Below are 144,179 nucleotides of genomic sequence, written 5' to 3' on the forward strand. Positions count from 1 at the left end.
TATAATGTTATCAAGGGGTTCTGTCCACCATCGCCTGTCGATCTACAGGTAGTGAGCACTGACAGGAGAAGCCATTGAAAAGTTTGAGGGTAACAGCTAAGATGGGTAAGGGCTGTTCAGAGAAGCCCCACCGACAGCTGTCTACAGGCATTTCTGGGAATTGTCTATGTGGTCTGGGACCACTGTAGTCTGGGACCACTGTAGTCTGGGACTACTGAGATTTCCTCGAGAACATGATATGTGTACCTCTCGGGCTGGCTGCGCTGTGAACGTTGTTGGTGGTGTGGATGTGAATACCTAAATTGATTGATAACGTTATATAGGGATTCTGTGTGATGTGAAGATATGAAAGGAGAGAGGACTATTACAGAATATGCTGTATGAATGTATGATGGTTACTAGAGATTTGATAAAGTCACAATGTATGTATAGTATAATGGGTTACTATAGATTTGATATAGTAACAATGAAAAAAATGAGATATACAACTTGCATACCCACACGTAGACATACGTAAGTGGTGTAAAAAGTATTCTGAGAAATGTTCAGAGTGGTCCCTTTATGGATCATTTGATAAAGATAAGATTAAAGCATTGTATAACTGTCTAAAGGGTCTGGGAAATAAAGTATCAGACAAAGATTGGAACATATCCACTTTTGGTAAAAGTACGGGACTTGACTTACCCCTAACCAATAAAACTGTAAACGCTTATGAGATTTCTTCCACCCCGGTAATACATTTTGAAACAAAACCCATGTCCTGTTAAATAGAGCCAATGAAAGTTGAACATGTAGAACTTGTTAACTAAACTTAAGGCCTAGTCTATCCTGTCTCAGGTGCCAGACTTATTATGGACAGAGCACTCCATCTACAGTGGACTGATAGGCAGTGCTAGCCCAGTTATAATATATGTTGATCACAGAAAGAAACTCTAGTCTCGAGACCTACCTTAAAAAGGAAGCTCCCTCCAAAGTTTCTCTTCCCTTCTGAATTGGCCGATGTATTTTATAAATTTGGCGCATTACATGTTCATCTTAAAATAATAGACATTTAATAAGTGTGAAGCAGAAAGTGAATATCCAACAGAAATTGGTAATACGTATTAAGAGTAACATTGTTTGGGTAGACTAAAATGCAAACAATGCCTTCCAATATGGAGAAAGTTATGTTTTTGTGTGTTTTTTTTAACCTTACAATAGGGGTAAAAACAGAACATTGTTTGAGAGTGATCCGTGTGTATTAGCGGTAGTGATTGAGAGGGTCTTGCTATTGGGAAGAAAGAGTCCTAGTTGAATGAAACGGATATGGAGACTAGTGAAAGTAACAAAGTGAATGGTAATATTAGTGGCTTTCAGATAGCACTCCAATAATGCAATAGCTTAGTAATTTGAAGAGTAAATGTTTCAATACAAGGTCACATGACGAACAGAGCCTTGGGACTGATTATATTAGAGGCTGCCATCTGGTGTTTGGGTTAGAGATAAGCTTCATGTGGACAAATAGATAAGCCGCCAGCAAAAGTCAGTGGTACTCAATGAACTCAAACAGGCTGTAAGGGACACAGTGGAACATTTGGGACAGATGTATGAATAATTGTTTAATTGTTTTTGACAATTTCCAATTATTATTACTGAATTCTATAGTTTGGGTAACACTAGTGATTTAAATAAGATGCTAATGTCATCTACAACAATAATCTGTTCCCATTACATGGAACTGTGTCCAAAATTGAAGTAGATCCAAGTAAATATTTTTAGTACTGAATATTGAGCTGATAAGCCTGCACCAACTTTTTGAAGGACCTAGCAGATTTGTTAAACAACAGGTTTCATATTTTGACTAGTTGAGGTCACAGGGACAGTCAGTACAGAACATATGTCAATGCAACAGGTCAAAATGAAAAGATTACAAGAAAGGGGCTCTGGGATTGTTTACTTTAGAAGGTGCCTATTCCGTTTAATGGGACAGTGTATCATCTGAAGTATGATTATGTGTACGCATGGTTTTATCAATACTTCCTGCCCAAGATTAAGTAAACTCTATTAAGATTAAGAATTTTTAGGACTGATTAAGTTGTAGCATAGTGAAAACTTTCTTCCAGGACTGATGGAATGTCCACTACCAAGTTTACCAATGATTCTGTATCGCTCCCTTTGAAAGGCTTCCTTAGGCAGGTGCCTTAGGAGAGCAGTATTTGAGACTGTGTACTATACAGTATAAAGGTACCCAGATCCAACTGTTAAGGGAGCACCCAAATTAAGTAAGGCCTGGCCATTTTGTTTATTTTACCCTCCGTTTTACGACACATGTCAGCACCCACACGCCTGTTATGAAGATTTGTTAGTGGTGTTAATACTGTGTTTGATTTATTGTGTGGGGTCTTTTAATTTTTTCACAGGTTAGAAAGGATGCACCTTAACCTTTTCACACGTACCAACAAACAGGTGTGATCATTCTACAGTGGTCCCTGCAGCATACGCTCAAACCGGTGTGATTAGAATGCTTATTTAGAACGGACAGTTTCGATTAACGCAACAGTCAGCATTTAAGCTAGCCACACAGTTTTTTCACAGAAACATTTTGCACAAACACAATCCTTACAAAGTTATGTCCTGAATGTGACCAGTTTATTTTGGGATGCAATGTTCAGAAATTCACAGAAGTAGCAACAGCATTCACATTCATCCAAACTGGAAAATGTAGGCTACATTAGTCCTAGCGCTAACTGAGGAAAGATTGGCGTAACTCAAGCGGTCATATTTAGATAACTCTCGACTTTCAGAAACCAAAATATGAATTAGCTAATAGCAATTACTATTTATATTTCATCACATCACGGGTGAGCTCATCATTGATCTAAATAATTGAGTAAAACACTTCCTAGAAATCGAAAGTAATCCGATGATGGGTAGTTCGTGCACGCCGCCAGGTTTGTTTTTTCACATCAACCAAAGATAATAAGAGGAGACTAGATGAGTTTGGTCTGTTTGCATATGCATATTGAAGGGGGTGTGTCGTCTATGATCATTCACTTCCCTTCATTCACTTCCGGAAGTTTACCCTTCACCTCATTATAACATCTTTGGTCTGACAGACGTTTACGTGACACCCAGAATTCATTGTATAATGTCAACAAACATGGCGCCACACATAGCTGGCAAATAGCTAAGCATTAGCTCATTATAATCAGTACAACCTTCAAAAAAGTATTTTACACACATCAAAGGTGTCCATTACAATCTATGCAATAATCAGAATGCATTATTTGTCACCAGTACTTGAAAACATGTGAATAAAACTGTAAATACATTATGCGCCATACATACATACATACATACATACATACTGTATACTACAGTAGGAACGACAACACGATATACAGAAAATAAGGCACTTACTTTGATAGGAAAACAACAAGGAAGACAATATGTGCGCAAGCCAGAAAATGTGCCAATTCGTGCAAGACTGCGCAAATGTCTGCATACTTGATCTGCGGAAATATTGGTGAAGTGCTTGGGCTCTCCTTGAAGAGAGAAGTTTGTCCGGCTCAGTAAAGCCTTAAACATAAATTGTCCGCAATGCTGAAATGGGCTACTTCTATGTGAATTAATGAGGAGGCGGAACACACCTCAATTCAAACTGTTGTTAGGAAATAAAACTTGTTAGAAAATAATTTGAAATTGACAAGTTGCAACATAGCCTATAGATAATTAGCAGGCAGCGCGTGTTAACTGTCCTGTTGCGTAACAATCACATTTTGGAACAGTGAGTGCATTCTGACATCACGTGTATAAAACAACTCACGCTGGGGCGACCGTTAGAGATATTTGGAACTCACATGTGGAAAGATTAAAGGGCACAAAAATGAAATTTTCTGAAGTATCTATTGTCCGAGTTTTGGTTGCACACATGTAAATTCTCTTGATAAAGAAATGTACTTAAAAACCCAATGTAAACCTGGTACCCAAAATGTTTCAAATATCTTTAAATAATGAGTCTGAGGTACAGGGAAAGAAAAGGGAAAGAAACACTCACTTAATGGGGTTGAATGACCTCTGACCTCTTTTCTGACTTTCTGGTAGGGCCTGATCACCCTCACTAGAAAGGCTAGAGACATTGGGGGAGATTTAAATGTAATATGTAAACACTGATAATTAGGAAGAAGTTTATAATTTATCAATAGTCCTATGTGTGATTCGGACCACGAGAAGGAGAGAGAGCGCTGCCCCTGAATGAGGGAAACCTGTCTATAGTCTATTTCACTATTTCTTGAATTACCTTATGGGATAAAATTATTTCCTTATGGAGTTATTCTGACTCGTTTATTTTTCATTTAAATGGCGGTGTTATTGTTGTTTTTTAACGCATGAATCACGATGTGAGTCATGTGTCCGATGGGGGAATTACCAGTCCCTGGGGCCTTTACAGGTCCTGGGGCCTTTGGTAAATATGCAAATTGTTTTTGTTCACATGCCTGCCTGTAATAGGAAAAAATATATGTTGGTAATGCTTGACAGTTACTCCAAATGGATTGAAGTTTTCCCCGGGTCAAACACTTTCTTACAAATAGCTAGTAATGTCTCTGTACTACAGAATGTATCAGATTGTTTGGTTTGTGGATTGTTACCAGACAGTGCTGAATCTAGTGGACCAAAGCAGGTAACCTTACAGACAGAGAGCTTGATTGGGTAAAGGATAAGGTGTTTTATATGAAGAAGTGTATTGCTGTTGTTGTTTACTTAATTTTTTTCTTGCTTCAATACAAATCTCACCAGATTGGGTCTGCTGGATGGTCGGGAATTCTCCCTAAGGATTAGCCCTCTAACTCCCTGACCCTGTAACTCTGTGGTGACCCTGAACCTATAACTCTGCGGTGAGGTCGCCAATGTGATAGGGGAGTATAAGCCAATTTGCAAAAATGGTTTCAACAGTGTCTTGTTATTCTCTTTGACATTTGTCTTAGAAATTTGTATTAAGAATATTGGTAGTAGTAATAATTTGTCATACAGTGAATAATTTGTCTGGATTTCCTGAATCAGAAATGCCCTAAACTAAACTGTTGTTCTGGTCTGTCCTCTCGGGGTTATGGCGAAGGTGACCACAGATGGTATCTAGATGCATGGAAGAGATAATTCGACCGAGAACAGTGTGAGCTTCACCCCCTCTAACCGGTTGAAGTGATGGCCACAATGGCATTCACTATGGCCCTGTCCTTCACCACTTCTACCTGAGACAGAGCCAGCAACCTGTGCACAGCATCCAGTCGAAGCTATCAACTGCCTTTTCTCTCATGCCTTTTCTCTCAGGAGTGCGACATGAGTCCACGTGGAGTGAGCATGGAGAGAGATCCTGTCCAAACATCTGTCATGCTGCTCGTGTACTGGTCGGAAAATGGACAAGACATAATGGACCGTAAAGGATGGTGGCGGCTCAGGTGAGAGATTCGTCTGTTTGGGAAAATCAGATTATTCCCCAGATATTGGAATCGGGACATTATCGAGGGCCATCCACTTTTAACATGTGCCATTGGGAGAACGAACTGAAACACTTTCTGAAGAAGAAACGCCAGAAGAATGAGTGCCAGGAAGGAGGGGGGTGGTCAACCGTTCCTGTAATTGATTTAGGCTTGTCCAAAAATGTTTATTTGGGGTGTCAGGTTGATTGTGGAGGTCTGCTCTAGCTGAAATTTCATTGCCAGAATCAATAAATGAAATTGTGTAATGAAGCATATGTGTAACTGTATGAAGTGAGGGTCTTAAGTTAAAACATTCTACTGCAATGGTTTTACTGGTAAGAGCTATGGAAACAATCTGAGTCTACAGAACCCTTGTGTGTATTTTAGATTGTACAACCCAGAGTGAAGGGTTTGAAAGGATGAAGTGTCTGGTTTTATGTGTTGATTTCGCTTACTTTAATAGAAGTACAGAACCTCCTTTTGATAGAAGCTATAATCTAATGCTTACCTTAAAATGTAACGATAATTATCACAGAGTGATAAGAGGAGGGAATGTGATGGAACATTTTATCTTTGTGCTTTTCTAATGACCAATTCGACTGGGTTCATGCAAATGACTGATTGAGCGCGCCTGGGAGGAATCCTCACTATCAGTATAAGCAATTTGTCAGTACGCCCAGAACATTGCGTTGAGAACCGAAAGGGGTATCTCAGTTTCAAGGTCTCAGCTTGGAGAGAAGAAGCCTCATGAGGTATTGGTCAGTCACATGCAGGAACCAAACGTTAATGATGAATTCATGATTAATAATGAATAATGTAAATCATGCAAATATTATTTTTCTGTGTAAACAGCATATAAGATAACTAACGGGACTGCCCAGGCAGAGCTCCCGACCGATGTGTACTATGGTGCATTAAGTTTGTTGGAACCACTCCAGCTTGCTGATAATAAAGAATGATTCATTTATTATTGACTTCAGGTGTCCCTGGTGGTAATTCCCATGACAGACGATAGCTGTGAGGGCCGAGATGCACATGCATTGACTTTTGTTTTCTGTACATGTTGGGGGATGCTATTCACGAGGACATATTGTTCTGTCTCACGATTCCCGAGCATGAAACGGCATAGTGTTCAGTGTTCTGCGTGGCTATATTGATGAAAAACAGATTCCAAATGGGATCGAATGGTGGGCTGTTGCACATATGTGGCTCCATCTATGATGGGCCGGCGGGCAGGCCTCTGCACTATGGATGCGTTGTACAGAGAGCAAATGGTGTCAAAGAGCTGAGCTCAGAACTCAGAGATATAGCCTACAGCAGCAGGTAACTTGGATTGTAAACTACATCAAACCACATCCACTGCGTGCATGCTTGTTCGCAAAACTATGTGGAGAAATGGGATCAGAGCATGAGAGGAGGAGTTTTAGTTCCTGACTCTCCCTCTGAGCATTAATGATGTGTTCAAAACAACTGGGAACTCTGAAATCTCCGACTTCCGACTTCAGTGCATTCAAGACAACCGGGAACATGGAAAGGAACGAGCATCGACTTGGAATAATCGTTTTGAACGGTCATTCAACTTGGAATTCCAACTCAAGCCTCTTTCTAGAGCTCCGACTTAAAGATCACTGACGTCATTATTTGACATCGTATTTTTCTGAGTAACCAGTTGTCTTGAAAGCACCATAAAACTCATGGTAGGCTACCCTTCACCAGCTCGTATCTGTGTGAATCTGGACATTAAAAGTATGTGAAGGTGACTTGAGAGGACAATCAGAAATACTGTGAGAATGTTTTTCAATTGACTGCCAAATAAAAAAGTAAACATTGGCTGTTAATTATATAATTATTTTTACATGGTTGGGGTCGTGAGAATTTTCAGATATCAAAACGGGGTTGTGGGTTAAAAGTTAGGAACCCCTGCATTAAAGCATATTGCATTTGAAATTAAATTTGAGAGAGTCAATGCACTGTTCATGTAAAAGCTACAAAACTAAATTGCAACACCTCTCTTGCAATGTCAAGTTAAGTACTGTATGTATCTGCTCGCCCATAAGGGCGTTAGGGGTGGCACCCCACTGGTGATTGGTCAATATATTTTATAAAAATTGTATATAAAAAATTACAGATTTATATCATTCATGGATTATGTTTTAAATGGTCATATGTGTTTCCTGTTTCAAATATATATTGTTCAAAACAAGCTGTTCAGTTACTACTCTGCCCCTCAGTGACTGCCAGCTCTGCCTCCATGGGTGCCTTGCTTCAATTGTTTTGCCAGCTATTTGCTATGAGTGGGAACTGCCTCAATGAAATCACAGAATTCCATAGCATACATTATAACAGCACAATGTAAATGTACCGTCCTGGGTCGCTCAAATGTGCATTCAGTCAGAACTTCTGTGTCTGCTCTAATTATGATGTAGCAAATGTGTCCTTATACTAATCAAAGAACCAAAGTATTTCAGAGTTTTTGTAGAATGAAGATAGACTATATTACATACGCAATAGAGCCGAGGTGGTTTGCAAAGCATCTGATTGTCCACCTCCCAGCTCTCAGTTAATATAGTAATTTTACATACATTTTAGCTTAACCCCTCCCTCTTTGGTTCCACCACCACTGTCTCCAGTTTCCACCTCTTGACCGCTCCACCCACTTCCTTAGTTTATAATAGTGGTGAAATCTGACTTCTATTCAGTTTGGAAACAATGGTGGTGTGACCAATCAAGCTTTGTCATTCACAAATAACAGCCCTGTCATGTAAAAATAATAATATTCAGTTTGAACTTTGTTCAAGCCTGGCTCACCCTGGCTTGACCTGGAGATTGATTGTGGACAACATGGCAGGCCCACAATCAATCTCTCAAACATACCCAAGCCTAACCCCTCTGTCCCACCCCGTCATGCTGTAATTTAATCAGGAAGACACTCAAGGAGAGACAAAGGGTTCAGCCTGTTTTCAGTCACTGACAAGATAAGACAACCGAAGACAGGTCAGATGACCAGAGAACAAACACATAAACCCAGTGAGAGAAACCAATTACGTTCTTGCCTATCAACAGAGATGTATCAATGTTTAACCCTGGCTCCGTGTTCGTTGATTAACCATGTCTATCCCATAGTCCACTGAAAAATCCTCATCATATGGTTAAAATCTAACAGAGCCATATCCTGGCTCTGTTTCACAATTCCCGGAGCTATTTCCTTGCTCTGTTTCAGGCCTCTACTTGTCATGTTGTCATTAATTATTTAACCATACATTGTTAGCTTGTGATGATGTAATTAACTATGCTTAGTATGAAAACCACATCAGTCTCCTGCTCCCAATGAGTCTATCGTGCCAGAAGGCTTACTTCCGCACGTGAGACTAGATCTGCTCTATCAGGTACAGATAAAGCTAAAGCAAACAGCAAATTGTACTTAACTTGTAAATAAATAATCATAACAGTCATGGGAGCCTGTGACCTAATAAACCGGAGAACTACATCCAACAAGTGTAGAAGGACAGAGGGATACACTAGCTGGAACCTTCTCATTGCGGATCTGGTAGGACAAAAGGCATGGCCAAATTTATTGTTTCCCCCTGATGTTGTTTATAAGATTCTACTTTAGGTGACAGGGCGACATGTTGGGACTAAAACAGCATAAAACCTGGTGTATCACAAAGCATGATCAAATTAACTAGCCAGCTACAGAAACATTGAGAAATAGTTAGGTAATTTTTTTGGGGTCAAATTAACCAGTTAGGTATCTACCTTTGATAAACAGCTAGCTAGCTATAGCTAGCTGGTAGCTTGCTAGCTAGTTTTCTAAACTAATATCTGACTAACTCGGAAATATGAAGTTATTTTAGAATGAAAGTGAATTAACAGTTAACTGGTTAGCGCATCATGCTTTGTGACATTATGTTAGTTAGCGATCCTGGTGCACTCCTTCTTTTGTGAGCAAGCAGCTCCTTCTAAATAGCATAATCTAATCCAGTGGAGCCTGGTGGGAGGAGCTAAAGGAGGATGGGCTCATTGTAGTGGCTGGATTGAAATAAATGGAATGTAGTCAAACAAGTGGTTTCCATATGTTTAATGTGTGTGATACCGTTCCATCAATTATATTCCAGTCACAGCAATGAGCCTGTCCTCCTAACTCCTCCCACCAGCTTCCACTGATCTAGTCTGTTCAAAATAGTGGCAGCATGTGCAGCAGTGGTCACTTGTTTTTTGACATGCAAAAGTTAAATTGGTCTATTTATGCTGTTGTTCAAATGCACAGATAGCTTTATATATATTTTCAAAGAAACTAACGGTGGTTCGAAAACTTGGCATCATATTTCTGTCATGCTGCTTAACTCCAACCACCTCATGCCCCATGTATTCAGCCAATCAGCAACCGCCGCAAGTATGTATGTATCCACCCTCATCGATAGTCAGCAGAGTCTTTAGGTGTGTGATCAGAGGGTTACTCCCTTGTCCACAGAACTGCCCAGAGAAGTCATCAATGTTCAGAGCCCACACAGGGGCACCTCCAGACTGGTTTTCTTTCAGATCGCGGACCCAATGGAGCTAGATAGAGAGAGAGAGAGAGAGAGAGACCAGTATTACCAGTGTAAAGGATTGCACGAAAGAAACACACAATCACAAATAAATAATCCTCAGATTTAGATACCGGTTGAGTCTGTTGGTCCTGGATGTCTGTAGATTTTGTTAGAAGATCTTACCTTGGCCTCATAACCCCTCTGGTTGGCCAGCCACTCACTGCCTTTGACAGCATAAGGAATGCTCTGCCCCTCAATCCACTGCACAGATGTCTCTCTGAGGAAAGTGTAGATCTGAGGACAAAAACAACAACGTTGGAAAAAGTCCTGCAAGGGAGGAATAGAGTTAGTAGGGCAAAATACTACCCTAATCTGAAGGCTTCATTAAACCAGTAAACAAGCAAATTGATTTTTTGCAACTTTACCAAAGAGAGACATTTGCAACTGTGTTTTTGACTCTTGCCTCAAAGAACCATGTTTTCCTTACTGTGTTATCGTATTTATCATTGCCAGTTCGCCCTGATAGTGGGCTGTGATGGGCGGTGACACTCCCCGAGGCTCCATGGAGGTTGAACGTCACTGATGAAGTCCAGATTATCTAGACACACAAAACAGAGACATGTAACTCTAGCAGTGACCGAGGAGTGAGACTCGACATGATCAACATGAAATCATCAAAATGTTGAGTACCACTTGATCAACCAGAAGCATGCCTTACTTGGACAGCTCAGTGATTTAATTTACTCCATCAATGTCATCCCTCCTGGCTGCCACTGCAGTTGACAGAATCAGTCTTGGGTTTCCGCTGGCCTTGCTTTCTGCGACATAAGCCTCAGAGAACTCCTGTGGGTGCAGATAAAGACACACAAAGACACAGTAGTGAGCACAATGGATGCATTTCCATTTCTATCATACTAGTTTATTTATTGTTTTGTGAAACATTGTTCGTTTCATCAATGATGAGCTAGAACAAAAACATGCACCCCTGTGGGTCCTGCAGGAATGGATTGAGAAACTAGGTGTAACTCACCTGGCAGAGCAGAGTAAACCTCTTCTTGTCCTCTGGGGGGCTCACTCGGGCCCCGGGGTACTCCCAATCCAGATCCAGACAATCAAAGCCGCGAGTCCTCAGGAAGCCGATGGACGGTGAGGATAATTCCCTGTAACACCCTGTTTTTATGTGAGGATAACTAAGATCAGTGTTTCTTCGACCAATGTGACGTTTCACTTTATACTATGTGACATTTGTAATATAAACTTTATAGAAGTAGCACTGAGACACTCCTTTCCGTTATAGTGTAACATGTCAATGTTCTTAGTTTGGTCTCTAGAGGGAGACCTTTTACAGGGAGTAGATGGGAGATGTTTGGCACACTGTGCTGTATCAGAGTACCTTCCATTGTAGAGTTCATGGTTCCTCCCTCTCACTGACAGTAAAGTCATCAGTTTGGGGTTTCTGTACACAAACAAGAAAAAGAGAAGAGTAAGAAAGAGAAATGTAGTGTTAACAAATGAGCAACAAATTGCAATTTTAATAGATACAAAATTGATTTAATTACATGCATCATCATAAACTCTTCCTTGGTCTTCAAGGTGGTGAAAGACTTCTAGAGGGTCTTGTCGTTCCACTCGTAGGTGATGAGCTCATTAGCATAATTAATTATGACAAAAGTGTAGACCAGGTGGGTGCACAGGTAAGGATCCACATTCTCACCAAACTGAATAAGTAGACTCAGACCTATAAGACACATTACAGATATAATTTAGTGCAACTAAAATAAATGTATCGCGTTAGGTAAATAATCAGTAATAAGATCTCACAAAAGCAACAGTACAAACAAAAAAATATGTAGCTATCTAAAAAGAAAACAAATTCAGTGGATATCTCACCTGCTAAATATGCTATGCCTCCATTTATGTTATCTGTCCTTGTGTGCCCCTGGCTCTGGCAGTGTGGAAAGTCCTATGGCGAGGTACCTGGGAGAGAGGAGACGATATCGCCAGACGAACATTACCTCTCAGGTTACAAACATACGATGAGCCAGGTGGAATGATATTCCACTGGTCAGAATATTTATACAACATAGCCTAAAACAGACTTGTTCTTGTTGAGAAATACAATGACAGACTGCATGACATATAGGTGAGAGTACAGGGTGTGGACCAATAGATGTGAATTTCTGACTCAGTTGACAGCCTCATTTATCAGTTTAAATAGTAGGCCTATATTAGCCTACATGCACAGTAGAGCTTGGGTTGGTCTGACTTCCTTGTGCTCGAGCTCTAATTTCTGTTGTTCAAGCTAAAATTGTTGTTGCTCCAACTTTGCCTTTAGTTCTAACTCCCTTAGTTGCACGTCTACGGGATGTACTCTACTACCCATAGCGCCCTTTTCATCAGCCTCACTCGGAGAGGATCTTGTCTTCCACCAAAACAGTACCGATCAACTCTTTGGCTATTGCTTTTGGATCACCAGATGCCACTGACATCATAATGCTTTGCAATGACGAGCAGATTCTCTTCGGTACAGGGCACCCCTCAAGGGGGTTATATCTGGCGTCTCCTGGGAAGGCAATGTTGAAGAGATGAAAAATATTCCTGGAGAGATTGATGCACGTCGGATGAATCGTGTGGTGAATTAAGAAAAAGTGAAGACTCTATCTGTTCTTTTGTTTTTTGATATGGAGTCTCTCCCTACTCAAGTGCAGTTGGGGTATAAAAACTACAGAGTCAGAGCATTTATCCCAAGACCAATGCAGTTTGATCATTGTAAAGCTTTTGGTCATGTTTCAAGTGTTTGCAGAAGGGAGAAGCCGAGATGTTCAACTTGTGGAAAATATAATGTTTTGTTTTAAAAGTGATGTGACATGTTACAATTGTGGTGGGAACCATGAAGCCAGGTGTTTCGAATGCCCGACAAGGGATAAAGAGAATGAGGTGGCCAAAGTCAAGGCTGTCCAGAGCATTTAATATGCAGCAGCTGTTAAAAGGGTTGACTGTTTGAATGGTGCACCTGAAGAGTCCATGGTGATGGATAGGCCTTCACTCCAGGCTGCATGGGTTGCCTTTCACCAGCAGGATCCTAACATTTTAAAGGCTAAGAAGGTGGACTTTGTGGCCTTTATAGCTATGGTGATTAATTGCACTGCCATTGTGGAGAGAAAGTCCAGGAAGATAGATATCATTGTGGATGCGGCGGGGCGGTTCCTGGGACTGAAAGATTTCTCGGCGGACGAGATACAGTTGAAGTCGGAAGTTTACATACACTTAGGTTGGAGTCATTAAAACTTGTTTTTCAACCACTCCACACATTTCTTGATAACAAACTATAGTTTTGGCAAGTCGGTTAGGACATCTACTTTGTGCATGACACAAGTAATTTTTCCAACAATTGTTTACAGACAGATTATTTCACTTATAATTCACTGTATCACAATAGTTTACATACACTAAGTTGTCTGTGCCTTTAAACAGCTTGAAAAATTCCTGAAAATTATATCATGGCTTTAGAAGCGTCTGATAGGCTAATTGACATAATTTGAGTCAATTGGAGGTGTAACTGTGGATGTATTTCAAGGCCTACCTTCAAACTCAGTGCCTCTTTGCTTAACATCATGGGAAAATCAAAAGAAATCAGCCAAGACCTCAGAAAAATAATTGCAGACCTCCACAAGTCTGGTTCATCCTTGGGAGCAATTTCCAAACACCTGAAGGTACCACGTTTATCTGTACAAACAATAGTACGCAAGTATAAACATCATGGGACCACGCAGCCATCATACCACTCAGGAAGGAGACACGTTCTGTCTCCTAGAGATGAACGTACTTTGGTGCGAAAAGTGCAAATCAATCCCAGAACAACAGCAAAGGACCTTGTGAAGATGCTGGAGGAAACAGGTACAAAAGTATCTATATCCACAGTAAAATGAGTCCTATATCAACATAACCTGAAAAGCCGCTCAGCAAGGAAGAAGCCATTGCTCCAAAACCACCATAAAAAAGCCAGACTACAGTTTGCAACTGCACATGGGGACAAAGATCGTACTTTTTGGAGAAATGTCCCCTGGTCTGTTGAAACAAAAATAGAGCTGTTTGGCCATAATGACCATTGTTATGTTTGGAGGAAAAAGGGGGTGGCTTGCAAGCCGAAGAACACCATCCCAACTGTGAAGCACGGGGGTGGCAGCATGATGCTGTGGGGGTGCTTTGCTGCAGGAGGGACTGGTGCACTTCACAAAATAGATGGCATCATGAGGAAGGAAAATTATGTGGCTATATTGAAGCAACATCTCAAGACATCAGTCAGGAAGTTAAAGCTTGGTCACAAATGGGTGTTCCAAATGGACAATGACCCCAACCATACTTCCAAAGTTGTGGAAAAATGGCTTAAGGACAACAAAGTCAAGGTATTGGAGTGGCCATCACAAAGCCCTGACCTCAATCCTATAGAAAGTTTGTGGGCAGAACTGAAAAAGCATGCGCGAGCAAGGAGGCCTACTAACCTGACTCAGTTACACCAGCTCTGTCAGGAGGAATGGGCCAAAATTTACCCAACTTATTGTGGGAAGCTTGTGGAAGGCTACCCAAAATGTTTGACCCAAGTTAAACAATTTAAAGGCAATGCTACCAAATACTAATTGAGTGCATGTAAACTTCTGACCCACTGGGAATGTGATGAAAGAAATAAAATCTGAAATAAATAATTCTCTCTACTATTATTCTGACATTTCACATTCTTAAAATAAAGTGGTGATCCTAACTGACCTAAAACAGGGAATTTTTACTAGGATTAAATGTCAGGAATTGTGAAAAACTGAGTTTAAATGTAAGGTGTACAGTGAGAAAAAAAAGTATTTGATCCCCTGCTGATTTTGTACGTTTGCCCACTGACAAAGAAATTATCAGTCTATAATTTTAATGGTAGGTTTATTTGAACAGTGAGAGACAGAATAACAACAAAAAAATCCATGTTATAAATTGATTTGCATTTTAATTTATAATGTTTTATTTTTTTCAATGTACTATTTTTATTTTGGTGGATTAAGTTAGTTCTCTATTACGTATGGATTTTCTTTTTACCTTGTTTTGGTTTTTCAACCCGTCCCGTTGGTTGCGGCAATACACCTTTTGGGGTTGTAGTCTGCCATTAAACCCACAGAAGAAGAAGAAGAAGAAGAAGAAGAAGAAGAAGAAGAAGAAGAAGAAGAAGAAGAAGAAGAAGAAGAAGAAGAAGAAGAAGAAGAAGAAGAAGAAGAAGAAGAAGAAGAAGAAGAAGAAGAAGAAATGCCTGCAAGCTGCAAATCTTTGCCTGTGCGGGTTTAGGCTACCTGCCCCTCCCCCCTCTGAAGCATAGGCTACGGACTACTGACATTACATTGACGCTTGATTCTGAAGATAGGGAGTGAGATTTTTTGTTAGCTAGAGAAGAATGAATTCACATTTTCAATGCTAGTTAAGGATACTATAGGCCTAGTTATCATGTTTCACGTTGGATTTATTAACTACAAAAGGGTGTTTTTAATTATGGTGCCGCTCTGCAAACACAAACTTGTTAGCTAGCTAGCTCAAGCTTGTTAGCTAGCTACCTCAAAGGACATTCAATGTACCTCCATAGAAGCCACACCTCCTAGGTATAATTCTGTGGACCTAATTGATATAATGCATGTCATAACAAGTTGCCCAGCGCATCAAGCCTCCTCAAAACTCTCAATCTATCCCCACCTCCAAAAGTCGGATCTTGCACCATAGGCTACACTTGTCTGTCCATCATGCACATAAACAACTAGCTTGCCTGCTCTATCCGTACTGATTGATGAAGTAATTTAATTAGCTAAATGTAAAAAGCTGTTGATTTAACAGGTTAAAACCGGTTCAGAACTTTATTTTGCTGGTCGGAACAGTGGAACGAAATGAACAAAATTGTGGTTCTGATCAGAAAGAAACAATTGGGAAATAATTTTGGTTCCAACCACTGGTTAAGATATACACTGAGTATACAAACATTAATAACACCTGCTCTTTCCATGACATAGATTGTCCAGGTGAATCCAGATGAAAGCTATTATCCCTTATTGATGTCACTTATTAAGTCCACTTCAATCAGTGTAGATGAAGGAGAGGAGACAGGTTAAAGAAGGATTTTTAAGCCTTGAGACAATTGAGACATGGATTGTGTATGTGTGCTATTCAGAGAGTGAATGGGCAAGACAAAAGTGCCTTTGAAGGGGTATGGTAGCAAGTGCCAGCTGCACCGGTTTGTGTCAAGAACTGAAACACTACTGGGTTTTTCGCGCTCAACAGTTTCCCATGTGAATCAAGAATGGTCCACCACCCAAAGGACATCCAGGCTACTTGACACAACTGTGGGAAGCATTGGAGTCACCATGGGCCAGCATCCCTGTGGAATGCTTTCAAAGCCTTGAAGAGTCCATGTATCAACGAATTGAGGCTCTTCTATCTATTTACTACTGTGAAGTGTGTCCAGTTATATGAGAGTTGGGATGAATGGTAGCATATCCTAACTTCTAGGCCTATAGGCTATTTTGCGAGTATGAAACCATCACAATCAAAAAAGGTGAGGAATTTATTCCGCATTGATCATGGAAATGAAACAAATAATCGAAAATAGATTTCTTATGATTTTAGAATGCAAATATAAAATAAATAGATTTTCGCTCTTCTCACTAACAGAAAATAATTCCATCTTGTTATTAAATTTAGCTATCTGTTTTTTTGTTATGAATAAGTCATCATATATTCCTAATTTGCACAAGGCTACTAGGCTATTTTTGCCTTCTTGCAATGCAATACTTCAATTACTAGAAACTGTGCGTATGCATGGTCTAAAGTTTGGAGGATAAGCACATTTTCACGTCAAGTTCAGTTTTTATAAATGCCAACTTTTGCGTGAAGCAGTGAGCATTCTTTTTGTGGTGAATTTTATATAATAGTTTAATTTGAAAATAATGGATTAATGCATATCAATAATTGTTTTGCATATCAGTTCATAAATCCTATGCCATGGTATTGGGACATAAAAAAATCTGTTCCAACTATCTTGAATTTTATGCGGCATAGTTGTCAAACTAGTGAAATAAAAAATCTAATCAAATCAAATGTTATTTGTCACATGCGCTGAATACAACAGGTGTAGAACTTACAGTGAAATGCTTACTTACAAGCCTATAACCAACAATGCAGTTTTAAGACAAATAAGTGTTGAAGTATTTACTAAACTAAACTTAAGTTAAAAATAGAAAAATAGAGAAATTACAAATAATTAAAGAGCAACAATAAAATAACAGTAACGAGGCTATTTACAGGGGATACCGGTACAGAGTAAATGTGCGGGGGCACAGGTTAGTCGAGGTGATTGAGGTAATATGTAAATGTAGGTAGAGGTAAAGTGACTATGCCAAGCAGTTGCCATACCAGGCAGCGATGCAACCAGTCAGGAGGCTCTTGATGGTGAAGCTGTATAATTTTTTGAGGATCCATGCCAAATTTTTTCAGTCCCCTGAGGGGTAATAGGCATTGCCGTGCCCTCTTCACGACTGTCTTGGTATGTTTGGACCATGATAGTTTGTTGGTGATGTGGACAACCTGCTCCACTACAGCCCAGTCGATGAGAATGGGGGCATGCTCGGCCCTCCTTTTCCTGTAGTCCACGATCGTCTCCTTGGTCGTGATCACATTGCGGGAGAGGTAGTACTCCTGGTACCACACTACCAGGTCTCTGACCTCCCTATAGGCTGTCTCATCGTTGTCGGTGATCAGGCCTACCACTGTTGTGTCGTTGGCAAACTTAATGATGGTGTTGGAGTCGTGCTTGGCCATGCAGTCATGGGTGAACAGGGAGTACAGGAGGGGACTGAGCACGCACCCCTGAGGGGCTCCCGTGTTGAGGATCAGCGTGGCAGATGTGTTGTTACCTACCCTTACCACCTGGGGGCGGCCCATCAGGAAGTCCAGGATCCCGTTGCAGAGGGAGTTGTTTAGTCCCAGGGTCCTTAGCTTAGTGATGAGCTTTGAGGGCACTATGGTGTTGAACGCTGAGCTGTAGTCAATGAATAGCATTCTCACGTAGGTGTTCCTTTAGTCCAGGTGGGAAAGGGCAATGTGGAGTGCAGTAGAGATTGTGTCATCTGTGGATCTGTTGGGGTGGTATGCAAATTGGAGTGGGTCTAGGGTTTCTGGGATAATGGTGTTGATGTGAGCCATGACCAGCCTTTCAAAGCACCTCATGGCTACAGACCTGAGTGCTACAGGTCGGTAGTCATTTAGGCAGGTTACCCTGGTGTTCTTGGGCACAGGGCCTATGGTGGTCTGCTTGAAACATGTTGGTATTACAGGTTGAAGATGTCAGTGAAGATACATTCTACGATTTCTACTAGTAATTTTAATGCATGGTTTTTCGTTGGAGGCAGACAAACCAATACAACTATTTTCTGTAGGTTGCTTTTGGTCGCGTTTCTATAATGAACATTTAAAAAAAAAATTGTGCATTTCTTGCCATTCTCCATCCAGTTTGCTCAGTTTTTTTGATAAATGAAACCCTATTTTTCCTGAATAAGTTCCTCAAACTCCTTTGGTTTTGCGTCTAGATTATTCAGTGCTTCAGTAGTGCATTTATCAACACCATTGATGTGTAATGTTAGATTTTCTATTTCTGTTGTAAGTCTTTTCTCCGTTGACCGATACTGTTTTTGTTTTTGAGATGAACATTGAATTGAATGGCCTCTAAAGGCACATTTTAAAGAAATCCCCTACGTTAAGTGGGTCCGCTGATCCTTTATTGTGCAAGAAAGTCTTATAATTCCTTAGCTTTATGTTAAGAAAGTACTGGCAGTCAATTAATAACCCTGGTTAAATTTCCAATATCCCCAACCTCGTGATAAGTCTGTCATTGTTACTGTATATGGAGGGATATAAGTTGATGATCTGATTGCATTCGATCCTCAATCATTACTTTTTTCACTTATGGCACCATAGAAAAGGATACCAGGAAATAATAAATCTGACTAGCTTGATTAAGCCTCCTCCAAGTATATTTTACGAGATCCAGGTTTTTAAGCCTCCAAATATCAGTAAATTCCAATGTCCATAATATTAGTAATCTCTTTGAGCGCTAGATGTTGACAGTTGGTAGGATGATTGCCTTTAAGTTATATTGATGGACGTAAAACTGTGTTGTAGTCCTCTACCCTTATAATAGAGTTATTTGTATCTTGGAGAATATTGGATTATTATAAATATTTTCAAAGATGTTTGGATCGTCATTATTCGGTCCATATAGATTTATGAGCTATATCTGTTTATCATCAAGTAGAACAGCGCCTTCAGAAAGTATTCACACCCCTTGACTTTTTCCACACTTTGTTGTGTTACAGCCTGAATTTAAAATTGATTAAATTGAGATTTTTTTGTCACTGGCCTACACACAATACCCCATACTGTCAAAGTGGAATTATGTTTTTCGAAATTATTACACACACAAGCTGAAATGTCTTGAGTCAATAAGTATTCAACCCCTTTTGTTATGGCAAGCCAAAATAAGTTCAGGAGTAAAAATGTGCTTACCAAGTCACATAATACATTGCAAAGACTCACTCTGTGTGCAATAATAGTGTTTAACATGATTTTCTGTAGCTCAGCTGGTAGAGCACGGCGCTTGTAACGCCAAGGTAGTGGGTTCGATCCCCGGGACCACCCATACACAAAAATGTATGCACGCATGACTGTAAGTCGCTTTGGATAAAAGCGTCTGCTAAATGGCATATTATATTATTATTATTATTATCTCTGTACCCCACACAAACAATTATTTGTAAGGTCCCATAGTCGAGCAGTGAATTTCAAAAACAGATTCAACCACAAAGACCACAGAGGTTGTCACGCCCTGGCTCTGGGGACTCTTAAATGTTGAGCCAGGGTGTGGATTTTCATTGTTTAGTTTTCTATGTTTTTGTTCTAGATCGTGTTGATCTATGTTGGCCAGGGTGGTACCCAATCAGAGACAGCTGTAGCTCGTTGTCTCTGATTGGGGACCATACTTAGGCAGCCTGTTGGCACCAGTTAGTTTGTGGGATCTTGTTCCGTAAAGGTTTGTGTTGTTGTAACCTCAGGACTTCACGTATCGTTTGTTTTGTTTGTGTGTTGTGTACTAAATAAAATGTACGCTTATCACGCTGCGCCTTGGTTCCACAAGTCATCAGTCAACGATCGTGACAGAGGTTTTCCAATGCCTCGCAAAGATGGGCACCTATTGGTAGATGGGTATAGATATAAAAAAAAGCAGACATTGAATTTCCTTTTGAGCATGGTGAAGTTATTAATTACACTATGGATTGTATATCAATACTCCCAGTCACTACAAAAATGCAGGCATCCCTTCCTAACTCAGTTGCCAGAAAGGAAAGAAATCATTCAGAGATTTCACCATGAAGCCAATGGTGACTTTAAAACAGTTACAGAGTTTAATGACTGTGATAGGAGAAAACTGAGGATTGTAGTTATTCCACAAAACTAACCTAATTGACAGAGTGAAAAGAAGGAAGCCTGTAGAGAATAAAAATATTCCAAAACATGCATTCTGTTTGCAACAAGGCACTAAAGTAATACTTCAAAAAATGTGGCAAAGCAATTAGCTTTTTTTCCTGTGTACAAAGTGTTATGTTTGGGGCAAATCCAATACAAAACATTACTGAGTACCACTCTCCATATTTTCAAGCATAGTGGGGGCTGCATCATGGTATGGGTATGCTTGTAATTGTTTAGGATTGGGGAGTTATTCAGGATAAAAAATAAATGGAATGTAGCTAAGCATAGGCAAAATACTAGAGAAATACCTGGTTCAGTCTGCTTTACATCAGACACTGGGAGATGAATTAACCTTTCAGCAGGACAATAACCTAAAACACAAGGCCAAATCTACAGTGGAATTGGTTACCAATAAGACAGACAATGTTCCTGAGTGGCCGAGTTATAGTTTTGACTTAAAGGTACTTGAAAATCTATGGCAAGACTTGGAAATGGCTGTTTAGCAATGATAAACAACCAATTTGACAGAGCTTGAAGAATTCTGAGAAGAAGAATGGGCAAATGTTCCAGAATCCAGGTGTGGAAAGCTCTTAGAGACTTACCCAGAAAGACTCACAGCTGTAATCACTGCCAAAGGTGCTTCTACAAAGTATTGACTCAGGGGTATGAATACTTACACTACCGTCTGTTAGCATATAAATAATTGTGCATCAGCAGGGAACTAATGTGACCATTACAATTAGAGCATGCTAGCTAACTCACTCTTACAGCAATAACATACAAAACACATCCCAAGATGCCCATAATATCTAACAGGTTTTAAATTTTTAATTTCACCTTTATTTAACCAGGTAAGCCAGTTGAGAACAAGTTCTCATTTACAACTACGACCTGGCCAAGATAAAGCAAAGCAAAGCAGTGCGATAAAAACAACAACAACAACACAGAGTTACATATGGAATAAACAAAACGTACAGTCAATAACACAATAGAAAATCTATATACAGTGTGTGCAAATATAGTAAGTTATGGCGGTAAGGCAATAAATAGGCCATAGTGCAAAATAATTAAAATGTTGTATTAACACTGGAGTGATAGATGTGCAGAAGATAATGTGCAAATAGAGATACTGGGGTGCAAATGAGCAAAATAAATAACAATGTAAATAACAATATGGGGATGAGGTAGTTGGGTGGGCTAATTACAGATGGGCTGTGTACAGGTGCAGTGATCGGTAAGCTGCTCTGACAACTGATGCTTAAAGATAGTGAGGGAGATAAGTGTCTCCAGCTTCAGAGATTTTTGCAGTTCGTTCCAGTCATTTGCAGCAGAGAACTGGAAGGAATGGCGGCCAAAGGAGGTGTTGGCTTTGGGGATGACCAGTGAGATATTGTCACGTTCGTTTAAGGACGGGTCAGACCAAGGCGCAGCGTGAAATGCGTACATGTTTATTAAATGATAAACACACGACAAAACAACAAACCAACGACACGTGAAAACCTAAGGCTGAACACTAAACAAGCCTCCACACGGAACAAGATCCCACAACCCATAATTGCCAATAGGCTGCCTAAGTATGCTCCCCAATCAGAGACAACGAGCGACAGCTGCCTCTGATTGGGAAACACACCCGGCCAAACATAGAACTACAAAACCTAGATCACAAACATAGAAAATACAATATAGAATATCCACCCCCTGACTCAACATATAAGAGTCCCCTGAGTCAGGGCGTGACAGATATACCTGCTGGAACGCATACTACGGGTGGGTGTTGCTATGGTGACCAATGAGCTAAGATAAGGCAGGGATTGGCCTAGAAGTGATTTATAGATGACCTGGAGCCAGTGGGTTTGGCGACGAATATGTAGTGAGGGCCAGCCAACGAGAGGGTACAGGTCACAATGGTGGGTAGTATATGGGGCTTTGGTGACAAAACGGATGGCACTGTGATAGACTACATCCAATTTGCTGAGTAGAGTGTTGGAAGCTATTTTGTAAATTACATCGCCGAAGTCAAGGATCGGTAGGATAGCCAGTTTTACGAGGGCATGTTTAGCAGCATTAGTGAAGGAGTCTTTGTGTCACGATTGCTGTAGGTGGGTGTAGTGGTGGAATCAAACGCAGGACACCGAAGTATAGTCCAAAAGACTTTAGTCAATTTCCAACAAGGTAAAACACGAACAGACTTGCCCGAAGGCGAAATTAAGCACGAAGGCGACAAAACAAAAGGCGCACTAAAACAGGTGCGTAAACGCTCCAACGCAGTGGAGGGAAGCTCAACCGAGCGAAATAGCAAAATACAAGCCCAACACACGACAGACCTAAATCAATAACACACAACACTAGACAAACACAACGAGAAACTTATAGGACACTAATTACGCTAAACGAGAACAGGTGTCACAAACAAACAGACAAAAGCAAACGAACATGAAACATACAACGGTGGCAGCTAGTATTCCGGAGACAACGAACGCCGAAGCCTGCCCGAACAAGGAAGAGAGGCAGCCTCGGCCGAAACCGTGACAGTACCCCCCCCTTGACGCGCGGCTCCAGACGTGCGCCGACTCCGGCCTCGGGGACGACCCGGAGGACGCGGAGCAGGGTGCGTCGGGTGCCCACGATGGAATTCCGTCAGGAGAGACGGGTCCAAAATGTCTCTCCTCGGCACCCAGCACCGTTCCTCCGGACCGTACCCCTCCCACTCCACTAGATATTGGAGACCCCCCATCCGACGTCTCGAATCCAAGATGGACCTCACGGAGTACGCCGGTGCCCCCTCGATGTCCAATGGGGGCGGAAGAGTCTCCCTGATCTCACTTTCTTGGAGTGGGCCAGCTACCACCGGCCTGAGAAGGGACACATGGAACGAGGGGTTAATACTTTTATATTCAACAGGTAGTTGTAATTTGTAACACACCTCGTTCAACCTTCCCAGGACTTTAAATGGCCCTACAAACCGCCGACCCAGTTTCCGACAGGGCAGGCGGAGGGGCAGGTTTCTGGTAGAGAGCCAGACTCGATCACCAGGTGCGTACACCGGTCCCTCACAGCGGTGGAGATCGGCGCTCGCCTTATGACGTCGGAGGGCCCGCTGCAGGTGGACGTGTGCAGCGTTCCATGTCTCCTCCAAGCGCCGCGCCCACTCATCCACCGCAGGAGCCTCGATCTGGCTCTGCTGCCAAGGTGCCAGAACCGGCTGGTAACCTAACACACATTGGAAAGGGGTTAGGTTAGTGGAGGAATGGCGTAGGGAATTCTGGGCCATCTCGGCCCAGGGAACGTACCTGGCCCACTCCTCCGGCCGGTCCTGGCAGTATGTTCTAAGAAACCTACCCACATCCTGGTTCACGCGTTCCACCTGCCCATTACTCTCCGGGTGGTAACCCGAGGTGAGGCTCACCGAGACCCCCAACCGCTCCATAAAGGCTCTCCAGACCCTGGAGGTAAATTGGGGACCTCGATCAGACACAATATCCTCGGGTACCCCGTAGTGCCGGAACACATGGGTGAATAGGGCTTCGGCAGTTTGCAGGGCGGTAGGAAGGCCCGGCATGGGGAGCAAACGACAGGCCTTAGAAAACCGGTCCACAACGACCAGTATAGTGGTATTCCCCTGTGAAGGAGGAAGGTCAGTAAGGAAATCCACCGAGAGGTGGGACCATGGTCGTTGTGGAACGGGCAGGGGTAGTAACTTACCCCTAGGCAGATGTCTAGGCGCCTTACACTGGGCGCACACCGAGCAGGAGGAAACATAAACCCTCACATCCCTTGCCAACGTGGGCCACCAGTACTTGGCACTAAGTCAGTGCACTGTCCGGCCGATACCAGGGTGTCCAGAGGAGGGTGACGTGTGAGCCCAATAGATCAATCGATCCCGAACCTCGAGCGGAACGTACTTCCGACCCTCCGGGCATTGCGGTGGACTAGGGTCGGTGCGTAACGCCCGCTCGAGCTCAGCATCGACCTCCCACACTACCGGTGCCACCAGACACGACTCCGGCAGTATGGGAGTGGGCTCCACGGACCTCTCCTCCGTGTCATACCGCCGAGACAGCGCATCTGCCTTACCGTTCTGTGACCCAGGGATGTACGTGATCTTAAATGTAAACCGGGTCAAGAACATATTCCATCTTGCCTGCCGAGGGTTTAGCCTCCTCGCTGCCCGGATGTACTCCAGGTTACGGTGGTCCGTCAAAATGAGGAAAGGGTGTTGAGCCCCCTCAAGCCAGTGCCTCCACACCTTTAGGGCCTGTACCACGGCTAACAGCTCCCTGTCCCCTACGTCATAGTTTCGCTCCGCCGGACTGAGCTTCTTGGAATAAAAGGCACAGGGGCGGAGTTTAGGTGGCAGGCCTGACCGTTGTGAAAGCACGGCTCCTATACCGGCCTCAGACACGTCCACCTCTACCTGAAATGGTAAAGAGGGATCCGGATGCGCCAGCACCGGGGCCGAGGTAAACAGGTCCTTCAGCCTCCCAAACGCCCTGTCCGCCTCGGCAGACCACTGCAGACGCACCGGACCCCCCTTCAAATGAGACGTGATGGGAGCTGCCACCTGTCCAAAACCCCGGATAAACCTCCGGTAGTAATTCGCAAACCCCAAAAACTGCTGCACCTCCTTCACAGTGGTTGGTGTTTGCCAATTACGCACGGCTGACACCCGGTCTACCTCCATCTTCACCCCTGACGCAGACAACTGATACCCCAAAAAGGAGACCGACTCCTGGAAAAACAGACACTTCTCTGCCTTAACATACAGGTCGTGCTCCACCAGCCTCCGCAACACTCTGCGCACCAGGGCCACATGATCGACACGGGTAGGCGAGTACACGAGAATGTCATCTATGTACACAACGACCCCCTGCCCCTGCATGTCCCTGAAGATCTCATCCACGAATGATTGGAAAACTGACGGAGCGTTCATCAACCCGTATGGCATGACAAGATACTCGTAATGGCCCGAGGTGGTACTAAAGGCTGTCTTCCATTCATCGCCCTCCCTGATGCGCACCAAGTTGTACGCGCTCCTGAGATCTAATTTAGTGAAGAAACGCGCCCCATGCAAGGACTCAGTCATGGTCGCAATCAGCGGGAGTGGATAACTGTACTTCACCGTGATCTGATATAGACCACGGTAATCGATGCACGGGCGTAAACCACCATCCTTCTTCTTCACAAAAAAGAAACTCGAGGACGCAGGGGAAGTGGAAGGCCGTATGTATCCTTGTCTCAGAGATTCGTCTATGTAAGTCTCCATAGCTTTCTTCTCCTCCTGAGACAGAGGATACACATGGCTCCGTGGGAGCGCAGCTCCTGCCTGGAGGTCTATCGCACAATCTCCCTGCCTATGGGGTGGCAACCGCGTCGCCCTCGACTTACTAAACGCGATAGCCAAATCCCCATACTCAGGAGGAACGTGCAATGCGGGCACCTGGTTTGGACTCTCCACCGAGGTAGCCCATACGGAAACGCCCAAACATCGACCCACACACTGGGCAGACCACTCCATCAGAGCCCTCTCCTGCCACGAAATAGATGGGTTATGGGTACTCAACCAGGGCATGCCCAGCACCACCGGATACGCAGGCGAGTCAATCAGAAATAGCTGAATCATCTCCTGATGACCCCCCTGCGCACACATCCTAAGTGGCGCAGTGACTTCCCTGATCAAGCCTGCACCCAACGGACGGCTATCTAGGGCATGAATGGGGAAAGGGACATCAACAGGAAGAAGGGGAATCCCTAAGGCTAAACAAAACTTCCTATCAACAAAATTCCCAGCCGCGCCTGAATCTACCAGCGCCTTATGCTGGGAATGAGGTGCTACCTGTGGAAAACTCACAGGTATACAGAAATGTGCAACAGAGAGCTCTGGGTGAGTGGGGCGCCTACTCACCTGGAAGGAATCCCCAGTGCAGGACCTGTCGTCCTCTCCCCTAGGAGGCCATCCCCAGCACCTAGCCGCGGTGTGTCCTCCCCGACCACAGTTGGTGCAGGAGATGGACCCCCTAGTAAGCCGACCCCTCCTCTCTCTAGCGCCAGCGCCCCCGAGCTCCATGGGGCACGGCTCGGAGGCGCTGGAGGGTGAAATGGACGGACCCCCCTCGGGACGTCCGCGGGTAGCTAGCAGGTTATCCAGCCTGATGGACATGTCGACCAACTGGTCGAACGAGAGGCTGGTGTCCCTACAGGCCAGCTCCCGACGGACGTCCTCTCGTAGACTACATCTGTAGTGGTCAACGAGAGCCCGCTCATTCCACCCTGCATCTGCCGCTAGAGTACGGAATTCTAGGGCGAACTCCTGGGCACTCCTCCTCCCCTGCCGGAGGAAGACCAGACGCTCCCCCGCCGCTTTCCCCTCCGGGGGATGGTCAAACACCGCCCTGAAGCAGCGGGAGAACTCGTCGTATGTGATGGTGTCCGCGTCGATCCTCCTCCACTCCGCGTTGGCCCATTCCAACGCCTTCCCGGAAAGGCAGGAGATCAGGGCGGACACGCTCTCATGTCCCGAGGGCGCCGGGTGCACGGTGGCCAGGTACAGCTCCACCTGGAGAAGGAATCCCTGACACCCGGCTGCGGTCCCATCGTAGGCCCTCGGGAGCGAGAGTCGGACTCCTCGGGGTTCCGGTGCGGGAATGGGCTGACTGGCCGATGGTGCTGGCAGGGAGGATGGCGGTGGAGGCGTCCCCCAGCCTCGGATGGTGGTGATCACCTCCTGCAGTGCGGTCCCCATCTGCAGGATCTGGTCACTTTGTTCCCGGACCTTGTCCTCCAGCGTCGCCTGGGCTGCTGCGGCTCCTGCTGATTCCATTCTTCAAGGTGTGTTATTCTGTCACGATTGCTGTAGGTGGGTGTAGTGGTGGAATCAAACGCAGGACACCGAAGTATAGTCCAAAAGACTTTAGTCAATTTCCAACAAGGTAAAACACAAACAGACTTGCCCGAAGGCGAAATTACGCACGAAGGCGACAAAACAAAAGGCGCACTAAAACAGGTGCGTAAACGCTCCAACGCAGTGGAGGGAAGCTCAACCGAGCGAAATAGCAAAATACAAGCCCAACACACGACAGACCTAAATCAATAACACACAACACTAGACAAACACAACGAGAAACTTATAGGACACTAATTACGCTAAACGAGAACAGGTGTCACAAACAAACAGACAAAAGCAAACGAACATGAAATATACAACGGTGGCAGCTAGTATTCCGGAGACAACGAACGCCGAAGCCTGCCCGAACAAGGAAGAGAGGCAGCCTCGGCCGAAACCGTGACACAGACAGTGTCGAAGTAACAAAAGTTTACAGAAACAGGGGGCAGGCAGTCAGTAATCCAGATCAGAGTACAAAAGGTACAGAATGGCAGGCAGGCATGTTTGGCAGCATGAGTGAAAGAGGCTTTGTTGCGAAATAGGAAGCCAATTCTAGATTTAACTTTTGATTGGAGATGCTTCATGTGAGTTTGGAAGGAGAGTTTACAGTCTAACCAGACACCTAGGTATTTGTAGTTGTCCACATATTCTAAGTCATACCCGCCGAGAGTAGTGATTCTAGTCGGGCGGGCGGGTGCAAGCAGCGTTCGATTGAAGAGCATGCATTTAGTTTTACTAGCGTTTAAGAGCAGTTGGAGGCCACGGAAGGAGTATTGAATGGCATTGAAGCTCGTTTGGAGGTTTGTTAACACAGTGTCCAATAAAGGGCCAGATGTATACAAAATGGTGTCGTCTGCGTAGAGGTGGATCTGAGAGTCAACAGCAGCAAGAGCGACATCATTGATATACACAGAGAATAGAGTCGGCCTGAGAATTGAACCCTGTGGCACCCCCATAGAGACTGCCAGAGGTCCAGACAACAGGCCCTCCGATTTAACATATTGAACTTTATCTGAGAAGTAGTTGGTGAACCAGGCGAGGCAGTCATTTGAGAAACCAAGGCTATTTAGTCTGCCAATAAGAATGCGGTGATTGACAGAGTCAAAAGCCTAGGCCAGGTCGATAAAGACGACTGCACAGTACTGTCTTTTATCGATCGCGGTTATTATATTGTTTAGGACCTTGAGCGTGGCTGAGGTGCACCCATGACCAGCTCGGAAACCAGATTGCATAGCGGAGAAGGTACGGTGGGATTCAAAATGGTCGGTGATCTGTTTGTTAACTTGGCTTTCAAATACTTTCGAAAGGCAGGGCAGGATGGATATAGGTCTGTAACAGTTTGGATCTAGAGTGTCACCCCCTTTGAAGAGGGGGATGACCGCGGAAGCTTTCCAATCTCTGGGGATCTCAGACGATACGAAATAGAGGTTGAACAGGCTAGTTATAGGTTTTGCAACAATTTCTGCATCTAATTTTAGAAAGAAAGGGTCCAGATTGTCTAGCCCAGCTGATTTGTAGGGGTCCAGATTTTGCAGCTCTTTCAGGACATCAGCTATCTAAATGTGGGTGAAGGAGAAGCGGGGGGGGGGGGGGTTTGCATGGGCAAGTTGCAGCGGAGGGTGCAGAACTGGTGGCCGGGGTAAGGGTAGCCAGGTGGTGACAGTGTTTCTTAGCCTCAGTGCAGTGGGCAGCTGGGAGGAGGTGCTCTTATTCTCCATTGACTTTACAGTGTCCCAAAACTTTTTGGAGTTAGTGCTACAGGATGCACATTTCTGTTTGAAAAAGCTAGCCTTTGCTTTCCTAACTGATTGTGTATATTGGTTCTTGACTTCTCTGAAAAGTTGCATATCGCTGGGGCTGGTCGATGCTAATGCATTACGCCACAGGATGTTTTTGTGCTGGTCAAGGGCAGTCAAGTCTTGGGTGAACCAGGGGCTATATCTGTTCTTAGTTCTGAATTTTTTGAATGGGGCATGCTTATTTAAAATGGAGAGGAAAGCACTTTTGAAGAACATCCAGGCATCCTCTACTGATGGAATGAGGTCAATATCCATCCAGGATAGCCGGGCCAGGTCAATTAGAAAGGCCTGCTCGCTGAAGTGTTTTAGGGAGCGTTTGACAGTGATGAGGGGTGGTCGTTTGACCGCGGACCCATTACGGACGCAGGCAGTGATCACTGAGATCCTGGTTGAAGACAGCGTTGGTGTATTTTGAGGGTAAATTAGTCAGGATGATATCTATGAGGGTGCCCATGTTTACGGATTTAGGGTTGTACCTGGTAGGTTCCTTGATAATTTGTGTGAGATTGAGGTCATCTAGTTTAGATTGTAGGACGGCCGGGGTGTTAATATATCTCAGTTTAGGTCACCAAGTATTACTCTGAGGATAGATGGGGGGCAAGCAATTCACATATGGTGTCCAGGGCACAACTGGGGGCTGAGGGGGGTCTGTAGCAAGCGGCAACAGTGAGAGACTTATTTCTGGAAAGGTGGATTTTTAGAAGTAGAAGCTCCAGCTGTTTGTGCACAGACATGGATAGTATGATAGAGCTCTTCAGGCTATCTCTACAGTAGATTGCAACTCCGCCCCCTTTGGCAGTTCTATCTAGACGGAAAATGTTGTAATTCGGGATGGACATCTCTGAATTTTTGGTGGCCTTCCTAAGCCAGGATTCAGACACTGCTAGAACATCAGGGTTGGCAGAGTCTGCTAACGCAGTGAATAACTCAAACTTGTGGAGGAGGCTTCTGATGTTAACATGCAAGAAACCAAGGCTTTTACGGTTACAGAAGTCAACAAATAATAGCGCCTGGGGAGTAGGAGTGATACTGGGGGCTACAGGGCCTGGGTTAACCTCGACATCACCAGAGGAACAGAGGAGGAATAGAATAAGGATACGGCTAAAGGCTTTAAGAACTGGTCTTCTAGTGCGTTGGGTACAGAGAATAAAAGGGACAGATTTCCAGGCGTTGTAGAATAGATTCAGGGCATTATGTACAGACAAGGATATGGAAGGATATGAGTACAGTGGAGGTACACCTAAGCATTGTGTAACGATGAAAGAGATAGCATCAATGGAGGTACCGATTAAGCCGGTCTCCGCGTGTATGGGGGGTGGGACAAAGGAGCTCTCTGAGGCTGGTTGAGCAGGACTGGAGGCTCTACAGTGAAATAGTACAATAAGAACTACCCCAAACAGCAATAGGCAAGGCATATTAACATGGGAGAGAGGTATAACGCAATCACAGGTGTTATTCGAGAGGGCTAAGACAACAACTGGTAATGGCGCCGAAAGTTTGGGCTGAGGCTAAACAGATAAACAGGATAGGGTACCGGGTAAAGGAACAGTCCAGCAGGCATCAGCTGTGTAGCTGAGTAATCATAAGGTCCAGTGAGCAGCAATAGGTAAGTCCGGGAGCAGTTCATAGGCTGCTACAGCACAGGCGAGCAGGAGGCACGGCTGTTGATTGCGCGTGCTAGCGGGCCGGTGCTAGCAGATGGATCTTCGTGGTCGTCGCAACGGGAAGCCTGTTGAAACCACATCAGACGATTACGTCGGCAGACCAGTCGTGATGGATCAACGGGGCTCCGTGTCGATACTAGGAGGTCCCGTCAGGTTGAGAGGTAGATAACCAGGAGATGGGCCTGGCTCGAGGCTAGCTCAAGGCTAACTGGTGCGTCGGGACAGTGGTGAATTAGCCAACAACAGCCATTCAGTTGCAGCTAGCTAGTTGCGATGATCCGGTGTTAAGGTCCAGTGATTCAGTGATTCCGGCAGAAAATCCGATATGCTCTGGGTCGATAGCACGCTGTGCAGACTGGCCGATAATTGTCCAGGCTAGAGCTGGCTGGTAGGTAGTGCAGGCCACGGACAGTGGTGAAAACCGCTAACGGTAACATACACATATACACTACCGGTCAAAAGTTTGGACACCTACTCATTCAAGGGTTTTTCTTTATTTTTACTATTTTTTACATTGTAGAATAATAGTGAAGACATCAAAACTATGACATAACACATATGGAATCATGTAGTAACCAAAAAAGTGTTAAACAAATCAAAATATATTTTATATGTGACATTCTTCAAATAGCCACCCTTTGCCTTGATGACAGCTTTAAACACTCTTGGCATTCTCTCAACCAGCTTCATGAGGTAGTCACCTGGAATGCATTTCAATTAACAGGTGTGCCTTCTTAAAAGTTAATTTGTGGAATTTATATCCTTCTTAATGCGTTTGAGCCAATCCGTTGTGTTGTGACAATGTAGGGGGGTATACAGAAGATAGCCCTATTTGGTAAAAGACCAAGTCCATATTATGGCAAGAACAGCTCAAATAAGCAAAGAGAAACGACAGTCCATCATTATTGTAAGACATGTCAATACGGAACATTTCAAGAACTTTGAAAGTTTCTTCAAGTGCATTCGCAAAAACCATCAAGCGCTATGATGAAACTGGCTGAGAGAATGCCAACAGTGTGCAAAGCTGTCATCAAGGCAAAGGGTGGCTATTTGAAGAATGTCACATCTAAAATATATTTTGATTTGTTTAATACTTTTTTGGTTACTACATGATTCCATATGTGTTATTTCCTAGTTTTGATGTCTTCACTATTATTCTACAATGTAAATTTTTTTATAAATAAAGAAAAACCCTGGAATGAGTAGTTGTGTCCAAACTTTTGACTGGTACTGTATGTAACTGAAAATGTTTTCACTTTGTCATTATGTGGTATTGTGTGTAGATTGGTGAGAAAATAAATATCAATTTAATCCATTTTGAATTCAGGCTGTAACACAAAAAAATGGGGAATAGGTCAAAAGGTATGGAAAGTATTCAGCCCCCTTCAGTTTTCCTGATTTTGTTACATTACAGCCGTATTCTAAAATGGATTAAATTGTTTTTCTCCCTCATCAATCTACACACAATACCCCATAATGACAAAGCAAATACAGGTTTTGGGAAATGTGTAAAACTGAAATATTACATTTACGTAAGTATGCAGACCCTTTACTCAGTACTTTGTTGAAGCACCTTTTGCGGCGATTACAGCATCGGGTCTTCTTGGGTATGACGCTACAAGCTTGGCACACCTGTATTTATGGAGTTTCTCCCATTCTTCTCTGCAGATCCTCTCAATCTCTGGCAGGTTGGTTGGGGAGCGTAGCTGCACAGCTGCTTTCAGGTCTCTCCAGAGATGTTCAATCGGGTTCAACTCCAGGCTCTGGCTGGGCCACTCAAGGACATTCAGAGACTTGTCCCCAAGCAACTCCTGCGTTGTCTTGGCTGTGTGCTTAGGGTTGTTGTCCTGTTGGAAGGTGAACCTTGCCCTAGTCTCCCACTGAAAAAATCCCCACAGCATGATGCTGCCACCACCATGCTTCACCGTAGGGATGATGCCAGGTTTCCTCCAGACGTGATGCTTCCCAGCTAACAAGGAACGTAACTGAGACATTTGTAACATTCCCCTTAAGTCTTCCAGAGGTACTGAATGTCATAGCCCATTTGGGACATTATAGGCACATTCATATTGTTTCTAATAAGTATTGTAGAGGTTATAAATATCAGGTCACTATGCAGACATCATGGGAACATTAAAAACGTTCCTTGGTAGTCCATGAAAGGCTCTGAATATCATGTTATTTTGTAGATATCCTAGGAACATTTCATAACGTTATATTTAGAGCTATGGTTTGTCTTCATAAAACGTTACAATCGTAATGATAGAAATACATTTTGGAACATCGTCTGTAAGTTTCACAATAACGTTATCATGACTTATGTGGGGACAAAAATAACTTTGTTGTCACGTCCTGGAACGTAATTTTGTAAGCTGGGTTGGCATTCAGGCCAAAGAGTTCAATCTTGGTTTCATCAGACCAGAGAATGTTGTTTCTCATGATCTGAGAGTCCTTTAGGTGCCTTTAGGCAAACTCCAAGCGGGCTGTCATATGCCTTTTTTTGAGGAGTGGCTTCTGTCTGGCCACTCTACCATAAAGGACTGATTGGTGGAGTGCTGCAGAGATCGTTGTCCTTCTGGAAGGTTCTCCCATCTCACTGTATATAAATATAAAAACAAATGTTTTTAAAACATTCCCAGATTTTGTTGTTATTATCTTTATCAGATGTATTATGTTTTTTAATTTTTCCAGATTCTAAAGACAATCCTAGATGTGTATAGTGTAGGGCAGTGGAGGCTGGTGGAAGGAGCAATTGGAGGACGGGCTCATTGTAACGGCTGGAATGGAATCAATAGAATGGAGTCAAACATGTGGTTTCCATATGTTTGATGTGTTTGATACCTTTCCATTTATTCCATTCCAGCCTTTACATTGAGCTTGTCCTCCTATAGCTGCTCCTACCAGCCTCCACTGGTGTAGGTTGTTTCATTATTTGTCCCTTCTATGGGAACTTTCTATTATTTAGAACAGCCATGGAGTTGTCTTGGTGTCCTGGAGCAGTTGCTTATCAATGTATAGTTTATCAACTATGCGAGCTACACGCCTCCCTTTAAGTTTATTATCTTTGAAGAGTGGGTACAGTACTTTGCGACATTCTGCGATTTCCTTAGGTAACTGATCGTTCATGCCTATTTTCATGCCAGTGAGTCTTTTACCAAGGCTTTTGACCATTGTTTTGTCTTTAAAGGATAAGAATTTGGCAACGATTGGGCGCTTGTATCGATGTCCTCTCTGTTTGAAGCAGTGTACGCGTTCAAGTTTGATTTTGATGTCAGTCAGTTGTCTATACTGTTGTTATAGTGACCTGGAGTGACTCTTGAGGAGCAGGTGTTGGTGGATGTGTCGTCTGTCATGCTGGCTGAATGGTTCTCACTTCCTGCATCGTGTTGGGTAGCAGGATGCTTGTAATCCCTATGTCACTTCCTCAGGACTATGCTGTCAGCCCGACTGCTGCTCACATAGCTAAGGGCTGTTGTATACTGTCCTGCACATAGAAACATAACCTACAATGTCATGACGTCTGTCAGTCCAAAATTTTTTGTGAACTAAGGAATATTACACTGCCATTTATTTCTAAATAAATGTTTTATTTTGTGTTTTGTGTTAAATTGCTGTGTGTATGTGCATTTGATTGAGATTGCAATGGTTTAAAAAAAAATCTCTCTGGGATGTTTTTCATGGATGTTTGGATATGAGGAATTTCAACGCTTGTATTCAACTGTATGTAATTCACAATGCAAGGTGCCCCATCCCTGAAGACTCCAACACCAACATTTGAAGGTGTTTTCTACAATGTTTTCACTCCCCTTTCCTTTTGCCTTGTGCCAGGCCACATTCATTTGTGACTTGCAAGACTCAAGGTAATACATGTTTAAGTGGCGCAGTGGTCTAAGGCGCTGCATCGCAGTGCTAGCTGTGCCACTAGAGATCCTGGTTCGAATCCAGGCTCTATTGTAGCTGGCCACGACCGGGAGACCCATGGGGCGGCGCACAATTGGCCTAGCATCGTCCAGGGTAGGGGAGGGAATGGCCCGCAGGGATGTAGAGCATGGTGTTTGCAACGCCAGGGTTGTGGGTTTGATTCCCACAGGGGGCCAGTATGAAAAAAAATGATGTATGCACTCACTAACTGTAAGTCGCTCTGGATAAGAGCGTCTGCTAAATGTCTAAAATGTAAGTGATGGTATTAAAAACCATGTCAAACAAAGGGAAAATACAAGATAAAGCAGAATTCTTACACTAAAACATGTATTACCTTGAGGCTTCTTGGTTTAGCATGACAAACACATTTGTTTTGTGATACTTCTACAAACCCAGAGCCATATACTGTATCTCTATAGTCTTTATTTTACTTGAATAGCTGTCTCTTTTCCCTTTTAATTAATGACTCCTCATCAAATGTCATTTGAAAATTAGTATTGCGCTTAGTTTTGTAGTAGTGAAAATTATCTGTTTTGAATGTGTTTAAAAAATAAAACAAACAAATCATTTTCACTACTACAAAACTAAGCACGAGACTCAACTAATTGAATCTCAATTATTGTCTACACACAGCATTCTTCCCTTCCCACAAAACATGTTTTAGCACCACAGTAACACTTAAAGATGCACGATGCAGAACTTGCTCTGTCATTTCCTGGTTGCTAAAATTCTAATAGTTCGCCTAATTTCAGTTTATGTGACAAAACAAGCAAGTATAGTGTAGAGAATCATTGTACCATCTAAACCGCTGTGAAATATATTTTCAGCTGTTTGAAGCTGGTGTACAAAACCGAAAGTAAAAGACGCAAAAACAAAACTTGAGCACAAGATGCATACAAATAGCACACATAGAACAGATCTACCACTTCTTAGACTTGCTTTCAATGAGCATGACAGATCTATAACTCACATTTCTATGTGAATTTGGTCAGGTCAACCAAAAAGTTACATATTGCAGCTTTAAAGCCCCGATGCAGTCTTTTTAATTACATTTTTAAATCATCACTGTATGTCTAATAAATCACTGTGTGTGTGTTTCATGAAAAAAACTAATGAAATAGCGAAATGTATTTTTTATCATTTATATTCCAGAGCCACCTTTTCTGTTTGAGATACTCAGTCTGATCGTGTGAGCGTGTTGATACAAATTTAAATATATTTACATACACAGCCCTGATTGGTGGATAGGATAATCTAGACCATACAATTAGGATACTAATTTAATAGAATCTCTATGGTCTAGACACTAGAGCCTACCCGACATACCCCTTCAAAGTAGGAGGATACATATGCAAATAAAAGATGGCTAGTCATTGGTCAGAAAAATCTGATCAGATTGTGATGTCAGGTTGTGGGCCAAAAACACCATCCCACCTGAACAGGCTGAAATTCCAGGCATACACTAGAAGGGCATTATCATAATTTTCACAATTTCCAAGTGTTATTTCGACCTCATAGTGTAGAAATATAATTTTAAAAAACAACAGGAAATTAAATGTTTGACTGCACTGCGCCTTTAAAGTTGGTAAATACAATGCTGGCATTAGCGATGCTATTTCACTCCCTCACTCCCGCACAACACGCTTAAGGCCACACGCAGACCTTGGAGCTGGGGTCGAAGACGGAACCGTTGCCACAGGTGTTGAGGTGGGTGTTGCCATGGGCGCACATGTAGAAGGTGGTGATGTCGTCTGGGTTGGCGTAGATGCCATCAGGCTTGCCGTTGCAGAAACCTGTCCCAGGGGCGTGGGTGGTGACGGTGGTGGTGGTGGGGCGTGTGGTGGTGACTGAGCCAGGTTTGGGGGTGGTGGTAGGGGGCAGAGGGGGTAGTTCTGGATGGGAGGAAAAATAAAAGGAGAGCGGGTTTTACTATGAAAGACAGAGCTGAGGTGATGAAACAGTGATGACATTTCGTAACATTATTTAATCTGACTGGATTTATCATAGTGGCCCATCACACAGTGGGATAATCTGGTCTAGTAGGTGGTCCATTTCAGATTACACTTCAGTTTTTGAATATCAGGTTTGCTCCTTCACTAAAACTTCAGACTTACTGATGTCAAGAAGGTTGCGCAGGTGTCCCATCAGAGGGTGGTTGCCCTCAGCGCAGAACTGGTTGGCGAAGTCATCAAGATCCAGGGCCCACACGAAGGCACCGCCAAATTTGTTGTCCTTCATGTAGCGGACCTGTGGGATCGAATGAGGAGACAGCGGTAGATAGACAGAGACATAGAGACAGAGGGTGCATATATTTAGAGGATATGTCACAGAAGTTTTATTAAACCTTAAGTATCGTACCAGACTTTTTGTTGACCACTTTAATGACTATGGGCAAAAATATTTTCATATCTAAATTACTATATTATGTTAACTGATTAGGTGAAATGACCTTGGTCTCATAGCTCTGCCTGGAGTCGAATCCAACCCACTCATTGCCCTTGTAGGCATAGGGAACCATCTGGTCTGCAATCATCTCAACTGTTGCGCCATTTATGAAGGTGCAGATCTTAACAAACACATAAAAGGGAGTTTGTTTAGTGAAAAACTCATGCAAAGGTCTCCGTTGTACAGCATATTTGGAATAACAATGAAAAACTGATATCTAACTTTGCTTAACATTTTGGTCTTGCGTGAATGAATGTTTTGGCCCCCAGCTCTCACCTCATAGTAGGCCCAGAAGCCGGCCTCGCGGGTGTAGGGCCCTGCGGAGGCAGGGCCACTGGCTGGTGCTCCAACGCTGGTGTCAGATGATGTCAGACGGAAGGTACGACCATAGGTGGCGAAGCCCATGTTCAGCTTCTCCACTGGGGTGCCATTGTCTCTCCAGTACTTCATGGCGTAGTCCTGAGAGAGAAAGAGGGGAGGTAGAGGGATGGAGGGATGGATGGAGAGAGAAGTGAGAAATGTAGCAAGTACTTCAGCAGTGCTAGGGCATTTATTGTTGTAGAACAGCACCCGAAAGTAAAGTGGCACCATGCTTTTTCTATCATGGTGAAAATGTGTAGCAAATGTCATGATTATACCACACCATGATAAGCAAATAACATCAGCAAATCTGTTTGATGTTTTAAACCTATTTTCTTTTATAAAGATGGAATGACAAGGGTTTTAAACATACTACTTGCATACTATGGGTTTACAATAATATCATTATACATACTGATAAAGATTCTGTCAGTCTGTGTGTTATTTTTCCTTACAGTGTTGAAGTAGATAAGATCTCCCTCGTCATGAGCACCGCGGTACAGGGGGCTGTTGTGTCCAGTGAATTGCTCCCAAGTTCCGTGGAAGTCGTAAGTCATCACATTGATGAAGTCCAGAGTCCTGGAGACGTACACACAAACAGACACACAAACTATAACCACTGAGAACAGAAATGTCACCTAAAAACTGTTTCTAAAGCTCCATAGCTATTTAAACTGATTGACCTCTGCAGGAAACATTCATATTCAAAAAAGCCGTCAGACTCACTTGGCGACCTCAGCAATCTCATATCCAGCATCGATGGTTCCCTTCCCAGCGGGCACGGCAGCGGTCAGCATGAGCTGGGCATTGCCAGTGGACTTGGCCTCAGCTGCGTAGGCTGCCACGAGCTCCTGTATAACACACACACAAAACATCATGGGTCAGAGAGGGTTGGAGATACACAGTAAAGACGTATTATGGGGAACCATAGGAGCTGGGCAAAATATCTGAATAGTATGCCTCCAGTATGCTAGTGAATAAGAAGAGTTTCTTTTCTTTGGTAAAGCTCTTTGAATGCCTGGAAAAGCACTATATACATCCAAGCCATTATTTATCTACATTACTACCATTGAGTAATAACTGTAGTGGAGGAGCCACACCCACTTGGCAGAGCAGAGTGAACCTCTTCTTGTCCTCTGGGGGGCTCCCTCTGGACCCGGGGTACTCCCAGTCCAGATCCAGACCGTCAAAGCCGTGAGTTCTCAGGAAGCTGATGGACGACTGGATGAATGTCTGACGGTTGGCAGCATTATTCACCATGATGGAGAACCTGAAGAGAGGAAGAATGTTTAATCATGAGTCTGTATTACAATACACCATATGGTTTCTAAATACTACCTACTAATGTACTACTTCCACAGATATACTACTAGCTAATCTCTCATGGACAAACTAGGTAAACATAAATTGAGCATCTGACCAAATTACACGAGATTTTAGTTCTGGGTTAACTGAGAGTTTGCTACTACAACACCATGATGGAACACCTGAGAGATGATCAAGGTTTTGTCAGGACGCCATAATATAATACACCGTATAGTTGCTAAAGTGTGCTAAAAGTAAATTAGCACAGATACCAGTGGTCATATAGTACTGATAGTCATGATCAAAGTTATCTTGACAAAAGCACTTTGAACCGCATCCTATCTTCACTGAAAACATGATAGTTGTGTGATTTCACGTGCCCTAGTATATTTAGGTCCGCTGTAGCTCAGTTGGTAGAGCATGGCACTTGCAACGCCAGAGTTGTGGGTTCGTTTCCCACGGGGGGCCAGTATGAAAATGTATGTACTCACTAACTGTAAGTCGCTCTGGATAAGAGCGTCTGCTAAATGACTAAAATGTAAATGTATAGTTAACACACACATCTCACAAATACTATGATACAGTAGATACAGTTGCAGATAATCTAAGTAAGCCAAATGTATGGTGCGTTTCATAGCCCTGTAGCGTGACTAAGGGAGGTACTCACTGGGAAGAACCAAAGTTCCATCCTCCAACGGCCAGCAGAGTCTTAAGATGAGGATTCCTGCAGAGAGACGGCAAAGAGAGGAGGGGTTGAGATTATTCATCAATTTTGTATATGAGTACATTGATAATTCTGCAAGTGGCTGCTAAAAACAAGCTCCAGTTCAGAGGAGTGATTAAACACCAGTTAAACTAAATTCCAAATTATGCAACACCAACACTAATAAGTTGTAAAGCGAGCCACTTACTTGGCCTTCAAGGCGTTGAAGGACTTGTAGAGGACGTCATCGTTCCACTCGTAGGTGACCAGCTCGTTGCGGTGGTTGAGGATGGAGAAAGCATAGATCAGGTGAGTGCACAGGTGGGCGTCCACATTCTCGGGCCTGTACTTCCCTTTGTCTTGTCTGTACTGAGACCAGTTGGTGAAGTAGCACACCATCTTGGGAGAGGCAGCAGCTACGGTGGAATCTGAGGTGGAAGCACCCAACTGGCACAGCACCAGGCACAAGCCTAGAGAGAGAGAGTGTTTTAAAAGGCAAAGCAAATGTCTATGTAAATAGCCCCAAAAACGTTTATGTCAAAGCATATAATTTTACTAGAACATTAAAGGCAGTGATAGTGCCTGGTGTAAACTATGGAGTCATAGTCACCTGCTAAGATTGTCAGTTTAGACATCTTGACTTCTGTTCGATACGAGACAAAGAGAGAAGGAGAGAGTGTAAGAGATAGAGTGAGAGACAGACAGAGAGATATTTTCACCAATGATACTTGGACCTGTCATCATGATATTTACAGTTGGTTATGCCAGCATGGAACAGATGCAAGGTTTTGAATATTACCTGCTCACTACAGACAGAACAACAATAAACTACCACCACTCACATCTCCCCATTAAATTAACCTGACCCACTGCACTGCACAGGGTACTGTCCTAAACAAGTGCCACAGTTTTGAAATAATAATTCAATAATAATTTGTGCATTCACTGACTCTCATTAGTACATTGATTTAGTTCGATTATTTAGTAAACTAAATTAGCAATGTCCTTAGATTCCCACAAAATCCTTTCCAATAGCGATACTGCATCAGTTGTTGTCAGAATGCAATACAAATAATATGAATAGCCAGAGACTAAAGATATACAGACCAAGACATTGAAAGCAACATTGGCTAGCAACTGAAACAAAATTGCTACTATCATCGAAGGCACATTTATCCAATTACACAATGAATCAAGTTGGTCCTAATATGACCAGGGAAACTGTCAGCTGTGACTAGTGAGTTTCCTTCTAAGCTTACCGTGAGAACTTCAACGATGAATGAGTCAGTGATGAGAAGTTTGGTCTGGCTTTTTATATAGTTTATCCAAGGGTGGGTGGGCCCCCATGGAACCAAATGGGAGGGGGGTTGATAAAAGGTGTGCAATACAATCAGATAAGTACAGAAGAGTATGGACTGGGGTGGTGATTAATTTATGACAGGCCAGGTAATGTACAGTACTCAGCTCAGAAACGCAAAACAAGACAGATAAGACACTAACCACATAAGAAGACACATAACCTGAGCATAAACAGATAAACAATAGTGCACATTAGATTGGTAATGTTGTATTTCTATTCATTTCCCATTTTAGTAGAGATTTTGAGGTCAAAGTAATTCATATGAAGCATCTATACTTTGAGAATGTCCATTCTGTGTTTGCAAAACAATGTTATGTACAGTATAAAAAAACTGTAGCTGTGATTGTACACTGATTGTACAAAACATTAGGAACACCTTCGTAATATTGACTTGCACCCCCTTTTGCCCTCAGAACAGCCTCAATTCGTCGGCACATGGACATGTCGAAAGCACTCCACAGGGATGCTGGCCCATGTTGACCACAATGCTTCCCACAGTTGTCAAGTTGGCTGGATGTCCTTTGGGTGTTGGACCATTCTTGATACACACAGGAAACTGTTGAGTGTGAAAAACCCAGCAGCGTTGCAGTTCTTGACACACTCAAACCGGTGCGCCTGGCACCTACTACCCTTCCCTGTTCAAAGGCACTTAAATCTTTTGTATTGTCCATTCACCCTCTGAATGGCACACATACACAATCCATGTCTCAATCGTCTCAAAGCTTAAGTGGTTAAACATCCTTCTTTAACCTGTCTCCTCCCCTTCATCTACACTGATTAAAGTAGATTTAACAGGTAATATCAATAAGGGATCATAGCTTTCACCTGGATTCCTCTGGTCAGTCTATGTCATGGAAAGAGCAGGTGATCCTAATGTTTTGTACACTGTGTATATTTAGCATTTAGAACAATTTTGATCATAATTGGCACAACTATCCATTTGCTGGAATTATGCGAACACATTAATTAGTCATATTATGTGCATGTTGCCAAGGTTGATAATAATAATCATCATTTGTTTAGATTATGCTACCTGTGTCCCGAGCTGTCAAAAACAGCTAAACATTTAAATAGTTGACCCTTCTCAAATGTATTATGGCATATCTGATTATCTTTGATCCAGCAGGTTCATATCTGTACTGAATTACATATTTAAAAAAAAAACTTAATTTTTAAACTTTGATCTCTTATGATAACGATATGAATTTCTGGCAGTGGTTTGTTGGGGAAAATTGGTTAAGTCACTGCCATGTGTTTTTGGCAGGTGCCTTGGAGCAAAGTTTACTTGGATATTTAATGTCAGCAAAATTGTAGTTTTGTTGGCGCTTTGCTGCGCATGTGCACTCACACATATAATAAAAACAAAACAAAGATTAAATAAAATATATATCTTATGTAATCTTTCACATAAATGACAACATTTACAAATCACTTACTACTGCTGAGACTACTGATTACAGTAATATATAATAAGAGGTGCAACAACCTTTAATAACTGTCTATCAATAAATAATAAACCTTATGTAAACTGTCCTCGTGGAATATGGCACAGGTTGCAGTGCTGCATTTTTTTTTTTTTTTTTATAACATTGACTTGTATAGTTAAGTGACAGCAATGACAGTTCCTTTTAATCATGTTTTTTTTTGTGTGTGTGTGTGTGTGTGCAATATCTACATAACAAAACAGTTACTGTGGTGTCTATTTGTAATTTCCTTACATTTTGGGCACTTTATTAAAACAGTGAATGAACACTCAGCTTCAGTCCCCGTGGGATGCATTATGCTATGTACAGGGCTGCATTGTGGCTGTTAACAGCATATTTCACCCACTAGACTTTGTTGATTATAATGAGAGAAATCAATACCACCATGAAGAAGTGTTCACATAAACAGCTGTATTTTATGGTACCCTCATTACTGGGATTTACATTGAAATGTTATGGTAAGTTGATTATTATATTATCTTTACCTGCTAATTAATACCCTTTAGTTTCTTTAGGAATGATTTGATTGAAACAAGTGCCATTTGTACATATGGTAACATGTAATAATAATAATTATTCTGTTGAATTATTTCAAGAAGTGACAAAATATATTTTTTCACCCTAAATGTCTCAGCCTTCTAAACTGTAACATAAATTAATTAGCTACCATGACCTCTTTCGGAGGCCATCTGAATCCTGTAAACGGAAAGCGTGTTATCTACACTGATGTACAAAACATTAGGAACACCTGCTCTTTCCATGACATAGACTGACCAGGTGAATCCAGGTGAAAGCTATGATCCCTTACTGGTGTCACCTGTTAAATCCACTTCAATCAGTGTAGATGAAGGGGAGGAGACAGGTTAAAGAAGGATTTTTAAGCCTTGATACAATTGAGACATGGATTGTGTATGTGTGCCATTCAGACAAAATGTTTAAGTGCCTTTGAACGGGGTATGGTAGTAGGTGCCAGGCGCACATATTGAGTGTGTCAAGAACTGGAACGCTGCTGGATTTTTCACGCTCAACAGTTTCCCGTGTGTATCAAGAATGTTCCACCACCAAAAAGACATCCAGCCAACTTGACACAACTGTGGGAAGCACTGGAGTCAACATGGGCCAGCATCCCTGTGGAATACTTTCAACACCTTGTAGAGTCCATGCCCCGACGAATTACCGCTGTTCTGAGGGGAAAAGGGGCTGCAACTCAACATTAGGAAGGTGTTCTTAATGTTTTGTACACTAAGTGTATGTGGAGACATCAGGGTAGTAATAGTAATGGAGCACTTTGGACAAAGGAGTTTATTACTCTCATAATGGCCATTATCTGAGGATAAGTGTTGCCAATGTAACCCATAGCATACACTCTGACTGCTCTGCTACTATGACCATGGGAGAACAGTTTCTCATTTCGCATGTTTTCTGGTAAACATCCAGGTTTGTTGGAATGAAAATATAAAATGTTGTTTTATATTTTAGTCCACGATATTAACTTAGAAATGACTTGGTAAACTGGTAGTAAAATAATATTAGGGCTGTTATGCATCATCTTGTGTGAGATTACTTAACGCCCTAACAATGTGAAGTTCTCTGAGACCAAGTGAAAAGGGCTGAACTACAGTTGTAGTGATTGTGACACATTCTTATATGTCTGTGGTTGTATTTGCAGGGAGGAGAGGGACCGTTGACTAAATGCTTGATATATACAGTTTAATCATAGCTAATGAAAGTGACAAGCGGACATTACACTGTATGTGCTTTAGTGCTGTGACATGCAGGATGTTTTTCCACAATGAATCACGGGTAACATGTTGAAACATTACAGCACTCTTCAATTTCATGGAAAAATACATTTTACATAAGTGAGCCTGTATATGAAAAAAAAAAAAAATTATAATTAAACATGTGGTCCTCTGTAGCTCAGCTGGTAGAGCACGGCGCTTGTAACGCCAAGGTAGTGGGTTCGATCCCCGGGACCACACATACACAAAAAATGTATGAACGCATGACTGTAAGTTGCTTTGGATAAAAGCGTCTGCTAAATGGCTTATTATTATCATTCATAATATGGTCTTGGAATATTGTGAGTATGGTATTCTTTTTAATTGAGGAAGACAGTAGTCAGGCAAATATAAAAGGACAAAATGAAAATAAGTATATTATGTCAAATTTTGCCAGTTGCAGTTCAGGACCAGTTCCTAGGGTAGGTTATTGCCGTTACAGCTTGTTGTTATCAAAGGTTGTTATAGCATTCTAATTAATTGTTCCGACATAGCTAGCAGTCATTCAGGGCCAGTCACAGCACTTGCAGGCATCAATAAAGACCAGGTCAGGCTGGCATCTGTGCAGGTAGGTGTTGCCACGGAAACACTGGAAATAGGTGGTGTTGTCGGAGACGTTGACGTACAGGCCATCTGGGCGTCCAGAGCAGAAGCTGAGGATGGGGTCAGGGGTGGTGGTGGGGGCCCGAGTGGTGGTGGGCTTGGGGGGGAAGCCTGGGAGGGAGAAAGGGAAGGAGGGGTGGAGGAAGTGAGGGGAGTGTTAGATGAGATGACATGAAGACCTACCTTTACTGTACTTGACTTAGTGGTTTATAAAAAAAACTTGAATTTAACTTAATGGAACTGAATTTACCCAGAGAGTTGCGGAGATGATTGACAAGAGGGAAGGGACCATCAGCACAGAAAGCACCAGTGAAGTCATCCATGTCCAGAGTCCACACAGAGGCTCCTCCCAGGTTCTTGTTCGTCAGCCAATGGACCTGATGGAGCAAAGAAGACACAGACAGATGTGTAAACATGGACATGGGTATACAGAGAAATTGATTGATTGATGGATAGATTGACTGAGATGTTCCTGGCGTGTACCTTGGCAGCGTAGCTCTCCTTGCTGTCGTAGCCCACCCAGGAGCTGCCCTGGACGGCATATGGGACCTTCTGCTCATCAATCCACTCAACAGTGGCGCTGGAGGTGAAGGAGCAGACCTGGGAGGAGAGAGAAACATTCTGTTAGCTAATGACAAACAAACAACACAATATGAAGTAGAGTGTTTTGCGATCCGTGGCCTGTATGCTTTGAGTTTGAGAAAAAAGGCCTCATGGATCAAATGTACCTCGTAGTGGGACCAGTATCCTGCTTCGCGGGTGAAGGGGCCGGCATCAGCGGGGCCGTTGGCGGGGGCTCCCAGGCCAGTGTTGGAGGTGGTGAGATGGTAGGTACGGCCGTAGGTGGAGAAACCCATCAGCAGCTTCTCAGCAGGGGCACCGTTGTCCAGCCAGTAGGTCATGGCAGAGTCCTAACACACAGGGACAGGTGGTTAGGACAAGGAAGCTAAGTTGGAGGACATCAACACCAATATTTCCTATATTTAAATAGTTTGTTTACAAGTTTCCTTTATATCATCATGGTCAATAACACAATGGTTTACAAGTACTTCCTGGTTTAATACTCAGCATGGAATAGAATCAATCCTAATAAAACCAAGTGTGTGTTAGTCTTACGACGTTGAAGTGGTAGTGTGTCACTGAGTCGTGGCTGCTGCGGTACAGAGGGCTGTTGTGTCCGGTTGCTCTCTCCCAGTGTCCATGGAAGTCATAGGTCATCACGTTGATGAAGTCCAGAGAGCTGCAGAGACATTTAGAGACAAGTATATGAAGTATAGTGTGTTTGTTGAGTTTGTAAGATTCATGAATTGGATGTATGGTGTTATTCTCTATTATGAGGTTTTCCTTTACTGACTAATTTGTCTTTTTAGATCAAATGGAATTTACCCCAACTCTGGTTTAAAATCAATTGGAAGTGTGTTTGACGAATCTCTTTCAGCCTCAGTCACATTCTGCCTACCTGGCGATCTGGGCCACCTCGTAGCTGGAGTTGATGGTGGGCTGTAGAGCTGCCACGCTGGCAGACAGCAGCAGCTGGGTCAGCCTGGTGTCTTTGGCGTCGTCCTCAAAGGCCTTCTGCAGCTCCTGTAAAGCCATATAGAGACATAACGCTCTGACAGAAAGTAGTAGAAACTATATGGCCCTTCAGCCTGAGCTAACCCTTCAGAAGTTATGGCTCTACAACCATAAATAGTCCCAGAAAATGACAGGAACACATTGAAAGATATTGGTGCAAATCCTCACTCATGTTATAACTGTCAGTAAAAAAAAAAGGTTATGTGCAAGCTTACCCTGACGAGCTCGGTGAACCTCTTCCTGTCTCCATCGGGGCTGCCGTTCTGAGTGGGGTACTCCCAGGCCAGGTTGAGACCGTCAAAGCCGTGGGAACGCAGGTAGTTGATGGCTGACTTGATGAAGGCCTGCCGGCTCTCAGGTTTGGACACCATGCCGATGAATCTGGAGGGGTGGAAGGAGACATAATGTAACCGTTACTCTGGTTGTGAGCCTATTCGAAAGGACTGAAACCCAACAGACACAGCAGTCCTCCAGATTAGGACAAAGACTGGGAAACACTATGATAAAAACTTGCAACATTATAATTGATATCTCAGGTGCTGGGTACAAAAAGACAAATCTGCCCAATGTGGAATTGCGCAAAATAATATTGTGATGAACCAATAACAATCATCACTAGACTTACGGGCTGAGTCCTTTGACTGTGCCTCCGACAGACAGCAGAGTCTTCATCATTGGGTTCCTGCAGATCAGAGAGATGAGATGAGGAGTCAAACCTAGTGTTCATCATGAAGTCATCAACTAAGGCCCAACTCTCACTGAAGTCAACCCAGAGTCACTCACACATTCTTCAGGTTGTTGAGGCTATTGTACAGTGTTTCGTCGTTCCACTCAATGGGGGCGACCTGGTTGAAGCTGTTGATGGTGGCCAGGCTGTAGATCACATGGGTGCAGAGGAAGGGGTCGATGTTCTCAGGGGTGAACTTCCCACTGCTGGGGCGGTACTGGGCCCAGTTGGTCATGTGGCACACCAGTTTGGTGGAGGTGGCTGAAGGTAGAGGTGGAAAACTATTCAGAGACAGCAGTTCACATTGACCCTTTGGGGTACCTTAAAATAGCAGGCTGGACAATTGTGTTTATTGGGATGCCCTCTTTAATATTCCAAATGCTTATGGGGGATGTGTGGTTTTTGATGCGATTGCCAAGCCTCTTGGGTGTGAACCACAGATTTAGATAGAATACATAATCTATCTCTATGGTCTAAACATGTCAATTGAGAAATGTAAAAAAGTTGATGAGGGAAATGCTTACCAATCTGCACCATCAGCAGAAGGCCCAGACCTGAGGAGAGATGACAGTGTTCACATACACTGAATGACCAAGACCCAGAGGTTCATGTTGAAGAATAATGATAAGAATAAGATGAGGATGATGATAATGATTAGAATGACTGAGGAAGCCATTTACCTGCAAGCACAGTGAGTCTGGCCATTGTGTTGTGAAATCAAGTCTGTTAGCCTTAAAAACAATGTACCTGTAAAAATAAATACCAAATAAAACATAAATACATTAGTAGACACACAAACAAAAAAATTAATAAACAAATACTTAAATATAGCTATATAACAACATGTTATAATTATACAATTATAACATTTCATAGAGCAGTTATGTTTTTATGTTGTTAATTCAGATGAAACAAGTTTGTAAATATTAAGTATTGGATACTGTTCGTATTACACAATCCCTAATATTTAGCAATGAACCTATGGTTCTTTAATAGCGAGATAGCAAACAAAGCCAGATTTATGTATGTCCAGACCTAGGTCAAATGTATAAACAATTTCAAATACTTGAGGTGCACTTTACATAACTTGACTGGTACAATTGAATCGATGAAATGGTCCCAAAAGTGCAAACCCCACCCACCCCACAGTGTATTCTATAATGTATTTGAACCAAGTCTGTTACTGCATACAGATGTAGGATCTTTTTTTGATCACTCTTTTGTTGCTGTGAATTTTCCTGCACAGCAGGAAATGCAAACTTGTAGTGTATTTGAGGTTTAAAAAAGCTTCTAAAGTTTGTAATTTCCACTTTGAAATGTCAGACTTCATTTGCCGTAATGAAAAATGTATGTACCCCCTACGAAAAAGTTAATTTAATTATAATTCACATAATAATTCACATTTCCTGTTGCTGCAGGATTATTTTCCTGCTGTAGCAAACTCGCTCAAATGAATATCCTACATTTGTACACAAACACTCACCCACTCACTGTTAACAAACCTGCTAGATCTCTTCACATGCAATTCATAATTAATAAACACACTTTTATCACTATGTAATCCATGATAAGTAAGGTGCAATATAGTAGGGATATTACCTCTGATATTACAAGGTATGTTACATAAATGAATATAAAGTTACATATTACATTCAGTAAATGAATATAGACGTGACCATGTTACCTTTCTCCACCAGTGACAGAGGGAGAGTTCCTGCAGTATGCTGTGCTGTGTTCTTGCTGATTTATACTTCTCACTTTCCCTAATAATAATTGGTACCAAAGTGCAGGTGATAAGATTCCTGGGTATTCTGGGAAGTGGGAGACATACTGATTACCTAATAGATTAAATTACGCACACTAGGTAAAATGGCAATTATTATGACTTACTTGAAAAGGGGCTATTCATGCTGCTAGGTCACAACCTAATATGATCATGCTACATCTGCCATGCAAATTCAACAGTGGTAAGGAAATAAAAAACACAGTGGAACAAGCATGATTTAAATACAATCCCAAGGTGTTTATTGAGTAATATTTACAAGTGCCATACCCCACCCCTTCACATTCCCATTTAATCACAGATTTAGATACCCAATGGTATCAGAACATATCAACATTTCAGCCCAGCCAGCTGACAGACAAACACATCCTGGCAAACAGGTTGCCCTTAACCACTGATACAGTGACAGATTTGTTTTCAGCCCCGTATGGTTCAGGTTATGATTAGGGGGAGTGTAATCTGATCCTAGATCTGTGGTTAAGGGCAACCTCTACCTCAATAGCCATTGTAGCTTCCACCAGGAAGTGAGATTTGAACCGACCAATCAGACTTCTTGAAGTTGACACATAATATTCAGAGAACAGTAGTTGGAAAATATGTCACCTTAGTATTACAGAGATGCTGTAAGATGATAATTACTTTTAATGGGTCTTTAGCTGATGGGAACTTTGAATACAAAAAGCGTTGGGTTAACAAAAACATTCACACACACACATACGCAAATGAATAAGCTAGCATTAAGTACATAACCAAAAAGGCAGTGTTTCCAATATTTCCCATTGGGTTAGAAACAAAGCAAGGGCAGATGACGTGTACATGTGTTGTGTGTCTTTCAGGTCTATACCCGTGCTGGTTGAAGAAGGAACAACACTAACCACCAAACAGTAGGCTATTTTTTCGGAGTTTGTGAGCTAAGTGTACTCTAGCAGTACAGTATCTACAGACTGATGATAAGTGAGATCCAGTGTATATATATTTCTTCACTACGATAACTCCTATCTTGCTCTTGAGGGAACAGAGGCTGCTTTCTCAGTTGGCAGCTCTATCAGTTTATCTTGAACATTATTGAACAGCTAGATGAGATATAGTGTATAGTGATCTCAGAGCTGGGTGGTCCAGTAGCTTACAGCATATAGGGCCATCTGTTAGGCCCTGCAGTAACTGCTACATGGAGGAGAGTGAGATATCATATCACCAGCAACATGTTTGACTACAGTTTGACAGGCAGGTTGAAAGAGAGTCGAGTTGACTCCCTTGTTCTGCAGTTTCGTATAGCCAGACAGTAGTTCCAATCACACATTCACTGTCTTCAACTACGAAGTGTGAGTTTGAGTTTCCCCAAGTAAGTCATCACTGCAAGACATCTGGACATTCACATATTTTTAAGCTGCCCTCTTTTTTTTAAGTTACAGTGAGCCACATACAAAAACAGTTTATAAAACACAACACTCCCAATCCAATATAAAAGGACCCTGAATGAACACCGTCAGGCACAGGGTAAAGTGGCTTCACACACTAAAATCCAAACAACATTATTGGTCTAAAACATAAAAACTGTCAGGTGGGGACTAGTGTGGTGCTGAATATGTCTATGTATTAAAAAAGACTGTCACTAATGGGCACTCTGGGTATACACTTAGAAAAAAAATGCTATCTAGAACCTAAAAGGATTCTTCGGCTGTCCCCATATGAGAACCCTTTGAATAACTATTTTTGATTCCAGGTAGAACCCTTTTGGTTCCAGGTAGAACCCTTTCCACAGAGGGTTCTACATGGAACCCAAAAGGGTTATCCTATGAGAACAGCTGAAGAACCCTTATGGAACCCTTTTTTCTACGATTGTACTGGTGGTGTTGCTGTACTAACAGATTGTCATCAACATGTTTCATGTGCAGAGTGTGTTTGTATCTTGCTCATTCTGATGTTGACAATCAGTCGATGTCTGTTTAAAAGAGTCAATAACATCATAATAACTTATATACAGTTGTGGGCACTACAAAGTGAGATGTAGCTAACAAACAAACAGCACTGAAAAAACCAAGTGGTCCATCATCCAACCACTTACTCAACAAACCTTTTTCACCACCCAGACTTTTACAAATAACAAAAAAAAACATGATTTTGGCTTCTCCGGACCGCTTGCAAACCATAAAAAGTATTATTTGATTCCTACACTCCTGAGATGTATTGAAATCATAAACTTACAATACAATTTACGATGACCCACAAACCCTGGAGTGCCACAAAGCTTCTTGATACCTTGTACTGTTCTACTGCATAGAACAACATGTAGTAGCATACATGTACTGCTACTGGCCAACCTGCCTCTCAATGGTTCAGAGCAACAGAAATGGAGAAAACAACAAGAGACAACATACAGTAGTTGCCATCTTGTTTGCTGTTGCCTAAGCTTTATGTACCGGTAGTTATATTCAGAACAGACACACTGTGTTGAAATGGCTGTTTACCATTGAACTACTTGACTATGCCCAAAATCAATAGTTCAAGGTATTATACAGAACACACATTCCACAGACTTTACAGGTGCAAAGGGTATCAGATATGGAAAAAGAAAGTAGAATACCAACTGTTCAAATGCTGCCACGGGTTTAATATACAGTGGCAACAGGCTTGACAAAGACAGTGGTTGACATTGTAACTCTGGGAACATCGGGAACATCTAAACGGTGTGCAGGTACTCTCCTTGCTTTCCATCCAAATCAATCCTACAGGGGCTTCATGATTAACTAGCAGATGCGGCATGTTCCTTAGATGACGTATCCTTGCTGTGAACTCTCCTCAGACAGACAGTGTTTATAGCAGAAGTGTTGCATGATTAACAGTTAATGAACAACAGGACATGTTATATGAGAGGTGAACGATAACACTGTCCTTTGTGATCAGTCTTCAATACCTGCTTTCATAGTTTTATCGCAACAATTGCCATGGTGAAAGACCTCTTATCTTTCAGCATAGATGGGTTTCATAGCCAACCCCAAACCACTGAATGTAAATAGTTTTCCATTTGTGTCAGAATCTTCTAAACAATGCAGGCACAAAAAAAGTGTAAACAAAGACCTGATAAATTTTGTTGAGTTCTCTCAACATAAAATAAACGATAAAAAAGGTAAACATTCATTTGGACGAGTGAAGTTATTCATCCGTTCGCTGTCGTCGCCATAACTACATCACATAAATCAAACAAACCAACACACAGGCAGAAAATCCTAGGTTGAGACAATGGGTTGTGTCATAAGAAAGTAAGTAAGCGTTCCATTCACAGGGGGTTCCATTTGAAGTAGACTTCCTGAAGAACCATGAGTTTTATGGCATCACTGTTTTTTCCCCCTTCATCTTATTCTAGAGAAAAACATAAGAGTTGGTCAGTGTCTGAGTGAACCAGGGATGTCTACTGTTCTGTATGTACTGTATGTCCACATAATGTTCTACATACAGAGGTTAAGTTGGGTTACATATAGTGCTGAGCGATTAACCAAAATGTTATTTTTCGTTTTTTAAATAACTAATTGACCGATGTTGGTTCAATTATTTGAATTCCATTTAGTTATTTTTTTATACTGTAAGCTCAATGCTCTGTTTCTCTAGAGAGAAATCAGATCAAGCACAAACTGTGTGACGTAGTAGGGAGTTGTAGTTTCCAACAGCCCAATATTCTACATAGTTTAGTGCAGAAAACGTGGTAATTAACTACAATGACCATAATCCATTGCGTGCCTACTTGTCCGGTCAAGTTGGTGGGGCAGATACGGAGAGGGAGAGAAGAACGTGTGATTGAGAGGGTTAGAGAGAGTAGTTGTTTCTTCGCGAGGTATCTCTTCCTGACAATACATGAACTAAGTGATTGATAGTTGGTAATCAGCAGTCATAAAAGTATGCCTTATTTACTTGGAAGAACTACTAAAATAGTGATTTTGTCAGACAACATAGGCAGCAGCTCTATAGCCAGCAAATATATAGGATGACTCGACCGGGAGCATAGAGATAGAAGGCTGGCTGGCTGCTACTCCATGAGTAGAGATTAGACAATGACTTGGAATAAAATAAAAAAGGGCCCAATCAGATCCGCTTTAGCTGACATCCACATAGCTGATGTTTTGACCGTGTAGTAGGTGGAACTGTGTTAAATCTGTCAAATCCACTCAGCCAAAGCATCCAAAGCAGCTCCCAGCATTATACCTAAAGTGGACATTCCCATTGGCTGCACTGAGTTGCAATAAGAGAAATCCCATGCAGCCTTGTTTACAAGTTTGAACACCTGGATGTGAGACGTAATCTACACCTTATATTTAGTTGAATGATTTTCAATTTAAGCGTAATTATTTCTATATATCCTACACTTTCTTGTTGTGAACTTCTAACGCAAATGGGGCGGGTGTGGCTTTGTGACAATGATCGCCAGAGGAGCTGCTCACTGATTTGACTGCAATGTCAAAACATCCACTATGCAGGTGTCTGCTATCGCCAGTTAATGCTTGATCTGATTGAATCTAGTCCAAAGTTATCAAATAAAATAAATGTATACATACACAACAATGAAATATTTTATTAAATAAAGTAATGTGAATAAATGATGGTTAATAAGTGATAAGCAGTATTGGGCAGTCACTACCATCATGGGGCTTTAAAAAAAAATGTTATTCTGTGTTGTTACAGCATTCAACCCACATAATGCATAGTGCATTTATTGTAAAAAATGTAACATTGAAACCGAAATCGAAAACCATGATTATTATTTTTTAAACGAAACGAAACCGAACAGACTTCAAAAAGCACTACTGACATACGCTATCGAGCCTAGGGTTCATAGCAGAGTAGGGGAAGCCAGGAGACATGGAGAGTGTGACGCGTTGCCCTGCTGCTGTGACGGAGAAGGACAAAAGCCTATCGTGTCCCCATAAGGAATGGTTCTAATGACACCAACGTAATTGACAATCAGGTAGTCTGACCCCTTGAAACCCATAGACACACACACATAAAAAAATTCCCGCTTTGATGTTCTTATAAAAAGAAGAATAAAATCACAATTAGTCATTTTAACTCCCCCCATCCTCCTTGCTTCAAAATATTACCCCACACCCCCACACCCCTGTCCTCCTGTTCAAATTCCCCTCTCCCCCCGCCACAATGATAGATAGGTGAATCTGAACATTAGGCTTAGACCATGAAACCATAATGTCCAGGGATTGGCGGAGATCACAGGTCCAGTAAGCCAATGAGAGTGAGGGAGAGTGTGGCGGTGAGAAGGAGAGGAGCGTGATTGGACCATGGGGATCTTGCTTGATTCTGCACCATCATTCCAGTTCCTGTTTGAGAGAAAGAGAGAGAGCGAGAAAGAGATAGAGGGTGGGGGGACGGGGTGGGGGGTCAGAATTTTAGACATGCTCTAGTACAGTATTATCCCAACAGTTGCCTTCTTGTCTCCTTTGCTTTTTTGAGGAGTCACAGTTAGGGGCTCAGAATAGTGACAGACAGCTCCTAAGGAAAACCCCATTGACTGACACTGACTCATATTTAAAACTGTCTCTCTGACTGGCTAAAACAGCTCTTTTGTGGTCTAAAATGTGCAATATGTAACTTTTTGGGCGACAGCAAAATTCTCACCAGCTTCAAACAACTGAAAATACAATATTTTTGGTTATGGAAAATATATTTCACAGCGGTGTCGATGGTACAATGATTCTCTACACTATACTTGCTTGTTTTGTCACATAAACTGAAATTAGGCGAACTATTAGAATTTTAGCAACCAGGAAATGACGGAGCGATTTCTGCATAGTGCATCTTTAAGTAGAATTTAAGGACTAATGTGTGTACGCGTGTGTGTGTGTGTGTTAGGTGCGGACGCATCCGTGTGTACAGTACAGATTTAGGATCTTAATTTGATCACTCTTTTGTTGCTGAGATGTTTCCGCACTAACACACGGTTATATTAACAGTATTCTACTTTTCATGTAGCCTCGTTTTGACCAGCTAATAGCCTAACCACCGATCAAGCAACATTATGGATTAAATGTTCAAATCCTGCTTCTGCAAAATTAAGACAAATTAAAAAGATCCATATGTGCATGTCTGCGTGCACTAATACAGAGCCCAGTGAGGCAAACCCCCATTAACCCTCACTGCCTCTCACTAAACCCTGTCACTCACTGACAAACCTCAACTTCCCTCAGCAGCCTATCAACCTAACTTCACAGGCAGCTGCCGTGTGTAGCCGCAACTTGAGACAAAATACAAATTAGTCCCTTGGTTCAAATTAGCACTTATGCTCTTGTAAACTTATGCTTGTGACAGCTAGCTAATCCTGTTAGCCACGGGCCACACTAGCTGTTGGGGCAGACTCGGTGCAGACAGGAGGTGGGATTTGATTTATTTCCTGCTGTAGTGAGATCTAGTCACAGCAGGAGTGGTGTTGCTTCTAGGCAAGTCCCAGGTGGGGATGTAACTTAAACCTGACACAAAACCTTGCCTGGATAAGCTCTGGGGCTATGTGGTGTGTGACTCTGTAATAATGTGTTGTGCTGAAGTCTCATTTCCATCAAACCTCAGTGTCAGTGGCTATGTTCCTATTATATCTCTTTCCGCCCAAATGTGCAATTGTTCACTTCCCTTCACTGATTTGAAAGGAAATAACTGGTATATACATATGGTGGAAATTCCTTTTAGTCTTCCTTCCACCAATCCAATGCTTTTAGATTTGTGAGAAGTAGTGAACGAGTGTACACCTCAGGAAAAAAGTGATATTATTGGGACGCACCCAGTCAGTCTGTCTTACCTGAGTCGCGGGAGACAATGGTCTCGTGTGCGGCTCCGTCTCCGCCCTCCCCCCAGGAGCGTATCTCCAGGACCACATAGCTGTTGTCTTTGGGTAGGGGCAGGGTGACAGACGTCTTCCCCTTGTCCAGAACCTTTAGTGCAGACTGGCCCTCATGCTTATACAGCACCTGAAAGAAGAGAGAGAGAAGGAAAATCTTCACTTCAGATTCTGACAAACTCTACAGAGGAAATACAGTTATTTCATGTTTTTCCTTTGCCCCTATGTTTAATGTTTGTTTAAGTATTTTTGTTTAACTAACTAATGTTTTTATTTCTTTTCATTTTTCTTTTTGCACAGTATCACATTATAAAAGCAATAAATGATTGTTAATGTTATCTATTGATGATATGCCGTACCATGCTCTTAGATTTTTTTATGACCTTTTTATTACTCTGAAAATCTGATTATATACAGAAGTAGCTCATTATGACTTATCCAAACAACATGAATAATGTTGGCCGCATATCCCCTTTCACTTCACACATCTTAACATTATATTATATATTTTGACAGTGCATTTGCAATATGACAAACACATACCCACCTGCACACACACCGTTCCTTCAAACAGACAGCACTCACCTTGTAGCCCAGTACAGCTGATTCGTTGTCTAGGGCCTTGACATGATCCCACCTTACAGTTACCCATGAGCCATCAGTTTTCCAGAACACATTACCAGGGGGACGATTAGGAGCTGTAAACATAAAAGAACAACAGACAACAAATTAGAGTTACCTGACCAAGACCTGACCAGGAAGTTATTGAAGAATTAAACTTAGCAATGTAATAATAACTTGATAATACAAAGGTCTCACGCACATATTATAGATACAGAAACGTGACAATCCAAACTGTAACCGAACTGCAAACTAAAAGGCATGATATCATATAGAATATATTAACATAGGTTTATGTGTGTGTTATGTTGACGTTAGTGGTGTTAAGGTATCAGAGTGTCTACAATACACTCTTATAAATAATGGTTCCGAAAGTGTTCTTCGGCTGTCCCCATAGGAGAACCCTTTTTGGTTCCAGAGAGAACCCTTTTTGGTTCTACCTGTAACCAAAAAGGGTTCTTCAAAGGGTGGGGACAGCCGAAGAACCATATTAGGTTCTAGATAGCTCCTTTTTTTCTAAGCGTGTAGCTCCAGGAGAAGAGGAGAAGAGAGAGGAGAAGATCCTCTGTATCAGGATCTAAATCCCCCACTAGAATCCCTTTACACCCTTAAAGGAAAATTCCACCCACAAACTATATTTTGGTATTTGTTTCATCCGTCCATTGTTGATATAGTCCCAAAATGTTTTGCATGTCAGCGATAAAGTTTTCGAGATATATAACAAAATGCATCATACCGGCTGTATTTCTGTATTTTAAAAGTTACATATGTTGAAAACTTGATAGCTGACATGCAAAACATTTAGGGAACTATATCAATGGACAAATATTTTTGGGAGGTATCTTTCTTGAAGCCCAGTAGATACCGGTAGTCAGGTGCATGGTGGTTATCTCCCCTCCCAAACACACTGTGTGTTTGACCCCCTGGGGTATTCTCAGCTGGTAGGGACAATCCATCTTAGCCCACAGGGGAGAACTCATACTTACACTACTGGCCTAACCCAGTTATGTCACATATGATCCTGGAGGAGGGTTGGGGCCAAGGGACTGAAATAATATTTGAGTGTGTGTGTTTGTTATGTCATACATACAGTACGGTGTGTTGGTGGTGGCAATACTGTGTGTGTCCTACATACGTGGTCTCCTGGTAGTGACAGTGGATTTGGGTGAGGCTGGTCCTGTGCCAGCGCTGTTGTAGGCCAGCACAGTAACATGGTACCGGGTGCTGGGTCTCAGTCCTGCCACACGAGCCGTTGTCTCCAACCCAGCTGTACGCACACGGTCTGCAGCTGCCTCCCGCTCATGCTGACGCCAGTACCGGATCTGTAAACACACATTTTGTTTAGTGTGCTGATGCCACCAAGAGTACATCTCTGTGAGAAACTGGGGGCCTAATCCTAGGAAAGGTTTGCAGCAAAATAGTTCATTTTTCCCAAAAAAATAAAGTATCAAATAATTATGACGGTTTCTTCCTCACAATATACTGTGAGGTAAATATGAACAGATCACCTGAAGGCCCTAAAATGTAAGCATTTTGATATCTTTCTTATCTAAACAGTTTTCTTTCAAATGCGTACAATAACCAGATTAAAGAGCAAAGTTTCCTCCAGCTGCCCTGTCATAACATTAATGACTCTCACTCTGACTCTCCCATTTTTTCCCCTCAGGGCCATCATGATAACCAACCATTAGACCTAATCTGCCTGGCGACGGACAAAAACATGCTGATCCCAACCAAACAGCACAGCAAGTAAATGAATAAAACCCTTATTAGTAGGGGGATATAAGACATCAAGGCTGAGGAGATGAGGTGAGGTCAACTCCAGGGCAGTGTCACCTCAGGATGGTAATAGCACCATAGCTGTTATCTCAGTTAACCACCACACCAGTACTGACTGGTTCAGACTGGTTTGAACCAGAAGTCTAGAGATGCGTCCCCAATGGCATGCTATTCCCTTTATAGTGCACTACTTTAGACCAGGGCCCATTGCTTGTCACATTGTTTGGGGTAAATGCACATGTCGGGGTATATCGTGAGATATATTTAATGGTATATGTATATGTTCGTGTGTATGTTGTGCAGGTCCTTAACCTCGTAACCTCTGAGGATGCCGTTGGCGCTGAGGTGTTGGACGGGGTCCCACGACACCTGCATCTCGAATGCCGTCAGAGCCGTGGCGTTGATCCTCGAGGGCGCCACCGTGGGCTCTGCATGGAGGGGCAGGGGTCAGAGGTCAGGGGTGAAATTAGGGTTGGGGATAATATCCAACACACATAAGTACGATAAACACAATGAACAATGGATTTACACAATGTGGTTGGTAAATTCATTTAGTTTTTTGTGTTTTTGTTCGCCCTCTTGTGGCAAAACAGCATAATGTTCCTCTTCCTTCCTGTATGCCCCCGATCTGTTCTGACTCACCCTCCTCTGCAGAGTGCACCAGGGCGATCTGGCTGAAGGGACCCTCTCCTTTATGGTTGTAGGCTTTGATCTTCACCTCAAATGGGCAGTAGGGGGACAGGCTCTGGTTGGAGTACACGTAGCGTGATGACTCCACATTAGAAACACGCTCCACCACCCACGTCGGAGAGTTCCGCTTCCGGAATGCCAGGATGTAGCCGAAGCCATCTCCATTCTGGTACTCTCTGGCCATGGGCTGGGATCAGATTCAAACAAAACTTTAAGTCAACTTTGACAAAGACTAAACTCTCTAACTTTCTCTCTAACATGCACAAACACACACACACACACACACGTACACACACACATACACAGACAGACAGACAGACAGACACACTTACGGTCCAGGTGATGATGAGTTCGTTGCGGTCTCCTCCTCCTCCACCTAGTCCACTAGGGGCCACTGTGGGAGCTGCTTGCTGGGTGCGTACAGTGTGAGAGGACATGCTAGGCTCTCCACTACCCAGGATGTTACTGGCGATGACCTGGAACTCATAGTCCATCCAGGGCAACAGGGCAACCACACGAGCCAATTCAGCATTGCCTTCAATGTTAGATGGGTCTGTGAGGGGAGAGCAGGAGGGGGAGAGGTCAGGGACTGATTGATTGATATAAAAACATACATTCATACACACGTGTGCACACACACACAGTGGTGGTCCTCTCACCTGTCCTCATCGTCCTCCATCCAGATGACAGTGGCGAGCGACCCATGATGACATACTTCCCGATGGGGCTGTGGTTGTCATAGCCACGACTCCACCGCAACTCCACCGACGTCTCGGCAACATTCTTCACCACTAAACCACCAGGAGGTCCCGGGGGGCCTGAGGAGAGACAGTTGGAGAATGCCTAGTCAGGACTTTTATCCAACTTCCTTCATTTACAAGCAACTACAAATCCTCACCCAGAAAGTAGTGGACGGAGCTCATTGTGGCCTGGGGATGAAGAGGATTACGCAAGTAAGTAACTAAGTAAAAATCCTCATAAAATGTAGAATCGAAATCCTGCAATGCTGTAACACAAACATTTCATGAGGATGACCATCATAGAAAAAGGGCAGGTTAGTTGTTGTGATATTCTCAGGTCTTACCTCTGACTACCAGTTTAGCGGAGGCTGAGGCGCTGTCCACCACGGTCTGAGCTGTACAGCTGTATGTACCTGCCTGACTCAGCTGACCACTCACTATCAACAGATCCCCTATGGTCTCCTTCTGTTAGAGAGATATAGAGGGGATGGAGGGGGGGGGGGGGGGGGGGGAGAAAGACAGAGAGAGAGAGAGACAGAGAGAGAAAGAGAGAGATTGTTCAGAATTAGAGACATACTCAGTAATTGGAGACATGGTCTGTCTCATACAGAGAAACAAGTCAGGTATTCAGTATTCATATAATCACAGTTTCACAGCAGTACCCAAGGTAACTTTAATTCAAATGAAATTCAATTATATCCAACACTCTGCTTTGAAAGTCTATCCCATTATAAAGACGACTCCAGTGACAGTGTAATCATGGTGCTGACCGTAATTTGTTTGGGTCAGGATTATAAACTCTAATCCCCAGTAAACCCAGAGGCATGGAAAACGGCAACGTCACATCATCAACCTAGAAGTGTTTAATTAGCAAGACATGAACAGTAGGGTGTGACTCTGCACATCAAATTGAAAGTTTCCTTGATATGGTGTGCAGCTTAGATTGCAATGACGCATATAATATCTGACTAATGTTTTGTAAATACACCCTTCTTCATGGTTCTTATTTTCATTAACCCTACCAATCACACAAAAAAATCATACTAATGTATTTTTGATTTAAAATAAACAGTTAAGCATTTTCAAACTGTATGATTGAAAATAACCCCAAGTGAACCTGTGGATTTTTTGTTGTCTTATTCATCATGACGCACCCCCATTCCTGCAATGGTACGTTCTACTGTGGTCTGACTAACTCACCCCCTCCACACGGTGGTACGGTCCAGCGGGGTCCTCCAGGTCCAGCAGAGCTCCGTTATGAGCCCAGGTGAAGGTGAGGTCCATGGTGGGGTCATGTGACGCGTGACACTGCAGCGTGACATTCTCCTCCTGGTTGATATCAGCGTTGGAGGGAGCCAGGGTGATCTTAGTGGCATCTGGGGAAGAGAGGGGGAGAGAGCGAAGGAGGAGAGGAGGGGAGGAGTGAGACTGTCTTAAAACTACACAGGTGTTTCAGTGGGCCAGTGTGTGTGTTTGTGTGTGCACGTGCGTGTGAATGTGCATGTCGTGTGTGTGCATGTGCAAGTGTGTGTGTGTGTTTTTGCATGTGTCCCTGGTGTGTACCGTGTGTGTGTGTGTACCTCTAACTGACAGGTGTCCAGTGCTGTTGGCCTTGCCCAAGTAGTTCTCAGCAAAGCAGGTGTACTTCCCCTCATCTGCCCTGCTGATGTTGTGGATCCACAGGATCCCATCTGGAGTCACTGTCACCCTGGGAGAAGAAGCAGGAAACGTAATCTTTATTATCCCAACTGCTTGGAAATTCATTTGGGCTTTTTATGTGTGGCAGTTTGCACTTGTTGTTAGGTGGGAGTAGTGGACAAAATCGAAGCTAAAACATGAGACACTTTTCCTTCAGATCACATTTCTCTTTTAATCTCCATTTTACCAGTTATTCTGCCATTTATGTTTAATTCCCTCCGGAGATGTAACAAGTACATATTCATACACACACACACACACACACACACACACACGTAAGTGTGAATCCAAGGTTATAGTGAGGTTCAGGGTCAGGTGTGTGTTTGTGTATGTGCGTGTACCTGCTGCTGTTGGTGAGGAGCTCAGTGCCACGGCTCCAGAACAGGGTGGGTTTTGGGGCGGCTCGCGGCCGACACTCCAACATCACCTGCCCCCCTCGGGCTGCTGGGACCAACCTCCTCACTGGGTTGGAGCGGAAGTCTGGTGCCTGGACTGGAGACCACAACACAGGGGTAAGGACAGGGGGATAGAGAGGTTAGAACTCGGGTGTTAAGTTGCATTTCTCTTGGGCTGCAGTGTTTATGGGGTTTGGTTTTAACCCTTGAACCCTGACCTCTCACCTTGCACCCTCAGTTCGGCATTGGAGTAGATGGTGCCGTGTTTGTTTTCAGCCACACACTGATACATCCCAGAATCCTCCAGTGCCAGGTTGATGATCTTCAGACGACCCCCGTTGACCTCCACTCGGTCCTGATGTCAGAGTGATGGATGGATGCAGAGATAGAGGGAGGAAGAGATGATGGAGAGATAGAGGAAGGGATGGAGGGAGACATAGGTCAATTAATACGGAGGGGGAAAAACATCACATAAGGGAGGGGAGAAATTAGAGATATGGGCTTGTGAGTGTGTATGTGTACATGCGTGTGTGTGTATACCTGTGTGCTAAGGGGCTGTCCATTACGTAGCCAGTGTATGGAGGGTCTTGGTTTGCCAGCGGCCACACAGGTCCAGTGCAGCTCTGAGCTGATCTCCACCTCAGAGTCACTCATCACCTGCAGCCACTCTGGCTGGGCTGAAGGGACCAGGCAGACACAGGGACAAGTTCACAGACAAGTTCAGGTAAACATGGATGGTTTTGATGGTCATATAATGGTGATATTCAGGGGGAACAGAGTTTCAGACTTGCTGCTGGATACTACACTGAACAAAAATATAAACACATGTAAAGTGTTGGTCCCATGTTTCATGAGCTGAAATAAAAGATCCCAGAAATGTGCCATACGCACAAAAAGCTTATTTCTCTAAAAAGTTGTTGATATTTTTTTTGTATATCTCTGTTAATAAGTATTTATCCGATGCCAAAAGGATCCATCCACCTGACAGGTGTGGCATATCATTACAGCATGATCATTACACAGGTGCACCTTGTGCTGGGGATAATAAAAGGCCACTCTAAAATGTGCCGTTTTGTCACACAACACAATGCCAAAGATGTCTCAAATTTTGAGGGAGCGTTAAATTGGCATGCTGACTGCAGGAATGTCCACCAGAGCAGAAAATACAGTGCCTTGCAAAAGTATTCATCCCCCTTGGCATATTTCCTATTTTGTTGCATTACAACCTGTGATTTAAATGGATTTTTATTTGGATTTCATGTAATGGACATACACAAAATAGCTTGTTTCAAAAAATTCAAAAAAATTAATAACGGAAAAGTGTTGCGTGCATATATATTCACCCCCTTTGCTATGAAGCCCCTAAATAAGATCTGGTGCAACCAATTACCTTCAGAAGTCACATAATTAGTTAAATAAAGTCCACCTGTGTGCAATCTAAGTGTCACATGATCTGTCACATGATCTCAGTATATATACACCTGTTCTGACAGGCCCCAGAGCCTGCAACACCACTAAGCAAGGGGCACCACCAAGAAAATGGCACCATGAAGACCAAGGAGCTCTCCAAACAGGTCAGGGATAAAGTTATGGAGAAGTACAAATCAGAGTTGGGTTATAAAAAAATATCAGAAACTTTGAACATCCCACGGAGCACCATTAAATCCATTATTACAAATTGAAAGAATATAGCACCACAACAAACCTGCCAAGAGAGGACCGCCCACCAAAACTCACAGACCAGGCAATGAGGGCATTAATCAGAGAGGCAACAAAGAGACCAAAGAGAACCCTGAAGGAGCTGCAAAGCTCCACAGCGGAGATTGGAGTATCTGTCCATAGGACCACTATAAGCCGTACACTCCACAGAGCTGGGCATTATGGAACAGTGGCCAGAAAAAAGCCATTGCTTAAAGAAAAAAATAAGCAAACACATTTGGTGTTCACCAAAAGGAATGTGTGAGACTCCCCAAACATATGGAAGAAGGTACTCTGGTCAGATGAGACTAAAATTTAGCTTTTTGGCCATCAAGGAAAATGCTATGTCTGGCGCAAACCCAGCACCTCTCATCACCACGAGAACACCATCAGCATGGTGGTGGCAGCATCATGCTGTGGGGATATTTTTCATCGGCAGGGACTGGGAAACTGGTCAGAATTTAAGGAATGATGGATGGCTCTAAATATGGGGAAGTTCTTGAGGGAAACCCGTTTCAGTCTTCCAGAGATTTGAGACTGGGACGGAGGTTCACCTTCCAGCAGGACAATGACCCTAAGCATACTGTTGAGCTGAATCTCAGGAGTGAGTCAAAGAACTACACTTCCCAGAGTGTACCAGCAGCAGCAAACCGGCTGCTTGTCACCTGATCAGTCATTTTCACTGATTTGGAGCACCTGTGAAGGCATGGAGGGGCTCAGTCATTCAGAAGAACAAACTTCAGAGAGAAGACTCCAAGTTCACTCACAGGTTCAGTCCAAAGACGCCAATGGTAAAAGGCTTAAATGGTTAATTCATTTAAGTTATTTAGAATGTTTATTTAAATGTTTTAACTAATTTAAATTCATTAAAATGTTTAATTAAATTGGTAACTTTTTGTTCTGTCTTTAAAGGTTTACAACCTAATTTACTGGCTAATTTACTGGACAGACCAATCAACTGAAAGCAAAAAAAAAAAAAAAAAGATTGAGTCGGAAATTTTAGTTGTCCCTGTGTCCTTTGGATGGTGAACAAGAGGAGGACTTGACAGTTGTAAACCACGCAGAGCGGCCTGGCCCTGAGGATAAACTGCTTCAGATCCAGAAATAAGCTGTTGACGCAGAGGAAGTCAAGATGGCGGAAGTTGTCCTGGGGAAGTCGGTCCAGCAGCTCAAAAAGGAGAGGACCACTGCAAAAAGCAGCTTCACCAGACAAGCCAACTTCATTTCAAGAGGAGCAAGCAGCATGCTTCAAGTGGAGTTAAAGGAGGAATTCGCTAAGCTTTCAGATTGTTTCAGAAAGATGCTAACGATGACTACAGGATTGGACTGGAGGCTGACATGACTGAGGATAAGGAACCAGGTCTTAATGAACAGCAAGAGGCTGACATTGATAGATCTGTAAATGAAGGTGAAACAAAGTTGGGGGAGATAAGAGACATTGTTCAAACAAACCTGTGGTCGAGGTATGGAAGGAGTGAACTTCTTGTGGCAATCCTGGAAGCAGAAAAAGCCAATGATAAAGCGGCTGATGTACTTGTGGAAAGTGCCAACTTAGAGGGCTATGAAGTGCACCTCGCTCTCTTGGACAAGAGAATAAAAGAGGCCATCTCAGCAATGTCAACATGGGAGCGATGGATCCCTGTAGGATTAAAGGATGAATTAGATGGAAGAGTCAAGGACGTAAGAGCATTCTACTACAGGCTTGAGTTAAGGAGACCTGAATTTCAACCTACACCACTGCCGATGACATGTTCAGAGTCCTGGAGAACAGGTATAGCAACAAGTCAACCATCATAGTGGAAATCCTGGAAGAGCTGGAGAAGATGCCACATGTGAAAGGGAACCAACCAAGAAAGGTCATTGATCTCATACAGTCAGTGGAGAAGGCTCTAGCAGATCTCACAGAGTTAGGAAACTCTGGAGCCATAAATAACCCACTGGTAATTAGATCCATTGAAAGCAAGTTGCCTGACTTCATTAAGAGAGACTGGGTGATGTTCATGGTTGAACCCAGAAACAATGTCACATCAGACAACCACTTTGTCATGCTCTTGAAGTTCCTGAAAAGTCAAGAAGAAATACTAGAGAGACTCGAACAGCTCAGAACTGTGGAGAAGGTGGAAAAATCAGATCGTTTGGACAAGAAGTATGACAGAAAGATTGCCTCAACAAAAACCACAAAGAAAGAAGAGCTTGATGAGGTATGTGGTGTATGTGGTGATAGTGGGCACAACAACAAAATCTTCTTCTGTAGAAAGTTCAAAAGACTTAAGCTACCTGAAAAGCAAACTGTATTGAGAAAGCTGGGAGCATGCAGAAAATGTCTCGGATGCCATGATGAAGATGGATACTGCAGAGACACTTTCCTATGCAGAAACAAAGACTGTAAAAGGGAAGGTGGTGCCCCAGACCACCATTTTTTCCTCTGCCCAAAAGGAGAAGTCAAAAGAGGGGAAGAGAGAAAGAGTGGAAAAGACGGCAAAGGTGAAAGCAAGCTAACGGAGAAACAAGAGGAGATCTTGTCTGAACTTTCCCAGGAAATGGCAGATCGATGCAGAAAGGCTTTCACCAACACCAACAAAACCGCAGTGACACTCGATGCTTCAGGCCAGTCTGAGCTACCGCAGAGAAATGGGCTCTCTGAACTTCCTGTCATCATGATGTTGATGCAAGTCACGGCAAACTCAGGGCAGAAGATTGGGACTTTAATTGACCTTGCTTCAGACACAAACTACATTACCCATAAGGCTGCTGAAAGACTGAGGTTAAGACATGAGAAGATAACTTTAGTTGTGCATGGGGTTGGTGGTATGACCATGGAGGTGAACACACAAAGGTATCTCCTCAAAGTCAGAATCAAGACACCTAAAGGGACAGAGAGAGCTCATGAAATGGTCTGCTACGGCTTGGATGAAATCGCCAGAGTGCATCAAGTAATTCAACCTGAGAAAAAATTATTCCCAGAAGTCAAACTTACAGAATTGGAAAGGCCAGAAGAACTTCTCATTAGCCACCGAGAGGGAAGACTCGCTCCCCAGAGGGTAAAAATCATCGGAGACCTAGTCTTGTGGGAGGGTCCATTGGGGAAAACAGTGGGTGGAGCACATCCCAACTTATTTGAAGAAGTGGAGGTTGCAGCATATGAGTCCAAAACACACTTCGCTCGCTCCATGAGGACAGCAGCTGTCAAATATCAAGAAATCACAAGTCCAACAACTGACACAGCCCAGCTACAGCAGGAGGATGTGACTCAGACCAAATTTACAGCTGCCAGTGAGTTCCTTGAGTGGTGGCACTGGGACAGCATTGGAGCTGCATGTGAGCCAAGATGTGGAGGATGCCGATGTGGAAACTGTCCAGCAGAAGGAAAATAAATGACCCTGGCAGAGGAGAGGGAACTGGAGATCATTAAATAAGGCCTCACCTACAAGAAGGGGGATGCTCATACACCGGCTCCACATTGGGATGCAAAGTATCCTTGGACGGTAGATCCAGCCTCTCTCCTGAACAACAAAAGTGCAGTCCAGGCTTGTTTCTTAAGGATGGAAAAGCAACTAAGCAGAGAGCCAGACTGGAAAGTCGCTTATGCTACCCAGATCCATGAAATGGTCGAGCGAGGCGCAGCCATAAAACTCACCAACAAAATCATGGACAAGTGGAACGGAGCAGTGTGGTACGTAAGCCACCTGGTGGCACCAAACCCTCATTCGGTGACAACACCGGTTCGTATTGTATGGAATAGTAGCCAGAAATACAAAGGCGTGGGTATGATGATCTTCTTCTGAAGGGACCAGACGTTCTCAACCCTATAAGAGCTGTCTTGCTGAGGTTCAGAGAAGGGACGTATGCATCTCTAGGAGACATCAAAAAGATGTACAACTCTGTATGGCTGGAGGAGCGTGAGATGCATCTCACAGGTTCCTCTGGAGGGACAGCCCAGATGAAGAGATAAGTGAATTTGCAATAACCAGAGTCAACATTGGGGACAGACCTGCTGGTTGCATTGCTCAATTGGCTATGAGGGAAACAGCACGCCTGCCCAACTTTCTTCACTTGGAGGATGAGCGCAGAGTCATTGAAGAGGACAGTTATGTGGATGACCTCTTAACCTCACAAAATGACCTGAATAAACTTGACAAGATCACAGCAAATGTCGAAGAGATCTTGAAAGCTGGAGGGTTCTTCCTCAAACCATGGGTCCGGTCAGGGCAAAGTGGGAGGCAAGGAATGGAGATGGAGGTTCTAACAAAGACACAAAGTAAAACCTTAATTCTTCCAAATCAAATGAGGGACGAAGACAACAAAGCCTTGGGTATTGGCTACCAAATGGATGAAGACAAGCTCTACATGTTAACCTCAGTTAACTTTTCCAAAAGGAAAAAGAAGATTAGAGTTGGAAAAAATCTTCTCAAGGAGGAGGTGAGAACTGAGACACCTAACCCACTGACTAGGAGGGCTCTCTTAAGCCAAGTGGCTGGACTGTACGACCCAATTGGCTTAGTTACACCTGCCAAACAGAAGGGAGCAATTCTTGTTCGAAAAGCATTCCAAGAGGGAGGGGGTGGAAAACTAACCCAAGAAACCTGGGACCAACCTCTCTCAGAAAGCCTCAGAGAAGAAGCCATCCAGCTTTTTGAAGAATATGTGCAGCTTGGAGAGGTGAAATTCCACATGAGCCTCACACCAGCTGGCTGAGAAGGGAAACCTTGGGGCATCACATTCTCTGATGGAAGTGACAAAACCTATGGAGCTGTGATGTACTTAAGATGGGAGACAAGTCAAGGCACTAAAGTTCGATTAGTTGAATCAAAAGCCAAGCTGACACCCCTGGATCAGAAGGGAGAAGCTGTAAAAGCTGAGATCTGTCGTGCTGTCTTCGCAGCCAGGATCAGGAAGTATGTGGAAAAGCATGCTCGAATGAAGATCGAGAGATGGTTCCATCTACTTGACAGTCAAATGGTCTTGGGAGCCATTCAAAGAGTCAGTTATGGGTACAAAAGGCTGGACAAGTGCTGGACAAGTGCAAGACTGGTGGTGGATCTGTGGGGATCTAAACATAGCTGACATCATAACAAGAGGGGGTGCTCCTGAAGATTTGAAGGAGAATTCCACATGGCAAAATGGACCAGAGTTCCTAAAGTGGCCAGTGGAGGAGTGGCCTATAAAATCAGCTGGAGAGGTTAAAGCTCATGCCAGGGAGAGTGTAAACAAGCTCCAGAGGAAGGCATTCTCAGGTGCATTAACAAGAGCTCAAACAAGAAGTAGTCAGCATAAAGAAGACCTACAAGGCACTCAGGAAAGTCCAAAGAGTGAAACTCAAGAGGGAATACCTGTGGTAAACCCAACTCTTCTTAGAAGGAAGCCCACTGGCTGGGTTAAAGATCTTGTGGAAGTAAGAAGATTCAGTAGCCTGTCCAAACTGGTGAGAGTTGTTGCCTGGGTTTGTCTAGCAGCCAAGCAGTGGCTGAAGAGGAAGGGCCGGGCCCCTAAACAGGCAAAGAGGGAGGTAAGATCACCCAAGCAAGCTGTGCTGACTGTCAAAGAACATGAAGATGCACTCAAAGACCTTTTCCTCGTCAGCTCAACAAGGTACAGATTTTTCAGACACAACTCTAAGCAGACTGACAGTGTACAAAGATGTGAACTCTGGGCTGCTAGTTTGTGGAGGCAGAATTCAGACATTCAACGAAGATAAGACAGCAGTGCCAGTTTTACCCTTTGAAGCATGGGTGTCTACACTGCTGGCACAAGAATCCCACAAAGCAAACCACGAGGGAGTGGCGGGAACCCTTCTCCGGATGAGGAAGAAAGCCTGGGTAATAAAAGGCAGTAGACTTGCCAAGAAAATGGTTGACAGCTGTGTGGTCTGCAGGAAAAACAAGGCAAAACAGTGTCAATAAATCATGGCTGACCTGCCTCTAGATCGAACAGGCCCAGCTGCACCTTTTGAATTCACCACCATGGACCTGTTCGGCCCTTATGAAGTGAAAGATGAGGTCAAGAAGAGAACTAGACTCAAAGTATGGGGAATAGTCTTCTGCTGCATGGCTTCCCGAGCCATACACACTGAAGTGGTGAGTGACATGTCATCTGAAGGATTCCTGCTAGCCTATCAAAGGTTCACTTCACTGAGAGGACACCCCAGGAAACTCTGGTCAGACCCTGGCACTAATTTTGTGGGAGCCAAACCCGCACTTCAAAAATTCCTTAACCAACTAAACAAGTCTGAACTTGAAGACACAGCTGCCAAGCATGGTACAGAATGGTCATGGAAGATCCACCCTGCAGACTCTCCCCATAGGAATGGTGCCGCAGAGGCAGCTGTCAAAGTAGTGAAGCGGACGTTGAGCAACCTTGGTGGAGATGGTGTTTTCACGTGGGGAGAATTCCAAACTTTTCTCTTCATGGCAGCCAACCTTGCTAATGAGAGACCCATCGATGCAAGAACTCAAAGCAGAGAAGACTGTGTAGAGTACATCACCCCTAATTCTCTGCTTTTAGGACGTACGAATCCAAAGGGAGACCCTGGAGATTTCCAGTTTGATGGCTACCCTTACAAAAGACTTAAACATATTCAAACAGAGTTAAGCCATTTCTGGAAGAAGTGGAGCCAATTGGCTGGACCTAATCTGTTCATAAGGAACAAATGGCACACCAAAGAGCGAAATGTTGCTGTTGGAGATGTGGTCTGGTTGGCTGACCAAAACGCCCTAAGAGGACAGTACAAGCTGGCTAGAGTGGTCGGTGTCAATGCTGACAGCAAAGGCATCGTAAGAGATGTGCTTGTGAAGACTTTTCCCAGCTATCCTGTTCACATCACAAAGTCAAACAGCAAAAAAGGGCCCACAAGAGCAAACGGTGAAAGAACGAAGAGGCTTCAAACCAAAATCCCAGCCACAATTCTTCATAGAAATGTCAGACGCCTTGTCATTCTACTTCCCATTGAAGAACAAACAGAGGTGTGAAGGGCTTGTGTGACCTCTCTGGATTTGAAAAAAACAGGAGCTCAAGTGGGAGGTGTTGGGCTGAATCTCAGGAGTGAGTCAAAGAACTACACTTCCCAGAGTGCACCAGCAGCAGCAAACCGGCTGCTTGTCACCTGATCAGTCATTTTCACTGATTTGGAGCACCTGTGAAGGCATGGAGGGGCTCAGTCATTCAGAAGAACAAACTTCAGAGAGAAGACTCCAAGTTCACTTACAGGTTCAGTCCAAAGACGCCAATGGTAAAAGGCTTAAATGGTTAATTCATTTAAGTTATTTAGAATGTTTATTTGAATGTTTAAACTAATTTAAGTTCATTAAAATGTTTAATTAAAATTGTAACTTTTTGTTCTGTCTTTAAAGGTTTACAACCTAATTTACTGGACAGACCAATCAACTGCAAGCAAACTAAAAATAAAAAAGATTGAGTCTGAAATTTGAGTTGTCACTGTGTCCTTTGGATGGTGAACAAGAGGAGGACTTGACACATACTGCTAAAGCAACACTCGAGTGGTTTAAGGGGAAACATTTAAATGTCTTGGAATGGCCTAGTCAAAGCCCAGACGTCAATCCAATTGATAATCTGTGGTATGACTTAAAGATTGCTGTACACCAGCGGAACCCATCCAACTTGAAGGAGCTGGAGCAGTTTTGCCTTGAAGAATGGGCACAAATCCCAGTGGCTAGATGTGCCAAGCTTATAGAGACATACCCCAAGATACTTGCAGCTGTAATTGCTGCAAAAGGTGGCTCTACAAAGAATTGACTTTGGGGGGGGGGGGGGGGTGAATTGTAATGCACGCTCAAGTTTTCTATTTTTTTGTTTGTTTCACAAAAAAATATATTTTGCATCTTCAAAGTGGTAGGCATGTTGTGTAAATCAAATGATACAAACCCCCCAAAAATCCATTTAAATTCCAGGTTGTAAGGCAACAAAATAGGAAAAATGCCAAGGGGGGTGAATACTTTCGTAAGCCACTGTATCATGTTCATTTCTCTATCATAAGCTGCCTCCAACGTCATTTTAGAGAATTTGGCAGTACGTCCAACAGGCCTCACACCCGCAGATCACGTGTAACCACGCCAGCCGAGGACCTCCACATCCGACTCTCTCACCTGCTGAATAGTCTGAGACCAGCCACCTGGACAGCTGATGAAACTGAATAATTTTTGCACAAACTGTCAGAAATTGTCTCAGGGAAGCTCATCTCGTGCTCGTCATCCTCACCAGGGTCTTGACCTGACTGCAGTTCGGAGTCGTAACCGACTTTTGTGGGAAAATGCTCACCTTCGATGACCACTGGCACGCTGGAGAAGAGTGCTCTTCACAGATGAATCCCGGTTTCAACTGTACCGGGCAGATGGCAGACAGTGTGGCAATTTGAATGCACAGAGATACCGTGACGAAATCCTGAGGCCCATTCATCCGCCGCCATCACCTGATGTTTCAGCATGATAATGCACCGCCCCATGTTGCAAGGATCTGTACACAATTCCAGGATGCTGAAAATGTCCCAGTTCTTCCATGGCTTGCATACTCACCAGACATGTCACCCATTGAGCATGTTTGGGATGCTCTGGATCGATGTGTACGACGGCGTGTTCCAGTTCCCGTCAATATCCACCAACTTTGCACAGCCATTGAAGAGGAGTGGGACAACATTCCACAGACCACAATCAACAGCCTGATCAACTCTATGCGAAGGAGATGTGTCGTGCTGCATGAGGCAAATGGTGGTCACACCAGATACTGACTGGTTTTCTGATCCACGCCCATACCTTTTTTTAAAGGTATCTGTGACCAACAGATGCATATCTGTATTCCCAGTAATGTTAAATCCATAGATTAGAGCCTAATGATTTTTCAATTGACTGATTTCCTTATATGATCTGTAACTCAGTAAAATCTTAGAAATTGTTGCGTTTATATTTTTGTTCAGTGTAGATCAGGTTATGATGAGTGTAAGCTTTGTTGTTTTGGGCTTGTGTGTGTGTGTGTGTTTGTGTCTCTACCCTACCTTGCACGGTGATGCGTCCCTGGTGTGTGTCGCGGCCCTCAGAGTTGTAGGCCTCACACTCGTACATGCCCTCGTCATGGAAGGTCATCTCAGGCAGAGTGAGGATGGGTCCCTCTGCACTGGCCCCGGACTTAGACGGCAACAGACCATCCACCTTCTTCCAACGCAACTTTGGGACGGGACTAAGGTGAGGGAAGGGAAGCAGTGGAAAATAAAGAGGGAGAGATGCATTGAGGTGGGACGTAGAGGAAATGGGAGGAAGGTACAAGGCGAGGAGAGGGAGGGAGAGGCAAGAAGAGGAATGCAGGGAGAGTGTTTGAGTACAGAAGAAATACAACAAATCCTGTATATAGAATGCTTATTTACTATATCGTGTTATTCTTATTTTTATATATTGTGTGTTTTTGTTCTACCTTGTTATTTTTAGTATTACATTGTTATTGATTACTGCATTATTGGGGTTAGAGCTTGCAAGAAAGGCATTTAACTATACATGTGACATTAAAACATGAAACTTTAAAATCTGAGATTTCTAACATTGTGGGACAATAACATGGATCAGGGACTTACTTTCCATAGGCAAAGCATTCCAGCTGGGTGGTGTGTCCTACCAGGGCGTAGGTCTCTGCTGGAAAACGCACTTTGATAGCAGGAGCTGACTTCCTGGCATTGGCTGTGGTTAATAGAGCGGACATGTCAACAACAGAGAAAATGGCTGATGTGAAATAAAGCAAATTATAGGGTACACCTGCACTTCAAGTCTCCCCTCTTAGAGGAGAAACACATAGCATTTTCCCGAAATTGTCAATTGAAATGTCAAAAGCTTTTCAAAGCTGCACAATTACCATGTAAGAGAAACAGAGTCTTGAATAGTTATTTTCTCTCTACTCAGCTACCCACACACACACACACACACACACACACATACACACACACACTCCTGTACCGTGTGGCTGTACGGTGAGCTGGTTGGCCTTGCTGAAGGTACTCTTGGTGCTGATGTCCATGTTGACTGTGGTGAAACAAAAGTAGCTTGCTGTATCGTTAAGCTCCGCCTTGGCCAGGTACAGGTTGCCCGTTACCTGGGAGACAAACCACCGACCCCCATCAGGCTTCACAAAGCTGGGGAACTCGTTAACGATCCAGCGGTAGGACAGCGCTAATGAGAGGACAAAAGAGAGACAGAAAGAGAGAGAAAGGAGAGAGAGAAAGAGAGAGAGGAGGAGGAGAATGAGACTTAATCAATGTGCCATAAATGGGGGCTTATTGATGAAAACATTCCACAAACTAGTTCAAGAGAGCACTCAGAGAGGAAGCAGAGATTGAGCATATGTGTTTGTGTGTGTACCTGGGTAGTGGGCGGGGGCCTGACAGGCCAGGAAGGCACCTGCACCCTCGTAAGCTGTCTGTGGGCTCTGCCCTTCCCCAGGGAAGTCATGGAGGTCTAAAAAATAACAATAAAGAAGGATATCACAGGAAGATAGAAACAAACTAAACAAAACAAGGAAAAAAATAAATTAAATCCAGTCAAGAGTACCACAAGATGAAAGTGTACTCCTCACTGAGCAATTTCTTCTTTTCATTATGTAAGCCAATCAATGTAATGAGATGATATCTACACAAAATATAGTTTGATGAATAATAACTTGGATCCAATACATCTTGATTAATATGCTTCAACACTGAGAGAAATATAAAATAAATGAATAAATTAATGTACTCACAGCCGAATTTGAGGTTGGCGACCCGGCTGAGTATGGTGCCACAGCGGTTGATGGCCAGACACTGGTAGGAGCCTCCATCACGGCCGTACAGGGGACCACTGATCACCAGGTTACCGGCTACCAGTGTGTACTGGGGGTCCCCTACCGGGACATTCGTACCATTCACACGCCACCTACCGGACAGGGAGGGGAAGAAGTTACATAACGCTGTAGAGATGAGCACTTAGTACCTGTCCCACCTCTCTGATGACTGCTTCTCTGATGTGTGTGTGTGTGTTCTTACCTGTACATAGCAGCAGGGCTGGCTCTAGCCTGGCAGTTGAGAGTAACTGTTCCCTTACTGAGTTCCTCTGGGTAGACCACACTGCTGGGCTGCTCCTCAAACACTGGCCCGCTGTCATGACCCGTTATGCACACGTCCCCGCCTGTCAACACACACAGCCAATCAGAATTACCAACCACCCAATTTCCTACTACCATCCCCTTCCGACCAATCAGGATTTAGAATCAAAGGGTCTTTCCCTTTTCAAACTGTATTCAACTGAAACTGTGTTGTACTGCGGCTGTTGAAAGACACTAGCATTTCAAAACAAGTTGTTCTGTATCACTATAACATATTTTTTCTTAATTAAATGGAAATGGAGCATTCCCAAAACACCATGTATCACCATTCAGAAACTCAGTTAATTAGAGGTAAATCCGAGTTTCATCTGTGCTTTGGGAAGCCAAGGTCAGAAAATGTTAAAGTGTCTAATTTAATGAGAAATATTTACAAATTACAGTGGAATATTTGATTAAATGTAATCTAATCCATTTTAATCTCGTCTAAATAATGTACTCTGAGATGGTGTTGAGATGGCCTGTTTTCCCCTATTCCCTGTTCCCCTGACAGAAAACCCATAATTATGTGTTCATGGCTCAGATACGTGTGTGTGTGTGTGTGTGTGTGTGTGTGTGTGTGTGAGGGAGGAGAGGAGAGGACATAGAGGTGGAGAGTGAAAAGAGGGGAAGAGATTGAGTGTTGGGGTGGAGAGAGGGAGGAGAGGCATAGGTAAAGGTGGAGAGGGGGAGGAACAGAGCAGAGTAGAAGAGTGGAGCGGTGGGGAGATAAATAGATGAGAGAAGCAGAAGGTGCAGTAGAAACAGCAGGTTGGAACAGACAGCTATTCTCTAGGTACACAGAGAATCTGTCCATGTTATACAGCGCAAATTGGGTTAGAGACGCATAATGAACATATGGGAATCTAATGCTGAATCCTCGTGGCACAAAAAGTGTGTACGAGAAAGGGAAAGAGGGAGGGAGGAAAAAAGAGAGATAAAAGGTTGAGATGGTATGTGTGTGTGTGTGTGTGCACATGAGCATGTACGTGCATGCGTACTTGTGTGTGTATGAAAGTGAGTTCTTAAAGGCCCAGTGCAGTCAAAAACTTAATTTTCCGGTGTTTTATATATATACAGTGGGGAAAAAAAGTATTTAGTCAGCCACCAATTGTGCAAGTTCTCCCACTTAAAAAGATGAGAGAGGCCTGTAATTTTCATCATAGGTACACGTCAACTATGACAGACAAATTGAGGAAAAAAAATCCAGAAAATCACATTGTAGGATTTTTTATGAATTTATTTGCAAATGATGGTGGAAAATAAGTATCTGGTCACCTACAAACAAGCAAGATTTCTGGCTCTCACAGACCTGTAACTTCTTCTTTAAGAGGCTCCTCTGTCGTCCACTCGTTACCTGTATTAATGGCACCTGTTTGAACTTGTTATCAGTATAAAAGACACCTGTCCACAACCTCAAACAGTCACACTCCAAACTCCACTATGGCCAAGACCAAAGAGCTGTCAAAGGACACCAGAAACAAAATTGTAGACCTGCACCAGGCTGGGAAGACTGAATCTGCAATAGGTAAGCAGCTTGGTTTGAAGAAATCAACTGTGGGAGCAATTATTAGGAAATGGAAGACATACAAGACCACTGATAATCTCCCTCGATCTGGGGCTCCACGCAAGATCTCACACCGTGGGGTCAAAATGATCACAAGAACGGTGAGCAAAAATCCCAGAACCACACGGGGGGACCTAGTGAATGACCTGCAGAGAGCTGGGACCAAAGTAACAAAGGCTACCATCAGTAACACACTACGCCGCCAGGGACTCAAATCCTGCAGTGCCAGACGTGTCACCCTGCTTAAGCCAGTACATGTCGAGGCCCATCTGAAGTTTGCTAGAGTGCATTTGGATGATCCAGAAGAGGATTGGGAGATTGTCATATGGTCAGATGAAACCAAAATATAACTTTTTGGTAAAAACTCAACTTGTCGTGTTTGGAGGACAAAGAATGCTGAGTTGCATCCAAAGAACACCATACCTACTGTGAAGCATGCGGGTGGAAACATCATGCTTTGGGGCTGTTTTTCTGCAAAGGGACCAGGACGACTGATCCGTGTAAAGGAAAGAATGAATGGGGCTATGTATCGTGAGATTTTGAGTGAAAACCTCGTTCCATCAGCAAGGGCATTGAAGATGAAACGTGGCTGGGTCTTTCAGCATGACAATGATCCAAAACACACCGCCCGGGCAACGAAGGAGTGGCTTCGTAAGAAGCATTTCAAGGTCCTGGAGTGGCCTAGCCAGTCTCCAGATCTCAACCCCATAGAAAATCTTTGGAAGGAGTTGAAAGTCCGTGTTGCCCAGCGACAGCCCCAAAACATCACTGCTCTAGAGGAGATCTGCATGGAGGAATGGGCCAAAATACCAGCAACAGTGTGTGAAAACCTTGTGAAGACTTACAGAAAACGTTTGACCTGTGTCATTGCCAACAAAGGGTATATAACAAAGTATTGAGAAACTTTTGTTATTGACCAAATACTTATTTTCCACCATAATTTGCAAATAAATTCATTAAAAATCCTACAATGTGATTTTCTGGATTTTTTTTCCTCATTTTGTCTGTCATATTTGACGTGTACCTATGATGAAAATTACAGGCCACTCTCATCTTTTTAAGTGGGAGAACTTGCACAATTGGTGGCTGACTAAATACTTTTTTGCCCCACTGTATATAGTAGTATTTCCACACTATGAGGTTGGAATAATACTGTGAAATTTAGAACATTACGATAATGCCCTTTTAGTGTAAGAGTTGTTTAAAAAGACCGCTTTAAATTTCAGTCTGTTTTGGTGGGATGGAGTGCAGTATAAGTTAATAGACCAATAACAAAGAGAGTTTTAAACCTCTCTGCCAATAACAGCACATTTGCTGGGGGGTTTCAGTTTTTTTTTCCAATTACAAATGGTCAAAAATAATCACAGTAAGGTACTTTAATTACTTTAATTATTACCCAGAAATGATTTGATATTGAGATAAAAATGGCTGCATTGGACCTTTAAATCTGGGGCAGTGAGAGACACACAGGCTGTTTGGGGACTCTCTAATCAGTCTCTCCTCTCTCTGGGTGTTTGTTAAGCTGGGGTGATAGGATGCTGCGTGTGTGTGTGTGTGTGTGTGTGTGTGTGTGTGTGTGTGTGTGTGTGTGTGTGTGTGTGTAGGGGGGGACTGCAATCCCCCAACCATACAGAAGATACATGTCCAAATCCTTTCATACCCTGGAAACATTCCAACCTACCAGCTACCAGTGCTGTATGTTGGAAACCTGCCATACAAATTAGAAAAATGGAAATTAGATCACCAAGACAACTCCACTGTTCTTGTCTATTTTGAGGTGTGGCAATGAGAGAGGATAATGAGTATCTATCTCAATATCTAAATATCAAATCATTTCGACTTCTGAATGCTCGGCTATGAAAAGCCAACTGACATTTACTCCTGAGGTGCTGACCTGTTGCACCCTCTATAACCACTGTGATTATTATTTGACCCTGCTGGTCATCTATGAACGTTTGAAGATCTTGAAGAACGATCTGGCCTTTAATGGCTGTGTACTCTTATAATCTCTACCCGGCACAGCCAGAAGAGGACTGGCCACCCCTCGGAGCCTGGTTCCTCTCTAGTTTTCTTCTTAGGTTACTGTCTTTCTAGGGAGTTTTTCCTAGCCACTGTGCTTCTACATCTGCATTGCTTGCTCTTTGGAGTTTTAGGCTGGGTATCTGTATAAGCACTTTGTGACAACTGCTGATGTAAAAAGGGCTTTATAAAATACCGTTGATTGATTGATTTGATTGAACAGGCCTATTATTTTACAGTACAACAAAACAGAATAACCTGATGTAGGCTAACTATGAACTTCCCAACCAAACAGACCAATAGTTATATATTGTCAGATATATGTAATGTTCTTGTTGTATCCTTGGGGGTGTTTGTGTGTGTGTACTTGTTTTCCTACATTATCAGGACCCCAATGTCCTAACATTTCACCTGAATGTCCTGAAAAGGTAGGAAAACAATTACTTTTTTGAAAAGTCAGGACTATTTTAAGTTTAAGGGTTAGGTTTAGGGTTAGGTTTAAGAGGGTTTCTGTTTGTGCTGGTATCAAACCTTGGGTTGCACGGGTCTATTGCAACTTCCTGCTCTGTCTGCATATTGCAAGTCAGTCTGGTTAGGTTTAGGTTTAGAGTTAGGGTTATGGTTAGGTTTAGGGTTAGGGTTTTTGGGGTTAAGGTTAGGGTTAGGTTAAGGGTTAGGTGTACGATTAGGATTAGGGTTAGGGAAAATAGGATTTTTAATGGTTAACCATTTTTATACTCAAAAAAGTCCTGAAGTTTCACAAAAACAAAGTGTGTGTGTGTAGGTAACAAGCTGTCACTTCAGAATAAGACGTTTTTCCACAAACGTCAAATTTAGAGTGCCTATCACTGGGATTGAACACGTGACCCTCGGAGCCGGAGCTCTCAGATTAGGTCCATCCTCAACACCCTAGCAAAACCCAAGCCTACTTGATGGTAATAGTGCTCAACGTTGCCTGTAGTGGCGACGTCCTGTATTTAGCCAAACATCTCCCTCATGAGCTCCAAACATTTTAGGCATATTAGGCACACAGAAACAACTCTATGGTTAAGATAAAGGCATTACTTCAGACTGGGTTAATTTAAGGGTTAGGTTTTCAGGCATCTCTGAGTGATGTTCTATCAATTCCCGGGTCATTTCATATTTTAATGTGTATCATGAGATCTTGCCATTCACACAGGCAGAAATACAGCTGGTATGACGTAGCATTGTGATGAAGCCGCTCTCACTACTCTGGAAGTTAATAGGAAGATTACTTTTAGATCCCGAAAACATCTATCATACATGTCAGATTTCAATAATGGCCAATGTCATAACGCGGTAGGTTGTCTTCTCTCGAATGAGCTGTCATGACGTGACTTATATTAATATGGTGACTGTTATTTATCGAATCAACTAACTACGTTTAATTGTAACTCTATTAAATTAATAATGTAACAATTAACTCATTAGGAATCTGGGGCACCACCGAAGAAGTTGTTTAACGAGTTACCATCTCCAGAATGAAACTCTTAGAAGATATGTTATATTTCGATAACAGCAACTTATTAAATAATTACCTCTTATCAGTCTCATTCTGAACGTTGCATAATCCTTGAATAACACAGAATACAAACACACACACACACACATAGGTTATTGATTACTAACGTAATACAATGAGAACAGATCCCTAGTGGACTGGACGAACAATAGCATTAATGCTTGGGTAGAAGGAGGGTCAGAATGGAAGGGAGCGACAGAGATTCAAACTATCTTTGTTACTTTGGAGACTATGCTCACAGTAATCATAATACTTATGCGCGCTAATAACCGCTCATTCGGATTAGAAATGCAACATGTATTTACGTGTAGCTGTCTTCGATAGTTGAGTTGATGATGTAGGACTCTGGTTTGCCCAGCAGAGATCCCAATGTCCTTGGTAGAGTTTCTGGTCGTAGTGGTGGTTAGAATGGACACTTCAGCGTACCCTGTAGTTCGTAGAGTTGAGAATAGTTACTTCAGGAGAGGGATTATCCTTCCCAACTCGTGTCTTTAGTGAAAGTTCTCTAGACGGCTATACATGCCAGCTGCAGACTGAGATGATAAGGTCTAGTGCATTGTCTTCTTCTTCACCTCGTGTAGAGGTTGAGAGTATCAGAGTTTTATCAATTTCAAACGTGTGGACTAACGTCTCATGTTTTCTGGTCTTTCTGGTCTAACCATTTTGTAACGTGTAGCTTCAGATTCACGCTTCCTGGTCTGGTAGCAATTCAACCATTTGCAACATCCGGTTTATACCTGCTTGGTCTCCCTTTGGTAATGGTAACCATTTTGTAACATTTAGCTCACGCTTCACGTCTGCTGGTCTAATGTTAATTAGTTTTTCAAGGCTTTTTATGCACTCGGGGTAAAAGGGGCGTTCCATCATGTTTGTGCTCATCTGGGCATGGCCACTGACTGAGAACAAATCAATATGGAAAACAATAATCTCATCTAGAATGCTAAAATCACAATGTTATCTTCACAAAAGTACTATTATACTTAATCATTCGTTTTATACAACAATTAGATGCAAACCTCATAACTGGGAAGTGTACAACCCCAGAGATACAATTATGTTTTTCCACTTTAATGACATCACAACATAGTAACGAATTTGACATGATTGTTCTTTAAGTCCCGACCATTTCCCATATTCTTTTAAGTAGGAATATTGTTTCATTACCCCCTCTCCTGGCCCCCAGGAGAGGGGGTGATCCTCCTCTCACATATTGCTTGGTCTGCTGCTCCATCGTTGGAAATATGACAGGTAAGCTTGCATGCATGATACAGGCTACGATATTTTGAGCTAGCTAAATAACTATTTTAAATGACTGTTTACGAATGTAATTAATTCATACAACTATCACACCCGTGCATATTATTAAATGACACTGGTGTTCAAGATAACATAGTTTTATATTAATTGATAACTAATATTGAAAGGTGATATGATGCAATCTAACTAGATTAGAAGGACTAAGCTACTTAATTCTAATGTAAGATAAATGCATTGGATACAAAACAAACATTGGCATGTGATAAAAGATAACATATATATATATGCATATTTCTTTATTTATTTAACCTTTATTTAACCAGGTAAGCCAGTTGAGAACAAGTTCTCATTTATCACATGCGACCTGGCCAAGATAAAGCAAAGCAGTGCGATAAAAACAACACAGAGTTACATATGTGGTAAAACAAAACATAAAGTCAAAAATACAACAGAAAATATATAAACAGTGTGTGCAAATGTAGCAAGTTATGGAGGTAAGGCAATAAATAGGCCATAGTGCAAAATAATTACAATTAGTATTAACACTGGAATGATAGATGTGCAAGAGATGATGTGCAAATAGAGATACTGGGGTGCAAATGAGCAAAATAAATAACAATATGGGGATGAGGTAGTTGGGTGGGCTAATTTCAGATGGGCTGTGTACAGGTGCAGTGATCGGTAAGGTGCTCTGACAACTGATGCTTAAAGTTAGTGAGGGAGACAAGAGTCTCCAGCTTCAGAGATTTTTGCAATTCGTTCCAGTCATTGGCAACAGAGAACTGGAAGGAATGGCGGCCAAAGGAGGTGTTGGCTTTGGGGATGACCAGTGAGATATACAGTGGGGAGAACAAGTATTTGATACACTGCCGATTTTGCAGGTTTTCCTACTTACAAAGCATGTAGAGGTCTGTAATTTTTATCATAGGTACACTTCAACTGAGAGAGACGGAATCTAAATCTAAAGAGAAAATCACATTGTATGATTTTTAAGTAATTAATTTGCATTTTAGGACACTGTTTAGGGGACAGGACGACTGCACCGTATTGAGGGAAGGATGGATGGGGCCATGTATCGTGAGATCTTGGCCAACAACCTCCTTCCCTCAGTAAGAGCATTGAAGATGGGTCGTGGCTGGGTCTTCCAGCATGACAACGACCCGAAACACACAGCCAGGGCAACTAAGGAGTGGCTCCGTAAGAAGCATCTCAAGGTCCTGGAGTGGCCTAGCCAGTCTCCAGACCTGAACCCAATAGAAAATCTTTGGAGGGAGCTGAAAGTCCGTATTGCCCAGCGACAGCCCCGAAACCTGAAGGATCTGGAGAAGGTCTGTATGGAGGAGTGGGCCAAAATCCCTGCTGCAGTGTATGCAAACCTGGTCAAGACCTACAGGAAACGTATGATCTCTGTAATTGCAAACAAAGGTTTCTGTACCAAATATTAAGTTCTGCTTTTCTGATGTATCAAATATTTATGTCATGCAATAAAATGCAAATTCATTACTTAAAAATCATAAAATGTGATTTTCTGGATTTTTGTTTTAGATTCCGTCTCTCACAGTTGAAATGTACCTATGATAAAAATTTACAGACCTCTACATGCTTTGTAAGTAGGAAAACCTGCAAAATCGGCAGTGTATCAAATACTTGTTCTCCCCACTGTACCTGCGGAGCGCATACTACAGGTGTGTATTGCTATGGTGACCAATGAGCTAAGATAAGGCGGGGATTTGCCTAGCAGTGATTTATAGATGGCCTGGAGCCAGTGGGTTTGGCGACGAATATGTAGTGAGGACCAGCCAACAAGAGTGTACAGGTCACAGTGGTGGGTAGTATATGGGGCTTTGGTGACAAAACGGATGGCACTGTGATAGACTACATTCAATTTGCTGAGTAGAGTGTTGGAGGCTATTTTGTAAATTACATCGCCGAAGTCAAGGATCGGTAGGATAGTCAGTTTTACGAGGGCATGTTTGGCAGCATGAGTGAAGGAGGCTTTGTTGTGAAATAGGAAGCCAATTCTAGATTTAACTTTGGATTGGAGATGCTTAATGTGAGTCTGGAAGGAGAGTCTACAGTCTAACCAGACACCTAGGTATTTGTAGTTGTCCACATACTCTAGGTCAGACCCGTCGAGAGTAGTGATTCTAGTCGGGTGGCGGGTGCCAGAAGTGTTCGATTGAAGAGCATGCATTTAGTTTTACTAGTGTTTAAGAGCAGTTGGAGGCTACTGAAGGAGTGTTGTATGGCATTGAAGCTCGTTTGGAGGTTTGTTAACACAGTGTCCAATGAAGGGCCAGATGTATACAAAATGGTGTCGTCTGCGTAGAGGTGGATCTGAGAGTCACCAGCAGCAAGAGCGACATCATTGATATACACGGAGAAAAGAGTCGGCCCAAGAATTGAACCCTGTGGCACCCCCATAGAGACTGCCATAGGTCCAGACAACAGGCCCTCCGATTTGACACATTGAACTCTATCTGAGAAGTAGTTGTGAACCAGACGAGGCAGTCATTTGAGAAACCAAGGCTATTTAGTCTGCCAATAAGAATGCGTTGGTTGACAGAGTTGAAAGCCTTGGCCAGGTCGCTGAAGACGGCTGCACAGTACTGTCTATTATCGATCACGGTTATAATATCGTTTAGGACCTTGAGCGTGGCTGAGGTGCACCCATGACCAGCTCGGAAACCGGATTGCATAGCGGAGAAGGTACGGTGGGATTCGAAATGGTCGGTGATCTGTTTGTTAACTTGGCTTTCAAAAACTTTCGAAAGGCAGGGCAGGATGGATATAGGTCTGTAACAGTTTGGATCTAGAGTGTCACCCCCTTTGAAGAGGGGGATGACCGCGGCAGCTTTCCAATCTCTGGGGATCTCAGACCTTACGAAAGAGAGGTTGAACAGGCTAGTAATAGGGGTTGCGACAATTTCGGCGGCTAGTTTTAGAAAGAAAGGGTCCAGATTGTCTAGCCCAGATGATTTGTAGGGGTCCAGATTTTGCAGCTCTTTCAGAACATCAGCTGTCTGTATTTGTGTGAAGGAGAAGTGGGGGGGACATGGGCAAATTGCAACAGAGGGTGCAGAGCTGGTGGCCGGGGTAGTGGTAGCCAGGTGGAAAGCATGGCCAGCCGTAGCAAAATGCTTGTTGAAATTCTTGATTATCGTAGATTTATCGGTGGTGATAGTGTTTCCTAGCCTCAGTGCAGTGGGCAGCTGGGAGGAGGTGCTCTTATTCTCCATGGACTTTACAGTGTCCTAAAACTTTTTGGAGTTAGTGCTACAGGATGCAAATTTCTGTTTGAAAAAGCTAGCCTTTGCTTTCCTAACTGCTTGTGTATATTGGTTCCTAACTTCCCTGAAAAGTTGCATATCGCGGGGGCTATTTGATGCTAATGCAGTACGCCACAGGATGTTTTTGTGCTGGTCAAGGGCAGTCAAGTCTGAGGAGAACCAGGGGCTATATCTGTTCTTAGTTCTGTATTTTTTGAATGGGGCATGTTTATTTAAGATTGAGAGGAAATTACTTTTAAAGAACAACCAGGCATCCTCTACTGATGTAATGAGATCGATATCCATCCAGGATACCTGGGCCAGGTCAATTAGGAAGGCCTGCTCGCTGAAGTGTTTTAGGGAGCGTTTGACAGTGATGAGGGGTGGTCGTTTGACCGCGGACCCGTTACGGACGCAGACAATAAGGCAGTCACTGAGATCCTGGTTGAAGACAGCGGAGGTGTATTTAGAGGGTACGTTAGTCAAGATATCTATGAGGGTGCCCATGTTTACGGATTTAGGGTTGTACCTGGTAGGTTCGTTGATAATTTGTGTGAGATTGAGGGCATCTAGTTTGGATTGTAGGATGGCCGGGGTGTTAAGCATATCCCAATTTAGGTCATCAAGCAGTACGAACTCTGAGAATAAATGGGGGGCAATCAATTCATATATGGTGTCCAGGGCACAGCTGGCGGCTGAGGGGTGTCTGTAGCAAGCGGCAACAGTGAGAGACTTATTTCTGGAAAGGTGGATGTTTAGAAGTAGAAGCTCAAACTTTGGGCACAGACCTGGATAGTATAATAGAGCTCTGCAGGCTACAGTGAGGGAAAAAAGTATTTGATCCCCTGCTAATTTTGTACGTTTGCCCACTGACAAAGAAATGATCAGTCTATAAAATTAATGGTAGGTTTATTTGAACAGTGAGAGACAGAATAACAACAACAAAATCCAGAAAAACGCATGTCAAAAATGTTATAAATTGATTTGCATTTGAATGAGGGAAATAAGTATTTGACCCCTCTGCAAAACATTACTTAGTACTTGGTGGCAAAACCCTTGTTGGCAATCACAGAGGTCAGACGTTTCTTATAGTTGGCCACCAGGTTTGCACACATCTCAGGAGGGATTTTGTCCCACTCCTCTTTACAGATCTTCTCCAAGTCATTAAAGGTTTCGAGCCTGACGTTTGGCAACTCGAACCTTCAGCTCCCTCCACAGATTTTCTATAGGATTAAGGTCTGGAGACTGGCTAGGCCACTCCAGGACCTTAATGTGCTTCTTCTTGAGCCACTCCTTTGTTGCCTTGGCCATGTGTTTTGGGTCATTGTCATGCTGGAATACCCATCCACGACCCATTTTCAATGCCCTGGCTGAGGGAAGGAGGTTCTCACCCAAGATTTGACGGTGCATGGCCCCGTCCATCGTCCCTTTGATGAGGTGAAGTTGTCCTGTCCCCGTAGCAGAAAAACACCCCCAAAGCATAATGTTTCCACCTCCATGTTTGACGGTGGGGATGGTGTTCTTGGGGTCATAGGCAGCATTCCTCCTCCTCCAAACACGGCGAGTTGAGTTGATGCCAAAGAGCTCGATTTTGGTCTCATCTGACAACAACACTTTCACCCAGTTCTCCTCTGAATCATTCAGATGTTCATTGGCAAACTTCAGACAGCCCTGTATATGTGCTTTCTTGAGCAGGGGGACCTTGCGGGCGCTGCAGGATTTCAGTCCTTCACGGCGTAGTGTGTTACCAATTGTTTTCTTGGTGACTATGGTCCCAGCTGCTTTGAGATCATTGACAAAATCCTCCCATGTAGTTCTGGGCTGATTCCTCACCGTTCTCATGATCATTGCAACTCCACGAGGTGAGATCTTGCATGGAGCCCCAGGCCGAGGGAGATTGACAGTTCTTTTGTGTTTCTTCCATTTGCGAATAATCGCACCAACTGTTGTCACCTTCTCACCAAGCTGCTTGGCGATGGTCTTGTAGCCCATTCCAGCCTTGTGTAGGTCTACAATCTTGTCCCTGACATCCTTGGAGAGCTCTTTGGTCTTGGCCATGGTGGAGAGTTTGGAATCTGATTGATTGATTGCTTCTGTGGACAGGTGTCTTTTATACAGATAACAAGCTGAGATTAGGAGCACTCCCTTTAAGAGTGTGCTCCTAATCTCAGCTCGTTACCTGTATAAAAGACACCTGGGAGCCAGAAATCTTTCTGATTGAGAGGGGGTCAAATACTTATTTCCCTCATTAAAATGCAAATCAATTTATAACATTTTTGACATGCGTTTGTTTTCTGGATTTATTTGTTGTTATTCTGTCTCTCACTGTTCAAATAAACCTACCATTAAAATTATAGACTGATCATTTATTTGTCAGTGGGCAAATGTACAAAATCAGCAGGGGATCAAATACTTTTTTCCCTCCACCCCCTTTGGCAGTTCTATCTAGACGGAAAATGTTGTAGTTGGGGATGGAAATTTCAGAATTTTTGGTGGCCTTCCTAAGCCAGGATTCAGACACTGCTAGAACAGGAATATATATTCAATTAAATGAATACAGAATTGTAATATTATTGATGCCTTTCTCTCTCCTTGCAGTGGATTAGACAGATGAACTGCAGACACTAGATGCCCAAGCTTCAAAACCAGAAACATGTGGAGACATTAAAACCTGTATTTTTAGAATAAATGTTAACATTTGAATTGGTTTTCCTGTATATGTGCATGAGTCCTTAAAACACACTCCATTATACAAAATAAGTCATTCCCAAGTGAGGGACATCTCAAGGCTTGTTCAGTACATGAGGGAACATTTTGTCACAGGTTTATTTATACACAGGACAGGAGTTTACAGGTTTTTGTTCCAGCCCTTCACTAACACCTAATTCAGCTAAGTGTGGTCTACATTGAAGACTTGCACACAGTGCAATCCCCTGGGACAGAAATCACATCTGTATTTTAGAACGAGCTTCGTAAGTTACAATGACCTGACAAATCTGGATGATCAATTATAACCAGCTTTCCATCCAGCGTTTTTATACGAGTAAAATACGTTCGATAAAAAATGTCACGACAGGCCTGATGGAAACCTGGTTGTAGAGTTTTTTTGTTTTTTTTGCCGATAGTGGACAGTTTTGACGGCATCTCCCAACTTCCTGGGGACCTGCAAAAACGTACAATTTCGACTTGAATCTCTGGACTCATCTCTCTGGCGTACGAGTGTTTGAAATTCAGCTCACTTGAATAGAGCATTTTTTGTCTTAAAAAATGTGTCTATTGGGACATGTTTGTGTTGAGTTTCAGTATGTGTTTATGATTGTGGCCTTGTATGTGATTGTCTATGTATATATTATTCACTTGTTGTTAACTGAGCATAGAAAGTTAACACATACTACGTGTCAAAGTCTGTCCATTGGGATTTGTGTTTGTTTGTGTGTGTGTGTGTGTGTGTGTGTGTGTGTGTGTGTGTGTGTGTGTGTGTGTGTGTGTGTGTGTGCGCATGTGGCCTTGCATCTGTTTGCCAGTGTATGTATGTATGTGTGAGTCACCTCACTCATGTTGAGTATTGATTAATACTACACTAAGTTTTGTTTACGCAGTGTGTGTCTATGTGTATGTGTGTGTGTGTCTATGTGTGTGTGTGTGTGTTTGGCGTGTGTGCATGTGTGACTCACTTCATCAACAGTCCAACGGAGCATTGACGGCGCGAATAATTACAATTTCATGGACTGTGTGCTGTCCACAGGGATTGACTATGCATAACTGCACAATTGGCAACAGTGGAAAATCTTGTTCATTTCAACAAAGGAACGCTACACCACATCTTCATCTATCATTCATGAGATCACTGAATTATTTCAACTCCGTCGTCAAATGAAAGAAAATCGAATCCCTTGCGCCCGCTGGTCTAAAATAACAACATTAAATTTTTATCTGGCCTGAAGCCCCCCAGAGGTGCAGAACCCTTACTTTTGCTTCTCCAGACACACACTCTCACGCATTCAACCCCCAAACCCACCCAACACACACCAAACCATCAGTCTGATAAGACGCATGGACATGATAAGTGTGTGTACGTGTCTGGAGTGAGAGGCAGTGGGGGCTAGGGAAGCACCATAACTGAAAGAGGTTGCATTGGGAGGGGACGGGAGAGGGAGATTTTAATAACGACGACTGAGATAGTGGATGTGTTCATATTGATGGGTAAGTAGCCTGGAGCTGAAGTCCATCCTAATGTACTAGTCAATTCAGGAAGTGAACAGCACTCCTATGGAAATGTCATTTTATCCAATTCACCGGCCAGGACTGACAGTAGCCACATTTCTTGGTAGTATTGAAAGATTCTGACTGATGGAGTGGACGTGAGAGGAGATCTGACAGTAAGTGGTGATGTGAGGAGGAAAGGAACTGACATTGGAACATACGGTAAGAAGAAGAAAATAGTAAAAGAGGGAAATAGAGAAGAAAAGACAGGAGGAGATGAGAGGAGAGGAGGGAGGGAGGGTAAACAGAATACATAACAAAAAGAGAGAGAAAACTTACCGACAGCGTAGCTCAGAGCTAATGAGCTGAGGCTCAACAGAATCAGCAAATGCACCATTCTCACGCTCCGATCAGAACTGAACCAAACCGGATCAGAACCAGATCAGAACCACACCAGGAGGAAGGAGAACAGGCTTATCAGTGCCTGTGGAGAACAAAAAGAAAGACAGATTTACTCCTGGTTGAACTACAAGGCTAGCTCTCTCTTGCTATTTCATGATCTATAAGCAGCCACACTCTATTCTTCTAAACATCCTCACAGTACAGGGTCTCTAATGTCTGTGGACTGAAGCAATGCGTAACACTACAGCTGGGGTGTGCCCCAAATGGCACACTATTCCATACATTGTGCACTACTTTAGACCAGTGCCTTATGGGCATTATAGGGAGTAGGGTGCCATTTGACACGCAACCCTGCATAGTATGCTCCAGTGGCCTTATCTCTTCAGTATCACTCCTACTGCCTTTCACACACCCAGGAGACTGTCTTCCCGCACTCTGCTTCATGTTACATTACAGAATAAACACTATAGTCCAAGGTAGATAGACAAACGGAGAGAGTATGGGTCATTCGTGGTACACAGCATTGCAATTATCTCTCTCTGGCAATGTGAAAAAGCAGCTTGAGGGAAAAATAGGCAAGGTAAGAGCATTCTCAGTGTTTTAAACTGGATCTTTATTGAGTTTAAATAAATCGTAGTGCTCTTAAATAAATTGGATTGGTCGTAAATAAATCGTAGTGCTCTTGCGTTCAATGTATGACTCTTTCACAAGGTGCAAACAGAACAACTCCTTGACAATGTCGTCTCTTACCTTCTTATATTCCCTCCCTCCATCTCTTCCCCTCCTCCCTCCCTCCCTCCCCTCTCCTTTCCTGTCACTTTTTCTCTCTCTCAGCTGGAAACTCTGGCCAAACACTCAGCCTCACTAAAAACACTTCCACCTAATCTAAAAATCAGCATTGCATAGCAAAGAATAACTCAAAACACAATATTCTAACCAGACCGTGGAAAGCAATGAGAGGGTTTTCATTCATGAAGTGTTTTATTCTCTACAAATCCAATAAAGGTCCAATGACTTTAGAAAGAAACATCAATAAGACAGGAAGGTTCTGTTTCTTTTACTCAGAAGCTGGCACAGAAGGTAGAATTAGATCTAGTACATCTGTCAGAACTTCTCCAGACAGCTCACAGCCTAGTAGGCTTGTTTGCAGACCAGGAACAAGTTACTCCATGGCAGAATTCCCTGGACAGACCCGGCTAACATAATCTACTCTGTCAGCCTGTGTTCTCCCTCTGTGCGCTCCCTCTGTACTCTCCCTCTCTCCCTCTCCCCAAACTGTCACCTTCTGACACTTCACTGGATACTACAGTTATTAAACACAGAGAGAGAGAGAGGGAGAGAAAGGGGGGGGGGGGGTGAGATAGAGGTACGAGAGAGGGGGGATAGGGAGAAGGAGAGAGAAAGAGAGATAAAAGAAAGATAGCAATAAAAAGAGCAGAGAGAGGGCGGAGAAACAGACAGAAAGCGAGCCAGGCAGGTAGAGACAGAGAGATATATCTCATCAAATCAGCTCACAGCTTAATGGACTGTGGAAGGAGGAGATGAGAGCGGAGCAGCATATCACATTGCTCTCACGTCTTCATTGCACCACAGCCAAACAACTGGGTCTGGTTCAACAGTCAGCTCAAAGTAGATAGAAACATTCATATGACATGCTTTAATTGGGCTTGGATACGCTGAAATGACGACATGACTTGACAAGACAATTATCTAGTAGTGACAACCAGGAAAAGTACCTGGTTGCTTTGCAATGGAACATGACTCTTACATGACTCCAGCAGATGCAGGTGCGTCACTTTCAAGATCAATGCCGACAATTTGCTGCACCTGATGATTTACATACGACATCTCATTGCCAGCCAAGCAGCTACGACTACCAACAAACAGGTGTTGTGCATTTAGCAGTCAACGGAACCAAAACTGAACAAGACACGTCTCTCCCCTCAGGGAATGAGAGTTTTCTGTAAATCGGTCCAGAGGAATTGTCGTATCAGGGTAAAATCTGTCCAATGTGTGCAGTCAGTGAAGACCCTTCCATTTCTGTGTGCAGCACTGGGGAATATTGTGTCCCATTGGGGATCCTCAGGGTGAGTCACCCATCAGTGCACACCTCTTCCTCTCTTCCTCGCTCTTCCTCTCCTCTCTTTTCTCATCTCTCTGCTCCTGTAATTGGAGCTCAGAACTCTGACACATTCTGACAGATAACAGTAATGGAACCAGCACTGTTCCAGTCTAGACAGGAAGAGTTCCTCCCTTGGGCACTGATCTAGGACCTGCTTTACCCTCTCCTAATCCTATAACCACAAGGGAGAAATCGCAAAACGGACCTTAGATCATTGCTATCTGTTTTGCTCTCGGCTGAATTATTCTGGGCTCTTTCTGGGGGCCGGCTGGTCCAAGAAACCTAACCAAGGACCACAGATGGGCTGTTTATGAGGAGTGGTTATTATAAACTGATTCAGGCTCTGGAGAGGAGAGGGCTCAGAGTGGTGATTCTACAGTCTAGAGTGAGCAGCAAAGAGAGGGTACACACACACACAAACAGATCCTGATACATGTGATGGCGCCGGAGAAGATGGCTGCCATTTTACAGCCCTCTAACCAATTGTACTATTATGTGTGTTTTTTCACGTTATTTGTAATTTATTCTGTACATAATGTTTCTGCCATCGTCTCTTATAACCAAAAAGAGCTTCTGGATATCAGGACAGTGATTACTCACCTCGAATTGGACAAAGATTTTTTCTTCAATGAGTCGGACGCGAAGCATATCCTACAGACACCCGACAAGGCCCAAATCCCCGTCATTCGCAGGAGAAAGAGACAGAGATATCGTGGACGTAGGTCGGGGTGCCTTGTAAGGATCCGACGTCGAGCGAGTAAACTGCCTCTTCCATCAATCCTATTAGCCAATCTTCAATCATTTGAAAATAAATTAGATGACCTAAGTTTACGGTTATCCTACCAACGGGACATTAAAAACTGTAATACCTTGTGTTTCACCGAGTCGTGGCTGAACGACGACATGGACAACATACAGCTAGCGGGCTATACGCTACATTTGCAGGACAGAACGGCTGACTCCGGTAAGACAAGGGGTGGGGGTCTGTGTATATTTGTAAACAACAGCTGGTGCACAAAATCAAATACTATGGAAGTCTCGAGGTTTTGCTCACCTGAGGTAGAGTATCTTATGATAAGCTGTAGACCACACTATTTACCAAGAGAGTTTACATCTATATTTTTCATAGCTGTCTATTTACCACCACAAACCAATGTTGGCATTAAGATTGCACTCAATGAGCTGTATAAGGCCATAAGTCAACAGGAAAACGCTCATCCAGAGGCAGCGCTCCTAGTGGCCAAGGATATAATTCAGGGAAACTTAAATCCGTCCTACCTAATTTCTACCAGCATGTTAAATGTGCAACCAGAGGAAAAAAGTTAAGCAAAAACTAAAGCAGGAAACACCAGTGACTTGGTTAATAAAAAAGTGGTCAGATGACGCAGATGCTAAGCTACAGCACTGTTTTGCTAGCACAGAATGGAACATGTTCCGGATTCTTCAGATAGCATTGAGGAGTACACCACATCAGTCACTGGCTTCATCAATAAGTGCATCGATGACGTCGTCCCCACAGTGACCGTACATACGCCAACCAGAAGCCATGGATTACAGGCAACATCCGCACTGAGCTAAAGGGTAGAGCTGCCGCTTTCAAGGAGCGGGACTCTAACCCGGACGCTTATAAGAAATCCCGCTATGCCCTCCGACGAACCATCAAACAGGCAAAGAGTCAATACAGGACTAAGATTGAATCGTACTACACCGGCTCTGACGCTCGTCGGATGTGGCAGGGCTTGAAAACTATTACAGACTACAAAGGGAAGCACAGCCGCGAGCTGCCCAGTGACACAAGCCTACCAGATGAGCTAAACCACATCTATGCTTGCTTCGAGGCAAGCAACACTGAAGCATGCATGAGAGCACCAGCTGTTCCGGATGACTATGTGATCACGCTCTCCGTAGCCGATGTGAGTAAGACTTTTAAGCAGGTCAACATTCACAAGGCCGCAGGGCCAGATGGATTACCAGGACGTGTACTCCGAGCATGTGCTGACCAACTGGCAAGTGTCTTCACCAACATTTTCAACATGTCCCTGACTGAGTCTGTAATACCAACATGTTTCAAGCAGACCACCATAGTCCCCGTGCCCAAGGACACTAAGATATCCTGCCTAAATGACTACCGACCTGTAGCACTGACGTCTGTAGCCATGAAGTGCTTTGAAAGGCTGGTCATGGCTCACATCAACACCATTATCCCAGAAACCCTAGACCCACTCCAATTTGCATACCGCCCCAACAGATCCACAGATGACGCAATCTCTATTGCACTCCACACTGCCTTTTCACACCTGGACAAGAGGAACACCGACGTGAGAATGCTATTCATTGACTACAGCTCAGCGTTCAACACCATAGTGCCCTCAAAGCTCATCACTAAACTAAGGATCCTGGGACTAAACACCTCCCTCTGCAACTGGATACTGGACTTCCTGACGGGCCGCCCCCAGGTGGTAAGGGTAGGTAACAACACATCTGCCACGCTGATCCTCAACACATGCCCCCATTCTCATCGACGGGGCTGTAGTGGACAGGTTGAGAGCTTCAAGTTCCTTGGTGTCCACATCACCAACGAACTATCATGGTCCAAACACACCAAGACAGTTGTGAAGAGGGCACGACAAAGCCTATTCCCCCTCAGGAGACTGAAAAGATTTGGCATGTGTCCTCAGATCCTCAAAAGGTTCTACAGCTGTACCATCGAGAGCATCCTGACTGGTTGCACCGCCTGGTATGGCAACTGCTCAGCCTCCGACCGCAAGGCACTACAGAGGGTAGTGCGCACGGCCCAGTACATCACTGGGGCCAAGCTTCCTGCCATCCAGGACCTCTATACCAGGCGGTGTCAGAGGAAGGCCCTCAAAATTGTCATAGACTCCAGCCACCCTAGTCATAGACTGCTCGCTCTGCTACCGCACGGCAAGCGGTACCGGAGCGCCAAGTCTAGGTCCAAAAGGCTTCTCAACAGCTTCTACCCCCAAGCCATAAGACTCCTGAACAGCTAATCATGGCTACCCTGACTATTTGCACTGCACTCCCCCACCCCCACCCCATCTTTTTACGCTGCTGCTACTCTGTTAATTATTTATGCATAGTCACTTTAACTCTACCCACATGTACATATTACCTCAACTACCTCAACTAGCCGGTGCCCCCACACATTGACTCTGCACCGGTACCCCCTGTATATAGCCTCCCTATTTTTTTCTCAACACTTTTTTGTTGTTGTTTTATTTTCCTTTTATATAAAAAAATAATTGCATTGTTGGTTAAGGGCTGTAAGTAAGCATTTCACGGTAATGTCTACACCTGTTGTATTCGGCGCATGTGGCAAATAACATTTGATTTGATTTGATTTGAAATTAGATCTATGTGAGATTTATTGTATTATTAGTGTCATGCAAGGATGTGCAGCCCACATGGGCTTATAAGACACTGTATTCGCTGTAGCAAAATAACATAATAATTTGTGTCTGAGTGTCTCTGATGGCTGATTGCAGACTCAATGTGTGTGAAGCACCACTCTACCACTCTGATGCTCATTTTCTCAGTGTGGGTTCAGCCTGCTATACTGCAGTGCTCTCAACAGCCCCTTCGTTATCAACAAAACGCCACACACACATACACACGCTCTCCACACAGTATGGATGGCTGGAGACCAAGCTAAGCCTTTTAAGGATGCTCCTCTGTCAGTGTGGGTGTTTTCCCAGAGGCCCCTCAGTTATCCACCATTATCTGCACACTCTTCACATAATATGGATGACTGGGTCCGCACCAGAGTAAAGGGTGGCTGGTGCTGTATTCCGTCTTTGCAGTGTGCAAGGCTAGTGTGTGTGTGTGTGTGTGGGGGGGGGGGGGGGGTATGCCGTAGCTGAGTGCTTGAGTTAACACCGACTCCACTTGTGTGGAGTGGAGTGTGGGTGTGGTTGATGGTACTTTTGGCAATTGACGTTCATATCTGTGTTGTTTATAATGCTCCCTCCCAAACCACATCCCACAGACAGACCACACCACCTCTTTTACCATCTATCCCCACCATCGTTCAGCCCTCTCCTTGTTCACCTTCTCCTCTCTCCATCCCTCCATCCATCCCTCTGAAGTTGTCATGTTCTATAAAGGAGGGAAGGACTGCCTGAGGTCATGGAGCTTTTAGCTCAGCCCAGACATCTGCTGACAGGACACACAATCCCACAAGGACCACACACAGACACGCACGCACGCACGCATGAACATACACGCAAACAAACAAACACAAACACACACAGGACACTCTCATAATGGCACTTACCACCCCAGGTGGGCTGTTTGGGACACCACTCTGTGCAGGGGGGAGGAGAGAGGGAGAGAGGGAGAGAGGGAAAGGGAGGACTGACAGGGACACCAGAAGACAAAACCTTTCATTATTGAAGGCATTTTTTATCAGCTAGGATCCCCACAGTCCTGCCCTACCCTCTGTGGTGACAACTAATATTCTGTCTGCTCTGGCCTTGAGGCGTGACAGACACGCACAAACACACACTCACATGCTGCTCTGAAATCTCCTGTCTTCTTGGCGATAACCATCTCTTTAGCAGGTGTTTGATGAGAAAGCAGAGGGTGTTAGCTGTCCCTGCCAGCCCCCCTGAGAACATCAAACATAAAACTGATCTGGTCCCTAAATCCATCTCTGGGATGAACTGTGGAGATTGGGAGCTTTGGATGGCTTCTACATCATACACCTCTCTGAATAGCATACACATGCACCCACACACTCTCTCACACACACACACACACCCTGATCCCTAGCTGTTGATTCAAAGATAAAGAGGCTTGAAGATGGAGACGGCTGATATTGCAGCGTGAGATGACAGCCACTGGCAGCATGACTGGAATCATAACTTAGTCATCACATCACAACACAACACATCAAACACACACACACACACACACACACACACACACACAGAGATAAAAGGTAGAGATCATTACCACACCTTAGTCAGGAAGGTCAGGGACTGCCTAGCTGCAATTTCACAGGTAAATTGGAAAATAGCTCCAGATTTCAACACCTAATGATATAATGTACGTCACGTCAATTTCACAGCTGGAAGATGTAGCACCTCAGACAGATATCTGTGACAGTCACAGTAGCAGTATCCTGCACATGCATACACAGTATATCCTCCGGGGTAAATGGAATTCACACTCAACCTGACTTTAAATGGTTTGACTATAATTCACACTCAATTTGGCTTGTATATCTGACTTACAAAGAGTACTCTACACACATACATTGGCAGGCATGCACGCACAGACACAAAGGCACTTTTTCATATATTCACTCAGTGTCCTTCCCTGACTCTCGCTCGCTCACTCGCTTACTTACTTTCTCTCTCACACTGTGAACTACTCCCCACCCCGACCCAATCCCCCACCCCCAGCCGCCACAGGGTGCAGAATGATGTTGTCAGAGTTGGCAAGGGTGTGTTGTATCACATTCTCTCTCTGTGTCTCTGTGTCTGGCCCTGAGCATCTCAGGCCAGTAGTCAGTGACACGGACAGACACTGAAGGTGACTCCAGTCATGACCAAGTCTGAGCTAATACACTCAGAGATGCACCCACTCAGACACACACACACACACACATACAGCCAACAGATGGCAGGCACTGGGCTTTTCATGCATTATATATTGAGTCACTCTAGGATGTTCCACATTGGCTGTCAGTTAGTCACTGGGGCAGTACCAACCAGATTGAACTATGAAACTATGAAAGAAGATTAGAAGGTTTTCCACATTCAAACTGATGGACACACATACACATATACACTGTCAAAAACAAACACGATTATACGCTTGGCTGTCCACACGCCCACCATTCCTGCACACACCACTTCTAAGGGCAACGTTTGACCATGCGGGGGACTGAGAGTACAGAGAGCTCAGATGTGACCACTGCAATCCTGTTGATGAAAAGACATCAGCACAACTCAATATCAGCATTATAATCACACCTCTATATCCTACAGCTAGAGTTTAGAGTTAGGATTTAGAGTTTCCATTTTAGCTTAGAGTTGGGATTTAGAGATTACAGTTTATGGTTCAGATTTAGAGTTTACATAGTTTAGAGCAGGGCTATTCAACTGGTGTCCCGCGGTCCAGATCCGGGCCGTAAAAATAAAACTGGCCCTTTGATCAATTCTGAACATGAATAAAGGTTCTGCAAAAAAATCCCAGCCAAAATCTGCCGTTCAGTTCCAAAATTCTATTCTATAATATTCTACTGTATCTTAGTCCATGCCGCTCTGTCATTGCTTGTTCATATATGTATATATTCTTAAATTCCATTCCTTACTAGATTTGTGTGTATTGGGTATATTACTTGTTAGATAGCTCAGTTGGTAGAGCATGGCGTTTGCAACGGCAGGGTTGTGGGTTCGATAAAATAATGTATGCGCTAACTGTAAGTCGCTCTGGATAAGAGCGTCTGCTAAATGACTCAAATGTAATGTAATGTAAATATTACTGCACTGTCGGAGCTAGAAGCACAAGCATTTCGCTACACCCACAATAACATCTGCTAAACACGTGTATGTGACAAATAAAATTTGATTTGATTTGATTTGAAATGACAAGCTCTATTGTGGTTGTCTATAGTGTGATTTATTTCTACCGTGGTTATAGAGGTTTCTAGTGCCTACAGTGCATTCGGAAAGTATTCAGACCCCATGATTTTTTTATCCATTATCTAAAATGGATTTTAAAATAATAATCGTCATCAATCTACACACAATACCCCATAATGACAAAGCAAAAACTGGTTTTAAGACATTTTAGCTAATGTAAAAAAAAAAAAAATCACATTTACATAAGTATTCAGACCCTTTACTCAGTACTTTCTTGAAACACCTTTGGTAGTGATTACAGCCTCGAGCCTTCTTGGGTATGACACCACAAACTTGGCTCACCTGTATTTGGGGAGTTTCTCCCATTCTTCTCTGCACATGCTCTCAAGTTCTGTCAGGTTGGATGGGGAGCATCGCTGCACAGCTATTTTCAAGTCTCTCCAGAGATGTCAGATCGGGTTCAAGTCCAGGCTCTGGCTGCGCCCCTCAAGGAAATTCAGAGACTTCTCCCGAAGCCACTCCAGCGTTGTCTTCGCTGTGTGCTTAGGGTTGTTGTACTGTTGTAAGGTGAACCTTCTCCCCAGGCTGAGGGCCTGAGTGCTCTGGAGCAGGTTTTCATCAAGGATCTCTCTGTACTTTGCTCCATTCATCATTCCATCGATCCTGACTAGTCTCCCAGTCCCAGCCGCTGAAAAACATCCCCACAGCATGATGCTACCACCGCCATGCTTCACCGTAGGGATGGTGCCAGGTTTCCTTCAGACGTGACTCTTTCAGGCCAAAGAGTTCAATCTTGGTTTCATCAGACCAGAAAATCTTGTTTCTCATGGTCTGAGTCCTTTAGGTGCCTTTTGGCAAACTCCAAGCGGGCTGTCATGTGCCTTTTACTGAGGAGTGGCTTCCGTTTGGCCACTCTAGCATAAAGGCCTGATTGGTGGAGTGCTGCAGAGATGGTTGTCCTTCTGGAAAGTTCTCCCATCTTGCTCAGTTTGGCCGGGTGGCCAGCTCTAGGAAGAGTCTTGGTGGTTCCAATCTTCTTCCATTTAAGAATGATGGAGGCCACTGTGTTCTTGGGGACCTTCAATGCTGCAGAAATGTTTTGGTACCCTTTCCCAGATCTGTGCCTCGACACAATCCTGTCTCTGAGCTCTACGGACAATTCCTTCAACCTCATGGCTTGGTTTTTGCTATAACATGCACTGTCAACTGTGGGACCTTATATAGACCTGTGTGTGCATTTCCAAATCATGTCCAATCAATTGAATTTACCACAGGTGGACTCCAATCAAGTTGTAGAAACATCAAGGATGATCAATGGAAACAGGATGCACATGAGCTCAATTTCGAGTCTCACAGCAAAGGGTCTGAATACTTATGTTTTTTCTTTTTAATAAATTTGCAAAAATCCTGAAAAACCTGTTTTTGCTTTGTCATTATGGGGTATTGTCTGTAGATTTCCGAATGCACTGTATGTGACATGTTGATTATTTTTTCTTCATATGAATTTGGCTCTAGCGTTTGAACAGTTTAAGCTACAAAATAGTATGACCCCATTCCTGAAAGCTCTCAGGAACACGTACAGTACATGCTTTCTGTTTTCCTCTCTCATGCTCACAAGGACTGGGAAATTAATTCAAAGAATTGTCCCTTCAGACTGTAAATTGGCATTACATGATTTGACATATCTTTGTATTACAGTGGGGGAAAAAAGTATTTAGTCTGCCACCAATTGTGCAAGTTCTCCCACTTAAAAAGATGAGAGAGGCCTGTAATTTTCATCATAGGTACACGTCAACTATGACAGACAAAATGAAAAAAAAATATCCAGAAAATCACATTGTAGGATTTTTTATGAATTTATTTGCAAATTATGGTGGAAAATAAGTATTTGGTCAATAACAAAAGTTTCTCAATACTTTGTTATATACCCTTTGTTGGCAATGACACAGGTCAAACGTTTTCAGTAAGTCTTCACAAGGTTTTCACACACTGTTGCTAGTATTTTGGCCCATTCCTCCATGCAGATCTCCTCTAGAGCAGTGATGTTTTGGGGCTGTCGCTGGCCAACACGGACTTTCAACTCCCTCCAAAGATTTTCTATGGGGTTGAGATCTGGAGACTGGCTAGGCCACTCCAGGACCTTGAAATGCTTCTTACGAAGCCACTCCTTTGTTGCCCGGGCGGTGTGTTTGGGATCATTGTCATGCTGAAAGACCCAGCCACGTTTCATCTTCAATGCCCTTGCTGATGGAAGGAGGTTTTCACTCAAAATCTCACGATACATGGCCCCATTCATTCTTTCCTTTACACGGATCAGTCGTCCTGGTCCCTTTGCAGAAAAATATCCCCAAAGCATGATGTTTCCACCCCCATGCTTCACAGTAGGTATGGTGTTCTTTGGATGCAACTCAGCATTCTTTGTCCTCCAAACACGACGAGTTGAGTAATTACCAAAAAGTTCTATTTTGGTTTCATCTGACCATATGACATTCTCCCAATCCTCTTCTGGATCATCCAAATGCACTCTAGCAAACTTCAGACGTGCCTGGACATGTACTGGCTTAAGCAGGGGGACACGTCTGGCACTGCAGGATTTGAGTCCCTGGCGGCGTAGTGTGTTACTGATGGTAGGCTTTGTTACTTTGGTCCCAGCTCTCTGCAGGTCATTCACTAGGTCCCCCCGTGTGGTTCTGGGATTTTTGCTCACCATTCTTGTGATCATTTTGACCCCACAGGGTGAGATCTTGCGTGGAGCCCCAGATCGAGGGAGATTATCAGTGGTCTTGTATGTCTTCCATTTCCTAATAATTGCTCCCACAGTTGATTTCTTCAAACCAAGCTGCTTACCATTGCAGATTCAGTCTTCCCAGCCTGGTGCAGGTCTACAATTTTGTTTCTGGTGTCCTTTGACAGCTCTTTGGTCTTGGCCATAGTGGAGTTTGGAGTGTGACTGTTTGAGGTTGTGGACAGGTGTCTTTTATACTGATAACAAGTTCAAACAGGTGCCATTAATACAGGTAACGAGTGGAGGACAGAGGAGCCTCTTAAAGAAGAAGTTACAGGTCTGTGAGAGCCAGAATCTTGCTTGTTTGTAGGTGACCAAATAGTTATTTTCCACGATAATTTGCAAATAAATTCATAAAAAATCCTACAATGTGATTTTCTGGATTTTTTTCTCTCAATTTGTCTGTCATAGTTGACATGTACCTATGATGAAAAGTACAGGCCTCTCTCATCTTTTTAAGTGGGAGAACTTGCACAATTGGTGGCTGACTAAATACTTTTTTCCCCACTGTATTTATTTAGATGCTTAGTTTTAAAATGACCTACTTACTTTTAAGAGGTTTTTAATAGTTGTTTAAATAAAATAAAAAATAATGTTGAGCAAGCGTTGTGCCTTTTCCTTTTCAATGATTATCAGATTTTTTTGGTTGCACCATGTTGGTTGAGCATCCACTTCTTTCCTAATTACTTTTGTTGTGTGTGTCTGTTGCTTTTTTATACAGTTCTTCTGAAGAATAATAGCATGTGGAAAATTCCGGCCCCCCATGCAATTAACTTTTTATTTTCATCTGGCCCCTTTAAGAATATAGTTCAATAGCCCTGGTTTAGAGATTGCCTTTGTAATGTTCAGCACTCTGTAGACAACCATGAGAATGTCTGGACAGGAATGAGTGTGCTTGAGATCATTGGGATTTGTACTTAACCCACTGGCTGGACTGTTTGTTCACACGCTCCTTTCTGTATATAGTGTGTAGTGATGGCTTGGTAAATAAAAATCCTTTATCAACAATACATGCAGTAGGTGGGTCATAGAAGGGATTGCTTTATCTTACACAGAATGTGTGTGTGTGTGTGTGTGTGTGTGTGTGTGTGTGTGTGTGTGCAAGAGAGAAAGAGAGAGATAGAGAGTAGAAAGAGAGAGAGAAACAAAGTTGTGATAGTATGTACAGAAAGATAGTGAAAGCGCGCGAGAGAGAGAGAGTAGACTGAGCAGGAGCAAACATAACTGCTCTAAACAGCAGAACAGTGTAAATCAATCCGTGGGTTCATATTTCACCCAAACGCAAACTGTATTTTACGTGCTTCTTCTATTTGGAGCTCAGTGTGCTAGGCTTATGTTAGGAGAAAGACGGCTTTTTAAGCTCTAATGATGGTACCATCACTCTGTGTGTATTTGAACAGTGCTCTGCTGAGGAGCAAGGGTTAGAGTGATGACGATCCTACAGAGACAGTCAGACAGCGTATGGAATACTCCAATTTAAAGTTTCAGATTTAGAACATTCGGCAGTGGCACCAAATATTCCAGAATGTTCTAGTAAGAATGTAAATCCTCATTGCCTGGTATTTACAAAAAAACATATGTGAAAGTATGGGGAGCAAAAAAGCTAATCTGAGGAAAATGCTACCGAAGTTTTATCAACACATCGCCTGTGCTACTCGATCATCAAGAATTCTTAACCATTGCTACTCCGCCTTCCGGAATGGCTACAAGGCCCTCCCTTTGGCAAATCTGATCACGCCTCCATTCTGCTCCTCCCTTCCTATAGGCAGAAACTTAAACAGGAAGTACTCGTGGTAAGGACTGTTCATTGTTGGTCTGACCAATCGGAACCTATGCTTCAAGATTGTTTTGATCACGCGGACTGGGATATGTTCCAGGTTGCTCCTTAAAATAACATTGACGTATACACTGACTCGGTGACTGAGTTCATCAGGAAGTGCATAGAGGTTGTTGTTCCCACTAGACAAGAGGAATACCTATGGAACTGGGTCCTTGACTTCCTGGGTCCTGGAATTCCTGACGGGCCGACCCAAGGTGTGAAGGTAGGCAACAAAATCTCTGATACACTGATCCTCAACACGGGGGCCCCCACAGGGGTGCGTGCTCAGCCCCCTCCTGTACTCCCTGTTCACACGTGACTGCGTGGCCACACATGTCTCCAATTCAATCATAAAGTTTGCAGACGACACAACAGTGGTAGGCCTGATTACCAACAATGACGAGACAGCCTACAGGGAGGAGGTGAGGGCCCTGTCGAAGTGGTGTCAGGAAAATAATCTCTCCCTCAACGTCAACAAAAAGGAGCTAATCATGGACTTCCACATCGACGGAGAGTGGAGAGGGTGAAAAGCTTAATGTTCCTCGGTGTGCACATCACTGACAACCTGAAATGGTCCATCCACACAGACAGTGTGGTGAAGAAGGCGCAACAGCACCTCTTCAACTTCAGAAGGCTGAAGAAATTCGTCTTGGCCCCTAAGACCCTCACGAACTTCTACAGATGCACCATTGAGAGCATCCTGGCGGGCTGTATCACCGCCTGGTACGGAAACTGCACCGTCCGCAGCCGCAGGGCTCTCCAGAGGGTGGTGCGGTCATCCCAAGATTGTCACAGGGGAAGTTGTATGTGTCTGGCTTAGGGTTCTAGTTTCTGTAATACCAGTCTGACAGTCAGCAAGACAGTGTGTATCTGTGTGTGTGCGCATGTGCATCTGTGTATTCCAGACTGATATCGGTTAAGATAGGGCTGCAGAGCGTTCTGCCACTATTGAAGGGTGATTGTGCACATTTGCCCTTTCAGAAAACGGGAAGAAAAAACGTCTAATAGCTCTGACCTTTAAAGAAGGCCACAAGAGGGATAATTTTTTGCATTCAGACTAAATGTCTGGAAGTTTAGTAGCCCAAGGAATGAGCTACGTTTAGCTAGGTGACATTTTTATACATGATTTAAAATCTACCTCATGATTTAACATCTACATACACCCTCCATAGAAACGAACAGAGGCCTTCTTTACACATTCACATACAGACACACACATAAACACACACCCCTGCTCTAGAGAACAAAATGTAATGGGGATGAATGCTAGATCAACATTTCAACATGTCATGGAGACCAGTGTTATATTTGTCCACCTGTTACGGATACAGGTATCCTGTGTGTGTCTTTGTGTTTTTCCTCTCCTTCTGCCCTAATCACAGGTGTCCTTTGTGTTCCTGATTGGTGGTCGTTGGGGTGTCCCACCTGTCCGACATCCGTTTGTCTGCTGATTGCTGAGGTGGACCAATCAGTGGACATTCCTCTGTATTGCACCACCTGTTTCTGGTTTTTCACTCACACCTCCCATTGTTTTAAAAGCCAGTCAGTTGTGTTTGTTGTGAGAGACTATTTTCGTATGTGAGTATGGATACTGTGGTGTCCTGTTTTTTTGTGTACTCACTCATTTGCTGGTTACTCTGTTTGGTAACTATGTTGTGTGTTTCAGGGAAAAGGGGGATTTAAGCAAGTTGCCCTTGGGCATACATTACCCGTAGGAAGAACATTGTCTAAAAACACTAGTTAGACCTGAGCGGACCACCCACTGTAATTTCTGTATGGTTAGCAGTAGCTTAGCGGTTCTTGAGGCAGGCAAGATCAGTTTATTAATTTTTTACATTATTGTTTCATTCCTTGGGTCCTGCTCAGCCCTTATTCCCAAACCTTTACCGTGTGTTCAAAATAAACATTTTATGTTTGACGGTAGCTTATGGTTGTCTGTGTATTTTTTAGTTCTCACTGTTTCCATGTCACGATTCTAATTTGCATGAATTATGTTACGGGTCTCTTGTCCATCCACCCTAGACTTTTAAAGCCACTGGGTTCGTAACACCACCCATACATAACACAGGAATAACAAACAAACATACACAACCAGACCATGTCCTTCCTGTATGACCTTCATCGGGACAACAATGGATTTCCGATATGAAAACATCATTGTGTTCTTCAGTTTGTCATTAATTTCACCTCTGGTCAGGAGTTTTTCATGACATATGACTAAACCATGAAAAACTCTGGGCCATCGTAGAATTGGTCATTTCGGCAATCCTGGAGTAAAATAAATTAATAACTAACCCCTTGTTTGCACTAACACTCGCACTTGTATTTTCTTTTTTACCACTGACTTTGCTGGTACCTACTTTACTGAGGAAAAATTAACTTACTATGGCTCACCTAGCTATCTTAAGATGTATGCACTAACTGTAAGTCGCTCTGGATAAGAGTGTCTGTTAAATGACTCAGTCAGGTCACAAGGTCAGGAAAACCCTTGTGGTCCCTCATTGAATATATGCAGTAACTATTCAGATATCAGTTCTACATTCCTCTGGGACTAAGTCTAACGCATGCAGAACAGCAGTGATGCTTTAGAATGTAGAGTGCTGGGAAGGGTTGATACCAATAGTGACTTCATCTGTGGATGGAGGTTCCCTGCGTCTGTGTTTGTGTGTGTGAGTACTGTTCATTGTGGAACAATACAGGGTCTATGAGTCCTGAACTCCAGTTAAACAGAGAACCATTTAGTAGCACTCTACTTTAATGACAAGGTCACAGAGGGACACAAAGTAAGAGATGCGCGCGCACACACAAACACAGATACTTGCAAAACGCACACTCAAACACCTCGACAGGGCCGCAGTGGAGAATGTCAAAAGCTTCAAGTTCCTCTGCGTGCACATTACTGAGGACCTGAAATGGTCCCTTCACACAGACAACGTGGTGAAGAAGGCGTAACAGCGCCTCTTCAACTTCCGGAGGCTGAATACATTTGGCTCTGCCCCTAAGACCCTTACAAATGCCTACAGATGCACCATTGAGAGCATTCTATCTGGCTGCATCACCGCCTGGTATGGCAGTTGCACTGTCCGCAACAACAGGGCTTTCCAGAGGGTGGTGCGGTCAGCCCGACACATCATCGGGACACACTGCCTGCCCTCCAGGATATCTACAGCACCTGGTGTCACAGGATGGCCAAGAAGATAATCAAGGACCCCAGCCACCCAGCCATGGCCTGTTCACCCAGCTACCAGCTAGAAGGAGGAGACAGTACAGATGCATCAAAGCTGGGACCGAGAGACTGATAAACATCTATTTCCAGGCCATCAGAGTGTTAAACAGTCACCAATAGACTAGCTGGCCTCTGCCCAGTACCCTGCCCTGAATCTTAGTCACTTTTACTAGCTGGCTACCACCTGGTATTCGTTTTGTGCTGTTGGCAGTAGGTGCACTTGATTCAGCAGCCATAGCGCTGGGAAGGCAAAGTGTTCCCATTTTGAACCATTTCACGTGTCTGAAGGTAGAACTCCGCCTACCCGGCAGGCCCAGATAGTAAATCAAGTGCACTTTAGTCAACACTTTTATAAGCATAAAATGTGCGTTTTCCCTACTTCCACTGGCGCTACAACCAGCACTTCAGCTGTAATGAATGAGTATACGACAGCACTCGATAACCTTGTGTTGTTATTATTAGCGGCTGTTCATAGGAGTAGCAACATGAATTGGTGCATGAGGCAGAAATAATGCAGTGCGACTTAAATTTCGCCATCAACTGAAAGACAGTGTCCCCTTTTCTCAGCGGCGGGAGGGCGAGAGGCAGCCTCAATGTTGCTCCCTCCCCTCAGACTGACCATCAGATGCAGGCCATCAGTCCAGTAAAAAAAAAGCAAATTGTTATGCTCACTCAGCTGTGCCTCACAAGTAAAACAACAAATGATCTATTACTAGTGTGATCTATGACATCCCTCCAACTGTCTGCTGGGATCTACTGTTTGGTAGTCTGCTTGTTGCAGGAGGCCAGTGGGCAGAGCTGGGAGGATCATCAGCTGATGTGGAACACCTGGGCAGGCTTGGCCTGCAGGCTATAAAGGGTGGCTACATCAGCCAACACGCTCTCTCTTCCCTGACTGGCAGGCTGGCTTCCACCACCTTCTGGGTTTTTGATCTGTTTTCGCCATACAACACCCTCTCCACACACTGCATACACTACTGATCCTACAGATGACCACAGCTTACAGTGAGGGAAAAAAGTATTTGATCCCCTGCTGATTTTGTACATTTGCCCACTGACAAAGAAATTATCAGTCTATAATTTTAATGGTCGGTTTATTTGAACAGTGAGAGACAGAATAACAACAAAAAAATCCGGAAAAACGCATGTCAAAAAATGTTATAAATTGATGAGGGAAATAAGTATTTGACCCCCTCTCAATCAGAAAGATTTCTGGCTCCCAGGTGTATTTTATACAGGAAATGAGCTGAGATTAGGAGCACACTCTTAAAGGGAGTGCTCCTAATCTCAGCTTGTTACCTGTATAAAAGACACCTGTCCACAGAAGCAATCAATCAATCAGATTCCAAACTCTCCACCATGGCCAAGACCAAAGAGCTCTCCAAGGATGTCAGGGACAAGATTGTAGACCTACACAAGGCTGGAATGGGCTACAAGACCATCGCCAAGCAGCTTGGTGAGAAGGTGACAACAGTTGGTGCGATTATTCGCAAATGGAAGAAAAACAAAATAACTGTCAATCTCCCTTGGCCTGGGGCTCCATGCAAGATCTCTCCTCGTGGAGTTGCAATGATCATGAGAACGGTGAGGAATCAGCCCAGAAGTACATGGGAGGATCTTGTCAATGATCTCAAAAGCAGCTGGGACCATCGTCACCAAGAAAACAATTGGTAACACACTACGCCGTGAAGGACTGAAATCCTGCAGCGCCCACAAGGTCCCCCTGCTCAAGAAAGCACATATACAGGCCCGTCTGAAGTTTGCCAATGAACATCTGAATGATTCAGAGCAGAACTGGGTGAAAGTGTTGTGGTCAGATGAGACCAAAATCGAGCTCTTTGGCATCAACTCAACTCGGCGTGTTTGGAGGAGGAGGAATGCTGCCTATGACCCCAAGAACACCATCCCCCCTGTCAAACATGGAGGTGGAAACATTATGCTTTGGGGATGTTTTTCTGCTAAGGGGACAGGACAACTTCACCGCATCAAAGGGACGATGGACGGGGCCATGTACCGTCAAATCTTGGGTGAGAACCTCCTTCCCTCAGCCAGAAATGGGTCGTGGATGGGTATTCCAGCATGACAATGACCCAAAATACACGGCCAAGGCAACAAAGGAGTGGCTCAAGAAGAAGCACATTAAGGTCCTGGAGTGGCCTAGCCAGTCTCCAGACCTTAATCCCATAGAAAATCTGTGGAGGGAGCTGAAGGTTTCGAGTTGCCAAACGTCAGCCTCGAAACCTTAATGGCTTGGAGAAAATCTGCAAAGAGGAGTGGGACAAAATCCCTTCTGAGATGTGTGCAAACCTGGTGGCCAACTACAAGAAACATCTGACCTCTGTGATTGCCAACAAGGGTTTTGCCACCAACTAGTAAGTCATGTTTTGCAGAGGGGTCAAATACTTATTTCCCTCATTCAAATGCAAATCAATTTATAACATTTTTGACATGCATTTTTCTGGATTTTTTTGTTGTTATTCTGTCTCTCACTGTTCAAATAAATCTACCATTAAAATTATAGATTGATCATGTCTTTGTCAGTGGGCAAACATACAAAATCAGCAGGGGATCAAATACTTTTTTCCCTCACTGTATGTTACATTTTTGTATTATTTTGTTTAATACATTTACTCCTTTTTACATTTAAGTCATGCATGGTCTCCCATTGTTGTTACGAACTATTATATTTAAAAAATGTATTTAACTAGGCAAGTCAGTTAAGAACAAATTCTTATTTACAATGACGGCCTACACCGGCCAAACCCGGACGACGCTGGGCAAATTGTGTGCCGCCATATGGGACTCCCAATCACGGCCGGTTGTGATACAGCCTGGAATCGAACCAGGGGGTCTGTAGTGACGCCTCAAGCACTGAGATGGATTGCCTTAGATCGCTGCGCCACTCGGGAGCCCAGGTTGTAATGCAGTAGTATGTTTGTAAATTTGGCTAATTTGTTTTGTTTGGTTGGCATTTGGTTTGGACTCCCTATTTTGTGCATGGTCAGCTTGGAGCACCGTGTAGGGGTAGTAATTTTGGACAAATTAGGTTAAGCTGTGTTGCTGCAGTTCTTAGAATGCAATGTGGTACTATTTATTTGGCAGTCTTTGTTAAAGCCAGAGTTTGGGAGTATAACTCATAATTTTTTTTCAGGGTTTTTCCTTTGTGTAAGTTTTAGGGGTTTTGTTTTGGTGGATGCTGGAAGGGCAGCAGCTTTTGTCCCCAGTGTGTTGGTCTACAAAGCCATTTGTTTGTGCCTATTTCATAATCATTGTGGGTTACAGTATAAGCAAGATCTAATCAGAGAGGGCAAGCTTAAAAAGAGTAATCAATTTCGCCAGTAACAAACTATCCAACTGAGGACATTGTAAGACATTTGCATTTACTTCCTAAGTTTAATGGAAAGGACCCAGAAACATTTTTCTCTTTTTATGAGCGAATAGCAGAATCTAGATATTGGTCTGATGCAGATCGTGCTTTACTGCTACAGTGTGTTAACTGGTAAAGCTCGAGGCCTATTCAGCGTTAAGTTTAGCTGAGTCAGGTCTATGAAACGTTGAAAACGGCGGTGTTAAAAGCCTACGAATTGGTCCCAGAGGCTTACAGGCAGCGTTTTCGCGATTGGAAAATAGGTGACAAGCAAACCTATGTAGATTTTGCACGTAATTTAGTGTCTCACTTTAATTGTTGGTGCTCTGTCTCAGAGGTAGATACATTTGAGGAATTGTCTGATCTGGTGGTACTTGAACTGAAATTCAGTACCAGAGCGTGTTGCAACTTATATTATTGAGCACAAGTTGAAAACTCCTAATGAGGCAGCAGTTCTATCAGATGAGTGTCTTGATCCACAAAAGCTTTTTTATGGGATCCTGGTAGTCATACTGAAACTTTATTTTTATTTATTTAACCTTTATTTAACCAGGTAAGCCAGTTGAGAACAAGTTCTCATTTACAACTGCGACCTGGCCAAGATAAAGCAAAGCAGTGCGATAAAAACAACAACAACACAGAGTTACATATAGAATAAACAAAAACGTACAGTCAATAACACAATAGAAAATAGAAAATCTATATACAGTGTGTACAAATGTAGTAAGTTATAGAGGTAAGGCAATAAATAGGCCATTGTGCAAAATAATTACAATTTAGTATTAACACTGGAGTGATAGATGTGCAGAAGATGATGTGCAAATAGAGATACTGGGGTGCAAATTAGCAAAATGAATAACAATGTAAATAACAATATGGGGATGAGGTAGTTGGGTGGGCAAATTACAGATGGGCTGTGTACAGGTAGAGTGATCGGTAAGCTGCTCTGACAATGTCACGCTCTGGCTCCGGGACTGTGTATTTTGAGCCAGGGTGTGTTCATTTGGTTGTGTTTGGTATTGGTTGTGTTGTATTTGGTTGTGTTTCCATGTTTGGTCGTGTGACTCCCAATCAGTGGTAACGAGTGTCAGCTGTCGGCTCGTTATCTCTGATTGGGAGCCATATTTAAACTGTCAGTGTTCACCTTAGTGTTGTGGGTTTTTGTTCCGTATCAGTCATTGTAACTGAGGACTTCACGATTCGTCATTGTTTGTTGTTTTGCATTTGAGTACTTTAATTAATAAAGTCATGTTCGTATCGCACGCTGCGCCTTGGTCCACTCACTTAGTAGACGTTTGTGACAGAAAAACCCACCTTAACCAGATCAAGCAGCGTGACGAGGAGAGAGGATGGACGTGGGAGGAGATGATTGCGAGTCTGGCAAGAGGGAGAGAGGCCTGGGCCACGGGGAGGAGAGACCCCCAGGAAATTTTTAGGGGGGGGCTCACGACGTCGGGGCAGCAGGTGTACGGGTTAGAGCGGTGCAAAGCGTTGGCAGAGAAGGCCGCCAGGTTAGGGGGGCCACTGGGCACAGAGGAGAGGGAAAGTGTGGAGGCACGGGGAGAGGTACTGGGGTGTGTTACCAGTCCGGTCCGGCCCGTTCCTGATCCCTGCGTGGGGCCAGTGGTGTGTGTCCCCAGTACGGTCCGGCCTGTTCCTGCCATTCCCACCAAGGCAGTGGTGCGCGTCGTCAGCCCAGCCCGGCCTGTTCCTGCCATTCCCACCAAGTCTGTGGTGTGCGTCGACAGCCCGGCCCGGCCTGTTCCTGCCATTCCCACAAAGTCAGTGGTGCGCGTCGTCAGCCCAGCCCGGCCTGTTCCTGCCATTCCCACCAAGTCAGTGGTGCAAGTCGTCAGCCCAGCCCGGCCGGTTCCTGCCATTCCCACCAAGTCAGTGGTGTGCGTCGACAGCCCAGCCCGGCCTGTCCCTGCTCCACGCACCAAGCCTACGAGGTGCGTCGCCAGTCCAGCCCGGCCTGTCCCTGCTCCACGCACAAAGCCTACGGTGTGCGTCGCCAGCCCAGCCCGGCCTGTTCCTGCTCCACGCACAAAGCCTACGGTGTGCGTCGCCAGCCCAGCCCGGCCTGTCCCTGCTCCACGCACAAAGCCTACGGTGTGCGTCGCCAGCCCGACCCGGCCTGTTCCTGCCACTCGCACCAAACCAGGGGTGCGAGTCGCCAGCCTGGTCCAACCCGTTCCTGCTACTCGCACCAAGCCAGGGGTGCGAGGCGTCAGCCTGGTCCAGCCCGTTCCTGCTACTCGCACCAAACCAGGGATGCGAGTCGTCAGCCTGGTCCAGCTCGTTCCTGCTACTCGCACCAAACCAGGGAATGGAGTCGTCAGTCCGGTGAGGCCCGTTCCTGTTCCACGCACCAAGCCAGGGGCGCGTGTCGTCAGTCCAGCTCCGACCAGCGGGGCTAGACAGGACCAGGGGTACTTTGGGGGGTTGGAGAGGAGGTGGGGATCAGGGCCGGAGCCAGAACCACCGCCGAGGAGGTATGCCCACCCAGCCCTCCCTTGTTTAGCCCTTATTGAGGCGCGGTCGCAGTCCGCGCCTTTAGGGGGGGGTACTGTCACGCTCTGGCTCCGGGACTTTGTATGTTGAGCCAGGGTGTGTTCGTTTCGTTGTGTTCTGTTTGGTTGGGTTGTTCTATGTGGTTGTATTTCTTTGTTTGGATGAGTGACTCCCAATCAGAGGTAACGAGTGTCAGCTGTTTGGCTCGTTGTCTCTGATTGGGAGCCATATTTATAATGTCTGTTTTCACCTTGTGTTTGTGGGTTTTTGTTCCTTGTCAGTCATTGTCTGAGGACGTTACGTATCGTTTATTGTTTTGTATTCGTGTTTGCACTTTACTATTAAAGTATGTTCGCTCAACACGCTGCGCCTTGGTCCTCTCTAACCAACGATCGTGACAGAAAAACCCACCGTACCAGGACCAAGCAGCGTGTCCAGGAGCCAAGGGTCTGGACATGGGAGGAGATTTTGGATGGTAAAGGGTCTTGGACTTGGGAGGAAATCCTGGATGGGATGGATCGCCGGCCATGGAGTAAAACAGTGGAGAGGCGACTGAGAGAGGAGCAACGGCGTCAGCAGGGCCATCGTCGGAAGGACGAGAGGCAACCCCAAAAAGTTTTTTGGGGGGGGGCACATGGCTTGGGCGGCTGGGCAGCAGGAGGCTGCCACAGGGAGACGTGGAGAGAAGGCTACCGGATTACGGGAGCCATTGGCGAGTAGAGGGAGGGAAGTAGTTGAGGCACGGCGTGAGAGACTGAGGTGTGTTACCAGTCCGGTCCGGCCCGTTCCTGATCCTCGGTTAAGGCCAGTGGTGTGTGTTCCCAGTACGGACCGGTCTGTTCCTGCTCCACGCACCAAGCCCACGGTGTGCGTCGCCAGTCCAGCCCGGCCGGTTCCTGTTCCACGCACTAAGCCTGCGGTGTGCGTCGCCAGCCCTGCCCGGCCGGTTCCTGCTCCACGCACTAAGCCTACGGTGTGCGTCGCCAGCCCAGCCCGGCCTGTCCCTGCTCCACGCACAAAGCCTACGGTGTGCGTCGCCAGCCCAGCCCGGCCTGTCCCTGCTCCACGCACAAAGCCTACGGTGTGCGTCGCCAGCCCGACCCGGCCTGTTCCTGCTCCACGCACAGAGCCTACGGTGTGCGTCGCCAGCCCGGCCCGGCCTGTTCCTGCTCCACGCACGGAGCCTACGGTGTGCGTCGCCAGCCCAGCCCGGCCTGTTCCTGCTCCACGCACAAAGCCTACGGTGTGCGTCGCCGGCCCAGCCCGGCCTGTTCCTGCTCCACGCACAAAGCCTACGGTGTGCGTCGCCAGCCCAGCCCGGCCTGTCCCTGCTCTACGCACAAAGCCTACGGTGTGCGTCGTCGGCCTGGTCCAGCCCGTTCCTGCTACTCGCACCAAGCCAAGGGTGCGAGTCGTCAGCCTGGTCCAGCCCGTTCCTGCTACTCGCACCAAGCCAGGGGTACGAGTCGTCGGCCTGGTCCAGCCCGTTCCTGCTACTCGCACCAAGCCAAGGGTGCGAGTCGTCAGCCTGGTTCAGCTCGTCCCTGCTACTCGCACCAAGCCAAGGGTGCGAGCCGTCAGCCTGATCCAGCCCATTCCTGCTACTCGCACCAAGCCAGGGATGCGAGTCGTCAGCCTGGTGAGGCCCGTTCCGGCTCCACGCATCACGCCTAGGAGGTGTATCGTCAGCCAGGTCCGGTCCGTTCCTGCCTCACGCGCCAAGCCAGGGGTGCGCGTCGTCAGTCCAGATCCTACCAGCTGGGTCAGATCGGACCGGGGGCGCTACGGGGGGATTGAAGAAGGGTGGTGGTCAAGCCCGGAGCCGGAGCCGCCTCCGAGGAGCAACACCCAGTGAAGGAGGCTTTGTTGCGAAACAGGAAGCCGATTCTGGATTTAACTTTGGATTGGAGATGCTTAATGTGAGTCTGGAAGGAGAGTTGACGGTCTAACCAGACACCTAGGTATTCTAAGTCAGACCCGCCGAGAGTAGTGATTCTAGTTGGGCGGGCGGTTGCAAGCAGCGTTCGATTGAAGAGCATGCATTTAGTTTTACTTGCGTTTAAGAGCAGTTGGAGGCCACAGAAGGAGTGTTGTATGGCATTGAAGCTCGTTTTGAGGTTTGTTAACACAGTGTCCAATGAATGGCCAGATGTATACAAAATGGTGTCGTCTGCGTAGAGGTGGATCTGAGAGTCACCAGCAGCAAGAGCGACATCATTGATATACACAGAGAATAGAGTCGGCCTGAGAATTGAACCCTGTGGCACCCCCATAGAGACTGCCAGAGGTCCAGACAACAGGCCCTCCGATTTGACACATTGAATTCTATCTGAAAAGTAGTTGGTGAACCAGGCGAGGCAGTCAGTTGAGAAACAAGGCTATTTAGTCTGCCAATGAGAATGCGGTGATTGACAGAGTCAAAAGCCTTGGCCAGGTCGATGAAGACGGCTGCACAGTACTGTCTTTTATCAGTCGTGGTTATTATATCGTTTAGGACCTTGAGTATGGCTGAGGTGCACCCATGACCAGCTCGGAAACCAGATTGCATAGCGGAGAAAGTATGGTGGGATTCGAAGTGGTCGGTGATCTGTTTGTTAAGTTGGCCTTCAAATACTTTCGAAAGGCAGGGTAGGATGGATATAGGTCTGTAACAGTTTGGATCTAGAGTGTCACTCCCTTTGAAGAGGGGGATGACCACGGCAGCTTTCCAATCTCTGGGGATCACAGACGATACGAAAGAGAGCTTGAACAGGCTAGTAATAGGAGTTGCGACAATTTTGGCGGCTAATTTTAGAAAGAAAGGTTCCAGATTGTCTAGCCCAGCTGATTTGTAGGGGTCCAGATTTTGCAGCTCTTTCAGGACATCAGCTATCTGAGTTTGGGTGAAGGAGAAGCAGGGGGGGCTCAAACTGTTTGGGCACAGACCTGGATAGTATGATAGAGCTCTTCAGGCTATCTCTACAGTAGATTGCAACTCCGCCCCCTTTGGCAGTTCTATCTAGACGGAAAATGTTGTAGTTCGGGATGGACTTTTCTGAATTTTTGGTGGCCTTCCTAAGCCAGGATTCACACAGTGCTAGAACATCAGGGTTGGCAGAGTGTGCTAACACAGTGAATAACTCAAACTTGGGGAGGAGGCTTCTGATGTTAACATGCAAGAAACCAAGGCTTTTACGGTTACAAAAGTCAACAAATTATAGCGCCTGGGGAGTAGGAGTGATACTGGGGGCTACAGGGCCTGGGTTAACCTCATCATCACCAGAGGAACAGAGGAGGAATAGAATAAGTATATGGCTAAAGGCTTTAAGAACTGGTCTTCTAGTGCGTAAGGTACAGAGAATAAAAGGGGCAGATTTCCGGGCGTTGTAGAATAGATTCAGGGCATTATGTACAGACAAGGATATGGAAGGATATGAGTACAGTGGAGGTACACCTAAGCATTGGGTAACGATGAAAGAGATAGCATCACTGGAGGTACCGATTGAGCCGGTCTCCGCGTGTATGGGGGGTGGGACAAAGAAGCTATCTGAGGCAGGTTGAGCGGGACTGGGGGCTTTACAGTGAAATAGTACAATAACAACTAACCCAAACAGCAATAGGCTAGGCATATTGACATGGGAGAGAGGCATAACGCAATCACAGGTGTTATTTGAGAGGGCTAAGACAACAACTGGTAATGGCGACAAAGGTTTGGGCTGAGGCTAAACAGATAAACAAGATGGGGTACCGTGTAAAGGAACAGTCCAGCGGGCTTCAGATGTGTAGCTGAGTGATCATAAGGTCCAGTGAACAGCAATAGGTAAGTCCGGGAGCAGTTCGTAAGCTGCTACAGCACAGGCGAGCAGGAGGCACGGATGTTGATTGCACGTGCTAGCGGGCCGGTGCTAGCAGATGGATCTTCGTGGTCGTCGCAACGGGAAGCCTGTTGAAACCACATCAGATGATTACGTCGGCAGACCAGTCGTGATGGATCGGCGTGGCTCCGTGTCGACACTAGGAGGTCCCGTCCGGTTGACAGAGAAATGGATAGCCGGGAGATGGGCCTGGCTCGAGGCTAGCTCAAGGCTAACTGGTGCTAGCTTTGGGACAAATGGTGATTAGTGGTGATTAGCCAACAACAACATCCATTCGGTTGCAGCTAGCTAGTTGTGATGATCCGGTGTTAAGGTCCAGTGATTCAGTGATTCCGGCAGAAAATCCTAAATGCTCTGGGTCGATAGCACGCTGTGCAGACTGGCCGATAATTGTCCAGGCTAGAGCTGGCTGGTAGGTAGTGCAGGCACCGGACAGTGGTGAAGACCTCTAACGGTGGCTAATAGCAATAGCTAATAGCAAGTAGCTAGTTAGCTGGCTAGTTTCAGCCGTGGGTTCTTGATAAAAGGTATGAAGAAATAATAGAATCTGTTCCACATTGGGTGAGGCGGGTTGCAGGAAAGTATATTTCGTTAAGGATGGAAAGTGAGATAGAGAAATATATACCAAAAAAAAACAGGCTATTTACACGAGGACACAACATAATACACGACCGCACTGCTATGCCATCTTGGATTTCTTACGAAGTAGAAATGATCTAAACAGAGTTTGTAACTACTGTCAATGTACTACTGTAACTACTGTCAAGGTAACTACTGTCAAGGACACTGGAAAAATGAATGTCCTGTCCTTAAAGCAAAAGCTAAGAATTCTGGTGGAAACTCAAAATTACAGTTTTTTGGCCTAGCTATGTCACTTAGTCCAAATACTGTATCTCAGCTTGAGAAGCATACATAACCTTTTGGCTACATACATTTGAGGGTTATATCTCCCTGGTAGAACGTGATGAGAAAATGCCAGTCAGAATGTTGCACGACACAGGCTCTGTGGAATCATTGGTTTGTGAATCCGTATTGCCATTCTCTTCTGAGTCAGATACAGGAGATTCTATACTCATTTGTGGGATGGGGTTGTTCGTTATTCCTGTTCCTATGCATACATTGCAACTTGACTCAGATCTTGTGAAAGGAAAGGTGTGCGTACTCATCTACCAGTTGAGGGTATTGATCTCATTCTGGGTAACCAGTTAGCCGGTGTACAGGTCTGGGCTGGGGTGCCACCATCTTGTGGTTACACAGCAAACCACTGTTCTCCCTGTTCCTGAGGAGTCTGAACTCTCCAGATAGTACAGTTATCAATTCAGCTTGTGCAGTGACACATGCTGTGAGATATCAGTAACTGAACAAAATTCTGTCTGTTACATACAGTGCATTCGGAAAGTATTCAGACCCCATGACTTTTTCCTCATTTTGTTACGATGCAGCCTTTTTCTAAAATTGATTAAATAGTTTTTTCCCCCTCATCAATCTACACACAATACCCCATAATGACAAAGCAAAAACAGGTTTTTAGAATGTTTGCTAATTTATTAGAAATAAAAAAAACTGAAATATCACATTTAAAAAAAGTACTCAGACCCTTTACTCAGTACTTTGTTGAAGCACATTTGACAGAGATTACAGCCTTGAGTCTTCTTGGGTATGACGCTACAAGCTTGGCACACCTGTATTTGGGGAGTTTCTCCCATTCTTCTCTGCATATCCTCACAAGCTCTGTCAGGTTGGATGGGGAGAATTGCTGCACAGCTATTTTCTGGTCTCTCCAGAGATGTTAGATCGGGTTCAAGTCCAGGCTCTGGCTGGGCCACTCAAGGACATTCAGAGACTTGTCTGTTGTCTTGGCTGTGTGCTTAGGATCATTGTCCTGTTGGAAGGTGAACCTTCGCTCTGGAGCAGTATTTTTTTTATCAAGGATCTCTCTGTACTTTGATCCATTCATCTTTCCCTCGATCCTGACTAGTCTCCCAGTCCCTGCCGCTGAAAAACATCCCCACAGCATGTTGCTGCCACCCCCATCCTTCACCGTAGGGATGGTGCCAGGTTTCCTCCAGACGTGAGGCTTGGCATTCAGACCAAAGAGTTCAATCTTGGATTCATCAGACCAGAGAATATAGTTTCTCATGGTCTGAGAATATTAAGTTGCCTTTTGGCAATCTCCAAGCGGGCTGTCATGTGCCTTTTACTGAGGAGTGGCTTCTGTCTGGCCACTCTACCATAAAGGCCTGATTGGTGGAGTGCTGCAGAGATGGTTGTCCTTCTGGAAAGTTCTCCCATCTCCACAGAGGAACTCTAGAGCTCTGTCAGTGACCATCGGGTTCTTGGTCACCTCCCTGACTAAGGCCCTTCTCCCCCGATTGCTCAGTTTGGCCGAGCGGCCAGCTATAGGAAGAGTCTTGGTGGTTCCAAACATCTTCCATTTAAGAATGATGGAGGCCACTTTGTTCTTGGGGACCTTCAATTCCGCAGACATGTTTTGGTACCCTTCCCCAGATCTGTGCCTCAACAACAATGTCTGTCTCGGCGCTCTACGGACAATTCCTTCGACCTCATGGCTTGGTTTTTGCTCTGACATGCACTGTCAACTGTGGGACCTTATATAGACCTGTGTGTGCCTTTCCAAATCATGTCCAGTCAATTGAATTTACCACAGGTGGACTCCTATCAAGTTGTAGAAACATCTCAAGGATGATTAATGGAAACAGGATGCACCTGAGCTCAATTTCAAGTTTCAATGGTCTGAGAAGAACAACATTGGCAGGGCAATTCAAGTCATATCTAGTGATAATGTATTGGGCCTATAGCCTCCTGCACAAACCTCATTGCTAAATAACTGTTTTTAATTGGTTAATGTAGCATAGGCTTACATTTAAGTCATGTTTAAAAAAAAAATCTGAGCGGTAGATCTCTGCTTGTGTTTTGACTATGAAAGTGATCTTGACATTGGTCTACAGTATACACCATTATTTATACATATACCCAGGACTGTTGACATTGCTCATTCTGATATTTCTTTATTTTTACTTTTTAGATTATGTGCTTATTGCTAGGTATTGTTACTGCACAGTTGGAGCTAGGAACACAAGCATTTCACTGCACCTGCGGTAACATCTGCAAATCTGTACGCGACCAATAAACTTTGATTTGATTTGACCTCTCATATCTAAAGGCTCTTGCAATTAACATTTTGCTGGCACTCGCATAGGCAAAGCACACACAAACAAGTACACACACACATACAGACATGTTAACATATTCATGTGAGTAGGCAGCATAATTCATACACACCCCCTTCGCCTCCTCCTAGCCTCCAGACAGCCCCTCCATTCTTGTTTGTCCCATAGATGAAGGACAAGCTTCTCAGCCTCAGCAGATGTGTGTATGCGTGTGTTCATGAATCGGCAGATGTGGAATGCCCTGACCACTGTGACCTCTGACCCCTGATTTGAGTGGTCCTTTAGAGGACATTCAGCTGCACAATTTATAGCTCCCATTGCAGAAAGCCAATTCTTACGGTACAGTATACACATACCTCACGGTATATGTGCAAATAAATTCATGGCCTCCAGAAAATAGAAAAATAGACATATCAGATATTATGTCATTGTGATGATAAATGAGTGAAAACTGTTAATACAATATCTAAGTATTATATTATCTCATACCAAATCAATATAAAAAATGTATGACATATATAAGGTATTTTTCAATTGAATTGCTGTTATTTTCCTCTAATCTCCTTTAATCTTTAATCTAATTTCTCCCGATGTTAACACAGATTATGACAGCTCTGTATGAGCAACAGATTATGAACTCCTTCGTAATCCCATTAAATGGATTAGGAGTAGAACTCTTGTATTGCTATCACAAAGACGTATTAAAGCAAACACATAGAGGAACTTACTGTAGAGCTAGGCTGCAGCCCATAACATTGTAATACAACATACAGTATCTGTAATACATAGGCATTGTCAGATGATCATTCACACTCCTACATCAAGATAACACTCTCTTAACCGTGATACAGCATGCCATGCCCCGGGTGATGACGCAATACTAATATACAGTGCCTTCAGAAAGCATTCACACCCCTTGACTCTTTCCACATTTTGTTGTGTTACAGCCTGAATTTAAAATGGATTAAATTAAGATGTTTTTGTCACTGGCCTACACACAATACCCCATAATGTCAAAGTGGAATTATGTAATTTGAATTAAAAATGAAAAGCTGAAAAGTCTTGAGTCAATAAGTATTCAACCCCTTTGTTATGGCAAGCCTAAATAAGTTCAGGAGTAAAAATGTGCTTAAGTCGCATAATAAGTTGCATGGACTCACTATCTGCAATAATAGAGTTTAACATTATTTGTTTTATGACTACCTTATCTCTGTACCCCACACATAAAAATGTCTGTAAGGTCCCTCTGCCAGGCAATGAATTTCAAACAGATTCAACCACAAAAACCAGGGAGGTTTTCCAATGTCTTGCAAAAACGGGCACGTATTGGTAGATGGGTCAAAATATAAACGCAGACATTGAATATGAGCATGGTGAAGTTATTAATTACACTTTGAATGGTGTATCAAGACACCCAGTCACTACAAAGATACACGCGTTCTTCCTAACTCAGTTGCCTGAGAGGAAGGAAACCGCTCAGGGGTTTCACCATGAGGCCAATGGCGACTTTAAAACAGGTACAAAGTCAAATCAAATCACATTTTTATTGTCACATGCTTCGTAAAAAACAGGTGTAGACTAATAGCGAAATGCTTACTTATGGGCCCTTCCCAAAAATGCAGAATACAATGTATATATATATATATTTTTTTTTAAAGATAGCTTGGCTATAGGGTACGAGGAAATTTAGGTAGATACTGTATGTACATATAGGTATGGGTAAAGTGACTAGGCAACAGGATAGATAAGACAGTAGCATGCGATGAGTGTGGAAGTGTGTGAGTGGCAAATGTGTCTGTGTGTGTGTGTTGGAGTGTAAGTATGTGTGAGTGTGTGAGTAGAGTCCAGTCTGTGTGTGCATAGAGTCAAAAAGAGTTCGTGCGAAAAGGGTCAATGCAGGTAGCTATTTGGTAACTATTTAGCAGTCTTATTGGTTGGAGATAGAAGCTGTTCAGGAGCCTTTTGGTCCCAGACTTAGCGCTCCGGTACCGCTTGTCATGCAGTAGCAGAAAGAACAGTCAATGACTTGGCTGGCTGGAGTCTTTGACCATTTTTAGGGCCTTCCTATGACACCGCCTGGTATAAAGGTCCTGGATGGCAGGGAGTTTGGCCCCAGTGATGTACTAGGCCATACGCACTACCCTCTGTAGCGTCTTGCGGTCGAATGCCGAGCAGTTGCCATACCAAATGGTGATGCAGCCAGTCAATATGCTCTCAATGGTGCAGATGTATAACTTTTTGAGGATCTGAGGGCCCATGCAAAATCTTTTCAGCCTCTTGAGTTTAATGGCTGTGATAGGAGAAAACTGAGGATGGATCAACAACATTGTAGTTACTCCACAATACTAACCTAATTGATGGAGGGAGAAGAATGAAGCCTGTACAGAATCAAAATATTCCAAAACATGCATCCTATTTACAACAAGGCACTAAAGTAATACTGCAAAAAATGTGGCCAAGCAATTCACTTTTTGTCCTGAATACTAAGTGTTATGTTTGGGGCAAATCCAATTCAACACATTACTTAGTACCACTCTCCATATTTTCAAGCATAGTGGTGGCTACATCATGTTATGGGTATGCTTGTAATTGTTAAGGACTGGGGAGTTTTTCAGAATAAAAAAGAAAAGTAATGGAGCTAAGCACAGGCAATATCCTACAAAAAACCTGGTTCAGTCTGCTTTCCACCAGACAATAGGAGATTAATTCACCCTTCAGCAGGACAATAACCTGGCAAGACCTGAAAATGGTTGTCTAGCTATGATCAACAACAAATTTGACAGAGCTTGAAGGATTTTGAAAAGAATAATGGGCAAATGTTGCACAATCCAGGTGTGAAACGCTCTTAGAGACTTACCCAGAAAGACTCACAGCTGTAATCGCTGCCAAAGGTGCTCCTACAAAGTATTGACTCAGGTGTGTGAAAGGTTATGTAAATGAGATATTTATGTATTTAATTTTCATTACATTTGCACAAAAAAAAAACATGCTTTCACTTTTTCGTTATGGGGTATAGTGTGTAGACGGGTGAGAGAAAAAGATTACTTAATCCATTTAGAATCAGATCAAATCAAATTGCACCAAATACAACAGGTGTAGGCCTTACGGTGAAATGCTTAATTACAAGCCCTTAACAAACAATGCAGTTTTAACATTTACGTTTACATTTACGTCATTTAGCAGACGCTCTTATCCAGAGCGAATACCTAAACAAAATAAGAATTAAGTAACAAATAATTAAAGAGCAGCAGTAAAATAACAATAGCGAGGCTATATACAGGGGGTACCGGTCCCGAGTCAATGTGTGGGGGCACCGGTTAGTCAAGGTAATTGAGGTAATATGTACATGTAGGTAGAGTTATTAAAGTGACTATGCATAGATAATAAACAGAGAGTAGCAGCAGCGTAAAGGGGGGGGGGGGGGGGGGGGGGGGGCAAATAGTCTGGGTAGCCATTTAATTAGATGTTCAGGAGTCTTATGGCTTGGGGATAGAAGCTGTTTAGAAGCCTCTTGGACCTAGACTTGGCACTCCGGTACCGCTTGCCATGTGGTAGCAGAGAGAACAATCTGTGACTAGGGTGGCTGGAGTCTTTGACAATTTTTAATTTTTAGGGTCTTCCTCTGACAATGCCTGGTATAGAGGTCCTAGACGGCAGAAAGCTTGGCCCCAGTGATGTACTGGGCCGTACGCACACTACACTCTGTAGTGCCTTGCGGTCGGAAGCCGAGCAGCTGCCATTCCAGGCAGTGATGCAACCAGTCAGGATGCTGTCGATGGTGCAGCTGTAGAAACTTTTGAGGATCTGAGGACCCATGCCAAATCTTTTCAGTCTCCTTAGGGGGAATAGGTTTTGTCGTGCCCTCTTCACGACTGTCATGGTGTGCTTGGACCATGTTAGTTTATTGGTGATGTGGACACCAAGGAACTTGAAGCTTTCAACCTGCTCCACTACAGCCCATCGATGAGAATGGGGGCGTGCTCGGTCCTCATCTTTTTCCTGTAGTCCACAATCATCTCCTTTGTCTTGATCACATTGAGGGAGAGGTTGTTGTCCTGGCACCACACGGCCAGGTCTCTGACCTCCTCCCTATTGGCTGTCTCGTCGTTATCTGTTATCAGGCCTACCATTGTTGTGTCGTCGGCAAACTTAATGATGATGTTGGAGTCGTGCCTGGCCATGCAGTCATGAGTGAACAGGGAGTAGAGGGGGGGACTGAGCACACACCCCTGAGGGGTCCCCGTGTTGAGGATCAGCGTGGCAGATGTGTTGTTACCTACCCTTACCACCTGGGGGCGGCCCGTCAGGAAGTCCAGGATCCAATTGCAGAGGGAGGTGTTTAGTCCCAGGGTCCTTAGCTTAGTGATGAGCTTTGAGGGCACTATGGTGTTGAACGCTGAGCTGTAGTCAATTAATAGCATTCTCACATAGGTCTTCCTTTTGTCCAGGTGTGAAAGGGCAGTGTGTAGCGCAATAGAGGTTGCATCATCTGTGGATCTGTTGGGGCAGTATGCATTTTTGAGTGGGTCTAGGGTTTCTGGGATAATGGTGTTGATGTGAGCCATGACCAGCCTTTCAAAACATTTCATGGCTACAGACATGAGTGCTACGGGTCGGTGGTCATTCAGGCAGGTTACCTTAGTGTTCTTGGGCACAGGGACTATGGTGGTCTGCTTGAAACATGTTGGTATTACAGACTCAGACAGGGAGAGGTTGAAAATGTCAGTGATGACACTTGCCAGTTGGTCAGCGCATGCTCGGAGTACACGTCCTGGTAATCCATCTGGCCCTGCGGCCTTGTGAATGTTGACCTGTTTAAAGGTCTTACTCACATCGGCTACGGAGAGCGTGATCACACAGTCGTCCGGAACAGCTGATGCTCTCATGCATGTTTCGGTGTTACTTGCCTCGAAGCGAGCATAGAAGTAATTTAGCTCATCTGGTAGGCTCGTGTCACTGGGCAGCTCGCGGCTATGCTTTCCTTTGTAGTCTGTAATAGTTTGCAAGCCCTGCCACATCTGACAAGCGTCGGAGCCGGTGTAGTAAAATTTGATCTTAGTCCTGTATTGACGCTTTGCCTGTTTGATGGTTCATCGGAGGGCTTAGCGGGATTTCTTATAAGCTTCCGGGTTAGAGTCCCGCTCCTTGAAAGCGTCAGCTCTACCCTTCAGCTCAGTGCAGATGTTGCCTGTAATCCATGGTCTCTGGTTGGGGTATGTAGGTACAGTCAGTGTTAGGGACGACGTCATCTATGCACTTATTGATGAAGCTAGTGACTGATGTGGTGTACTCCTCAATGCCATCGGAAGAATCCCGGAACATATTCCAGTCTGCGCTAGCAAAACAGTCCTGTAGCTTAGTATCTGCTTCATCTGAACACTTTTTTATTGACCGAGTCACAGGTGCTTCCTGCTTTAGTTTTTGCTCGTAAGCAGGAATCAGGAGGATAGAATTATGGTCAGATTTGCCAAATGGAGGGCGAGGGAGAGCTTTGTACGCGTCTCTGTGTGTGGAGAGCTTTGTACTTTTTTAAAATTGTATTTCACCTTTATTTAACCAGGTAAGCCAGTTGAGAACAAGTTCTCATTTACAACTGCGACCTGGCCAAGATAAAGCAAAGCAGTGCGATAAAAACAACAACACAGAGTTACATATGGGGTAAAACAAAACATAAAGTCAAAAATACAACAGAAAATATATATACAGTGTGTGCAAATGTAGCAAGTTATGGAGGTAAGGCAATAAATAGGCTATAGTGCAAAATAATTACAATTAGTATTAACACTGGAATGATAGATGTGCAAGAGATGATGTGCAAATAGAGATACTGGGGTGCAAATGAGCAAAATAAATATCAATACAGGGATGAGGTAGTTGGGCGGGCTAATTTCAGATGGGCTGTGTACAGGTGCAGTGATCGGTAAGGTGCTCTGACAACTGATGCTTAAAGTTAGTGAGGGAGAACTGGAAGGAATTGCGGCCAAAGGAGGTGTTGGCTTTGGGGATGACCAGTGAGATATACCCGCTGGAGCGCATACTACGGGTGGGTGTTGCTATGGTGACAAATGAGCTAAGATAAGGCGGGGATTTGCCTAGCAGTGATTTATAGATGGCCTGGAGCCAGTGGGTTTGGCGACGAATATGTAGTGAGGACCAGCCAACAAGAGCGTACAGGTCACAGTGGTGGGTAGTATATGGGCCTTTGGAGACAAAACGGATGGCACTGTGATAGACTACATCCAATTTGCTGAGTAGAGTGTTGGAGGCTATTTTGTAAATGACATCGCCAAAGTCAAGGATCGGTAGGATAGTCAGTTTTACGAGGGCATGTTTGGCAGCATGAGTGAAGGAGGCTTTGTTGCGAAATAGGAAACCGATTCTAGACGTTTCTGTGTGTGGAGTAAAGGTGGTCTAGAGTTTTTTTCCCCTCTGGTTGCACATTTAACATGCTGGTAGAAATGAGGTCAAACGGATGTAAGTTTCCCTGCATTAAAGTCCCCGGCCACTAGGAGCACTGCCTCTGGATGAGCATTTTCCTGTTTGCTTATGGCCGTATACAGCTCATTGAGTGCGGTCTTAGTTCCAGCATTGGTTTGTGGTGATAAATAGACAGCTACGAAGAATATAGATGAAAACTCTCTTGGTAGATAGTGTGGTCTACATCTTATCATGAGATACTCTACCTCAGGCGAGCAAAACCTCGAGACTTCCTTAGATATCTTGCACCGGCTGTTGTTTAAACATATACATAGACCGCCACCCCTTGTCTTACCAGAGGCTGCTGTTCTATCCTGCCAATACAGTGTATAACCCGCCAGCTGTATGTTATTCAAGTCGTCGTTCAGCCACGACTTGATGAAACATAAGATATTACCGTGTTTAATGTCCCGTTGGTAGGATATATGTGCTTGTAGTTCGTCCACTTTATTATCAAGCGATTGTACGTTGGCCAATAGTACCGATGGCAAAGGCAGATTAGCCACTCGTCGCCGGCTCCTTACAAGGCACCCAAATCTCCTTCCGCAATATCTCTGTCTCTTTCTACTGCGAATGACGGGGATGAGGGCCCTGTCGGGTGTCTGCAGCAAATCCCTCTCATCCGACTCATTAAATATTTATTTTTTGTCCAATTCAAGGTGAGTAATCACTGTTCTGATGTCGAGAAGCTATTTCCGGTCATAAGAGACGGTAGCAGCAACATTATGTACAAAATAAGTTACAAACAATGCGAAAAAGCAAACAAAATAGCACGGTTGATTAAGAGCCCATAAAACGGCAGCCATCCCCTCCGGCGCCATTGTAATTCAGGCTAACACAAAATGTGGAATAAGTCAAGGGTATGAATACTTTCTGAAGCACTGTAGGCTTATTATTCTGTCTGTATTATTCAATATAAATCTGTACAAGACTGAACGCATCCATTCAACAGCAAAGTCAAGACTGATGACACAGGTCCATTTGAAAGTTAAAAGACAAGATATTGTCAAGATTCCATGAAGTAATTTCCAACTTGGTGATCTTGCAGTCCCTGTCTTTCCCAGCAGGGCTTCAGATAAGGCTGGAATAGAGACATCATTATTTGTTTCTGGCCCTGCCCAGACACGGTGACCTCCAGAGTGGGCCGGCCATCAGCGCATCCGGGGTCCCTGTGGAAAACCTTATTCACAATATTGGTGTTTTCTCCCCCCTTATCTGCCACATCTCACACAACCAGCACCCAGGGAGGGAGGGAGAGAGAACGAGTGGGAGGGAGAAGAGAGAGAGGAAGGGGGAATCGATGTAGCTGGCAGCGGTTAAAATCATTCCCTGATGCTCTTGGTCTCCAGTCATCCTGACCCGAATCTCTCTCTTTCTCTCTCTCCCTCCATCTCTTTTACACCCCGGGCTCTCTTTTCAGCTGGCGTTAAGCCAGCACAATTGTCAAATGCATGCTCATTACAAACCCTAGCGCCAGATTGGTAATGTATCTGTCATATGAGCTCACTTGCGCGGAGGTGGGAGGAGTGACCATATCTGAGGTGTGTCCGTAAGAAAGTGTGCCAAAGTGCCAATTTCAGTATGAGCTGGTGGGGATTTTTCAAATAATTGATTTAAGACCAACCAAAATCTGGTCTTAGCGGTAACGCGGTTTGTTATGGCATGGATTTTGACAATGGAAGTGCAGCCTATCCAGTCGTGATGCACAGTGCCCATACGCACATGGAACAAGAGATATGTGCTTTTTTTGTCCGTAAACCTCGTATTTAGAAACATAAAAACTCAATGTTTTTGTTGCCCTGCCCAATGCATTCACCAAGTCGTCAAGACTATCGACAAAGGGTTTGGCTCGTGAGAAAATATCAGGTTTGGGAGCAGCAAAACAGTGAACGGACATTCCTTTTTTATCTATGTATGTTGTACATTATTTAAGCCAACTCCTGTTATTATTTTGAATGTGCATAAAAAACCCTCCATGTAGGCTATATGCCCATTATGGATTGAAAGATGAGATAATCCGATGACACTAGTATTTTGAAACATCTAAGTTATTTTCCTGTAACAATTGCTTGTTTTCTGTTTCGTTTGATCAAAAAAACAAGCCCTTATAGGCTACCCTTACCTTACTATAATGAAGGCTGGTTCATCAGCAATGCATCTGGTGTCTTCCTTATCCTGGCCATGCATTAGCCACGTAGCTTATCCATAAAAGGTTTATAAATGGTCTACTCGTGAGGCTTTTTCCATTGTGCTTTCTTCACAATTCACATAGGCCTACCCGCCGTGCATTCTCCGTTTGGCTAGTCCCCATCTCCATTTCTAAAGAGCGCCTCTTGTCCGGTTACCAAAGACGCGCTCCTCCAAACATATTCAAAATGTTCAGTCCTATAACGCCATATCAATGGTAGGCCTAGGCTATATCTTCCTTACTGAGAATGTGCCTCACACATACAATACCATTTCTGGAAGTTTAGTATTTTTTATTTGTGGAGAAGTGTGACGCGTAAATTCCTATACTCATTGAAGCCAATTACAACAATGTTGACTGTCAATGCTCCAAACATATTGAGCAAACACTGGATGTTGTACTCTTACTATCACTCATTCCTGTATGCTATTTAATAAACTGTAGTATCAATCTACAATGGACTAGGACAAGAATATTCTGTGCCCCGAGCTGAATTGGAGTTAACCTACAGAACTTGAGACAAACACATGCAGTATTAAGCCATGGAACGCCTTGATTGGCCAGTGAATGGCCAAGCCCACATCACACCAACAACTTGTTTATTCATCAAAACCAAGCCCCTTCGCACCACCGCCAGCTTTTGTGCTCTAAATTCCGGCTGTGAAAATTGCAAAAATATTTCTGACACACCGCCGGACCTATAAAGCTATCGCCAGCGCTAAGATTTGCCATTGCTTTAGGTTTGTTAAAATAGAGCCCTCTTTCTCATTCCCCAGAACACCTCACAGAGAGCGGGAGTGTGTCACATGCACAGGAAATAGCACTGGCTATTATCAAAGCCAGATTTACTCACAAATAAACCTTGATGAATCCCAAGTTCACCATACAACAGATTGATCCAACAGCCAGAATGACATAGGCTATTAACCAAAGTTGACAAACAATTTTCAACAAACGTGACTCGTTTCAGGAAACTAGGCGTATGTCGCGGGTCACTACTTCACAGGAGAGCCATTTGAACGTAAACCTTTTTATAAAAATCTAAATGCGATTTTTGGTTGAAATGCCTTCTGGAACATGTGAACTTTCATGTGCCTTAATAACAAACTTGTATGCCATCTGTAAATACGAATAACATTGTTAAATGACAAGCCTAGTTATTTTGACCACAGAAAAAGACAGCAACCTTCCCACTAGCCATGATTGGCTAAGATAATGAGTGGGCTGGACATGCCGAGAGAGGAGAGAGGATTAGTCTGCCATATAGCATGCTTCTGTATATTTGAGCTGGTCAGTGTGTGTAGGTAATCCTGTCTAACACGGCTTTTTAAAAAATGTATCATGTAATAGAGCTGCATAAGTGTTGCTCTCCACTTTTTGGAGAACCAAGTTTTGAAATCAGTGGAATTAGAGTATGATAGCTAAGGAGAAAACACCTGTCTCCGGATTACATCTTCAAACTAAGTGCAACCATGGCATCCGTGACAGGGAGACGCGTCCATCCATGCACGATGTATACGGGTAAAATAGTCTAGCTAGCTACATTTTCAGATATTACACGTTTCTAATTTTGACAGAAAGTGGTTTCATTTCAAGTTAAAGTGTACTGTTAGCTAGCTAGCTAACATTAGCTGGCTGGCTCGCTAGCTAACGTTACGTGTATGATCTTATTATTCGTATCTCCGAGCCATTTTCTTTGCTAGTTATAGCTTAATGTTAGCTAGCTAACATTGAACCTGGTTGGTTAGCTACCTGCAGATTCATGCAGGGTAGTAATGTCATGAGTTGGGAATATGGTTCATTGTTTAGCTAGCTAGCTAACGTGAGCTGGCTGGCTCGCTAGCTAACGTTACTTGTATGATCTTATTATTCGTATCGCAGAGCCATTTGCTTTGCTAGTTATAGCCTAAAGTTAGCTAGCCAACATTGAACCTGGTTGGTTATCTACCTGCAGATGCATGCAGGGTAGTAACGTCATGAGTTGGGATTATGGTTCATTGTTTAGCTAGCTAGCTAACGTTAGCTCGCTGGCTCGCTATCTAACGTTACATGTATGATCTTATTATTCGTATCGCAAAGCCATTTGCTTTGGTAGTTATAGCCTAATGTTAGCTAGCTAACATTGAACCTGGTTGGTTAGCTACCTGCAGATTCATGCAGGGTAGTGACGTCATGAGTTGGAGTTATGGTTCATTGTTTAGCTAGCTAGCTAGATGTCTTAACAAAAGACTCCACTATGCAAGGGTGCATTCGTAAATTCACTCTGGAGTGCCAGAGAGCGCTCAGAGTGCGCACTGGGTGTTCGTAAATTCAGGGCATTGTCAGAGTGTCTGTTTGTAAATTCAGAAACACTCTGAATTTACAAATGGACACTCTGAAAATGCTCTGAATTTACGAACACGTAAATTCGTTAGTTATTCTGTGCTCTTGCACACTCAGACGAAAGTGCTCTGAAAGCTAGGTAAACAATGAACCATAACTCCAACTCATGACGTTACTACCCTGCATGAATCTGCAGGTAGCTAACCAACCAGAGTGGCACTCCAGAGTGAATTTACAAACGCAACCTTGCATTGGGTTCAGAGCGCAAAATGGACACTCTGGCCGAGGAGTAGGGTTGATACGAGCGTTCTGACCTCACAACTAAAGTCAAGCACCCAAGCTAACTGGCTAAAGTAAGCTAGCTTGCTAGTTACTTCCAGACATAAATGAGAGAACGCCTCACTCTGACCATTTTACTTGCCCTAGCAGAGCTGGTTAGGCTTTATTCATGTTATCCAGAGTGTTGGTGACTGTAACTGTGCTGCTGGCAACAATTTAATGATGCTTTTTTGCCGGCCATATTCAACGAGTGTCTCAGAGCCATTTGCTTTGCTAGTTATAGCCTAATGTTAGCTAGCTAACATTGAAGCTGGTTGGTTAGCTACCTGCAGATTCATGCAGGGTAGTAACGTCATGAGTTGGGATTATGGTTCATTGTTTACCTAGCTTTCAGAGCACTGTCGTCTGAGTGTGCAAGAGCACAGAATAACTGACGAATTTACGAACGCTCAACACCCGTTGAATATGGCCGGTGTCAATAAACGTTGGCAAAAAAGCGTAAATTGTTGCCAGCAGCACAGTTGCAGTTACCAACGCTCTGGATAACATAAAAACAGCCTAACCAGCTCATTTGTGTCTGGAAGTAGCTAGCAAGCTAGCCAACATTAGCCAGTTAGCTTGGGTGCTTGACTGCTGTTGTTAGTACAGAACACTCGGATCAACCCTTAAAGAGATGGGTGGGGCTAAAGCTTAAGAGGGTGTGAATTATGTTGAATGGGTGTAGACAAAGAAGAGCTCTCTTGTAGGTACCAAAACATTCAAAGGCCATTTTCTCAAAAGTGAGGTTACAAGTTTATCAACTTTCAAAGTATAATTACTTTCCCACTGTTCCTCAAATGCAATGTATGATATACAATTGTGTAGCGCTGTGTCTCTGCTTTTATCCAATGTAAAAAAACACAGTTTCAAATGTTGCTACATAAGACCAAATGAAGGCGGTTGGTCACAAATGTAAATACCAACGTAGCCAATGTACACAAGCGATAGCCTCCGATGGCGGCATACTTCAATTTCATCCGACATAATGCTCAACTCAGCTCAGCCATAGACCAATGTAGCATTCACAGTTACAACTGATAGGTGGCACTAAAATACCAATATGGTCACTTTCCATACAAATAATTTGCAACGTAAACTCCATAGCCTTTCACAATGGATTTACAATTCTTTCAAAGAGGGTGTGCACAAACACAAAATAATATAATTATGTGAAATATTATTACACACACACATATATAATAAGGATCTAACAACACTTCCATATCAACAGTTGAAATGACTGAAAAATGTGTTTAAAACATCAAAGAAATCTCTCATCAATACAAAATTCTAGCTTGATAAATCAAATGCATTCAAAGGGATGTTGTCTATGCTCATGATTCAACAGCATCCCCAAGGCCCATTATTACGTCAACAAAGCAAAAGTAAATGTCCAAGATGGGTAAAAAGTATTAATTGGTAATGAAAAAGTGGACAGTCCAGTACTCACTTGTTTGCCTGCCCGACAGCTAGCAGTGAGGGAGATGGTGTCATGGTGGTTGCCTGTCATGTCATGTCTTGTAGCTAGAGCTCCTGTATGCTGCCTCTGTCTGGTCTTAACTTTCATTATAGTTGACGTTCCACTCTTCCACTCTGACATTTCAAGTGGCACGTTACATTATTGTTTAAGGTGCGATAGAATCCATTAATGTAGTAACAGGGTGTTTTTGCTAGCTAGCTGTTCAGTTCAAGGGGGGATGTGAGCGTCAAATTATGTAGACAAAACCAAATGTGCAGGGGGCAATACCCACACAACATGTTTAGGCAATATGCATGCACGAAATATGAAATTGGCTCTATTTAAGCTACTTCAAGCTAGGCAAAGCAGCAACGCCTACGCTGACCCTGTCCATTAACATTGACTGGAGTCAGGAAAGGCTGTGTGCGTCAAAGATTGTAATGGCTTTGAATGGATGGAAAGAAAGGCATGAATTCCTGAGGTTTTTATGCAGTTTTAGCACATTTTGAGATTTTGAGCATAAAAAACACTAGAAGCATTGAGAAAAAACATTAGATATCAAAAAATAATGACCTTTTTCATCTAATTCTTGTTTAGTTTAGTTTTTCATAACATATTTTTTTATTAGATTATCACAGAGTAAGCACTGCCTACCCTGCCTACCCTGCCTACCCTGATTGCATGTCACTGATGTGTAAGAGGTGTCACATGTCTTGGCCGAGCTAGAACAGTGCTGTATTTAATACTGTAGAAAAATGTGTCTGTGTGTTGGGCATAGTGTTGGAGAAAGTGATGTGTGGATCAACATTTAAATATTTTAGATTCACTGTTGAAAACAGATATGCCATCTCGGGAGGAGGTAGCAACTAGCTACTGTAACTAACAATCACTTCCCAACTCAGATGGAGTTACAGTGGGGAAAACAAGTATTTAGTCAGCCACCAATTGTGCAAGTTCTCCCACTTAAAAAGATGAGAGAGGCCTGTAATTTTCATCATAGGTACACGTCAACTATGACAGACAAAATGAGAAAAATTATCCAGAAAATCACATTGTAGGATTTTTAATGAATTTATTTGCAAATTAAGGTGGAAAATAGGTATTTGGTCAATAACAAAAGTTTCTCAATACTTTGTTATATACCCTTTGTTGGCAATGACACAGGTCAAACGTTTTCTGTAAGTCTTCACAAGGTTTTCACACACTGTTGCTGGTATTTTGGCCCATTCCTCCATGCAGATCTCCTCTAGAGCAGTGATGTTTTGGGGCTGTCGCTGGGCAACACAAACTTTCAACTCCCTCCAAAGATTTTCTAAGGGGTTGAGATCTGGAGACTGGCTAGGCCACTCCAGGACCTTTAAATGCTTCTTACGAAGCCACTCCTTCGTTGCCCGGGCGGTGTGTTTGGGATCATTGTCATGCTGAAAGACCCAACCACGTTTCATCTTCAATGCCCTTGCTGATGGAAGGAGGTTTTCACTCAAAATCTCACGATACATGGCCCCATTCATTCTTTCCTTTACACGGATCAGTCGTCCTGGTCCCTTTGCAGAAAAACAGCCCCAAAGCATGATGTTTCCACCCCCATGCTTCACAGTAGGTTTGGTGTTCTTTGGATGCAACTCAGCATTCTTTGTCCTCCAAACACGACGAGTTGAGTTTTTACCAAAAGGTTATATTTTGGTTTCATCTGACCATATGACATTCTCCCAATCCTCTTCTGGATCATCCAAATGCACTCTAGCAAACTTCAGACGGGCCTGGACCTGTACTGGCTTAAGCAGGGGGACACGTCTGGCACTGCAGGATTTGAGTCCCTGGCGGCGTAGTGTGTTACTGATGGTAGGCTTTGTTACTTTGGTCCCAGCTCTCTGCAGGTCATTCACTAGGTCCCACCGTGTGGTTCTGGGATTTTTGCTCACCGTTCTTGTGATCATTTTGACCCCACGGGGTGAGATCTTGCGTGGAGCCCCAGATCGAGGGAGATTATCAGTGGTCTTGTATGTCTTCCATTTCCTAATAATTGCTCCCACAGTTGATTTCTTCAAACCAAGCTGCTTACCTATTGCAGATTCAGTCTTCCCAGCCTGGTGCAGGTCTACAATTTTGTTTCTGGTGTCCTTTGACAGCTCTTTGGTCTTGGCCATAGTGGAGGTTGGAGTGTGACTGTTTGAGGTTGTGGACAGGTGTCTTTTATACTGATAACAAGTTCAAACAGGTGCCATTAATTTATTTTTATTTTTATTTCACCTTTATTTAACCAGGTAAGCCAGTTGAGAACGAGTTCTCATTTACAACTGCGACCTGGCCATTAATACAGGTAACGAGTGGAGGACAGAGGAGACTCTTAAAGAAGAAGTTACAGGTCTGTGAGAGCCAGAAATCTTGCTTGTTTGTAGGTGACCAAATACTTATTTTCCACCATAATTTGCAAATAAATTCATAAAAAATCCTACAATGTGATTTTCTGGATTTTTGTTCTCATTTTGTCTGTCATAGTTGACGTGTACCTATGATGAAAATTACAGGCCCCTCTCATCTTTTTAAGTGGGAGAACTTGCACAATTGGTGGCTGACTAAATACTTTTTTCCCCCACTGTATATCAGGCAGTAGGCAGTTTTCCATCTGCAGCGACAGAGCCCAGTGTTCTATAGGGCCTCTCAGCTCTAACAGACACACATGAGAGCTGCAGCTTTGAGATACAGTAAATGAGGTCTGATTGAAATGAGCTGATGCTAAGTGCTTTGTTATGGCTATCAGAAGCCCAGGCTGGCTGGGTTAGAAGAAGAGATGCTTCAGAAGAACAGCTCATGCCTCAGCAAGGAGGAAGAAAGGCAGGCAGGCAGAGATTTAAACATCAGTGTTCAGGGTGGACGACTAACAGGCTCAGGGAAGAAAGGGGGAATGTACTGAAGGACATCAGAAGGAGGGAAAGAGAGAGTGAGATAGAGCGGAAAAATACGAGTCCTCAAAAATGATCTGCAAACGAATAGCTGCACACAATGTTTTGGATGGCTGATTGATTAGCAGGCACTCGAAATACAAATCTGGCCTGCAATTGTCAGTCATCCAAAACCTCCACAAACTTGAATGACCATAGATCATATTCACAATGCATGATTGTTTCAGGGACATTTCTTCTCATCTAGGGAAATCTTACTTTACATTTTCATAGTTCTGGTGCCAAGGCCCCTAAACCCCAACTCAGCACAATGTCCTTTAGAAATAAGTACAACATCTTATTTCTGCCCAATAACTCAAAAAGCATTAGCTGTATCCATTATTCAAAAGGCTTTCCTTGGTTTGTGGGAAAACCCCAGTTGGATTCAGTGAGACAAAAGCTGTGTCAAATGAAATGAGAAATATCATTTCTAAAGGTTACTCGCTCCCCAAAAAAGCTTTTAGAGTTGCAGCCTAACTTTGGTGATGTAGCAGAGGCCCTCTCTGAACCTATCTGAAACAGTTAAAGTTTAATGAGGCTGTGTGTCTAGTCTACTGCCATTAGCCTTCCCTTAACAGGTAAGCTGACTGAGAACACATTGAGAACACAGCAATGATCTGGGGAAGAGTTACAGGGGAGGAGAGGAGAGCAAAGGAGAGGAGAGCTGGGCTAGCTGGGCATTATTATGTTAATGTATCAGTATGAGCTGCCAGGTTGGGAACTGAGCCAACCAGTACACTGGGGTTTCCTACACCCACTCCTGTGACAGGTTTTAAATGACTATTGAGTCGGGACCTTGGTTCAACGTCTAATCTATTGCCTGTGTGAACAAATAGCTTTGGTAAAAAAATTGACAGACCTAGGATCAGCTTACCCTCACCCAATCTTCACCTTCATCTTCACCTTCAAACACAAAATGAACCTTAGATCAGCATCTAGGGGCAACCTCCTCCTACTGTGTGTATGCAGTATGCTGCCTGTGTGGATGTGAACTGCTGCCTGGTGCAGTGTGGGTGGCTATATACAGTATATATATATATATATATATATATATATATATATATATATATATATATATATATATATATATATATACAGTGGGGAGAACAAGTATTTGATACACTGCCGATTTTGCAGGTTTTCCTACTTACAAAGCATGTAGAGGTCTGTAATTTTTATCATAGGTACACTTCAACTATGAGAGACGGAATCTAAAACAAAAATCCAGAAAATCACATTGTATGATTTTTAAGTAATTAATTTGCATTTTATTGCATGACATAAGTATTTGATACATCAGAAAAGCAGAACTTAATATTTGGTACACAAACCTTTGTTTGCAATTACAGAGATCATACATTTCCTGTAGGTCTTGACCAGGTTTGCACACACTGCAGCAGGGATTTTGGCCCACTCCTCCATACAGACCTTCTCCAGATCCTTCAGGTTTCGGGGCTGTCGCTGGGCAATACGGACTTTCAGCTCCCTCCAAAGATTTTCTATTGGGTTCAGGTCTGGAGACTGGCTAGGCCACTCCAGGACCTTGAGATGCTTCTTACGGAGCCACTCCTTAGTTGCCCTGGCTGTGTGTTTGGGGTCGTTGTCATGCTGGAAGACCCAGCCACGACCCATCTTCAATGCTCTTACTGAGGGAAGGAGGTTGTTGGCCAAGATCTCGCGATACATGGCCCCATCCATCCTCCCCTCAATACGGTGCAGTCGTCCTGTCCCCTTTGCAGAAAAGCATCCCCAAAGAATGATGTTTCCACCTCCATGCTTCACGGTTGGGATGGTGTTCTTGGGGTTGTACTCATCCTTCTTCTTCCTCCAAGTGGAGTTTAGACCAAAAGCTCTATTTTTGTCTCATCAGACCACATGACCTTCTCGCATTCCTCCTCTGGATCATCCAGATGGTCATTAGCAAACCTCAGGTGGGCCTGGACATGCGCTGGCTTGAGCAGGGGGACCTTGCGTGCGCTGCAGGATTTTAATCCATGACGGCGTAGTGTGTTACTAATGGTTTTCTTTGAGACTGTGGTCCCAGCTCTCTTCAGGTCATTGACCAGGTCCTGCTGTGTAGTTCTGGGCTGATCCCTCACCTTCCTCATGATCATTGATGCCCCACGAGGTGAGATCTTGCATAGAGCCCCAGACCGAGGGTGATTGACCGTCATCTTGAACTTCTTCCATTTTCTAATAATTGTGCCAACAGTTGTTGCCTTCTCACCAAGCTGCTTGCCTATTATCCTGTAGCCCATCCCAGCCTTGTGCAGGTCTACAATTGTATCCCTGATGTCCTTACACAGCTCTCTGGTCTTGGCCATTGTGGAGAGGTTGGAGTCTGTTTGATTGAGTGTGTGGACAGGTGTCTTTTATACAGGTAACGAGTTCAAACAGGTGCAGTTAATACAGGTAATGAGTGGAGAACAGGAGGGCTTCTTAAAGAAAAACTAACAGGTCTGTGAGAGCCGGAATTCTTACTGGTTGGTAGGTGATCAAATACTTATGTCATGCAATAAAGGGCAAATTAATTACTTAAAAATCATACAATGTTATTTTCTGGATTTTTGTTTTAGATTCCGTCTCTCACAGTTGAAGTGTACCTATGATAAAAAATTACAGACCTCTACATGCTTTGTAAGTAGGAAAACCTGCAAAATTGGCAGTGTATCAAATACTTGTTCTCCCCACTGTATATATATATATAAATGATTCAAGGTCAGCCAGCACTGGCTCTGAGTGAGACAGTGGTGGACCATTAAGGTTGTGAGATGGCATTGACTGTACCAACGTAACTATATCTCCATGAAAGTGTCACAGTAATAAGGCCCTCGCATTATTTATGCTAGTGTTGTGTGGATGCACCGGTGACTGATATTTGCTCTCTCTATCTACAGTATCTCTGTTAGTGTGTCGTCCTCTCTCCCACTCTCCTTGAGTCTCCCTCTCTCTCTCTGTAGGCCTATGCCTTGCTCTTTCTAAGTCTGTCTCTCACTGTCTTTCCCTCTTTCCCCAAACCTCATGTTCTTCTCCTTGTAAACCCCCAGTGTTCTGTCCTGCCGTGATTCGGTGTTAGCTTGCTAGCGCTGCCCTGACATTACCAATGTAGTAGTTAGCTGTGCTGCCCTAACATTATCAGTGTAATAGCTGGCTAGCTGTGCGGGGCACCAGCATTAGCAGTCTGCATCGTGTTCTCCTGTAGCGCTTCACTGACTTTTAATTTGCACTTCTGCTGCTGCTGGGCTTCTATCTGCTGCCCTGACAGTCCCAGTACTCCCACACCCCTCCAGCCAACCAGCCCGCACTCAGACAGACACACACATTTAAATACACGTGCATGCACACACTTGTGAAGCAGATCACACAAACACACACATTTATGGTGCACATACATGGCTCTCCCTTGCACACATTTCAAACCCATTTTAACAATTGTGGCTGCAGACACACACACACACACACACACACACACACACACAGCTCTCTGTCTCCCACTCAGTTATCCATTTGCAGAGTGCTTTAGGAAGCTAATTCACAGGGACGTGTGTGAACTCCCCAGCAGTGTGGGACCAGATCAGAGCTCAGTTAGACTGGGGGTCACATCTAATCACCCAGGGTCATAACACTCAGCTCTCATCTACTGCACTGAGCTAGAGAGAACAAGTGTAACAGTCTCAACAGTCTCGCCCCTCCAACTATTAGTCACGCACGTTATCACACTGACCACAATAGTTTCATGAAAAAGGAGTGTGTGTGGTGTGTGTGTGTGTGTGTGTGTGTGTGTGTGTGCATGCGTGTGCATCAGACCCATTGAACTCATTCGTCTCTGCAGGAAAGATAAGATGACCGGGAGGGATGGCGTGTAGTCAGGATAGAACATTCTCACCAAACCACTGTCCTGTGCTGGGGGTTGGGAGTTCAGAGGAGGAATTTACAAGTGACACCACAGCAGAGAAAGAAAGAGAGAGCGAGAGCGATAGACAGACAGAGCTAGAGATAGAGACAGGGAGAGTTTTTGCTACTGAACAAATGTACTGTATGTTTTCATTGGACAAGAAGTAACTCCTCTGTTTGATAACACGTTCTCCCGTTCCATGCCTTCTGAACACGACCCAGCCAAACACTACGACGTCATCACTCTAGAGACAGAGACTAGAAGGTCAGGGCATTCAACTCTTACCCTATGAGGTCCGGAGACTGCTGGTTTTCTCTTCTACCTGATAATGAATTACACCCAGCTGGTGTTCCAGGTCTAAATCAGTCCCTGATTAGAGGGGAACAATGAAAAAACGCAGTGGAATTGGCTTCGGTGTGCAGAGTTGAGTTTGAGGGGTCTAGAGGGACTGAGTGACTGATATCTCGTTCCATCGCAGATAGAGCTTATCAAAGAGGAGCTTTGGAGCATCGAAATGAAGAAGGATGCAGATCACCTGAGATCTTCCATAACCAATCAGGGCACGCCCAGAACCTTCAAAACATTGCATTAGTTGGTCTAGTCCACCATTTCCAGGACAGTTACAACAGTCATTGTATAATTCAGACCCTAAAGGGGACCATTATACCATGCAGCCAAACAGTTTGTCTGGTATCAGAGGATACTGTGGAAGTACTACTGTAGCCTAATAGTTCTATATCTGAGAGCGTTCCATACAGAGCAATGGATTCCACCAACATTCTACCTGCTCTATCTGCCAGTCTGAGACAAAGCATTCCACTCGCTTCCATTGATTGTTGATTTAAGATTCTGAGATGTTCTGACAGCTCCATGAGTCACTGGTTGGTGCCATGAGTCACTGAGTAAAACATGGACACATATGTGCATGTGCAGACACACACGCAAGCACGTGTACACGCATACACACACACACACATATACACACAAGCACACTCTGAGGGAGGCTTGACCCCTGTGGTCTGCCCCTCGTTATAGGGAGCAGAAGGATTATTTGAGCTGGGGGTGGGTTACCGAGACACAGAGACAGGCAACAGGGGAAAGACAGACACTCCAGCCTAAGGAATATCCAGGGAGGGCTAATCTTGTCAAGTTTAAAATGAGAGGAACCCCAGTGTATCATCAGCAACATGAGAAGAAAGTGAATGTGCACAGCGGCTGCCTCTCCCAGGCCTCACCCTGATCGTTTTTCAGGTGGTGGTGATACAACATACGGTGACCTTGCTGGCTTTCACATGGGAGGAGGACCCTGCTGCTACAGCAACACAGAGAAAATGACTAGAGAGCTCCTCAAGGCTGAATATATTCACTCTGTAGCTAACATCTCAACTGGAGGATTACCAGTGCTTTCTCTTTCTCCACAATGCAACTATTTCACAGGTGTACAATGCCTAGATTATGGTTATTCTGAGTGATAGACCCATCTCTACCATCTCTATTCCTCGCCTCTCAGCCTTCCAAGTAAGAAGGCTATTATCACACCAATGCAAGTGTGGATGCTTGACAGTTTCTGCATTCAACAATGCTAGTGTTTTTTTTTATATATATATATTTTTAATATAATTTATTTTTAGTCATTTAGCAGACACTCTTATCCAGAGCAACTTACAGTTAGTGAGTGCATACATTATTATTATTTTTTCATACTGGCCCCGGTGGGAGTCGAACCCACAACCCTGGCGTTGCAAGCGCCATGCTCTACCAACTGAGCTACACTGGACTACATTTTAAAAAACATTTTTAGTCATTTAGCAGACGCTCTTATCCAGAGCGACTTACAGTTAGTGAGTACCTACATTTTTCATACTGTGTTGCCTTGCCAAATAGACCAAAGCAAAAACATCCACCTTCACCCTCCATTCTCAACTTGTGTGTTTCTATTTAATCAATTCACAGTACTATGAATTTGATAAAAACGTACTTTAGAGGTGTTCTGTTGATAGTATGGAGACGCATTGACTTTTTCTATGACTGTGCTGTCGCGCCAGATAAACAGAAAGCTGAATAGGCTATTATATAGAAAGGGTAATATTAACATACAACATGAACTGTCTGGAGTGGTGCTTTAGCATCTGGGAGAAAGTCAGCGAGATATGCTTTTCTTCTGAATTCTCTATGTTCTTCACCATGATATTAGCCATTTGATATGTATCAATAAATTGCAAGTGCCCTTTCCTACTCTTGCTCAGCAGACATTTTAAAGGTAAACATCACTGTCAGAAGGCAATTTATGCTTGAGTGCGTTCGTATTAATGTGTGTGTGTGTGTGTGTATGCACGCACGAGACGGTGTGCGCGCTATACCTGCCCGCCAGCACACAGCGCCAGCCCTGCGCACCTGCCCAAGAAACGTGCTCATCAGCGGCGAATGTTGATGGTTGGGCTGACGGTATATCGCCCCAGGCGCATCCGTGGGGTTTCTCTACCCCTGTACCACTAAGATAGGTTGTCTATCACTTTAGGTGCAACAGACCCGAAACACAACCTACCGTTTTACTGTTCACCAATCAGGGGGCTGTCAATGGAGCATGAACCATCCCACTGAGCACACACTGGTTGAATTAAATTACCTTGAACCAACGTGGAATATACATTGAATTGACGTCTGTGCCCAGTGGGATGCCCCTGTTTGATCCTGCAAACTACGGGAATAATCCATAAGGTGTCCCAAAACGAGATGAAACAGAATCCGTCTCAAAAGGGGGTTTACTCTACAATCATGATAAATGGTGTATAAGTGCGTATCTCTATCCCATGCACAGTTGCGTCTAATGAGATGAAAACGGAAAATGGGAACCCTTTCATAACAGTCAAACCCCAACAACTGCTCAAGCGGCATCATGCCTTTTGAAACCCTTTAATGATAGGTAAAGACAACCTTTAAACTGCACAAATCTTTACAGGTCAGAAAACACAAATATTATCTGATAGTGCGACAGGGAAATATAAATGCGCCTTTACCTACCTCAATTAGCGGAGGAGAGCGGGTGTTTTTCTTTCTGTCTCTGGCGGAGAGATGCTGAGATATGTGTTGACTCCCGGCAGAAGGGATGCGTAGACAGCTGATCATGCGCAAGAGACACACTGATGCTGCCCGTTCAGAACGCCCTGTAATAAAGGAGACCACACAGAAAATAGAAGCGTCTCTAGCCTCATCTGACAGATCTTTGTTGCCCCTCCCTCCCTCCCTCCCCCCCTCCCCCTCTCTCTCTCCGTTTGTCGTTGCTCACTTGCTGTTTCCTGTCCCCCCCCCCCTTCTGCGCTAAGCAATTTAGTCAAGCTGCAGCCCCTGTCCTATCAGAATGCTCTGTCTCTCTCTCGCTCTCGCTCGAAAAGCAGCCCGCTTTTCTTTCTTTCGCTGCGTGTACCCCCTGCCCACTTTCCTCCTCCTCCTCTCTCACCTTCTGTTCTCTTCTCCTCCTTTAAAATGAAATGAAGAAAAACAAAACAGCAGCAGCCGGTGCATCTCCCTTGCTTTTGTTGCCTACCTCTCCTACACAGCCAACCTGGACTCAGAGGTAGACATAACATAGACCATCTAAATCTGTATCCCTCCATTTAGTATGATATTTTATATTTCATATGGTAAGTATTAATTTGTGGATATCCATCATCCATTTTGTATGATATGTTAAGAATTGTATGATATGTTACTGTCAAAGTCGCGTCAATTCAAATCTGGTATTAGGAACAAAAGAGGTCAACACGACTTCTAAGATAAACTAGTTATTTTAATTAATGCAAAAACCTTCAATGGTAAATATGATGTTTCGTATATACGGGCTCTCTGAGATACCTCACAGGGCACCCCAGAGAACTAAATCCATTGTTTCAGATTGTTGCTCAAATACTCTGACAGAGAGAATTTCCCACCTCTCTGCTGACCAATTAGAGTAGAGACTTGAGCGTGGTTTAGACTTACTCAGTCAATCCGTTGATGCACTCCTGTTGCCAGGCATAAGTCCATATCATAACAACCTGTCATAGTGAGAAGAGCCAGCTCCCTTAGACACCATTCCTACGTCCAAGGAAGGTTCACAGATCACAAAGAACCAGTATATTCCAGCATCTGGAGACACAAATCCCTATCTCCCTTTACCCCCTAAAACAGCTCTTCACATCAATCACAGCCCGCCAGGTGTCACAACCTACATTAGCCCAGTCAAGAATGCATTCTTTCTAAATTAGTCATCCCATCAATCCAATTATTAGAAAATAGAACCCAACATTACGAATTGCAATTTGTACAATATGTTACGAATTTGCAATACATAAGATATGTTACGAATTCCAATTTGTTGTGGCTAATGTTAGCTAGGTGGCTAATGTTAGCTAGGCTAGGGGTTCAGCGCTAAGCAATTTAGTCAAGATGCAGCCCCTGTTAGGGTTAGGGGTTAAGGTTAGGGTTAGGGTTAGGAGTTAGGTTAAAGGGGAAGGGTTAGCTAACATGTGAAGTCGTTGCAAAGTGTCTAAAGAGTAGTACGTAGTTGCTAAAATGCTAAAGTTGTCCATGATGAGTTTCAAACACGCAATCTTTGTGTACAGTCGTGGTCAAAAGTTTTGAGAATTACACCAATATTAATTTTCACAAAGTCTGCTGCCTCAGTTTTAATGATGGCAATTTGCATATACTCCAGAATGTTATGAAGAGGGATCAGATTAATTGCAATTAATTGCAAAGTCCCTCTTTACCATGAAAATGAACTTAAACCCCAAAAAACATTTCCACTGCATTTCAGCCTTGCCACAAAAGGACCAGCTGACATCATGTCAGTGATTCTCACGTTAACACAGGTGAGAGTGTTGACGAGGACAAGGCTGGAGATCACTCTGTCATGCTGATTGAGTTAGAATAACAGACTGGAAGCTTTAAAAGGAGGGTGGTGCTTGAAATCATTGTTCTTCTGCAAGGAAACACGTGCTGTCATTATTGCTTTGCACAAAAAGGGCTTCACAGGCAAGGATATTGCTGCTAGTAAGATTGCACCTAAATCAACCATTTATCGGATCATCAAGAACTTAAAGGAGAGAGGTTAAATTGTTGTGAAGAAGGCTTCAGGGTGCCCAAGAAAGTCCAGCAAGCGCCAGGACCGTCTCCTAAAGTTGATTCAGCTGCGGGATCGGGGCACCACCAGTGCAGAGCTTGCTCAGGAATGGCAGCAGGCAGGTGTGAGTGCATCTGCATGCACAGTGAGGCCAATACTTTTGGAGGATGGCCTGGTGTCAAGAAGGGCAGCGAGGAAGCCACTTCTCTCCAGGAAAAACATCAGGGACAGACTGATATTCTGCAAAAGGTACAGGGATTGGACTGCTGAGGACTGGGGTAAAGTCATTTTCTCTGATGAATCCCCTTTCCGATTGTTTGGGGCATCCGGAAAAAAGCTTGTCTGAAGAAGACAAGGTGAGCGCTACCATCAGTCCTGTGTCATGCCAACAGTAAAGCATCCTGAGACCATTCATGTGTGGGGTTGCTTCTCAGCCAACGGAGTGGGCTCACTCACAATTTTGCCTAAGAACACAACACGTCCTCCGAGAGCAACTTCTCCCAACCATCCACAAACAGTTTGGTGACGAACAATGCCTTTTCCAGCATGATGGAGCAACTTGCCATAAGGCAAAAGTGATAACTAAGTTGCTCGGGGAACAAAACATCTACATTTTGGGTCCATGGCCAGGAAACTCCCCAGACCTTAATCCCATTGAGAACTTGTGGTCAATCCTCAAGAGGCGGATGGACAAACAAAAACCCACAAATTCTGACAAACTCCAAGCATTGATTATGCAAGAATGGGCTACCATCAGTCAGGATGTGGCCCAGAAGTTAATTGACAGCATGCCAGGGCGGATTGCAGAGGTCTCGAAAAAGAAGGGTCAACACCGCAAATATTGACTCTTTGCATAAACTTAATGTAATTGTCAATAAAAGCCTTTGACACTTATGGAATGCTTGTAATTATACTTCAGTATACCATAGTAAAATCGGACAAAAATATCTAAAAACACTGAAGCAGCAAACTTTGTGAAGACCAATACTTTTGACCACGACTGTACTAGATGTTCTCGCTATACACCCACCCATCCACCCCGACCAACTACCCTCCTTTTTTTTGTTGCCTTAAGTAACCTTCTGTGTTATGTAACCATTCCAAACCTAACATGTCATACTAATTTGAATGTTCTTGATTTACGTTTGCTATGTCAATGAGACCAGACTGACACAGCAGCTACTAATTTTAGAATAGGAGCCTTGGTGATTCCCCCTACCGCCACTCTGTCCCTTTCTCTCCCCTTCCCCGTTTCTCC

General features: G+C 43.8%; 3 protein-coding genes across 3 annotated transcripts; all 3 read right to left on the reverse strand.

The window, feature by feature from the left end:
• Nucleotides 1–36,303: 36,303 nt before the first annotated feature.
• Nucleotides 36,304–40,239, reverse strand: LOC311138017 (acidic mammalian chitinase-like). Its single transcript, XM_084172666.1, has 10 exons — nucleotides 40,212–40,239; nucleotides 39,810–40,071; nucleotides 39,566–39,622; nucleotides 38,698–38,863; nucleotides 38,320–38,444; nucleotides 38,049–38,172; nucleotides 37,510–37,692; nucleotides 37,238–37,354; nucleotides 36,903–37,035; nucleotides 36,304–36,680 (listed from the first exon to the last, which is right to left on the reverse strand). The coding sequence occupies exons 1-10, from the start codon at nucleotides 40,234–40,236 to the stop codon at nucleotides 36,433–36,435; spliced, it is 1,440 nt and encodes a 479-aa protein (XP_084028792.1). The 5' UTR covers nucleotides 40,237–40,239; the 3' UTR covers nucleotides 36,304–36,432.
• A 4,080-nt stretch (nucleotides 40,240–44,319) lies between these two features.
• On the reverse strand, nucleotides 44,320–47,873 carry LOC311138051 (acidic mammalian chitinase-like). The gene is made up of 11 exons (XM_084172700.1): nucleotides 47,812–47,873; nucleotides 47,656–47,685; nucleotides 47,188–47,392; nucleotides 47,030–47,086; nucleotides 46,620–46,785; nucleotides 46,289–46,413; nucleotides 45,946–46,069; nucleotides 45,558–45,740; nucleotides 45,313–45,429; nucleotides 45,080–45,206; nucleotides 44,320–44,940 (listed from the first exon to the last, which is right to left on the reverse strand). The coding sequence occupies exons 1-11, from the start codon at nucleotides 47,834–47,836 to the stop codon at nucleotides 44,732–44,734; spliced, it is 1,368 nt and encodes a 455-aa protein (XP_084028826.1). The 5' UTR covers nucleotides 47,837–47,873; the 3' UTR covers nucleotides 44,320–44,731.
• Nucleotides 47,874–54,128: 6,255 nt separating this feature from the next.
• LOC311137829 (contactin-2-like) lies at nucleotides 54,129–88,725 on the reverse strand (the record flags this gene model as incomplete). Its single annotated transcript, XM_084172429.1, has 21 exons — nucleotides 54,129–54,238; nucleotides 55,708–55,876; nucleotides 56,332–56,444; nucleotides 57,503–57,689; nucleotides 58,459–58,574; nucleotides 58,789–59,023; nucleotides 59,169–59,389; nucleotides 59,496–59,654; nucleotides 59,921–60,041; nucleotides 60,777–60,952; nucleotides 61,157–61,284; nucleotides 61,616–61,766; nucleotides 61,895–62,024; nucleotides 62,210–62,346; nucleotides 72,369–72,550; nucleotides 72,939–73,041; nucleotides 73,315–73,527; nucleotides 73,717–73,812; nucleotides 74,093–74,265; nucleotides 74,376–74,517; nucleotides 88,668–88,725. 21 exons carry the CDS (start codon nucleotides 88,723–88,725, stop codon nucleotides 54,129–54,131), a joined length of 3,120 nt encoding a protein of 1,039 aa, XP_084028555.1.
• Between the last annotated feature and the right edge of the window lie 55,454 nt (nucleotides 88,726–144,179).

The sequence above is a fragment of the Coregonus lavaretus genome (assembly GCF_964263955.1).
Source record: "Coregonus lavaretus genome assembly, chromosome: 12".
NCBI lineage: Eukaryota > Metazoa > Chordata > Actinopteri > Salmoniformes > Salmonidae > Coregonus > Coregonus lavaretus.

Coding starts and splice junctions, on each gene's coding strand:
- LOC311138017 (XM_084172666.1), bottom strand. CDS start 40,236: ATGTCTAAACTGACAATCTTAGCAG. Junction 39,623..39,809: donor TTCAACGCCTTGAAGGCCAA/GTAAGTGGCTCG, acceptor GTCTCTCTGCAG/GAATCCTCATCTTAAGACTC. Junction 37,036..37,237: donor GGCAGAGCTATGAGACCAAG/GTCATTTCACCT, acceptor TCGATCCCACAG/GTCCGCTACATGAAGGACAA.
- LOC311138051 (XM_084172700.1), bottom strand. CDS start 47,836: ATGGCCAGACTCACTGTGCTTGCAG. Junction 47,087..47,187: donor CTCAACAACCTGAAGAATGT/GTGAGTGACTCT, acceptor TCTGATCTGCAG/GAACCCAATGATGAAGACTC. Junction 44,941..45,079: donor TCATCTCCGCAACTCTCTGG/GTAAATTCAGTT, acceptor TCTCCCTCCCAG/GCTTCCCCCCCAAGCCCACC.